Here is a 144,179-nt window from a genome sequence, read left to right as displayed (position 1 = left end):
TGTAGGCCGAAGCCTGCACTGGTGGCAGCTTTTGTTCTGTTGTGCCTGCGTGGCGTTTGCAGGTCACGTTGCCGGCTACACAGCTGGGGAACAGCTGGCGGTGCTGAACCCCACTAACACATTGGCTGGTGTTTTTCTCTGTGCAGCTAGCACGTCCGGGCAAAAACTGGCGGTGTTAGAGCCCAGGGTCAGCAGGAGGAGGAGAGGAGCAGAGTGTAGGCCGAAGCCTAGTTGAACCAATTTCAAAGGTAACCTTTAACCCCCCTCAGGTGTTGCAAGGTACAAGAGCCACACCTCGTGCAGCATTAATGCTGCACAAGTTAAAAGTTGCTCTCTTAATTTTTCTCCTTGCACACGCTGAATAAAACACGTACACTATTTAGCCCATTCTACTGTAAAACAGTAGTGGAGGCGTGACTTGTCTTTTTAAAGAAAAGCAGCCCAGGTGTCGAAAATAACACCTTGGTGCATGGGCGCAGCTTCCTGAGCGTTGTTATTTGCTGTACAGGAGTCTGCGCTCTTGTTATCCCTTGGCCATGCGCTGTGAGCGCTTCCTGTCTTCTGACCTCATTTCATGTTGGCCGATGCGGTTAGTGGTGGACATGAATCCCAGACCCACAGTGTGTTTGGAAAAAATCACACTGCGTGGCTGGGATTCGTGCCCTTGTGCAGTAAATATGTTTGCCGCTCACACATGTCCTTACACCTGCTTCAGACTGGGCAGCCTCATCTGATCCCTTATCGCATGCCGCGGCCATGAGGCCGCACAGTCTGAAGAAGGCGGAAGGAGATGAGTTAAGACAGGCGAACATATGCACTGCACATGCCCATCAATAACACCCTCGCAGCCAAAATATATGAGACAACGAGGGGCGTTGTGTTGGGCAGGGCGGACGCACAGGCACAGGCAGCTAACCAATGATGTTAGAAGACGGGCAGCGCTACCAAGGGTGGTGCTGCGTATCATTAGAAAGGAAAGTCACACCTCAGGGACAGTTGAATGGTCTCAATGAGACACATTTTGTACGTGTTGAGTTCCACGTGGGCAAGGAGAAAAAGTCAGCCACCTTGTACAAATGCAGCAGTACTGCTGTAAAAGGTGGCTATTATACATAGAAACACCTGGGGGTGGGGGGCAAGCTCCCTTCAATTTCAGTTCATGTGCCTGCGTGGCGTTTGCAGGTCACGTTGCCGGCTACACAGCAGGGGAACAGCTGGCGGTGCTGAACCCCACTAACACATTGGCTGTTTTTTTCTCTGTGCAGCTCGCATTTCCGGGCAAAAACTAGCGGTGTTTGAGCCCAGGGGCAGCAGGAGGAGGAGAGGAGCAGAGTGTAGGCCGAAGCCTGCACTGGTGGCAGCTTTTGGTCGGTTGTGCCAGCGTGGCTTGTGCTGGACACGATGCCGGCTACACAGCAGGGGAACAGCTGGCGGTGCTGAACCCCACTAACACAATGGCTGGTGTTTTTCTCTGTGCAGCTAGCACTTCAGGGCAAAAACTTGCGGTGTTAGAGCCCAGGGTCAGCAGGAGAAGGAGAGGAGCAAACTGTAGGCCGAAGCCTAGTTGAACCAATTTCAAAGGTAACCTTTAACCCCCCCTCAGGTGTTGCAAGGTACAAGAGCCACACCTTGTGCAGCATTAATGCTGCACAAGTAAAAGGTTGCTCTCTTAATTTTTCTCCTTGCACACGCTGAATAAAACACGTACACTATTTAGCCCATTATACTGTCAAACAGTAGTGGAGGCGTGACTTTTCTTTTGAAGCAGACGCAGCACAGGTGTCAAAATTTACACCTAGGTGCTGGGCGCAGACTCCTTACCGTTGTTATTTGCAGTACAGGAGAGTGCGCTCTTGTGTTATCCCTTGGCAATACCCTGTTAGTGCAGGCCATCTTATGACCTCATTTCATGTTGGCCGGTGCGGTTAACAATGGCCATGAATCCCAGACCCACAGTGCCTTTCCATAAAGTCACACTGCGGTGCTGGGATTCGTGGCCTTGTGCAGTAAATATGTTCGCCGCTCACACATGTCCTTACACCTGCTTCAGACTGGGCGGCCTCAGCTGATCCCTTATTGCCTGCCACGGCCATGAGGCCGCACAGTCTGAAGAAGGCGGAAGGAGGGGAGTGAATACAGGCGAACATATGCACTGCTCGTGCCCATCAATCACAGCCTCGCAGTCAAAATATATGAGACAACGAGGGGCGTTGTGTTGGGCAGGGCGGACGCACAGGCACAGCCAGCTAACCAATGATGTCTGAAGACGGGCAGCGCTAACAATGGGGGTGCTGCGTGTCATTAAAAAGGAAAGTCACACCTCAGGGACATTGTAATGGTCTCTAATGAGACACATTTTGTACGTGTTGAGTTCCACGTGGGCAAGGAGAAAAAGTCAGCCACCTTGTACAAATGCAGCAGTACTGCTGTACAAGGTGGCTGTTATACATAGAAACACCTGGGGGTGGGGGGCAGGCTCACTTCAATTTCAGTTCATGTGCCTGCGTGGCATTTGCAGGTCATGTTGCCGGCTACACAGCAGGGGAACAGCTGGCGGTGCTGAACCCCACTAACACATTGGCTGGTGTTTTTCTCTGTGCAGCTCGCATTTCCGGGCAAAAACTAGCGGTGTTTGAGCCCAGGGGCAGCAGGAGGAGGAGAGGAGCAGAGTGTAGGCCGAAGCCTGCACTGGTGGCAGCTTTTGATCAGTTGTGCCAGCGTGGCTTGTGCTGGACACGATGCCGGCTACACAGCAGGGGAACAGCTGGTGGTGCTGAACCCCACTAACACATTGGCGGGTGTTTTTCTCTGTGCACCTAGCACTTCCAGGCTACAACTGGCGGTGTTATAGCCCAGGGTCAGCAGGAGCAGGAGAGGAGCAGAGTGTAGGCCGAAGCCTAGTTGAACCAATTTCAAAGGTAACCTTTAACCCCCCTCAGGTGTTGCAAGGTACAAGAGCCACACCTCGTGCAGCATTAATGCTGCACAAGTAAAAGGTTGCTCTCTTAATTTTTCTCCTTGCACACGCTGAATAAAACACGTACACTATTTAGCCCATTATACTGTCAAACAGTAGTGGAGGCGTGACTTGTCTTTTTAAGGAGATGCAGCACAAGTGTCAAAATTTACACCTAGACACCTAGGTGCTGGGCGCAGATTCCTGAGCGTTGTTATTTGCTGTACAGGAGTCTGCGCTCTTGTTATCCCTTGGCCATGCGCTGTGAGCGATGCCTGTCTTCTCACCTCATTTCATGTTGGCCGGTGCGGTTAGCGATGGCCATGAAACCCAGACCCGCAGTGTCTTTTAATAAAGTCACACTGCAGAGCTGGGATTCGTGACCTTGCACAGTAAATTTTGTCGCCTGTCCCTCATGTCCTTACACCTGCATCAGACTGGGCGGCCTCATCTGATCCCTTCTCGCATGCCGCGGCCATGAGGCCGCACATTCTGAAGAAGGCGGAAGGAGATGAGTAAAGACAGGCGAAGATATCCACTGCTCGTGCCCATCAATCACACCCTCGCAGTCAAAATAAGTAAGACAACGAGGAGCGTGGTTTCAGGCAGGGCAGACGCACAGCCGCAGCCAGCCAACCAAAGATGTCAGAAGACGGGCAGCGCTAACAAGGGGGGTGCTGCGTGTCATTAAAAAGGAAAGTCACACCTCAGGGACATTGTAATGGTCTGTAATGAGACACATATTTTACGTGTTTAATTAAACGTGGGCAAGTAGACAAAGTCAGCCACCTTGAACAAATGCAGCAGTACTGCTGTACAAGGTGGCTGTTATACATAGAAACACCTTGGGGTGGGTGGCAGGGTCCCTTTAATTTCAGTTCATGTGCCTGCGTGGCGTTTGCAGGTCACGTTGCCGGCTACACAGCAGGGGAACAGCTGGCATTGCTGAACCCCACTAACACATTGGCTGGTGTTTTTCTCTGTGCAGCTAGCACTTCCAGGCTAAAACTGGCGGTGTTATGAGCCCAGGGTCAGCAGGAGGAGGAGAGGAGCAGAGTGTAGGCCGAAGCCTGCACTGGTGGCAGCTTTTGTTCTGTTGTGCCTGCGTGGCGTTTGCAGGTCACGTTGCCGGCTACACAGCTGGGGAACAGCTGGCGGTGCTGAACCCCACTAACACATTGGCTGGTGTTTTTCTCTGTGCAGCTAGCACGTCCGGGCAAAAACTGGCGGTGTTAGAGCCCAGGGTCAGCAGGAGGAGGAGAGGAGCAGAGTGTAGGCCGAAGCCTAGTTGAACCAATTTCAAAGGTAACCTTTAACCCCCCTCAGGTGTTGCAAGGTACAAGAGCCACACCTCGTGCAGCATTAATGCTGCACAAGTTAAAAGTTGCTCTCTTAATTTTTCTCCTTGCATACGCTGAATAAAACACGTACACTATTTAGCCCATTCTACTGTAAAACAGTAGTGGAGGCGTGACTTGTCTTTTTAAAGAAAAGCAGCCCAGGTGTCGAAAATAACACCTTGGTGCATGGGCGCAGCTTCCTGAGCGTTGTTATTTGCTGTACAGGAGTCTGCGCTCTTGTTATCCCTTGGCCATGCGCTGTGAGCGCTTCCTGTCTTCTGACCTCATTTCATGTTGGCCGATGCGGTTAGTGGTGGACATGAATCCCAGACCCACAGTGTGTTTGGAAAAAATCACACTGCGTGGCTGGGATTCGTGCCCTTGTGCAGTAAATATGTTTGCCGCTCACACATGTCCTTACACCTGCTTCAGACTGGGCAGCCTCATCTGATCCCTTATCGCATGCCGCGGCCATGAGGCCGCACAGTCTGAAGAAGGCGGAAGGAGATGAGTTAAGACAGGCGAACATATGCACTGCACATGCCCATCAATAACACCCTCGCAGCCAAAATATATGAGACAACGAGGGGCGTTGTGTTGGGCAGGGCGGACGCACAGGCACAGGCAGCTAACCAATGATGTTAGAAGACGGGCAGCGCTACCAAGGGTGGTGCTGCGTATCATTAGAAAGGAAAGTCACACCTCAGGGACAGTTGAATGGTCTCAATGAGACACATTTTGTACGTGTTGAGTTCCACGTGGGCAAGGAGAAAAAGTCAGCCACCTTGTACAAATGCAGCAGTACTCCTGTAAAAGGTGGCTATTATACATAGAAACACCTGGGGGTGGGGGGCAAGCTCCCTTCAATTTCAGTTCATGTGCCTGCGTGGCGTTTGCAGGTCACGTTGCCGGCTACACAGCAGGGGAACGGCTGGCGGTGCTGAACCCCACTAACACATTGGCTGTTTTTTTCTCTGTGCAGCTCGCATTTCCGGGCAAAAACTAGCGGTGTTTGAGCCCAGGGGCAGCAGGAGGAGGAGAGGAGCAGAGTGTAGGCCGAAGCCTGCACTGGTGGCAGCTTTTGGTCGGTTGTGCCAGCGTGGCTTGTGCTGGACACGATGCCGGCTACACAGCAGGGGAACAGCTGGCGGTGCTGAACCCCACTAACACAATGGCTGGTGTTTTTCTCTGTGCAGCTAGCACTTCAGGGCAAAAACTTGCGGTGTTAGAGCCCAGGGTCAGCAGGAGAAGGAGAGGAGCAAACTGTAGGCCGAAGCCTAGTTGAACCAATTTCAAAGGTAACCTTTAACCCCCCCTCAGGTGTTGCAAGGTACAAGAGCCACACCTTGTGCAGCATTAATGCTGCACAAGTAAAAGGTTGCTCTCTTAATTTTTCTCCTTGCACACGCTGAATAAAACATGTACACTATTTAGCCCATTATACTGTCAAACAGTAGTGGAGGCGTGACTTTTCTTTTGAAGCAGACACAGCACAGGTGTCAAAATTTACACCTAGGTGCTGGGCGCAGACTCCTTACCGTTGTTATTTGCAGTACAGGAGAGTGCGCTCTTGTGTTATCCCTTGGCAATACCCTGTTAGTGCAGGCCATCTTATGACCTCATTTCATGTTGGCCGGTGCGGTTAACAATGGCCATGAATCCCAGACCCACAGTGCCTTTCCATAAAGTCACACTGCGGTGCTGGGATTCGTGGCCTTGTGCAGTAAATATGTTCGCCGCTCACACATGTCCTTACACCTGCTTCAGACTGGGCGGCCTCAGCTGATCCCTTATTGCCTGCCACGGCCATGAGGCCGCACAGTCTGAAGAAGGCGGAAGGAGGGGAGTGAATACAGGCGAACATATGCACTGCTCGTGCCCATCAATCACAGCCTCGCAGTCAAAATATATGAGACAACGAGGGGCGTTGTGTTGGGCAGGGCGGACGCACAGGCACAGCCAGCTAACCAATGATGTCTGAAGACGGGCAGCGCTAACAATGGGGGTGCTGCGTGTCATTAAAAAGGAAAGTCACACCTCAGGGACATTGTAATGGTCTCTAATGAGACACATTTTGTACGTGTTGAGTTCCACGTGGGCAAGGAGAAAAAGTCAGCCACCTTGTACAAATGCAGCAGTACTGCTGTACAAGGTGGCTGTTATACATAGAAACACCTGGGGGTGGGGGGCAGGCTCACTTCAATTTCAGTTCATGTGCCTGCGTGGCATTTGCAGGTCATGTTGCCGGCTACACAGCAGGGGAACAGCTGGCGGTGCTGAACCCCACTAACACATTGGCTGGTGTTTTTCTCTGTGCAGCTCGCATTTCCGGGCAAAAACTAGCGGTGTTTGAGCCCAGGGGCAGCAGGAGGAGGAGAGGAGCAGAGTGTAGGCCGAAGCCTGCACTGGTGGCAGCTTTTGATCAGTTGTGCCAGCGTGGCTTGTGCTGGACACGATGCCGGCTACACAGCAGGGGAACAGCTGGTGGTGCTGAACCCCACTAACACATTGGCGGGTGTTTTTCTCTGTGCACCTAGCACTTCCAGGCTACAACTGGCGGTGTTATAGCCCAGGGTCAGCAGGAGGAGGAGAGGAGCAGAGTGTAGGCCGAAGCCTAGTTGAACCAATTTCAAAGGTAACCTTTAACCCCCCCTCAGGTGTTGCAAGGTACAACAGCCACACCTTGTGCAGCATTAATGCTGCACAAGTAAAAGGTTGCTCTCTTAATTTTTCTCCTTGCACACGCTGAATAAAACACGTACACTATTTAGCCCATTCTACTGTAAAACAGTAGTGGAGGCGTGACTTTTCTTTTTAAAGAAAAGCAGCACAGGTGTCGAAAATAACACCTTGATGCATGGGCGCAGCTTCCTGAGCGTTGTTATTTGCTGTACAGGAGTCTGCGCTCTTGTTATCCCTTGGCCATGCGCTGTGAGCGCTTCCTGTCTTCTGACCTCATTTCATGTCGGCCGTTGCGGTTAGCGATGGACATGAATCCCAGACCCACAGTGTGTTTTCAAAAAATCACACTGCGTGGCTGGAATTCGTGGCCTTGTGCAGTAAATATGTTTGCCGCTCACACATGTCCTTACACCTGCTTCAGACTGGGCGGCCTCAGCTGATCCCTTATCGCCTACCACGGCCAGGAGGCCGCACAGTCTGAAGAAGGCGGAAGGAGATGAGTGAACACAGGCAAACATATGCACTGCACATGCCCATCAATCACACCCTCGCTGTCCAAAAAAATAAGACACCGAGGGGCGTTGTTTTGAGCAGGGCAGACGCACAGGCGCAGCCAGCTAACCAATGATGTCAAAAGACGGGCAGCGCTAACAAGGGTGGTGCTGCGTATCATTAGAAAGGAAAGTCACACCTCAGGGACAGTGGAATGGTCTCAATGAGACACATTTAGTACGTGTTTAATTAAACGTGGGCAAGGAGAAAAAGTCAGCCACCTTGTACAAATGCAGCATTACTGCTGTACAAGTTGGCTGTTATACATAGAAACACCTGGGGGTGGGGGGCAGGCTTCCTTCAATTTCAGTTCATGTGCCTGCGTGGCGTTTGCAGGACACGTTGCCAGCTGCACAGCAGGGGAACAGCTGGCGTTGCTGAACCCCACTGACACATTGACTGGTGTTTTTCTCTGTGCAGCTCGCATGTCCGGGCAAAAACTGTCGGTGTTAGAGCCCAGGGTCAGCAGGAGGAGGAGAGGAGCAAAGTGTAGGCCGAAGCCTCCACTGGTGGCAGCTTCTGGTTGGTTGTGCCAGCGTGGCTTGTGCAGGTCACGTTGCCAGCTACACAGCAGGGGAACAGCTGGTGTTGCTGAACCCCACTAACACATTGGCTGGTGTTTTTCTCTGTGCAGCTAGCACTTCCGGGCAAAAACTAGCGGTGTTTAAGCCCAGGGTCAGCAGGAGGAGGAGAGGAGCAGAGTGTAGGCCGAAGCCTGCACTGGTGGCAGCTTTTGTTCTGTTGTGCCAGCGTGGCTTGTGCTGGACACGTTGCCGACTACACAGCAGGGGAACAGCTGGCGGTGCTGAACCCCACTGACACTGACACATCACCTAGTGTTTTTTCTGTGTAGACAACACCTCCAGGTGGCAACTGACAGTGTTGAAAACCAGGGAATCAAAGAGGAGCAGAGTGTAGGCCGAAGCCTGCAGTGGAACCTTTAACCCCCCCCAGGCATTTGTTGCTGAAAGAGCCATCTTGTACAGCAGTAATACTGCACATGGAAAATGGTGGCTCCGAAAATTATGCTCCCTGCAAACGCTGAAGTACACACTCATATAATGTGTCCCCTCACACTGTCAAACCGTCCCGGAAGTGGGACTTTCCTTTGTAATGTGACACAGCAAAGCCGTCATTCCAACCCCCTTGGTGCCGTGCGCCACCTCCTCAACGTTGTTTGGTTCTGTCACGTAGCCCGCGCTGTAATGTTATCCCTTGGCCATGCACAGTTAGCGGTGCCCGTCTTCTGACATCATGTAGGTGTCAGGCTGGCAGTGCCTGTGCGTCCAAGCTGCCCGAGATCCAACCTTGCAGTGTCATCTAATGTAGTCCCACTGCGGGCCAGGGATCCATGGGCATGCGCAGTGCATATCATCGCCTCTCACTCACCTCCTTCCTGCTTCTTCAGACTGTGCGGCGTCATGGCCGTGGCATGCTATTAGGGATCAGCTGACGCCGCCTAGTCTGAAGAAGCGTGAAGAAGGGGAGTGAGAGGCTAGTATATGCACTGCGCATGGCCATGGATACCAGGCCCACTGTGGGATCACATTAGACGACACTGCGAGGTGGGATTTCGGGCAGCGTGGACGCACAGGCGCAGCCAGGACGACAACAAATGATGTCAGAGGACGGGCAGCGCAAACTGTGCATGGCCAAGGGATAACATAACAGCGCAGGGTCCATGACGGAATCAAACAACGCTAAGGAGCCAGCGCACGGTGGCAAGGGGGTAGCAATGACGGCTGTGCTGCGTCACATTACAAAGGTAAGTCCCACCTCCGGGACGGTTGGACGGTGTGAGGGGACACATTACATGAGTGTGTAGTTCAGCGTTAGTTCAGTGTGTAGTTCAGCGTTAGTTCAGCGCACAGGCGCAGCCAGCCTGACACCAAACTATGTCAGAAGACAGGCAGCGCAAATAGGGCATGCCCAAGGGATAACAGAACAGCGCACGCTCCGTGACAGCTTAAAACAACGCTGAGGAGGCAGCGCATGGCACCAAGGGGGTAGGAATGACGGCTGTGCTGCGTTACATTACGAAGGAAAGTCCCAGCTCCGGGACGGTATAACGGTATCAGTGAACACATTTTATAAGTGTTAAGTTCTGCGTCTGCACAAGATGGCTCTTTCAGTAACTAACGACAGGGGGGGGGGGACAGGTTCCCTTACATTTAGGTTGTTGTGCCAGCGTGGCGGTCGCAGGACACATTGCCGGCTACACAGCTGGGGATCAGCTGACGTTACTGAAACCCAATAACACTGAGTCGTATGTTTTTACTGTGCAGCCTGCACTTCTGAGCCGCAACTGGAGGTGTTGGAGCCCAGGAATAGCAGTTCAGGTGGTAGAAAGATGAACACAGCAGGAGACCTGGATGACACCCAATTACTTAATCAGGCAGAGGAGTGGCAAATTCCTGCGAGATCCAGGCCTGGTTCATTTTCAGGAAAGTAAGCCGGTCAACGTTATCGGAGGACAGTCGCATGCGACGGTCTGTTAGTACACCACCTGCGGCACTAAAGACACGTTCCGATAAGACACTAGCTGCAGGGCAAGCCAGCACCTCCAATGCATACTGGCTTAGCTCTGGCCATGTATCCAGCTTAGAGACCCAAAACTTGAACGGGTAAGAGCCGTCTGGGAGTACAGTAAGAGGGCAAGCCATGTAGTCTGTCACCATCTGACGGAACCGTTGCCTCCTGCTGACTGGAGCCGCCGGTGATGGTGTAGACATTTGGGGCGGGCACACAAAAGTGTGCCAGAGTTGTGCAATACTGGGCTTGCCTTGGGCAGAGGCACTGCTTCTGCTCCCTCTTTGGGCAGAGCCTCCCCCACTGCCTCGACGCACTGAGCTGCTTTGTAAAACACTAGCAGCACTCCTCTCAGTTGGACAGGAGAAGATGATGGAATTCACCAGTGTGTCGTGGTACTCCCGCAATTTACGCTCCCGGGTCAACGCTGGGATGAGGTTTTGGACGTTGTCCCAGTAGCGAGGATCGAGGAGGGTGAACACCCAATAATCAGGCATGTTGAGAATGTGGTCGATGCGGCAGTCGTTTCTCAGGCACTGCAGCATGAAATCCACCATGTGCTGCAGAGTGCCAACTGGCCCAGAAACGCTGTCCCCTGCTTGAGACATGATCTCTGCCCGCTCGTCATCACCCCACCCTCGCTGTACACACTGACCACTGGACAATTGTGTCGCTCCCTCCTCTGGACGGAGCTCTTCCTCCTCCATTGACTCCTCCTCATCCTCCTCACAAATTGGCCCCTGCGTACCCCTTTGTGAGGAACCACGTGGCGCTGACTCTCCAGAAGCTGATGGAAAAGGTGACTCCTCATGCTCCACCTCTTCCACAACATCATCCCTTAACCCTTGCTAAGTTTGCTGAAGCAGGCAGATAAGGGGGACAGTCATGCTGACTAGTGCATCATCTGCACTTGCCATCCGCGTGGAATAATCAAAAGGACGCAAAACCTGGCAGACGTCCTTCATAGTGGCCCACTCTGTGGTTGTGAAGTCTGATCGGCGCTGACTGCGACTTCTTTGTGCCTGATGCAGCTGGTACTCCATAACTGCTTGCTGCTGCTCACACAACCGCTCCAACATATGTAACGTGGAATTACACCGGGTAGGTAGGTCACATATGATGCGGTGTTCCGGAAGGCGGAATCGGCGCTGCAGAGCAGCAATGCGGGATCTGGCCAAGCTGGAACGCCGCAAGTGAGCACACTCTAGGCGGACCTTGTGCAGCAGGGCATCAAGATCCAGATAGTCCCTCAGAAAACTCTGCACAACCAAATTGAGCACATGTGCCAGACATGGGATGTGAGTGAGGTTGCCAAGGGCCAAAGCTGCCACCAGATTTCGGCCATTGTCACACACTACCATGCCTGGCTGGAGATTCGCTGGCAGTAACCACACATCGCTCTCCTGCTTGATGGCATTCCAGAGCTCCTGCGCTGTGTGGCTTCGATTCCCCAATGAAACAAGTTTCAAGACGGCCTGCTGACGTTTGGCCACGGCTGTGCTCATGTCGGTCATAGGTAAACGTTCACGGGTCCATGTGGAGGTGGACTGTGACGGCTCCTGCAGAGTTGATTCTGAGGAACTTGTGTAAGAGGAGGAGTCAATGCGTACAGACTGGATTCCTGCAATCCTTGGAGTAGGCAAGACACGTCCTGCGCCACTCGCACGATCTGTACCTGGCTCAACAACATTAACCCAATGGGCAGTGAGGGAAACGTATCGCTCCTGTCCATGCTGACTGGTCCACGCATCGGTGGTGAGGTGGACCTTGCTACTGACGGCGTTCAGTAGTGCATGTTTTATGTTTCCCTCAACATGCCTGTGCAGGGCAGGGACAGCTTGCCTGCTGAAGTAAAAGCGGCTGGGCACCTTGTACTGTGGGATTGCCAATGCCATCAAGTCACGGAAGCTGTCAGTCTCCACCAGCCTGAACGAGAGCATTTCCAGGGACAACAGTTTGGCAATGCCTGCATTCAGAGCCTGTGCTCGGGGGTGGTTGGCCGAGAATGCCCGCCTTTTCTCCCATGCTTGTACTACCGATGGCTGTAGAGTAGACTGGGAGTGTGAGGATGATTGGGAAGGTGGTGCTGTGGGTGGAATTACACAAGGTCTCTGGACAACAGTGCCAGAGGTTCTTCCATGGTGATCCTGGGAGGAAGCCAAACCAGCTGTGCGTGAGCTGGAGGAAGAGGCAACACGAGCTGAAGAGGTGGTAGCTGCCGCTGTTGGTTGGCCTACATCTTCAGTCTGTTTCTGTAACTCCACCGCTTGCCTGTTCCGCACATGTTTCCACATATTTGTGGTAATGAGGTTGCTGACATTTTTCCCTCTTTTTACTTTCTGATGACACAGCTTGCATTTGACAAAACAAATGTCATCTGCAACTGTGTCAAAAAAGGACCAGGCACTGCAAGTCTTGGGAGCGCCCTTTTTGGCTTTGGAAAGAGACAGGCTCTTAACGGGTGCCAAAGTGGAGGCTACAGGCTCCGCAGTCTTCCCCCTCCCTCTCCCTCTTTGGCCCGTAAGGGGAATCTCTTCCTCAGAGCTGCTCCCACCACCTTCCTGTTCCTCACGCCACGATGGGTCAACGACCTCATCATCTCCACTACCCTCTGCCACCAACTGCTCCTCCTGGGTAGTCTCGGCAGCAGAGTACGCACCAGAAAGCGGCACCTGAGTTTCATCATCAGATGCGTACTGCGCTGTGGTCACCGGAGGCACTGGCCCACCCGCCTCTTCAGAGTCAGAGAGACAAAGCTGTTGGGCATCACTGCACACTGCCTCTTCTTCCATTTCTCCAATGCTGCTTGGCTGGCCCCCTGTTTCCAAGCCAAGAGATTCAGAGAACAGAAGTAGAGACGGCTCCTGTCCTGGGCTCTCTGACTGCCTGGCCAATTTGGCAGGTGGTGAAGAGACAGATGGCTGCTCTCCAGTGGTCTGTGCCTGAGAGGATGTGGCACTAACTGAAGTCGATGCCGAGGCGTTAGCTGCCATCCACCCGACAACGGCTTCAATTTGGTCTTCACGCAGCAGCGGTGCACGGCGCTCTCCGACAAAGATGCGCATGAAGGACTGTTCCCTGCTGAAACTGAGTGACGACGAGTCACCGGCGCCCGCAGCAGGCACAGAATCACCACGTCCTCTCCCTGCTCCTCTCCCTGCTCTGCGCCCACGCCCACGTGCCTTACTCCCTGCCCTCTTCATCTTGGTTGACAGATAAAGATAAGCAGAAAAGTACTAAGGCCTTAGTGTGCTTATTCCTGAAATGCTCCTCCTAACAGGTGTAAGAAACACTAATGTTGTAAAGTGTGGACTAAACTTTATTATTTTTCAAATGTGGCCTACACAAGTGTTAAGTTGTGTTTGGTGAACTTTACTTTTTTTTTTTTTGCAGATCGGGCTACAGAGCTAGTTTAAATCACACGGAGACCGTGCAGACAGCCGTAAACGGCGCTGCAAGGCCCAAAAAACCTCCTCTAGGTTATCCTATTTAGTGTTTTTCCACTATTTAGCTGGAGACGGGTGGAAAGACACTAATAGGGAATTTTTTTTTTAAATTTTAAACAGGCTGCACTATTTGAAAAAAAGGAAAATTTTTTTCAAGGTATGAGGCAGTAACGCACCCTGAGCTGAATCCAACCGGCTATGGCTGCACACAGACTACAGGGCGAGCTGCGCTCACACAGTGACCGTGCAGACAGCCGTAAACGGCGCTGCAAGGCCCAATAAACACCCTCTAGGTTATCCTATGTGGTGTTTTTCCACAATTTAGCTGGAGACGGGTGGAAAAACACTAATAGGAAATTTTTTTTTAAAATTTTAAACTGGTTGCACTATTTGAAAAAAATGAAATTTTTTTTCAAGGTATGAGGCAGTAACACACCCTGAGCTGAATCCAACCGGCTATGGCTGCACACAGACTACAGGGCGAGCTGCGCTCACACAGAGACCGTGCAGACAGCCGTAAACGGCGCTGCAAGGCCCAAAAAAAAACCTCTAGGTTATCCTATGTAGTGTTTTTCCACAATTTAGCTGGAGACGGGTGGAAAAACACTAATAGGAATTTTTTTTTTTAAATTTTAAACAGGCTGCACTATTTGAAAAAAAGGAAAATTTTTCTCAAGGTATGAGGCAGTAACGAACTCTGAGCTGAATCCAACCGGCTATGGCTGCACACAGACTACAGGGCGAGCTGGGCTCACACGGAGACCGTGCAGACAGCCGTAAATGGCGCTGCAAGGCCCAAAAGCCCCCCTCTAGGTTATCCTATGTAGTGTTTTTCCACAATTTAGCTGGAGACGGGTGGAAAAACACTAATAGGAAATTTGAGAGAAAATGTGCAGCAGGCTGCACTATGAGCAAAAAAGGACAACTGTGTGAGGCAGTGTGAACCCCCTCTGAGCTGAATACAACCGGGTATATGGCTGCACACAGACTACAGAGTGAGCTGCACACACACACACACACACACACAGAGACCTTGCAGAACGCTGTTAAAACAGCGCTGCAAGGCAAGAGCAAGGTGAACAGTGAAGAACACACAGCGTTTTGCTAAATTAGCCTTTGGAAAGGAAAATAAAGCAATTAGCTAGCTCAACTGGCCCTCAGTTAAAACACAGCGTCCTGTCCTTAACTGAAATCACAGCAGAGTGAGCGCAAAATGGCGGCAGCGTTTTTTATAGTGCAGAGTGACATCATTTCAGCAGCCAATCACAGCCTTGCCAGTACTTACATGCCCACCATGCTAAACAGGATGTGCCCACACTTCCAATTATTCCTCATTGGCTGCTGCGTTCAGTTTGAATTCTGGGAACTTCTGATTCTGGTATCCGATACGCGGGAAGTATCGGAATTCGGTATCGGAATTCCGATACCGCAAATATCGGCCGATACCCGATACTTGCGGTATCGGAATGCTCAACACTAGAATTATATACTTAACAAAAAAGTGTGAAACAACTGAAATTATGTCTTATATTCTAGCTTCTTCAAAGTAGCCACCTTTTGCTTTGATGACTTCAATATGTAGTCACCGGGAATGGTCTTCCAATCTTGAAGGAGTTCCCAGAGATGCTTAGCACTTGTTTGCCCTTTTGCCTTCACTCTGCGGTCCAGCTCACCCCAAACCATCTTGATTGGGTTCAGGTCTGGTGACTGTGGAAGCCAGCCAGCACCCCGTCACTCTCCTTCTTGGTCAAATAGCCCTTACACAGCCTGGAGGTGTGTTTGAGGTCATTGTCCTGTTGAAAAATAAATGATGGTCCAACTAAATGCAAACCGGATGGAATACCATGCCTCTGCAAGATGCTGTGGTAGCCATGCTGGCTCAGTATGCCTTTAATTTTTAGTAAATCCCCAACAGTGTCACCAGAAAAGCACCTTCACACCATCCCACCTCCTCCTCTATGCTTCACGGTGGGAACCAGGCATGTAGAGTCCATCTGTTCACTTTTTCTGCGTTGCACAAAGACACGGTGGTTGGAACCAACCATCTCAAATTTGGACTCATCAGACCAAAGCACAGATTTCCACTGGTCTAATGTCCAATCCTTGTGTTCTTTAGCCCAAACAAGTCTCTTCTGCTTGTTGCCTGTCCTTAGCAATGGTTTCCTAGCAGCTATTTCACCATCAAGGCCTGCTGCACAAAGTCTCCTCTTAACAGATGTTGTAGAGATGTGTCTGCTGCTAGAACTCTGTGTGGCATTGTCCTGGTCTCTAATCTGAGCTGCTGTTAACCTGCGATTTCTGAGGCTGGTGACTTGGATAAACTTATCCTCAGAAGCAGAGGTGACTCTTGGTCTTCCTTTCCTGGGGCGGTCCACATGTGAGCCAGTTTCTTTGTAGCACTTGATGGTTTTTGCCACTGCACTTGGGGACACTTTGAAAGTTTTCCCAATTTTTCAGACTGACTGACCTTCATTTCTTAAAGTAATGATGGCCACTCCTTTTTCTTTGCTTAGCTGTTTTTTTCTTGCCATAATACAAATTCTAACAGTCTATTCAGTAGGACTATCAGCTGTGTATCCACCAGACTTCTGCTCAACACAACTGATGGTCTCAACACCATTTATAAGGCAAGAAATCCCACTTAGTAAACAGACAGGGCACACCTGTGAAGTGAAAACCATCCCTGGTGACTACCTCTTGAAGCTCATCAAGAGAATGCCAAGAGTGTGCAAAGCAGTCATCAAAGCAAAAGGTGGCTACTTTGAAGAACCTAGAATATAAGACATAATTTCAGTTGTTTCACACTTTTTTGTTAAGTATATAATTCCACAAGTGTTAATTCATAGTTTTGATGCCTTCAGTGTGAATGTACAATTTTCAAAGTCATGAAAATACAGAAAAATCTTTAATTGAGAAGGTGTGTCTAAACTTTTGGTCTGTACTGTATGTGAGATATATTTTTTAGATTTTTTTATATTATTGTTTTCCCATAAGACTTAAAACAAAAAAACAAGTCGCAAATGCATGCCTAAAGCAATTAAACTATTGTAAACTAATAATAAAAATACAGCACCTCTGAAAGCCACAAAACACAACTATGGGATTTATTTTTATTATAATTCAAATGTGAAAAATAATAAGAAACAAATATAGACATTACTTTTCTCTATGTTTATTATGGTGCCCAAAACGTATTGAAGCAGGTGCATTTGTTTTTTAAGAGCACATGCGTCCATTTTTTCCCTACTATCAAATAGTAAAAGATTCTATTCTTCATATCTGGAGTGGATAGGAATAGATAATTGTATGTCATTGTATAAAACATTCAGGTTCCAATGTTTTCAAACAAAGAGCTATTAGTCTCTTATAAATATACAAAAACAAAATATTTTGTAGATATGCCAAGTTACTTATTGACGATAAATGGAACTAGACATCAACAACATGTTCTTGTGGCGTTATAGTATACCTGTTATTTACAGGTTACAGCAGGGGTGGCAGGGCCGTATTTACCACTAGGCACTTGAGGGCACGTGCCTAGGACGGGACGATGAGGGGGACGGCATCTGAGAAAGGTTTTTTTTTATTTATTTAAGTCCTGGGTCACTTCCCGTCCGACCGCCCCCCAGCCCCCCCCCCTGAAGACCCACCCACCCCCCTGCCTGCCTGCCTCCCACCCTCCTTGAAGACGTCATACTCACCCTGCTCCAGCGATGCCTGGTCTCAGCGTCTGCAGCTCGTCCTGAGTGAGCGGTCACGTGGTACCGCTCATTAAGGTCATGAATATGGGCATATTCATGACCTTAATGAGCAGTACCACATGACCGCTCACTCAGGAAGAAGGTGCTGTGTCGGGAGTCGGGACAGAGCTAGAGGGGTGTTCCGCGCAGCCGCGCGGTGTGGGGAAGGAGAGTATGAGGGATGGGGGGATGAAAGAGGATGGGGAGCAGAGCCATGCAAGATGGGAGCAGGAGCGGGAGCCGGGGGGATTGAAAGATGAGCCATGCATACAGGGGGTAATATGAGCCATGCATATAGGATGGGGGGAATATGAGCCATGCATACAGGGGGGAATATGAGCCATGCATACAGGAGGAGGGGGGAATATGAGCCGTGCATACAGGAGGGGAGGGGGTGAAAATGAGCCATGCATACAGGAGGAGGGGGGAATATGAGCCATGCATGCAGGAGGAGGGGGAATAGGGGGCATGCATACAGGAGGGGGGAATATGAGCCATGCATACAAGGGGGGAATATGAGCCATGCATACAGGAGGGGGGTAATATGAGCCATGCATACAGGAGGGGGGAATATGAGCCATGCATACAGGAGGGGGGAATATGAGCCATGCATACAGGAGGGGGGATATGAGCCATGCACAGAGGTGGGGAATATGAGCCATGCATACAGGTGGGGGGAATATGAGCCATGCATGTGGGATGGGAGGGAGATGAGCCATTCCTACAGGAGGGGGGGAATATGAGCCATGCATACAGGAGTGGGGAATATGGGCTATGCATACAGGAGGGGGGAATATGAGCCATGCATACAGGAGGGGAGATATGAGCCATACATACAGGTGGGGGGAAATATGAGCCATGCATACAGGAGGGGGGGATATGAGCCATGCATATGGCATGAGCCCTGCATACAGAAGGGGGGAATATGAGCCATGCACACAGGAGGGGGGAATATGAGCCATGCATATGGGATGGGAGAGAGATGAGCTATGCATACAGGAGGGGGGATATGAGCCATGCATACAGGAGGGGGATATGAGCCATGCATATGGGATGGGAGGGAGATGAGCCATGCATATAGAAGGGGGAAATATGAGCCATGCATACAGGAGGGGGGGAATATGAGCCATGCATATGGGATGGGAGGGAGATTGGCCATGCATGCAGGAGGGGGGATTTGAGCCATGCATACAGGATGTAGGGGAGATTAGCTATGCATGCAAGATGGGAGGGGGGCTTTATACAGTATTGAACATCATGTGGGGTCATTATACAATATGGAGCATCATATGTGGCCATTATACAGTATGGAGCATCATGTGTGGCCAATATACAGTATGGTGCATCATGTGTGGCCATTATACAGTATGGAGCATCATGTGTGGCCATTATACAGTATGGAGCATCATGTGTGGCCATTATACAGTACTGAACATCATGTGGGGTCATTATACAATATGGAGAATCATGTGTGGCCATTATACAGTATGGAGCATCAGGTGTCGGCAATGGATATTACACAGTATTGAGCATCATGTGTGGCCTGTTATGATAAGGTAATTCAGTACCACAATGGACATAGAAGTCAGAGCACATACAGTGACCTGACAATAACCCAAAAACATAGAACGAGCTCTGAGACGTGGGAACTCTGCTGACCGCAATCCCTAATCCTTTCCAACCACACTAGAGGCAGCCGTGGATTGCGCCTAACGCTCCCTATGCAACTCGGCACAGCCTGAGAAACTAGCTAGCCTGAAGATAGAAAATAAGCCTACCTTGCCTCAGAGAAATACCCCAAAGGAAAAGGCAGCCCCCACATATAATGACTGTGAGTTAAGATGAAAAGACAAACGTAGAGATGAAATAGATTTAGCAAAGTGAGGCCCGACTTTCTGAACAGAGCGAGGATAGGAAAGGTAACTTTGCGGTCAACACAAAACCCTACAAAAAACCACACAAAGGGGGCAAAAAGACCCTCCGTACCGAACTAACGGCACGGAGGTACACCCTCTGCGTCCCAGAGCTTCCAGCAAGCAAGAGAAAACCAATAAGCAAGCTGGACAAAAAAAACAGCAAACAAAATAGCAAAAGCGGAACTTAGCTATGCAGAGCAGCAGGCCACAGGAACGATCCAGGAGGAAACAGGTCCAATACTAGAACATTGACTGGAGGCCAGGATCAAAGCACTAGGTGGAGTTAAATAGAGCAGCACCTAACTACTTCACCACATCACCTGAGGAAGGAAACTCAGAAGCCGCAGTACCACTCTCCTCCACCAACGGAAGCTCACAGAGAGAATCAGCTGAAGTACCACTTGTGACCACAGGAGGGAGCTCTGCCACAGAATTCACAACAGTACCCCCCCCTTGAGGAGGGGTCACCGAACCCTCACCAGAGCCCCCAGGATGACCAGGATGAGCCATATGAAAGGCACGTACAAGATCGGGAGCATGGACATCAGAGGCAAAGACCCAGGAATTATCTTCCTGAGCATAACCCTTCCACTTAACCAGATACTGGAGTTTCCGTCTTGAAACACGAGAATCCAAAATCTTCTCCACAATATACTCCAACTCCCCCTCCACCAAAACCGGGGCAGGAGGATCAACAGATGGAACCATAGGTGCCACGTATCTCCGCAACAATGACCTATGGAATACGTTATGTATGGAAAAAGAATCTGGAAGGGTCAGACGAAAAGACACAGGATTAAGAACCTCAGAAATCCTATACGGACCAATGAAACGAGGTTTAAACTTAGGAGAGGAAGCCTTCATAGGAATATGACGAGAAGATAACCAAACCAAATCCCCAACACGAAGTTGGGGACCCACACAGCGTCTGCGATTAGCGAAACGTTGAGCCTTCTCCTGGGACAAGGTCAAATTGTCCACCACTTGAGTCCAAATCTGCTGCAACCTATCCACCACAGCATCCACACCAGGACAGTCCGAAGACTCAACCTGCCCTGAAGAGAAACGAGGATGGAACACAGAGCTGCAGAAAAACGGCGAAACCAAGGTAGCCGAGCTGGCCCGATTATTAAGGGCGAACTCAGCCAAAGGCAAAAAGGACACCCAGTCATCCTGATCAGCAGAAACAAAGCATCTCAGATATGTTTCCAAGGTCTGATTGGTTCGTTCGGTCTGGCCATTAGTCTGAGGATGGAAAGCCGAGGAAAAAGACAAGTCAATGCCCATCCTAGCACAAAAGGCTCGCCAAAACCTCGAAACAAACTGGGAACCTCTGTCAGAAACGATATTCTCTGGAATGCCATGTAAACGAACCATATGCTGGAAGAACAATGGCACCAAATCAGAGGAGGAAGGTAATTTAGACAAGGGTACCAAATGGACCATCTTAGAGAAGCGATCACAGACCAGCCAAATGACTGACATCTTTTGAGAGACGGGAAGATCTGAAATAAAATCCATAGAGATATGTGTCCAAGGCCTCTTCGGGACCGGCAAGGGCAAAAGCAACCCACTGGCACGAGAACAGCAGGGCTTAGCCCGAGCACAAATCCCACCGGACTGCACAAAAGAACGCACATCCCGCGACAGAGATGGCCACCAAAAGGATCTAGCCACTAACTCTCTGGTATCAAAGATTCCAGGATGACCAGCCAACACCGAACAATGAACCTCAGAGATAACTTTATTCGTCCACCTATCAGGGACAAACAGTTTCTCCGCTGGGCAACGATCAGGTTTATTAGCCTGAAATTTTTGCAGCACCCGCCGCAAATCAGGGGAGATGGCAGACACAATTACTCCCTCTTTGAGAATACCCGCCGGCTCAGATAAACCCGGAGAGTCGGGCACAAAACTCCTAGACAGAGCATCCGCCTTCACATTTTTAGAGCCCGGAAGGTACGAAATCACAAAGTCAAAACGGGCAAAAAATAGCGACCAACGAGCCTGTCTAGGATTCAACCGCTTGGCAGACTAGAGATAAGTCAAGTTCTTATGATCAGTCAAGACCACCACGCGATGCTTATCTCCTTCAAGCCAATGACGCCACTCCTCGAATGCCCACTTCATGGCCAGCAACTCTCGATTGCCAACATCATAATTTCGCTCAGCAGGCGAAAACTTCCTGGAAAAGAAGGCGCATGGTTTCATCACCGAGCAATCAGAACTTCTTTGCGACAAAACAGCCCCTGCTCCAATCTCAGAAGCATCAACCTCGACCTGGAATGGAAGCGAAACATCTGGTTGACACAACACAGGGGCAGAAGAAAAACGACGCTTCAACTCTTGAAAAGCTTCCACAGCAGCAGAAGACCAATTGACCACATCAGCACCCTTCTTGGTCAAATCGGTCAATGGTTTAGCAATACTAGAAAAATTGCAGATGAAGCGACGATAAAAATTAGCAAAGCCCAGGAACTTTTGCAGACTTTTCAGAGATGTCGGCTGAGTCCAATCATGGATGGCTTGGACCTTAACAGGGTCCATCTCGATAGTAGAAGGGGAAAAGATGAACCCCAAAAATGAAACCTTCTGAACAGCAAAGAGACACTTTGATCCCTTCACAAACAAAGAATTTGCACGCAGGACCTGAAACACCGTTCTGACCTGCTTCACATGAGACTCCCAATCATCCGAGAAGATCAAAATGTCATCCAAGTACACAATCAGGAATTTATCCAGGTACTCTCGGAAGATGTCATGCATAAAGGACTGAAACACCGATGGAGCATTGGCAAGTCCGAATGGCATTACTAGATACTCAAAATGGCCATCGGGCGTATTAAATGCAGTTTTCCATTCATCGCCTCGCTTAATACGCACAAGATTATACGCACCACGAAGATCTATCTTGGTGAACCAACTAGCCCCTTTAATCCGAGCAAACAAATCAGATAACAACGGCAAGGGGTACTGAAATTTAACCGTGATCTTATTTAGAAGGCGGTAATCTATACAAGGTCTCAGCGAACCATCCTTCTTGGCCACAAAAAAGAACCCTGCTCCTAATGGCGACGATGACGGGCCAATATGCCCCTTCTCCAAGGACTCCTTCACATAACTCCGCATAGCGGCGTGCTCAGGCACAGATAAATTAAACAGTCGACCTTTTGGGAATTTACTACCAGGAATCAAATCGATAGCACAATCACAATCCCTATGCGGAGGTAGGGTATCGGACTTGGGCTCATCAAATACATCCCGGTAATCAGACAAGAACTCTGGAACCTCAGAAGGGGTGGATGACGAAATAGACAGAAATGGGACATCACCATGTACCCCCTGACAACCTCAGCTGGACACAGACATGGATTTCCAATCTAATACTGGATTATGGACTTGTAGCCATGGCAACCCCAACACGACCACATCATGCAGATTATGCAACACCAGAAAGCGAATAACCTCCTGATGTGCAGGAGCCATGCACATGGTCAGCTGGGTCCAGTACTGAGGCTTATTCTTGGCCAAAGGCGTAGCATCAATTCCTCTCAATGGAATAGGACACTGCAAGGGCTCCAAGAAAAACCCACAACGCCTAGCATACTCCAAGTCCATCAAATTCAGGGCAGCGCCTGAATCCACAAATGCCATGACAGAATAAGATGACAAAGAGCAGATCAAGGTAACGGACAAAAGAAATTTTGACTGTACAGTACCAATGGTGGCAGACCTAGCGAACCGCTTAGTGCGCTGAGGACAATCAGAGATAGCATGAGTGGAATCACCACAGTAGAAACACAGCCCATTCAGACGTCTGTGTTCTTGCCGTTCAACTCTGGTCAAAGTCCTATCGCACTGCATAGGCTCAGGTTTATGCTCAGATAATACCACCAAATGGTGCACAGATTTACGCTCACGCAAGCGTCGACCGATCTGAATGGCCAAAGACATAGACTCATTCAGACCAGCAGGCATAGGAAATCCCACCCTGACATCCTTAAGGGCTTCAGAGAGACCCTTTCTGAAAATAGCTGCGAACACACCTTCATTCCATTGAGTGAGTACGGACCACTTTCTAAATTTCTGAAAATATACCTCTATCTCATCCTGACCCTGACACAGAGCCAGCAAATTTTTCTCTGCCTGATCCACTGAATTAGGTTCATCGTACAGCAATCCGAGCGCCAGGAAAAACGCATCGATATTACTTAATGCAGGATCTCGTGACGCAAGAGAAAATGCCCAGTCCTGAGGGTCGCCACGTAAAAAAGAAATAATGATCCTAACTTGTTGAACTGGGTCACCAGAGGAGCGAGGCTTCAAAGCCAGAAATAGTTTACAATTATTTTTGAAACTCAGAAATTTAGTTCTATCTCCAAAAAACAAATCAGGAATAGGAATTCTTGGTTCTAACATAGAATTCTGAACCACAAAGTCTTGAATATTTTGTACTCTTGCCGTGAGCTGATCCACACATGAAGACAGACCTTTAATGTCCATCGCTACACCTGTGTCCTGAACCACCCAAATGTCTAGGGGAAAAAAAAGGCAAAACACAGTGCAGAGAAAAAAAAATGGTCTCAGAACTCCTTTTTTCCCTCTATTGAGAATCATTAGTACTTTTGGCCTCCAGTACTGTTATGATAAGGTAATTCAGTACCACAATGGACATAGAAGTCAGAGAACTTACAGTGACCTGACAATAACCCAAAAACATAGAACGAGCTCTGAGACGTGGGAACTCTGCTGACCGCAATCCCTAATCCTCTCCAACCACACTAGAGGCAGCCGTGGATTGCGCCTAACGCTCCCTATGCAACTCGGCACAGCCTGAGAAACTAGCTAGCCTGAAGATAGAAAATAAGCCTACCTTGCCTCAGAGAAATACCCCAAAGGAAAAGGCAGCCCCCACATATAATGACTGTGAGTTAAGATGAAAAGACAAACGTAGAGATGAAATAGATTTAGCAAAGTGAGGCCCGACTTTCTGAACAGAGCGAGGATAGGAAAGGTAACTTTGCGGTCAACACAAAACCCTACAAACAACCACGCAAAGGGGGCAAAAAGACCCTCCGTACCGAACTAACGGCACGGAGGTACACCCTCTGCGTCCCAGAGCTTCCAGCAAGCAAGAAAAAACCAATAAGCAAGCTGGACAGAAAAAAACAGCAAACAAATAGCAAAAGTGGAACTTAGCTATGCAGAGCAGCAGGCCACAGGAACGATCCAGGAGGAAACAGGTCCAATACTAGAACATTGACTGGAGGCCAGGATCAAAGCACTAGGTGGAGTTAAATAGAGCAGCACCTAACGACTTCACCACATCACCTGAGGAAGGAAACTCAGAAGCCGCAGTACCACTCTCCTCCACCAACGGAAGCTCACAGAGAGAATCAGCCGAAGTACCACTTGTGACCACAGGAGGGAGCTCTGCCACAGAATTCACAACAGTGGCCATTATACAGTATGGAGCATCATGTGGGGCCATTATACAGTATGGAGCATCGTGTGGCCAATGGCTATTATACAGTATTGAGCATCATGTGTGGCCATCATACAGTATGGAGTACCATCCCACCTCCTCCCCAACCTCACCACCACATTAATCCCATCCCTAACCCATCTCTTCAACCTTTCACTAACTTCTGGTACCTTCCATTCTGCCTTCAAACATGCCACAATCACAACTATCCTCAAAAAGCCATCCCTTGACCCAAGCGCTATGTCCAGCTATCGCCCCATATCTTTGCTCCCATTTGCTTCCAAACTCCTTGAGCAGCATGTCCATGCTGAACTTCCCTCTCACTTTGCATCTAACTCTCTCTTCGACAACCTACAATCTGGCTTCGTCCCCACCATTTGACTGAGACTGCCCTGACCAAAATTACTAACGACTTACTTACAGCCAAAGCTAACAGACAATTTTCTATACTCCTCCACCTAGACCTGTCCTCTGCCTTCGACACAGTTGACCACTGCCTCCTACTACAGATCCTCTCTTCCTTTGGGGTCAAAGACCTTGCCCTATCTTGGATCTCCTCATACCTTGCCAACCGCACATTTAGCATTTTCTACTCGCATACTACCTCCTCATCTCGCCCCCTCTCTGTTGGAGTCCCCCAAGGCTCGGTCCTAGGACCCTTACTCTTCTCAATCTATACCCTCGGCCTGGGACAACTCATAAGGTCCTATGGCTTCCAGTACCATCTATATGCCGATGACACTCAGATCTACCGTTCTGGCCCAGATGTCACCTCTCTGCTCTCCAGAATCCCAGAGTGTCTATCAGCCATATCCTCCTTCTTCTCCTCTCGCTTCCTCAAGCTCAATGTGGACAAATCTGAACTCATTATCTTTCCTCCATCACGAATATCTTCCCTACCTGATCTATCTATCAAAATAATTGAAATCACACTTTCCCCTGTCCCCAAAATCCGCTGCCTTGGAGTAACCCTTTACTCTGCCCTGTCCTTCAAACCGCACATCCAAGCACTCGCCACCTCCTGTCGCCTCCAGCTCAAAAATATTTCCAGAATCCGTCCTTTGCTCAACCCACACTCGTGCATGCCCTAATCATCTCCCGCCTCGACTACTGCAACATACTCCTCTGTGGCCTACCTTCTAACACTCTCGACTAATTAATCTCTCCTCGCTACACTCCTGCTTCAACTCTTTGCAAATCCCTTCACTGGCTCCCAATTTCCGAGCATATCCAGTTTAAATTACTAACACTGACCTACAAAGCCATCCATAATCTTTCTCCTCTGTATATTTCCACACTAATCTCTCAATATCTTCCCTCACGTAATCTCCGGTCCTCCCAAGACCTCCACCTTTCCGCCACACTTATTCGCTCCTCACTCAATCGCCTCCAAGACTTCTCCTGAATATCACCCATCCTCTGGAATTCAGTGCCCCAACACATCCGTTTAGCCACTACTTTTGGATCCTTCAAAAGAAACCTGAATACCCACCTCTTCAAGGAAGCTTACAGCCTGTAAAGACCACATGGCCACCTCAACACCATTGGATCTACTGCAACCTTTGACCTACTGTCTCCTTCCTCATAATAATGTAGAATGTAAGCCCGTAAGGGCAGGGTCCTCTTCCCTCTGTACCAGTCTGTCATTGTTGGTTTTGTCTACTGTAAGTGATATTTGTATTTTGATGTAACCCCTTCTCATGTACAGCACCATGGAATTAATGGTGCTATATAAATAAATAATAATAATAATCATGTGTGGCCATTATACAGTATTGAGCATCATGTGTGGCCATTATACACTATGGAGCATCATGTGTGGCCATTATACAGTATGAAGCATCATGTGTATCCATTATACAGTATGGAGCATCATGTGTGGCCATTATACTGTATGGAGCATCATGTGGGGCCATTATACAGTATTGAGCATCATGTGTTGCCATTATACAGCATGGAGCACTGTGTGGCCATATTTTTTGCTTATAATTATTGTATATGAAACAATGTGATCACCAGTGCTAAATGGGTGTGGTTGGGATGTGGATATGGGTGTGACTAGTTGTGAAATGGGTGTGGTCAGAGGTGTGGCCTAAAATTTGCCGCAACGCGCGCCACAAACTTTATACCTCTTTCCCTTCTTCAAAAGTTGGGAGGTATGGTACCGCATTTGCCAGATCACAGCAAGTGCCACAAATCCCATAGGGAATGAATGAGGCCGAACGCAGCTACTTTCACATCAGCGATTCTTGCCAAAGTCACTGCTGATAGTGTCATACTCACCAAAGGGGGAGGCAGCACTAAAAGTGCCTAGGGCAGCAGAAACTCTAAATACGGCCCTGAGGGGTGGGCAATTAATTTTCCCGAGGGGCCACATGACAGACCGTGACAGTCATGGAGGGCTAAACCAATAGGCTGAAATTAATTCAATATTAATGTTGAAATATTATAATTATTATATTATTGATAATGATATTTATATTAATTAAATTACTTAACATTGAGCAGAATTAAGTATGCTAACATCCCCTTATATATAGTTTGAAACCGAGTACAGCCCCTTCTGTATATCGTATAAAGCCCCACAACCCCTTATATACTGTAAGAGCCCCCAAACAACCTTCCAATATACAGCATGAGCCCCACACAGCCTCCTCATATGCAGCATGAGCCCCACACAGCCTCCCTATATAGCGCATGAGCCCCACAAAGCCTCCCTATATATACTGCATGAGCCAAATACAGCCTTCTTATATACAACATGAGCCCCAAACAGCCTCCCTATATACTACATGAGCCCCCACAGCCTCCCTATATACAGCGAGAGCCCCAAACAGACTCCCTATATACACTGCATGAGCCCAACAGCCTCCCTATATACATCATGAGCCCCACACAGCCTCCCTATATACACTCCATGAGCCCAAAACAGCCTCCGTACATACAGCATGAGCCCAACACAGCCTCCTTATATACTTCATGAGCCCCGCAAAACCTCCCCATACACAGCATGAGCAACACACAGACTCCCTATACACAGCATGAGCAACACACAGCCTCCCCATATACTGCATGAGCCCCACACAGCCTCCTTATATGCTGCATGAGCCCCACACAGCCTCCGTTTGTACAGCATGAGCCTCACACAGCCTCCCTATATACAGCGTGAGCCCCACACAGCCTCCCTATATACAGCCTGAGCCCCACACAGCCTCCTTATATACTGCAAGAACCCAACACAGCCTCCCCATATAGAGCATGAGCCCTATACAGCCTCGCTATATGTACTGCATGAGCCCAACACAGCCTACCTATATATACTGCATGAGCCCAACACAGCCTCCCTATATACAGCAGATGCCCCAGTCTCCCTATATACAGCGTGAGCCCCACACGACCTCCCTATATACTGCATGAGCCCAGCACAGCCTCCATATATATACTGCATGAGCCCAACACAGCCTCCCTATATACAGCGTGAGCCCCACACAGCCTCCCTTTATACAGCATGAGCCCCACACAGCCTCCCTATAAACAGCATGAGCTTTACACAGCCTCCCTATATACAGCTTGCTCCCCACAAAGCCTCCCTATATATACTGCATGAGCCAAACACAGCCTCCTTATATACAGCATGAGCCCCACACAGCCTTCCTATATACTGCATGAGCCCCACACCGCCTCCTTATATACTGCATGAGCCCCACATGAGCCCCACACGACATCCCTATATACTGCATGAGCTCAACACAGCCTCCTTATACATACTGCATGAGCCCAAAACAGCCTCCCTACATACTGAATGAGCCTCACACAGCCTCCCAATATATACTGCATGAGCTCCACACAGCCACCCCATATACAGCATGTGCCCCACACAGCCTCGCTATATGTACTGCATGAGCCCAACACAGCCTCCCTATATAAACTGCATGAGCCCAACAGAGCCTCCCTATATACAGCATAAGCCGCAAACAGCCTCCCTATATACAGCATGAGCCCCACACGACATCCCTATATACTGCATGAGCCCCACACAGCCTCCCTATATACAGCATGAACCCCACACCGCCTCCTTATATACTGCATGAGCCCCACACGACATCCCTATATACTGCATGAGCTCAACACAGCCTCCCTATATACAGCATAAGCCGCAAACAGCCTCCCTATATACAGCATGAGCCCCACACCGCCTCCTTATATACTGCATGAGCCCCACACGACATCCCTATATACTGCATGAGCTCAACACAGCCTCCTTATACATACTGAATGAGCCTCACACAGCCTCCCAATATATACTGCATGAGCTCCACACAGCCACCCCATATACAGCATGTGCCCCACACAGTCTCCCTATATACTTCATGAGCCCCACACAGCCTCCCTATACACAGCATGAGCTGCACACATCCTCCTTATATACTGTATGAGCCCCACGCAGCTTCCCCATATACTGTGTTGCACCCGCATAGTCTCTCCATATATTGCATGAGGCCCCCATAACCTCCCTATGTCCTGGATAAGGCCCCCATAGCCTTCCCAAGTGCAGTACAACACCACTATAGCCTCCTCAAGTGCAGCACGACACCCCCATAGCCTCCCCATCTGCAGCACGACACTCCCATAACCTCCGCATGTGCAGCACGACAGCCCCATAGCCTCCCCATGTGCAGCACGACACCCCTATAGCCTCTCCATGTGCAGCACGACACCCCCATAGCCTCCACATGTGCAGCATGACACCCCCATAGCCTCCCCATGTGCAGCACGACACCCCTATAGCCTCTCCATGTGTAGCACGACACCCCCATAGCCTCCCCATGTGCAGCACGACACCCCTATAGCCTCCCCATGTGCAGTACAACAACCCCATAGACTCCCCATGTGCAGCACGACACCCCCATAGCCTCAGCATGTGCAGCACGACACCCCCTATAGCCTCCCCATATGCAGCACGACACCCCCTGCTATCATAGCTGCAGGCAGCTCACTCTAAGCCTAGACTCTTGCCACAATCAGTCATCAGAGGTCACTGCACATCGTACATCTGCAACATCACATTTTCTGATGTGCAGTGACCTCTGAGGCATGTACATAGGCAGGGCCGTATTTAGAGTTTCTGCTGCCCTAGGCACGTTAAGTGCTGCCTCCCCCTTTGATGAGTATGACAGTATCGGCAGTGACTTTGCCATAAATCGCTGATGTGAAAGTAGCCTTTTGCAGCAGATCCAGCAGTTTTCCGCATCTGCCACGTAACGGATCACTTACGGCAACACTGCGTTTGGCCTCATTCATTCCCTATGGCAGGGGTGTCAAACTGCATTCCTCGAGGGCCGCATACCATGCGTGTTTTCAAGATTTCTTTAGCATTGCACAAGGTGCTGCAATCATTATGCGTGTAGGTTATTAAATTATCACCTGTGCAGTACAAGGAAATCCTGAAAACATGACCTGGTTGCAGCCCTCGAGGAATGCAGTTTGACACCCCTGCCCTATGGGACTTGAGGACATGTGCGGCACTTGCAGTTTTGCAGCGATCCAGCAAATGTGGTACTTACAGCAATGGAAAAAAGCGTTTTTTTTGGTCTCACCACAAGTGCAAAACCGCAAGTGCTGCACATGTCCGCAAGTAGCCATCACTACCTGTCTTTGCACCTTGCTAGCTCATCCCAAACCATCCCTCCCTGACCTAAAACTACACTATAAAGCTTTAGAAAAACAATTTATTAACTGACATATTCCTATGATAATGAGGGCTCCAGGCTACCGCGTACTGGTCTCCATTTTCTCCCTGTGCACACCCTCAGTCCCTGCCTCACTACCTGTGCTGCACTGTGCACAGACATCCAGGGCCATCATCAGGGCATTACAGCCATGACTGGCGTATAGGGCCCGGTGGGCAGAGGGGGCCCACATCGGGCCCCATCTCATCTGCTCACCGGGCCCCCCCCCCCCCCCCCCTACAGGCCTGCGCCCGCACGTCAATAGTTATCAGCTGCCAGTCAGTCGGAGGCTGGCAGCTGACTTGAGCCGCAGTACGCACTTCGCCGGTGTCTGACATCATTGTCAGCTGCCGGTTAGTGCGTGCTTCACCTGCGTGAAGGGAGTGAGCTTCGCCCGCCGCAGGAGCATGGCCAGGTAAGAACTCGTTTTTTTTTTTGAGACCGGCGATCCAGGGGGCCCCAGGGCAGAATGCTGGACATGCTGGGGCAGAGATGCTGGACACACTGGGGCAGAAATGCTGGACACGGGGAGACTGAGACATGGGGGCAGAATGCTGGACAGGGGCAGTATGCTGGACACAGGGGCAGAATGCTTGACCGTGTATGGCCAATATGGCTCCCTTACTAACAATTCCAAACCCCCCAACCACCATTGCTATAAGCAAACCCACATTACCAATAAAAACGTAACTCCATTGTCTTTGGATAATTATGGCCACAGCGGACAGTTTATTAACAAACAAACAAAAACATTTAAATAAACATTAGCATAATTTTATGCAAATAATTCGAGGGGAGGTTCTTGGAGCCCTCCGGGAAAAAACGTTCTGGCTTCAAATTATTTTGGCAAAACCAAAAAACGTAAAACACCTCAATTTACCCCCAGCCGTAACACCAGCTCAGGGGCACCATAATTCCCGTTTTGGGAACAATTAAACCACCACCAGCTCCAAGGGTAAACACCCCGTCCAGAGCCTGTAACCAAAATGCCAGAACACCAAACCCGTTTAACTGTCCGGAATTTCCATCAAATTCCTTCGCCGCTGAATCCGCATAAACTTCAAGAACCCCACCCCCGCCACAAACTCGCCGCCCTGAACACCTCAGGCCCGCGAGTGCCCCAAAGACACTAACGCTTTTTCAATTCCTTCCTGAATGGACAAGGCCCATAAATCAATCCCCACCTCGTTCAAGTGCACCCCGTCGTCCCTCCAATACTCACCAACACCCGACTCTAAATCAAAGTGCCGAACACATATACCACCATTTCTGGCTACAAACTTGGCAATTGCCCTGTTCAACTTCACCTGAGCCCTGTTGATACCCTTGACTGATTGCACACCCCTCCAATTTTTTCGAGGAACAATGTCCGACCATATAGTAAGAACACCGGGGAAGGCCGTCCACAACCAGAGAAAATCGGAACGAATGTCCCGAATCAACTCCCTCACTGGTTTGGAAACTAAATCGCTCCCTCCTAAATGAAAAACCACGATATCCGGTGCTCTATCCAAACGGGCCGCACGGGAAAAACAAGGAATCGCCCTGCTCCACATCATACCTCAAAAACCCAGCCACCGAACTACCGCATCTTTTCGGCTGAGACCCAATTGCCTACCGTCCGGCCTGGCATCCGCCCGATGCGCCCCCCAATAGACAAAAGAATGTCCAAAAATCCAGACGAGATACGGCTCCCGACCTGCAATATACAATAACAGTAACCGTTAACATAATGCCACTTAACTTAAACAAACCAACCATTTTAGTGTCGGATATAGGACTGATAACGGCTTGAGCTCCAACGCCCAATACGCTTGATAACATCCGACCCCAAGCCAAGGCTGTCAGCCTCTGACGCTGCCCCTATCCTGAAGGAATGCGAACCGAAATTGGACCGCGAAAAACCCAAAAACCCTCAAACTTTTATGCAGAATTGCTATAAATTGGAAACGGGACAAGAAGACCCCGTCCTGATGGCACAACAATGGTCCCCTCCGACCCGACCATAAAGACCAATACTCACGTAAACATTGTTCAGGGCACATCAATGTCCCCGAAACTTTACCCAACACAACTCTTTTTCCAACCCCTGTCAGATCCGTCTTTGAACGACGTATCCAAAAAACGATGCCCCCAGACCAGAAATCCACATCTTGCGCCAATAAACCACCCGCTTGAACCCTGCTAGGAGACACCAATTCACCTATACGTAACGCCCCCAAAAATGCAAAGGAAAAAGCCAAACGAAACAACACTGCTTCAAAATGAGAGCAGCATATATCACCCAGAACACCACCCAAACGTTCAAGCACCTGAAACGAAATAGGCCTGCGCCCATCCACCCGTCTAACATCTCTCCTATAACCCTTCAGTGCCTGCCGCACCAAAAAATTCTTCGTCACATCTACTGAGCCCTCAAGCTTAAAACCAAAAGCTAACCCAGTCACAAACTTATTTACTTTCGAAACCGACCAACCTGCATCCGCCGCCCTACCCACCAATGACAAAAACAGCTAACGACTTGTCAGACACCAATTCCCCCCACTGCGCCAAAGAACTCTGCCAAACATTCCAGGAAGCTTCATAAGACGCCCAGGTCTGACTCGTAACCGAGGCCCGAATCATCCGTACCGCTCCTCCATAGGTATCTGCCACAAGTGCGAAGGGCATACTGCTCCTGCTGCGTCCGCTTCTGGTGCCAACTCCCGTAAACGCTCCCACAGTAAACAAGATAATGCATCCGCTAACGAATTTTGAACGCCAGGCACATGAACCGCAGAAATCCATGTATTGATCTTCAAACATCTTAAGACAAGTTCTCTCACTAATTTTATTACGGGCGGTGACGATGCCGATAACGAGTTGATCACGGACACGACACTCCTGTTGTCACAATGGAATCTAATCCTGCTACCACAATGGGAAACAACTCCAACAAGGCCAGATTCTTTGTGAAACCACTCGTGTGCCAGCAGCCCGGCCAGGCTCCAACACTCCATTGGCCTGCGCAATAGGCCCCATAACCCACACTTCCAGCTGCGTCCGTGTAGATCTCGCAATCAAAATTACTCACCAACTGCTGCTGCATCAACGAGCGACCGTTATATTGCTCCAAGAAATTATGCCATACCAACAAGTCGTTTTTGTGCTCTTGACCAAGTCGAATGAAATGATGCGGGGACCGCACCCCCGCCGTCGCCCTGGACAACCTTCGGCAAAATATGCGCCCCATGGGCATAATCCTACATGCAAAATTCAACCGACCGAGCAGAGACTGCAATTCCTTCAATGTCATTTTCCTCAGCTTAGCCACGCGACTCACTTCCTGTTTCAGCGCCAACAATTTATCGTCCGGAAGCCTGCATTCCATGTTTTCAGAGTCTATCAGAATTCCAAGAAAGCTCAACACCGTACAAGGGCCCTCAGTTTTTTCCCTAGCAAGGGGAACGCCGAAATGATCCGCTACCCACTCCATAGCCGCCAAAATATTCCTGCACACATTCGAGTCAGGAGGACCTATGAACAAAAAATCATCCAAATAATGAATGACGGATGGAACACCAGCCACTTCTCTAACCACCCATTCCAGAAACGTACTAAAAGATTCAAACAAGGAACACGAAATGGAACAACCCATCGGTAGACATCTGTCTACATAGTAACCATCATTCCAACACATCCCCAACAACGGGATGCTATCCGGATGAATCAGAAGCAAACGAAAAGCTGACTCCACATCCGTCTTTGCCAACAAGGCTCCTGGCCCGTAACTGCGGACCCAGTGCACTGCCATGTCAAACGACGTATAAACAACTGAACACAACTCCTGCGAAATGCCATCATTCACAGACAACCCCTTTGGCTACGACAAATGATGAATTAAACGGAATTTATTCGGCTCTTTTTTGGGGACCACCCCCAACGGTGAGATGATCAGCCCTTCTATCGGCAAACAAGTAAACGGGCCAGCCATTCTCCCCAACTCCACCTCCTTCCTCAACTTATCATTCACCACACCTGCCTGAGCCACTGCTGACCTCAAATTCTTTTTTGAAAACGGAACAACGTGTTCTGGAGGAGGGATACGAAAACCCTCCGCAAAACCCTGTGCAATAACACCGGCCTTCTCCCGATCCGGATACCTACTTAGAAAGGGGGCCATCCTTTCCAGCCTCACTGGCGTCTCCCCCTTGACCGGCACCCACTGACGGCTTGCCTCTTGCTTTTTTGAAACATTTGGAAGCCCTATGCGAAACTCCGCTACAATGGGAACACACATGTTTAAATCTGCAGGTGTTCCCAAACTTACACTGGCCCTCATTGAATTGCCAGCACGTTCCTGATTTTTCTTTAGATCCCTGTCCCTCCTGACCACTACCGCTATGTCCCGCCTGTTGTCCGGAGCTACTTCCGCCCCCATGAAAGGACTGCCCGTATCTGCTAGGAGCCATCACTTTTAACCAGAGCCGATGTCCTTTTGATCCCAACGTATTTCAGGTCTTACCGCTTTCCTCTGCCTGAACTGTTCATCATAGCGTAACCAAGCCTGTCCGCCATAAGTACGATGCGCTTCACCTATCGCATCGAGATAACAAAATAAACCGGAACAATTCTCCGGGGCCTTTTCACCTATTACGCTCGCTAGTATAGCGAATGCTTGCAACCAATTAATGAACGACTGCGGTATAAGTCGCCACCTCCTCTTCTCTTCTTCCTCTTTCTTACTATCGTCCTTTTTTCCCTTATCGAGATTAAACTTTTCTAATGGCAGCAAAGAAAAAATCTCCACGTAATCATCGCGCCAAATCTTTTCTTTTACCTCCTTCTTCAAATGAGCCCCCAACGGCCCCTCAAAACACACATACACCTCGCCTTTAGCTCTATCATCCAACTTTACCGTATCCCCTTTATTCTTCTCCGTTTGCACGGATACAGACACTCCAGATACTGATGGCGAATGTTTGCCCACTAACAGACTCCCAGAATCCATTGTAGACGAACCCGAAGCCCCGGCCCCAGGTAGCCAAGCCCTGGCCGGTGATACCCCTGCTTCCCTCACTGCCCCACTCTGTAAACTACTCAGCAATTGCGACACGCTCAACAATACATCCCGCAGCGCAGGCTCCGACGCCCGGCTGCTCCCCCCAATGTCCGGCCCCCACCCACCCGACGCCTGATCACCTCTAACCCCCTCACCAAAAGCCCCTCTGGGCGACAAGTCAGAAATAGCATGGTACTCACCGAGCTGCGCAGGTGCTGTGTCCCTGCCAGCCGTGCGTCCCGCCGATCATCCCCAGCATCAGGTTCTCCGACCGACCACGATTCTTCGGCACCATCGTGCTGCTCCCGGCCCGCGCCCCTGGCCTCCACGTCACCAGGGGGGACCTGAGCGTCAGCTGCTCCACGTTCGACCGACCTTCTCCCGGACCTGGACCGTACTTGCTCCGCAGACCTCTGTTCCCTCTCAGGTTCCCGACCACTCCGCCTGCCAGACAGTGGGGTCCCACTGCCCGCCGCTCCTCCAGACCTGCGCTCATCTCCCACTGTCTTCAGCTCAGATGCCGCCTGCACCGCAGCATCCGCCGTCATCCGACCTCCTGCACGCCCTCTGCCTGGCCTTTCTCCTGCCGTCCATCTTCCGCCGCTCGTCGCACCTTCATTCGTACCGCCGGTACCCGCCGCCCCGGACGTCATGCGGCTGTGCTCTGGACTTGCCGGCGCTGCACTCCTGGTCCTCGGAGCTGTGGGCCGCGCTGCTGCCTTCCTCACTTCCGGCGTCGCTCTTCCACGCTGCGCGCCTCTCCTGCTCCCCATGCCAACCGGCCGGCAAGGAGGATTCCTGCCGGAGGGAGCAGAGCGGGGGGACGCCGCACCGCTGCACCCAGCCTCCGCAGGGTCCCGGGAGGGGCTCCTAGGCCTGCGCCGGCCGCGCATGCTCACATCAGGTGAGAGTCGCTGCGGAGTCCTCGTGCGCCGGCCTCTTCTGTTGCTGGGCTCCGGTGCTCCCGCTGCTCCGAGCAGCGCCGCCAGCTGCTCTTCCAGCCATCCTCCTCTTCTGGACCTGGCTGCATCTCTCAAGCGCCCCACTAAGATATCCACCGACTCCATGGCTGATCGCTCCCCAGGCCTTTTCAGGTAGGTAGAAAGGCTGTGTGGATGGCTGCTCTCACTAAGATCCTGAACTGCCGGCTAAAAGTGTGCCCAGTTTCCCGCACTTTTCTCTATATAGCCCCCACCTTCCCTCTCATAACCCCTCCCACCCTACTATTGGCCAATCAATGTGGCTATTTTTATTTAAACTGGAGCCCATGACCAAGCACAGTCATGGGGGGCCTCCATTTACTTCGCCTATTCCTGCCCCCTCCTGGACACAGGGGCAGAATGCTGGACACAGCAGCAGAATGCTGGACACGGGGGCAGAATGCTGGATACGGGGGCAGAATGCTGGACACGGGGCAGACTGAGACACAGGAGCAGAATGCTGGAAATGGGCAGACTGAGACATGGGGGCAGAATGCTGGACACAGGGGCAGAATGCTGGACACTGGGGTAGAATGCTGGACACAGGGGCAGAATGCTGGACACTGGGGCAGAATGCTGGACACAGGAGCAGAATGCTGGACACAGGGGCAGAATACTGGACACAGGGGCAGACTGTGAGACACGGGGGCAGAATGCTGGACACGGGGGCAGAATGCTGGACACGGCGGCAGAATGCCAGACACAGTGGCAGAATGCTGGACACAGAGGTAGAATGCTGGACACGGGGGCAGAATGCTGGACACGGGCAGAATGCTGGACACGGGGGCAGAATGCTGGACACTGGGGCAGAATGCTGGACACTGGGGCAGAATGCTTGACACCGGCAGAATGCTGGACACGGGGGCAGAATGGTGGACACAGGGGCAGAATGCTGGACACGGGGCAGAATGTTGGACACAGGGGCAGAATGCTGGACACAGGGGCTGAATGCTGGACACAGGAGCAGAATGCTGGACACGGGGCATAATGCTTGACACAGGGGCAGAATGCTGGACACAGGGGCAGAATGCTAGACATGGGGCAGAATGCTGGACACGGGGGCAGAATGCTGGACACAGGGGCAGACTGTGAGACCCGGGGTCAGAATGCTGGACACAGGGGAAGACTGTGAGACATGGGGGCAGAATGCTGGACACTGGGGCAGAATGCTGGACACAGGGGCAGAATGCTGGACATAGGCAGAATGCTGGACACAGGGGCAGAATGCTGGACACGGGGCAAAATGCTGGACACGGGCAGACTGGGACACAGGGGCAGAATGCTGGATACAGGGGCAGAATACTGGACACAGGGGCAGACTGTGAGACACGGGGCAGAATGCTGGACACGGGGCAGAATGCTGGACACAGCGGCAGAATGCTGGACACGGGCAGAATGCTGGACATGGAGGCAGAATGGTGGACTGTTATGATCTGGTAATTCAGTACCACAATGGACATAGAAGTCAGAGCACATACAGTGACCTGACAATAACCCAAAAACATAGAACGAGCTCTGAGATGTGGGAACTCTGCTGACCGCAATCCCTAATCCTCTCCAACCACACTAGAGGCAGCCGTGGATTGCGCCTAACGCTCCCTATGCAACTCGGCACAGCCTGAGAAACTAGCTAGCCTGAAGATAGAAAATAAGCCTACCTTGCCTCAGAGAAATACCCCAAAGGAAAAGGCAGCCCCCACATATAATGACTGTGAGTTAAGATGAAAAGACAAACGTAGAGATGAAATAGATTTAGCAAAGTGAGGCCCGACTTTCTGAACAGAGCGAGGATAGGAAAGGTAACTTTGCGGTCAACACAAAACCCTACAAACAACCACGCAAAGGGGGCAAAAAGACCCTCCGTACCGAACTAACGGCACGGAGGTACACCCTCTGCGTCCCAGAGCTTCCAGCAAGCAAGAAAAAACAAATAAGCAAGCTGGACAGAAAAAAACAGCAAACAAATAGCAAAAGCGGAACTTAGCTATGCAGAGCAGCAGGCCACAGGAACGATCCAGGAGGAAACAGGTCCAATACTAGAACATTGACTGGAGGCCAGGATCAAAGCACTAGGTGGAGTTAAATAGAGCAGCACCTAACGACTTCACCACATTACCTGATGAAGGAAACTCAGAAGCCGCAGTACCACTCTCCTCCACCAACGGAAGCTCACAGAGAGAATCAGCCGAAGTACCACTTGTGACCACAGGAGGGAGCTCTGCCACAGAATTCACAACAGTGGACACAGGGGCAGAATGCTGGACACAGGGGCAGAATGCTGGACACAGGGGCAGAATGCTGGACACAGGGGCAGACTGTGAGACATGGGGGCAGAATGCTGGACACTGGGGCAGAATGCTGGACACAGGGGCAGAATGCTGGACATAGACAGAATGCTGGACACGGGGGGAGAATGCTGGACACGAGGCAAAATGCTGGACACGGGCAGACTGAGACACGGGGCAGAATGCTGGACACAGGCAGAATGCTGGACACGGAGCAGAATGCTGGACACAGGGGCAGAATGCTGGACACAGGGGCAGACTGTGAGTCCCGAGGGCAGAATTCTGGACACAGGGGCAGACTGTGAAACACAGGGGCAGAATGCTGGACACAGGGGCAGAATGCTGGACACAGGGGCAGAATGCTGGACATTGGGGCAGAATGCGAGACACGGGGCAAAATGGAGATACAGGGCATGATTGGAGACATGGGGCAGGATGAAAGACATGGGGGCATGACTGGAGACGGATGGGGCAGAATGGAGACACAGGGGGCATGATTGGAGACAAGTGGCAGAATGGAGACACAGGGGGCATGATGATTGGAGACAAGTGGCAGGATTGCAGAGATGGGGGCATGATTGGAGACATAGGGGGCAGAATGGAGACACAGGGCAGGATGAAAGACATGGGGCATGATTGGAGACACTGGGGGCAGAATTGGAGACAGATGGGGCAGGATGGATTTGATGGAGACAGATGGGACAGGATGGGGAGATCATATGGGGCAGAATGGATACTCATGAGGGTAGGATGGGAGAACATATGGCTGGTGCCAGGAATGAGACACACGGTGGCCAGGATGTGGAATATTATTACCATAGGGGCTAGTTAAGGGATATTATTACTGCAGTAATGTATTTATTTTATTTTTTGAGTATACTGCTTTAAATGAGGGGGCGGTCCTGTTACTGTGTAGAGTGACCCTATGACGCCTCTTTTTCTTCATGTGGTGTAATGTAGAAGTTGGGAAAAATTAAGTAATGTGTTCTACAAGCAGAGCTCGAGATAACTGTGTTATTTCTTGCAGAGACGAGTCCTGGCTGGAAGAAGTGATGACGGTCTGTGCTGGATGAAAGATGAAGGACTTCACCTAGAGACGTCACTGGTGAGTCAGTGTGTTACCTATACACTGACACTAGATACTGCATACTATTTACAGAGCTCCTGTGTATAATTTCACTAGTGATCACTGTATTATCTGTACACAGACACGGCATACTAAGTACAGATCTCCTGTGTATAATGGTACTTATGGTGATAGTATGGTGCTTTTTTAATTACTGATCAGAATTGTAGTATTCAGTCACTATGTGGTGGTAATATGTGGTCTGGACATGGTGTTGCGGTATTTGTTCCTTGTATGTGATATTATTCGATCACTGTGGTGGTAATATGCAGTCTGGTCATGGTGTAGCGGTATTTGTTCCTTGTATGTGACATTATTGGTCATTTTCAAAATTGAAAAATAAATAAAAATATACCTAAATTGTATTCCATATTTTAACATATATTTAATAGGTTACAGAAGAGTAGGGCCAAAAGTGTCTATCGTGTTATGGTGGCGGCTTAAAAAATCTTTTGGCCAAAACAAAAGCTGCTGGCTATGCATGTGATCTGGGGATGGGAACTCTTAGGCCGGCGTCACACTTGGCGTAAGACAATACGGAACGTATTATACGTCCGTACTACGCGTTCAATACGCCAAAATGTCTCCGTAATCGCGTATTTTGCGCATGTGCTTGTGCGTGTGTAATCCGTATGTGATCCGTACGGCGTATTTTTCACGCACCCTCACAAAATGGACATTTAACGGTTTTCAGGCCTGCAAATCATTTAAACCATCATTAACCACACTATTTAAGCCCTCTACAACAGGTGGACCCCTACCATCTGCCCTATATGTTCTCTAGCATATTTTGCCTGTGTTGCTTTGACCTTACAAACATGTCTGACCATGTGTATTTAAGCACAACTGAGCGGGTGTTGCTTCACTGGGTGTTGTCTCGTCGCTTTGGCCAGCCATATCAGGTCAATGTTGATCCGCGAAGGAGGAGACGAAGATTGTGGGTGCATCCTCTATTGACCCAACGCCAGAGTAAAGGACATTTCCAGAGACTATATTCAGCTTTGAGGGCACATCCAGACAAGTTTTACCTGTATAGTCGCATGTCCATCAGGACTTTTGACATGTTGTTGGAGATCTTACGTCCTGGGATCACCTATCAGGACACCTGGATGAGAAAAGCCATCTCTGCTGAGGAGCGTCTGCTCCTAACCTTACGGTATGTATTCCACATTCGCACATACTGTTTTTTTTTTGTTTTTTGCAAAACAGTGTGGTGTCCTACTATGTTTCATTAACTTAACTTGGACATGAAGCCACAAGCACATATAAAAGAATGGTGTAAATATTCTATTATATTAAGATTGTAAAATTAACCTTTTTCTATTGTAAATAATGTCCTAGTAAATGAAATATACACTTGTGCTTATTCCTGTTTTCGTAGTCATCATGTTAATGTTTTTTTTACCTTTTTCTTGTATTGCAGCTTCCTGTCCACAGGCTTGTCCTATGCGGGTCTACACCTGGAGTTTCTGATTGGGCGTTCGACAATTTCAGCCATTGTTAGGACAACCTGTTCCCAAATATGGCAGAAACTTCAGGAAGTTGTGATGCCTGAGCCCAAACAGGAGGATTGGCTCAAAATCGCCACTGGTTACAAAAATACTTGTGACTTCCCTAACTGCATTGGAGCTGTGGATGGGAAACATATCAGGGTGCGTAAGCCGCCGAACTCTGGTTCCCAATTCTACAATTACAAGCAGTTTTTCTCTGTAGTTCTGTTAGCAGTTGCTGACAGTAACTACAGGTTTATAATTGTAGACATTGGGGCCTATGGGCGAACTGGAGACTCTAGGGTCTTCAATTCGTCCATAATGGGTCGGCGGCTACGTGACAACCAGTTGAACCTCCCACCACCACAACAACTCCCAGGCTCCAATGCGGAAGCAGTGCCTTTTGTTTTGGTTGGAGATGAGGCCTTCCAACTGACGAGGCACGTCATGAGGCCTTACACCAGGCGCAACCTTGACCACCGGCGGAGGGTGTTAAATTTGAGACTTGCAAGGGCACGGAGACTGGTTGAGTGCGCCTTTGGGATTCTTGTTGCCAAATGGCGTGTTCTTCAGTCTGCCATCCAGCTGAGTGAGGCTACAATCAGTGAAGTGATCAAAGCCTGTGTAATTCTACATAATTTCACAAGAATACATGATTGTTCCTCTCCAAATTTTGAAGATCACCTCATGAACAATGTTAGTAGGCCTACCCCATATGTCCCTCCTCCGCGCCGTCCACTTTCTGGTCTTAAAGTTCGTGATGTCTTTACAAATTATTTTTTGACTCCTCAAGGTGCTACTCCCTGGCAAGACTATGCAGTTTTGCATGTGTAATTATTTTGATCTCTAAAGTATGTGTTAACCAATTTATAAACTCGGTCTGTTGCATTTAATTATTTCCCATATGGTTGTCAGCATATCATGTGTGTGTGATGGAAGAATGAATAGAGCGCATCCAGACTTTGATTGTTAGTAATATAACTTTTTACTGTAGAACATTTGTTATGGTCTTGTTTTTTTTTGTCCATAACCAGATTTTGGCTTCTAAATGGCCTTTTTTTTGTGGCCCCAAAAATTAATAACAACATCCACAATAAAGACTGCTATGTAGGCACAATCTAAACGAATATTGTGGATAAAATAATATAAACAAAAAAAAATAAAAAGGGAAAATTAAAAAAAACAAAAAACAAAACTTAAAATAACAAATTTACAAGTCCTGGTAGGTTGGTGCAGGAGATGTAGCTTGCTCAGGGTCAGCATCAGGTGGCCTTTGTAGGCCCAATTGTTCAGCACCCTGTGCAGATGTTGTAGTGGCCTGAGGGACATTAGCCCAGCTATGATGCTGGAAACTTTGAAGAGTGGGGCGAGGATTTGGGACATACCACTGCTGTTGCTGATCATATGTCCGGGAATCATACCCCAACCCAAAATGACCATATTGTCCATACCCAGGTTGGGACCAGCCTCCAGCACTGGGTGAGGACAAGTGGCCATATTGGGATGGTTGATGATATCCTGCCATATGTTGCTGAGGTTGCCATTGTGGGTTCGTTGTGGGTTGGGGTTGAGGTGTTGGCTGATGTGGAGGGGGTGCTTCAGATCCTTGTTGACCAGCCAGGCCTTGTAATCTCTGAGGCCGCAGAATATTTTCAGGTGACATCTGCCACTGTTCAATCATCTGCAAGAGATTGTATGGGTTATTTTGGGGGGTGCATGCGTCAATAAGGATCTGAAAACACCCTTTCAAATGCAGCCTCAACTCCCGCTCTATGGACCTTAAGTACTGGGCAAGGCTCCTTGTAAAGCCCTCCTCCCCATCATCCTCTCGAACCCGTGCCAAATAGTTCATGACCCCAGCATCAACGTTTCTCCTGCTTTGGATCAGCTCTCTCCTGCGGCGTGAACGCTGTGGTCTGACTGCAGCCTGTGGGGATGGATCCAGGGCAACAGTTGGGCTGCTGCTATTTTCAGGGTCATCCTGGCTAGGTGGTGGTGCTGCTGATGATGCTGCGGCGGCAGATGCAAACTGTGGGCCTCTTGGTGTGGTTCGGATGCAGATGGAGCTGCCTGGCCAGATGTGGAGGATCCAGGAGGGATGGAGCCTGAGGGAGCAGCAGATGGACCAGCCACCTCTTCACCTTCCCCAACTGGGTCAATGACCAGTTCTGAGTCAGACCCTGTCTCCCTGTCAGTGAGGTTAGACTGAGTTCTGAAAAAAAAAATTTATATTTATTCAAATTTTTAATGAAAAATTGTATAAAAAAAAAAAAAGTGAGTGATGTTTGTACTTACGGCCTGAGGTCTATGCTGGGGTTAAGGAAGGTTAGGCGGTCGAAGTAGAGGTATTTACGTTTTTTGGGAGGTGCCCCGGCTCCACTTTTCTCCTGCTGCTGCCTCTCCCTCCTGTACTGGTCTCGGATACTCCGCCACCTTGTTGTAACATCACCCACTAAAACAACAAAAAATAAACACATTGATTAGACCATTATGCAGAGTGCTCACACAAGGTGAAATTGACTACACAGATTTAAGTGTAGCATACAAATAGGCATTTGTGGAGCACATTTAATATTAAATTTAAAAACCACACACACAATTATCAAGCAAGGCCACAAGGAAAAAGTCCCCTAACCTCTATCACAGAAAGGACAATTAATGGGAAACACTGTTATTGAGGGACACCTATTCAAAACATTACTGAAATCCGTTTATCATGTACAACACCATGTATCTACTGGTGTGCTTTCTAGTTCTTTCATGAATATTTAAGACATTCTTGATGAGAAATTCAAAGTAGTAAAGGCCTGCTGTTTCACAAGAACATTACATTTCAAACATGGGTGTACTTACTTATCTGTCGCTGTGCCTCACGTGGCTGCTGGTCATAATGTGGAAAGAGGGACCCACACACGCTCCTCCATGCTGCCTCTTTTTGGGCCCTGTTGGCATAATTTGGGTCTCTTTGGTCCCAGATGACAGGCCTCTCTTGGACCAAAATTATCAGCATGTCCGTATTGACAATGTTTGCCATGCTGAATATCACTCCGTGGAGGCGTGCAGCAGACTTCCGGGTTCACTGTCTGGCTTTTTCAGCTAATTAGCATGTCTCACCTGCCTGATTGAGTCCTTTGGACATTTCCGGACATCTGCCAGTAAGTTGCGTATTTCTCGCAAGGCACACGCATGGTCCGTATGCATTCCGTATTATACGCTCTCCCATAGACTTGCATTGGCGTATTTTTTGCGCGATACGCTGACAAACGCAGCATGCTGCGATTTTGTGCGGCCGTAGAACGCCGTATATTACGGATCCGTAATATACGGCTGATAGGACTAGACCCATTGAGAATCATTGTGCCGTATGTTATGCGAGTTTTATGGACGTAGTTTCTGCGCTCTTACGTCTGTAAAACTCGCAAGTGTGACGCCGGCCTTAATGTGTGATAGGTGAGAAGTGGAGTTTTTCCAAGAGAGAGTGGTGGGACTGTGGACAGTTCGAGGGGAGGAGCGTGGAGGCGGGGCTGAGGTGGAGCCTGGCAGAGTCTCAAAGGGGCCCTGAAAATGTTGCCATTATGGGGCCCCGAAATTTCTAGTGGCAGCCCTGACCACTGAATGAAATGGAGGTATAGAATATTGTGTTAAATCAAAGTCAGACATTGGTGAATTATATCAGTTAATAAACGAATAAATTGTTTTAGTTTTCATTTTGAAAAGTTTTATTTTTACAGTAATTAGTATTTGGTCATGAGAAAGGATTCTCTAACATGTTTTGTCTATTCAACTGTCAAACATAACCGCTGAAAAATATGCAGCCAATTCTATACCCAGCAGACATATTAAGGCTAGGAGTGTTTCTGAATGGCTATAATTACTTTCCAGAACCATACAAATAGATTTAGTATAACAAAAGCCACATGGAACTTAATATGGCAGATCCAAGAAAACAGCATGCTGTACAGATGGCACCATTTCTAAAGCAGATGCATGAAAGTAAAACCTTTGTATGAACCCTGATAAATTGCTTTCTGGTTTAGATCCACTGATGTCCGATATTCCAAGTATTATATTTAAGGAATACCTTAGTATTGAAACATGCCAGATAATCTTAAGGAAAGCAGACATAAGCATATCAATACAAATGCTGAGTACAGATAACCTGAAACAAGGACTACAATGAAGACATGTAGCTGTCAGTGAAGTGAAATGTGTAACTATAATTGTTTGCTCTGACTGCTGTGATATAGTTAATGTACAGTAACATAATACTGGTGTCAGGCAGGGTCAGGCTGGGCCGGGTGGTAGGGAGGCAAATGCCCCGCAGGACGCTACCCCAGCAGCTGTGCAGGGCTGGCCGCACTGCAAACTGCCATTATACTGTATAATTGGGGGCTGGGGTCATCATACTGTACATATGGAGGCTGGGGCCATCAAACTGTATATATGGGGGTTGGGGCCATCATACTGTATATATGGGGCTGGGCCATCATACTGTATATATGGGGGCTGGTGCCATCGTACTATAATACTGTATACGGGGGCTTGGGCCATCATACTTTACTATTGTATATTTGAAGGCTGGGGCCATCAAACTGTATATATGGGGGATGGGGCCATCATCTATATATATAATTGTCTAAGGGTTTTTCCGTCTGTCTGTCTGTCTGTCTGTCTGTCTTTCTGTCTGTCTGTCCTGGAAATCCCGCGTCTCTGATTGGTCGGGGCCGCCAGGCCTCGACCAATCAGAGACCGGCACAGCATCGACGTAGAAATCCCACGTCTCTGATTGGTCGAGGCCGCCAGGCCTCGACCAATCAGCAACGGGCACAGCGACGATGATGTCACAAAGGACGTAGACATCTCACGTTTCTGATTCAGCGACGGGCACAGTATCGACGTAGATGTCATAATGGTTGCCATGGCGACGATGATGTCATAAAGGTTGCCTCGACCAATCAGCGACGGGCACAGTCTGCCGCGAATTCTGGAATCATTATTGTCCATATACTACGGGGACATGCATATTCTAGAATACCCGATGTGTTAGAATCGGGCCACAATCTAGTATACTATATATATAGAGGAACTAGGGCCATCATACTTTATACATGAGGAATTGGGGCCATCATCAGGTCCTTTTGTATAGAAGAACTGGTGCCATCATGTTGTAATACTGTATATATGAAGGCTACGGCCAGCATATTGCATATATGGGGAGTGGGGCCATCATAATGTATTCATGGGAGCTGTGGCCATCATACTGTATATATGGGGGCTGGGAACATCATACTGTAATTCTGTATATGTGGGGGCTGGAGCCATCATTCTGTGTATATTGGGGCTGCGCAATCATACTGCAATACTGCATATATGGGGGCTGGGGTCATCTTACTGTATATATGGAGGAACTGGGACCATCATACTGTATATATGGAGGAACTGGGGCCATCATATTGTATATGTGGAGGAACTGGGGCCATCATACTGTTTATATGGAGGAACTGGGGCCATTATACTATATATATGGAGGAACTGGGATCATCAAACTTTATATATGGAGGAACTGGGGCCATCATACTTCATATACAGTATGGGGGCTCGGGCCATCATACTGTATACAGTACAGACCAAAAGTTTGGACACACCTTCTCATTTACAGATTTTTGTGTATTTTTTTTCATGACTATGGAAATTGCACATTCACACTGAATGCATCAAAACTATGAATTAACACATGTGGAATTATATACTTAACAAAAAAGTGTGAAACAGCTGAAATTATGTCTTATATTTTGGGTTCTTCAAAGTAGCCACCTTTTGCTTTGATGACTGCTTTGCACACTCTTGGCATTCTATTGATGAGCTTCAAGAGGTAGTCACCGGGAATGGTCTTCCAACAATCTTGAAGGATTTCCCAGAGATGCTTAGCACTTGTTGGCCCTTTTGCATTCACTCTGCGGTCCAGCTCACCCCAAACCATCTTGATTGGGTTCAGGTCTGGTGACTGTGGAAGCCAGGTCATCTGGTGTAGCACCCCATCACTCTCCTTCTTGATCAAATAGCCCTTACACAGCCTGATAGTGTGTTTGGGGTCATTGTCATGTTGAAAAATAAATGATGGTCCAACTAAACGCAAACCGTATGGAATAGCATGCCGCTGCAACATGCTGTGTTAGCCATGCTGGTTCAGTATGCCTTCAATTTTGAATAAATCCCCAACAGTGTCACCAGCAAAGCACCCCCACACCATCACACCTCCTCTTCCATGCTTCACGGTGGGAACCAGGCACGTAGAGTCCATCCGTTCACCTTTTCTGCATCGCACAAAGACACGGTGGTTGGAACCAAAGATCTCAAATTGGGATTCATCAGACCAAAGCACACATTTCCACTGGTCTAATGTCCATTCCTTGTATTCTTTATCCCAAATAAATCTGTTCTGCCTGTTGCCTTTCCATAGCAGTGGTTTCCTAGCAGCTATTTTACCATGAAGGCCTGCTGCACAAAGTCTCCTCTTAACAGTTGTTGTTAAGATGTGTCTGCTGCTAGAACTCTGTTGGGCATTGACCTGGTCTCTAATCTGAGCTGCTGTCAACCTGCGATTTCTGAGGCTGATGACTCAGATAAACTTATCCTCAGAAGCAGAGGTGACTCTTTGTCTTCCTTTCCTGGGGCGGTCCTCATATGAGCCAGTTTCTTTGTAGCGTTTGATGGTTTTTGCCACTGCACTTGGGGACACTTTCAAAGTTTGCCCAATTTTTGGGACTGACTGACCTTCATTTCTTAAAGTAACGATGGCCACTCGTTTTTCTTTACTTAACTGCTTTTTTCTTGCCGTAATACAAATTCTAACAGTCTATTCAGTAGGACTATCATGTGTGTATCCACCAGACGTCTGCACAACACAACTGATGGTCCCAACCCTATTTATGAGGCAAGTAATGCCTCTTATTAGCCCCTTACCGACCTCCGCCATACTACTACTGCGGAGGAGGGATCCCCTGCTTTGATGTGGGCTCCGGCACAAAGCCGTGACATGTCAGCTGTTTTGAACAGCTGACATGTGCCCGCAATAGCGGCAGGTGAAATCACGATGAACGTATGAATGTATCGCCGACCCCTGTCACATAATCGGGGATCAGTGATGCGTCAGCATAGCAACCAGAGGTCTCCTTGAGACCTCAATGGTTGCTGATGCCAGATTGCTATGAGTGCCACCCTGTGGTCGGCGCTCATAGCAAGCCTGCAATTCAGCTACATAGGAGCGATCTGATGATCGCTGCTATGTAGCAGAGCCAATCAGGCTATGCCAGCTTCCATGGAGGCTATTGAAGCATGGAAAAAGTAAAAAAAAAAGTTTGAAAAATATGAAAAAAATAAAAAATATATAAAGGTTAAATCATCCCCCTTTTGCCCCATTCAAAATAAAACAATAAAAAAAATCAAACCTATACATATTTGGTATCACAGCATTCAGAATCGCTCGATCTAACAATAAAAAAAAGGATTAACCTGATCACTAAACAGCCTAGCGAGAAAAAAAAATTGAAACGCCAGAATTTAGGTTTTTTGGTCGCCCCGACATTGCATTAAAATGTAATAACAGGCGATCAAAAGAACCTATCTGCACCAAAATGGTATCATTAAAAACACCAGCTCGACATGCAAAAAATAAGCCCTCACCTGACCCCAGATCGCGAAAAATGGAGACGCTACGGGTATTGGAAAATTGCGCAATTTTTGTATTTTAGCAAAGTTTGAAATTTTTTTTTACCACTTAGATAAAATGTAACCTAGACATGTTTGCTGTCTATGACCTCGTAATGACCTGGAAAATCAAAATGGCAGGACAGTTTAAGAATTTAGTGAACCTAGCAAAAAAGCCAAACAAAAAACAAGTGCGCGATTGCACTTTTTTTGCAATTTCACCACACTTGGAATTTTTTCCCCGTTTTCTAGTACACGACATGCTAAAACCAATGATGTCTTTGAAAATTGCAACTTGTCCCGCAAAAAATGAGCCCTCACATGGCCATATTGACGGAAAAATAAAAAGGTTATGGCTCTGGGTAGGAGGGGAGCAAAAACGCAAAAATGGAAAAGGGCAAGGTCGTGATGGGGTTAAACTTGACAGGGCACCCCTGTGAAATGAAAACCATCCCCAGTGACTACCTCTTGAAGCTCATCAAGAGAATGCCAAGAGTGTGCAAAGCAGTCATCAAAGCAAAAGGTGGCTACTTTGAAGAACCTAGAATATAAGACAGATTTTCAGTTGTTTCACACTTTTTTGTTAAGTATATAATTCCACATGTGTTAATTCATAGTTTTGATGCCATCAGTGTGAATGTACAATTTTCATAATCATGAAAATACAGAAAAATCTTTAAATGAGAAGGTGTGTCCAAACTTTTGGTCTGTACTGTATATGGGGGCCATCATACTTTATATATGGGGGGAAACTGGGACCATTATACTGTAATACTGTATATATGGAGGCTGGAGCCATCATACTGTATATATGGAGTAACTGGGGCCATCATACTGTATATATGGAGTAACTGGGGTCATCATACTGTATATATGGATGAACTGGGGCCATCATACCATTTATATGGAGGAACTGAGGCCATCATACTATATATATGGAGGCTGGGGCCATCACACTTTATAAATGGAGGAATTAGGGCCATCATACTTTATATATGGAGAAACTGGGGCCATCATACTATACATGGGGTAACTAGGGCCATCATATTATATACATGACGGAACTGAAGCCATTACTATACAGCTCTGACAAAAACTAAGAGACCACCGCAAAATATTCAGTTTTTCCGATTTTTCTCTTTATAGGTATATTTTTGAGTAAAATATAAATTGCTCTTTTATTCTATAAACTTCTGACAACATGTCTCCATAGTCCCTAGCAATAAATTTTGTTTTTATTTTGTGAAAATGAGAAATGGTCAAACTACAAAAAAATGCATTGCTTGCAGACCTCAAATAATGCAAAAAAAAAAACCATGTTCATAATCATTTAGAAACAACAATACTAATGTTTTAACTCAGGAAAAGTTCCGAAATCAATATTTTGTGGAATAATCATGATTTTTAAACACAGCTTTCATGCGTCTTGGCATGCTTTCCATCAGTCTTTCACACTGCTTTTGGGTGACCTTATGCCACTCCTTGTATAAAAATTTAAGCAGTTCTTCTTTGTTTGATGGCTTGTGACTATCCATCTTCCTCTTGATTACATTCCAGAGGTTTTCAATGGGGCTCAAGTCTGGAGATTAGGCTGGCTATGACAGGGATTTGATGTGGTGGTCTTTCATCCATACCTTGATTGACCTTGCTATGTGGCGTGGTGCATTGTCCAGCTGGAAAAAATAGTCCTTAGAGTTGGGGAACATTGCCTGAGCAGAAGGAATCAACTGTTTTTCCAGGATAACCTTCTATGAGGCTTCATTTATACGTCCTTCTCAAAGTTTAACCTGCCCAATTCCAGCCTTGCTGAAGCATCCCCAGATCAACACCTGGTCATCTAATGGTTAGACGGAGACCTGGAGAGGCGTACAAGCCACAGTGTCTTGCAGCCACTGTGAAATTTGGTGGAGGATCGGTGATGATCTGAGGATGCTTCGAAAGTGTGACCCCAGCCTTACTTATATGCTAAGCTTTCTGACTGAGCATTCCGCCCCTCACCATGTGGTGATATTAATTACATCTGATCACATCAAGTTCCGACCAACCCATAAATGTAGACTTTACCAAGAGAGGTGTTTATATTCATCAATACATTCAGAGATTAGCCATAGGTAAGTGTTCACACTGGGCAGATAGGTCAGGGACCCATCCGATTCCTGAGGCTACCTTGACGATGGTGGATGGGCTCACATTATTTGGCCAAATTTTGTGCTGAACGTCTCATATGTATTTTTCATTAATTTCAAAAGTCATTTTGCTATTCACACTTCATGTTTTTCACATTGACATGCTTTAACATTTTTGAGTGCAACCATTTTTCGTATTTTGATATACAATCTGTTTTTTGGTATGCACCTATTCAGACTAGTTCTCGTTGTTTCAGTCAATTTTTCTGTTATCATTATGGGGAGAACTGGGACCATCCTACTATATATATATATATATATATATATATATATATATGGGGAACTGGGGCCATCCTACTATATATGTGGTGAAAACTGGGGCCATATATACGGGGCAATGGGGACATCACATTGGATATATGGCCTATGTAGCCATTTTACTAAATGGGGAGCTATGAGGTCCTCAATGTATAATAAAGGGCTTTGGGGACCACCATATTGTGTATTGGGGGCAGTAAGACCATCATTCTGCATATGCAGAGCTGTGTGGGCACTCAGGACTAGGGTTGAGCGAAACGGGTCGTTCATTTTCATAAGTCGCCGACTTTTGGCAAAGTCGGGTTTCATGAAACCCGACCCGATCCCTGTGTGGGGTCGGCCATGCGGTACGCGACTTTCGCACCAAAGTCGCGTTTCAATGACGCGAAAAGCGCCATTTCTCAGCCAATGAAGGTGGACGCAGAGTGTGGGCAGCGTGATGACATAGGTCTCAGTCCCCACCATCATAGAGAAGGGCATTGCAGTGATTGGCTTGCTTTCTGCAGCATCACAGGGGCTATAAAGGGGCGTTCTCGCCGACCGCCATCTTACTGCTGCTGATCTGAGCATAGGGAGAGGTTGATGCCGCTTCGTCAGAAGCAGGGATAGCGTTAGGCAGGGTCCATTAACCCCCAAACCACTTGTGCTGTAGCGATATCCACTGTCCAACACCACCTTTTGTTTGCAGGGACAGTGGAGGCTACATTTTTTTTTCCTCAGCGCTGTAGCTCATTGGGCTGCCCTAGATGGCTCCCTGATAGCTGCATTGCTGTTTGTACACTGCTGTGCAAACCAACTGCTTTTTTCAAAGCACAAATCCTGTTGTTCCTTCCTTTCTGCACAGCTATCTTGTTTGTTTGACCACACTTTTGATTTAATTTGTGCAGCAGTCCACACCTTGTTATTGCTGCCTGCCATAGCTTGCTGAGATTACTGCAGGGAGATAGTAATTGTAGGACAGTCCCTTTTTTTTTTTTTTTTTGTTAGATCTCTTCAAGCCATTTTCTGCCACAGAAAATATACTCTAATACAGATTTATTCACTAGTCTCCCTGAATAAAAAAAAAAAAAAGGGTGCAGATTAAAATTGGCAAATCTGCATCAGTGGCAGTCCTGTGTGTGGTATCTGTGTCTCATTTTCTGGCACAGAAAACATACAGTCTAACAGTTTGCATCTCGGCTTTGGGAAAATGGCCGTCGCGATCTCTTCTGCGCACGCGCGGCCCCAGGAAGATGGCCGCCCCCACCGATGACAGGGGGTAATAGCGCAGATCGCGCGCTGCTTCTTCACGTGCGCACAGTGGAATCGTCACTGCGACATGCGCACACCACTACGCCACCAACGGAAAGCTGGGGAAGAAAAGAGCGATGTCACCACGCCCACCTGACCAGACCAGCCTGATTGACAGGCGAAAACGGCGACTTTGGTAATGTATTGCGCAGCATAGGTGGGGAATCGGGGTACACTACATACACTATAGTAACGCACAGCGCAGGCCCTATTTAACAGTATTTATATCTCAATCTGAAAAAACGGGGTGACAGGTTCCCTTTAAATTCTCCCTGAAAACAAAAAAAATAGTGGGAGATTAATATTGGCATTTGTGCTTCTGTGCCAGTCGTGTGTGCCATCTCTCTCAAATTGTGGGCCACAGAAAGCCTAATGTCTGTTTTTTTTTTGGGGGGGGGGTTTAAATTCTCCCTGAAAAAAAATAAATAGTGGGAGATTAATATTGGCATTTGTGCTTCTATGCCAGTTGTGTGTGCCATCTCTCTCAAATTGTGGGCCACCGAAAGCCTAGTGTCTGTTTTTTTTTGGGGAGGGGGTTAAATTCTCCCTGAAAAAAAATAAATAGTGGGAGATTAATATTGGCATTTGTGCTTCAGTGCCAGTCGTGTGTGCCATCTCTCTCAAATTGTGGGCCACAGAAAGCCTAGTGTCTGTTTTTTTTGGGGGGGTTTAAATTCTCCCTGAAAAAAAATAAATAGTGGGAGATTAATATTGGCATTTGTGCTTCAGTGCAAGTCGTGTGTGCCATCTCTCTCAAATTGTGGGCCACAGAAAGCCTAGTGTCTGGTTTTTTTTTTTTGGGGGGGGGTTAAAATCTTCCTGAAAAAAATAAATAGTGGGAGATTAATATTGGCATTTGTGCTTCAGTGCCAGTCCTGCGTGTGTGGCATCTGTCTCATTTTGTGCCACAGAAAACCGAGTGTGTAACATTGTGCCTGATTTTCCTTGCAGTCTCACCCACCTATAAAGGGATATCTAAATCCTACAGAAGTTTGAGTTCACCTTGTAAGTTGTTTTACAGTAACAAATACCGTTACTTTGGTTACGTTTTTAAAACAATGAAGAAGTCTGGTGAAAGAGGTCGTGGCCGTGGGAGTTCATTGCCAGCTGGTAATGATGGTAGTGGTGGTGGAGCATCAGGTGGTCGTGGGAAAAACAATATAGCACCTAAGTCTCGAGCTGTGGAGCCAGGTTCGTCGTCTGGTTACACAAGGCCTCGAACGCTCCCTTTTCTGGGAGTAGGAAACCGCTTTTAAAGCCGGAGCAGCAAGAGCAAGTTTTGGCTTTCCTTGCTGACTCAGCCTCTAGCTCTTTTGCCTCCTCTTCTGAAACTGGTAAATGTTAAAGCAGCGCGTCGTTAGTGGATGTTCACGCTCAGGGACAAGTCGCTCCATTGTCCTGTTCAGCAAAAACAACAGAGAAGGATGCATCAGGCGACACAACGGGTTACTCCATGGAGCTCTTTACACATACCGTTCCTGGGTTAGAAAGTGAAACAGTTAACAGGCCATGCCCATTACAAGTTGAATCGGACATGGAGTGCACAGATGCAGAGCCACAGCCAGATTACTATGCTGTTCCTTTGACTCAGACCACCACATTGCCCTTGCAGTGTACTCAGGGGTGGATTAAGGGTAGCCAGGGCCCCGGGCTGTTCAGACACTGTGGGCCCCCCGGGTCATGTGACAGGGGTCATGTGACGGGGGTCATGTGACGGGGGTCATGTGACATACCCGAGCCAGATTATTCCAGAAAAATGGCCGGGCCCTACTCTACTGTAACCTATTAAATATTTGTTAAAATCTGCAATACAATTTAGGTATATTTTGACCAATAATATCACATACAAGGAACCAATACCACCGCACCATGACCAGACCACAAATTACAACCCCAGTGATCGAATAATATCACATACAAGGAACAAATAGCACCGCACCATGACCAGACACCATATTACAACCCCAGTGATCGAATAATATCACATACAAGGAACAAATAGCACCGCACCATGACCAGACCACAAATTACAACCCCAGTGATCGAATAATATCACATATAAGGAACAAATAGCACCGCACCATGACCAGACACCATATTACAACCACAGTGATCAAATTATATCACACACAAGGAACAAATGCCAGACCACATATTACCACCAGTGACCGAATAATATCACATACAAGGAACAAATACCGCTACACCATGTCAAGAGCACATATTACCACCACTTGGTGACCAAATAGCACACACAAGGGACAAATACCACAACACCATTTCCAGACCACATATTACCACCACATAGTGACTGAATACTACAATCCTGACAGTAATAAATAAATAAAAAAACAAAATACTGTCACCATAACTGCCAGTATTCACAGGAGATCTGTAATTGGTATGCAGTGTCTGTGTAGAGGTTATACAGCGATCACTGGCGACATTATACACAGGAGCTCTGTATATGGTTTACAGCAGGGGTGTCAAACTGCATTCCTCGAGGGCCGCAAACAGGTCATGTTTTCAGGATTTCCTTGTATTGCACAGGTGATAATTTAATCACCTGCACAGAATGATCCCAGCGCCTTGTGTAACGCAAAGGAAATCTTGAAAACACGCACGGTCTGAGCTGAGGCCCTCGACGAATGCAGTTTGACACCCCTGGTTTACAGTGTATAGTGTCAGTGTATAGATAACACTGACTCACCAGTGACGTCTCTAGCGGTGAAGTCCTTCATCTGTCATGAAGCACAGACCGCCATCATTTATTCCAGCCAGGGCTTGTTTGTTGTTTCTGCAGGAAATAACACAGTTATCTCGAGCTCCGCTTGCAGAACATTACTTAAATTTTCACAATTTCAACATTACACCACATGAAGAAAAAAAGGCAATATAGTGTCACTCTGCACAGTAACAGGACCGCCCCCCCATTTAAAAAAAGTATACGCAAAAAATAAAATATATACATCACTGCAGTAATAATATCCCTTAATTAGCCCCTACGGAAATAATATTCCCCACCCTGGCCCCGTTTATCTCATTCCTGGCTCCTGCAATATGTTCTCGCATCCTGCACTCATGAGTATCCATCCTGCCCCATATGATTTACCCATCCTGCCCCATCTGTCTCCATCCTGTCCCATGACAGTATGTTCAACAATCTGCCCCAGTGTGGCCAGCATATTACCCCCAGTGTGTCCAGCATATTACCTCCACACAGTGTATCCAGCAATCTGCCCCAGTATGTCCAGCATTGCCCCCAGTGTGTCCTGTCCAGCAATATGCCCCAGTATGTCCAGCAATCATCTGCCCCAGCCAGACTGTGTCCTCAGGCTCCAGCATTGCCCCAGTCAGTGTCTCCAGCAATCATCTGCCCCAGACTGTGTCCTCCTCCAGCATTGCCCCAGTATGTCCAGCAATCATCTGCCCAGCCAGTCCCCAGACTGTGTCCTCCAGCATTTCCCCCCCAGTGTCTCCTGCATTGCCCCCCCCCCAGTGTCCAGCAATAGCAATGCAATCATTTGAGGCCCCCAGTCCCGACTGTGTCCTCCTCCTCCAGCATCATTGCACCAGTATGTCCAGCAATCATCTGCCCAGCCAGTCCCCAGACTGTGTCCTCCAGCATTTCCCCCCCAGTGTCTCCTGCATTGCCCCCCCCCAGTGTGTCCAGCAATAGCAATGCAATCATTAGAGGCCCCAGTCCCGACTGTGTCCTCCTCCTCCAGCATCATTGCACCGTGACCAGTATGTCCAGCAATCATCTGCCCACAGCCCAGCCAGTCCCCAGACTGTGTCCTCCAGCATTCCCCCCCAGTGTCTCCTGCATTGCCCCCCACCAGGCCCCAGTGTCCAGAAATAGCAATCATTTGAGGCCCCCCCAAGTCCCGACTGTGTCCCCTCCTCCTCCAGCATCATTGCCCCCCCAGACCCAGTGTGTCCAGATATCAGACTGCCCCAGTCCCAGACTGTGTCCTCCTGCTCCCAGGTCCCAGCATTCTGCACCTGCCACCCCCCCCCCCAATCACACACCCCCATCACCCCCACTCCCGACTTCTCCACCGTTATATTTATTATATCTCCACTCAGATTATTAAAAAAAAAAAAAATTCTCCAGTCCTCACCTTACCAACGATCCAGGCGGTGAGCTCCCTCCCCTCCAGCAGCGCGCACTCGCCAGCGACTGACAATGACGTCAGACGCCGGCGACGTGTGCGCTGCGCCTGCGGCCGACGTTAACTATTGCCGTGCGGGCGCGCCCGCACGGCAATAGGAAACTAACCGACGCAGGCAGCGCCGCTAGGGGCCCGGTGAGCAGATGAGACGGGGCCCGATGCGGGCCCCCTCTCTCTGCCCACCGGGTCCGGGGGGGCTCCCGGCACGGCATGGGCAGTGTCCTCAGTGATCGAGAGTGACGGCACGGCAGGGGCACGGCGGCCGGCCGCACGGGCCCGGCACTCGCGCCGGCGGCGGCAACACATACAAACAAACCAGTCTTCTGACAGGGGCAGCAGGCGGGCGGCTGGGTGGGTGGGTCACAGCCGGGGGTGCCACTGCACTGTGTCAGTGAGACAGTGACTCACTGTGTGCACTGTGCTGAGTCACTGTCATATGATGATGAGACTTGCTGCGAGTGCCCTGATGATGGCGGCGGCCAGCGGGCAATCTGTGTGCGGTAGCCCAGGGCCCCCCCACACCACTGGGCCCTGGGCTACCGCCCAGATTGACCCTCTTATAATCCGCCCCTGAGTGTACTGATCCTGAATCAGACCCTGATGAGACTATGGTGCCCAGTCACAAACGCTATACCACCGGCTTACACGGTAACACAGACGAAGTTGCATATGAGATAGAAGAGGAGGTCATAGATGACCCAGTTGTTGACCCCGATTGGCAGCCATTGTGGGAACAGGGTGCAGACGGCAGTAGCTCTGAAGCGGAGGAGGAGGGGAAGCAGCAGGCATCAACATCGCAACAGGTTCCATCTGCCGGGCCCGTATCTGGCCCAAAACGCGTGGCAAAGCCAAAACCAGTTGCAGGACAGCGTGGCCATCCGGTTAAAGAAGCTCAGTCTGCAATGCCTGAAAAGGTATCCGATGCTAGAAAGAGTGCAGTCTGGCATATTTTTAAACAACATCCAATTGATCAGCGCAAAGTCATCTGTCAAAAATGTTCAACTACCTTAAGCAGAGGTCAGAATCTGAAAAGTCTAAATACAAGTTGCATGCATAGACATTTAACCACCATGCATTTGCAAGCCTGGACTAACTACCAAACGTCCCTTAAGGTTGTAGCACCCTCGGCCAATGAAGCTAGTCAGCAACGCTACATCCCTTCCGTCACTGTAAGGCCACCATTTTCAGTATCTGTGCAGGTTTCGATGCCAGGCCAAAGCATTCAGGGTCAGGGAATCACCAGTTTCGTAGAAGGAAACACTGCATCTAGGGCACCGGCAAGAATACCGTCTCCAACCGTCTCTCAGTCTGCCATGTCCACCGGCACCCCCGCTAGTTCCACGATCTCCAGCTCTCCAGTCCAGCTCACCCTACATGAGACTCTCGTTAGGAAAAGGAAGTACTCATCCTCGCATCCGCGTACACAGGGTTTTAATGCCCACATAGCTAGACTAATCTCGTTAGAGATGATGCCCTACCGGTTAGTTGAAAGTGAAGCTTTCAAAGCCCTGATAGACTACGCTGAACCACGCTATGAGCTACCCAGTCGACACTTCTTTTCGAGAAAAGCCATCCCAGCCCTCCACCAGCATATTAAAGAGTGCATCGTCCATGCACTCAGGCAATCTGTGAGTACAAAGGTGCACCTGACAACAGATGCATGGACCAGTAGGCATGGCCAGGGACGTTACTTGTCCATCACGGCACACTGGGTGAATGTGGTGGATGCAGGGTCCACAGGGGACATCAATATTGGGACAGTTCTGCCTAGCCCACGGTCTAGGAAACAGTTGGCTGTAGCCGTTCGCCCCCCCTCCTCCTCCTCCTCGTCCTCCTGCAGAAGCGAGAGCTCGTCCACAGACCGCAGTCGCACAACCACTCCATCCGCAGCTGCCACTGTTGCACACCAGGTGTCCCATTATGGGGCAGCTACTGGCAAGCGTCAGCAGGCTGTATTGGCTATGAAGTGTTTGGGCGACAACAGACACACCGCGGAAGTTCTGTCCGAGTTCTTGCAGAAAGAAACGCAGTCGTGGCTGGGCACTGTAGATCTTGAAGCAGGCAAGGTAGTGAGTGATAACGGAAGGAATTTCATGGCTGCCATCGCCTTTTCCCAACTGAAACACATTCCTTGCCTGGCTCACACCTTAAACCTGGTGGTGCAGTGCTTCCTGAAAAGTTGTCCGGGGTTATCCGACCTGCTCCTCAAAGTGCGCGGACTTTGCACGCATATCCGCCGTTCGCCCGTGCACTCCAGCAGACCTATCAGCGGTCTTTGAACCTTCCCCAGCATCGCCTAATCATCGACGTTGCAACAAGGTGGAACTCAACACTGCACATGCTTCAGAGACTGTGCGAACAGAGGCGGGCTGTTATGTATTTGTGGGAGGATACACATACACGGGCAGGCAGTAGGATGGCAGACATGGAGTTGTCAGGTGTGCAGTGGTCGAAGGTACAAGACATGTGTCAAGTCCTTCAGTGTTTTGAGGAATGCACACGGCGGGTAAGTGCAGACAACGCCATAATAAGCATGAGCATCCCCCTAATGTGTCTGCTGATGCAAAGTTTGACGCACATAAAGGAGCAGGCGTCTGCAGCAGAGGAAGAGGAAAGCCTTGATGACAGTCAGCCATTGTCTGGTCAGGGCAGTGTACAGGATGAGGTAGCGGGCGAACAGGAGGAGGAGGATGAGGAGGATGATGGGGATGAGTATTTTTTTTAATGAGGAAGCTTCTCCGGGGCCACTGGAAATTGGTGGCGTGGCAAGGCCGGGTTCTGGTTTTTTGAGGGACACAAGTGACATAGATTTGCCTGAAACTGCCCCTCAACCCAGCACAACCGCAGATTTGACAACTGGAACTTTCACCCACATGGCGGATTATGCCTTACGTATCCTCAAAAGGGACACACGCATTATTAAAATGATGACCGATGACGATTACTGGTTGGCCTGCCTCCTTGATCCTCGCTATAAAGGCAAATTGCAAAATATTATGCCACATGAGAACTTGGAACAAATATTAGCAACCAAACAATCATCTCTTGTTGACCGTTTGATTCAGGCATTTCCAGCACACAGCGCCGGTGATCGTTCTCACACGAGCTGCAGGGGGCAGCAGACCAGAGGAACCTATTTTTAAGGGATTACAGCCTACTTTTGTTATGTTAGGCCTACTAAGCCTGTCTGCGGTCCCTCCTTCCAATAGTCCTCCACTGACCAGACCAATGCTGCCCGTGTACCCCTGGAACCTATTTTAAAGTGCCTGCAGCCTACTTTTGTTATGTTAGGCCTACTAAGCCTGTTTGCGGTCCCTCCTTCCAATAGTCCTCCACTGACCACACCACTGCTGCCCGTGTACCCCTGGAACCTATTTTAAAGTGCCTACAGCCTACTTTTGTTATATTAGGCCTACTAAGCCTGTCTGCGGTCCCTCCTTCCAATAGTCCTCCACTGACCACACCACTGCTTCCCGTGTACCCCTGGAAGCTATTTTAAAGTGCCTACAGCCTACTTTTGTTATGTTAGGCCTACTAAGCCTGTCTGCGGTCCCTCCTTCCAATAGTCCTTCACTGACCAGACCACTGCTGCCCGTGTACCCCTGGAACCTATTTTAAAGTGCCTACAGCCTACTTTTGTTATGTTGGCCTACTAAGCCTGTCTGCGGTCCCTCCTTCCAATAGTCCTCCACTGACGAGACCAATGCAGCCCGTGTACCCCTGGAACCTATTTTAAAGTGCCTACAGCCTACTTTTGTTATGTTAGGCCTACTAAGCCTGTCTGCGGTCCCTCCTTCCAATAGTCCTCCACTGACCACACCACTGCTGCCCGTGTACCCCTGGAACCTATTTTAAAGTGCCTACAGCCAACTTTTGTTATGTTAGGCCTACTAAGCCTGTCTGCGGTCCCTCCTTCCAATAGTCCTCCACTTACCACACCACTGCTGCCCATGTACCCCTGGAAGCTATTTTAAAGTGCCTACAGCCAACTTTTGTTATGTTAGGCCTACTAAGCCTGTCTGCGATCCCTCCTTCCAATAGTCCTCCACTTACCACACCACTGCTGCCCGTGTACCCCTGGAAGCTATTTTAAAGTGCCTACAGCCTACTTTTGTTATGTTAGGCCTACTAAGCCTGTCTGCGGTCCCTCCTTCCAATAGTCCTCCACTGACCACACCAATGCTGCCCATGTACCCCTGGAACCTATTTTAAATTGCATAGAGCATCCTTTTTTTAATTGTAGGCGTACTAAGTCTGTCTGCGGTCCATAATTGAAATTGTCCTCCACTGACCAGAGCAATGCTGCCTGTGTACCCCTGTAACATTTTTTAAACTGCATTGAGCCAAATTTTTTGTTTAAGGCCTACTACCTGTGTCTGTCTGTGCCACTCAATACAGCTGTCCTCCTCTGAAAAAAGCTGAGCGTCAATAGTCTGGTTTTCAGCCTATAGGAATTTGAAAACTGCATTGGGGCTACTACTTCGGTAGGGCCTACTAACGGTGTCTTCCGCTCCAAGGTGTTCTCCAGGTTGCCTCTTCATAGCTTCGATCTTCTAGCTCTCGTTCAGTAGTTGTTGAAACAACACTGCATTAGGCCTACAAGTTGGGTCTGGGATGTAGAGACGGTGTCTGCCGCTCCAAGGTGTTCTCCAGGTTGCCTCTCCATAGCTTCAATCTTCTAGCTCTCGTTCAGTAGTTGTTGAAACAACACTGCATTAGGCCTACAAGTTGGGTCTGGGATGTAGAGACGGTGTCTGCCGCTCCAAGGTGTTCTCCAGGTTGCCTCTCCATAGCTTCAATCTTCTAGCTCTTGTTCAGTAGTTGTTGAAACAACACTGCATTAGGCCTACAAGTTGGGTCTGGGTTGTAGAGACGGTGTCTGCCACTCCAAGGTGTTCTCCAGGTTGCCTCTCCATAGCTTCGATCTTCTAGCTCTCGTTCAGTAGTTGTTGAAACAACACTGCATTAGGCCTACAAGTTGGGTCTGGGTTGTAGATACGGTGTCTTCCGCTCCAAGGTGTTCTCCAGGTTGCCTCTCCATAGCTTCGATCTTCTAGCTTTCGTTAAGTAGTTGTTGAAACAACACTGCATTAGGCCTACAAGTTGGGTCTGGGTTGTAAGGTTGCCTCTCCATAACTTCGATCTTCTAGCTCTCGTTCAGTAGTTGTTGAAACAACACTGCATTAGGCCTACAAGTTGGGTCTGGGTTGTAGAGACGGTGTCTGCCGCTCCAAGGTGTTCTCCAGGTTGCCTCTCCATAGCTTCGATCTTCTAGCTCTCGTTCAGTAGTTGTTGAAACAGCACTGCATTAGGCCTACAAGTTGGGTCTGGGTTGTAGAGACTGTGTCTTCCGCTCCAGGGTGTTCTCCAGGTTGCCTTTCTTGAGCTTCTATCTTCAGGTTCTTGTTAAATAGTTGTTAAATGGAACAACTGCATTTGGCCTACTAGTTGGGTTGGGGCCTACTCACAGTGTCTGCCGCTCCTTGCTGTTCTCCTGGTTTCCTGTCCTGAAATTCCATTTTCAGGTTCTCGTTAAGTAGTTGTTAATGTTAGACTGCATTTGGCCTACCAGTTGGGTTGGGGCCTACTATCGGTGTCTGCCTCTCCTTGCTGTTCTCCTCCACTGAACAAACCTGTGCCGCCTGTTTACTACTGTTGCCAATTTTGAACTGCATTTAGACTACTTACTGATTTGGGCCTACTCTCTGTGTCAGCCTCTCATTACAGTTGTCCTCCACTGCAATGACCCCTGGTTAGTCCTGTTACCAATTTTGAACTGCATTTAGCCCACTTTATTCTTTGGGCCTATATCTGTGTTTCCTCCTCATCCTGCCCATTGCCCAGCCAGTGATAGATGAGTCTGCTGGTACATTGACCCATAATGCTACATTCCCCGTGCACGCTACACAGCAAGATTGTGACCCTGCTGAAAGTCAGGTTCCTCTTCCCGCATACCATACCACCTTACATGGGGACAAAGAGGAAGGTGAAGATAAAAGTGCAGGTTCCTTCATTAGGTGGGGGGAGGAATACTCGTTGGCGACGTCACTGGCACAGGGCCCCTCATAGTACGCAAAAGTGTCGCTGCTGGTGGGAGGCACCCCCGCCGTGCAAACACACCGCCATACTTTGAGGGGCCCTGTGCCAGTGCCAATGCCAACGAGTGGCCCCCCCCTGCTTGCTCGGGATCACAGCACTTGCAAAGTTGAAATACTTACCTCTCCCTACTCCACTGCCGTGACGTGGTCCAGATTTCCTGAGCCCACTAATTACTTGAACCAGCCCTACCCCCCACAACTTTAGCCAAATGACCCCCAATTTCCAATGCCTTACTATTATTATAAGGTAAATTAAGATTGACAAGCTTCAGTAACAAGAATGGATGTTTTTGCCATTAAAATGGGCACTGTACATGTTTTCCTGGCCTCCACTCACTGCCGACTATGCTCCCCCATTGACTTGCATTGGGTTTCGTGTTTCGGTCGATCCCCGACTTTTCGCGATAATCGGCCGATTCCACTCTACTCGACTGTTGAGATAGTCGGGTTTCGCGAAACCCGACTCGACCCTAAAAAACTAAAAGTCGCTCAACTCTATCCCCGACTTTTCGCGATAATCGTCCGATTCCACTCGACTCGACTGTTGAGATAGTCGGGTTTCGCGAAACCCGACTCAACCCTAAAAATCTAAAAGTCGCTCAACCCTACTCAGGACATTATTTGTTATAAATGGGGACATTAATAGTTTTGATAGGATCACTCAGGTTCAAGTATTTTTTTTTGGGTGGGGACATTGTTAACTTGAAATGGAATGAATGTGTTGCATGGATTTATATCAACTAAGGAACTAAGGAATTTGCCCCTTGAACCATGTGGGGTCATCACAACAGAACCAGACCCCAATCAGAGGACAATAAAACATTCCTTATCTAAGAACTGGTCCAATATTTATGGACATAACTGTTTATCACTCATGGTAATTCTGCTTCATGTCACCTGTCTTATCCATGTTTTTTTTACTGCGCTGTGTTGTGCATAAATATGTGATTCTCCAGAATTTGTTTTAGTCTATGCCTGATGAAGAGGCCTCAGTAGTCGCCAAAGCTTGCAATTTGTTACCATATTTTTAGTTAGCCATTAAAAGGTATCAACCACTGAGGACTCTAAATTCTAAATATTCTACTAGACTTAGTAAGCTTTGCTCTACTCCCGTATCTCTGTAGTAAGCTCGGTTCTGCTTCCATATCTCTGTAGTAAGCTTGGTTCTTGTCCCACAGCTCTGTAGTAAGCTCTTTTCTGCTCCCTTACATCTGTAGTAAGCTCTGTTCTGTTCCCTTATCTCTAGTAAGCTCTGTTCTGCTCCCATATCTCTGTAGTAAGCTCAGTTCTGCTCCCTTACATTTATAGTAAGCTCGATTCTTCTCCCGCAGCTCTGTAGTAAGCTCTGTTCTGCTCCCTTATCTCTGTAGTAAGCTCAGTTCTGCTCCCTTATCTCTGTAGTAAGATTGGTTCTTCTCCCATATCTCTGTAGTGAGCTTTGTTCTGCTCCCTTACATCTGTAGTAAGCTCTGTTCTGTTCCCTTATCTTTGTAGTAAACTCTGTTCTGCTCCATTATCTCTGTAGTAAGCTCCGTTCTGCTCCCATATCTCTGTAGTAAGCTCGGTCTTGCTCCCATATCTCTGTAGTAAGCTCGGTCCTGCTCCTATATCTCTGCAGGAAGCTCGGTTCTTCTAATATATCTCTCTCGTAAGCTCGGTTCTGCTCCCTTATCTACTTAGTAATCCATCCTTCTTGTGTCTATGTATTCAGCTTGCTTCTGTTACAGTATCTATGTACGCAGTAAGCTTGGTTCTGCTCCCATATCTATGCAGCAAGCTCCATTCTATTTATATATCTATGAGCAAGCCTGTTTTAAAGTCTGTTATCTCTGTTGCTTTAATGCAGCAGCCAGAGATAAGTAGGGCAAAGGTGGGCGACTGCAACTCGAGGGCCACTGCCTTGTGATTGGCCCTCAGGCTGAAAAATGCCAGCCAGCCCCTGGTCATAGGTTCTGATTATGATAATCAATCATAATGATAAGTATAGAGTCACACTAGTGTATAAAAAAATCTGTATCTGTCCGATGTTGATCCAGTAAGATAGGACGAGTGTCATGTGAGTGTCATGCGATTACAATGTGATTTTTGTCAACTAGCATCCATATGACAATCCGTATGCTACGTTTTTTTTTAAATTATCTTTTACATACTGTAATTCTCTTTGTAATTTTAAGTTAGTTTTCCAACTAATAAAGCAATCTTGTCTACAGATATGGATGGATAGATAGAATAAATGGAATAGATAGATTGATAGATAGAACATAAATACAATACATTGATAGAATGAATAAATAAATAGACAGATTAATAGATAGATAAATGTCCGTGAGATGCATAATTAGTGCTGGGCATGTGTAGTTTATTGTATGTCTATTTAGCTAATAAATAAATAAATGAAAAAAAATCTCTTAATTTAAAAAAACAGCCAAAGGAAAGCAGACAGCTGGTGTTGGTCTTATTCAGCTGGGAAGGGGCCAATACCCATGGACCTTCACAGCTATTGACCCCCATATGTATGCTTAACCTTTAATGGTTATTAAACCATAAAACATGACATGGAGTCCCCCTATTTTTAATAAGCAGCAAAGGCTAAACAGACAGCTGTGGACTGATTTTAATAAGCTAACGAAAACCAGCATTGGCTGCTACTCCAGTCTATGGAGCTTTTCTCTCTGAATGGGAATCCATAAACTGGGCGAAGAAGATGGAGATCATCATGGGACCTCAATGTTTTGGATTTTGGCAGACTAATGTGGATTATAATTTTTTTAATAAATTCGGAAATGGTCAGGGAGTGATTTTTTACAAATAAAGGACTTTTCTATGTGTGTTTTTCTTTTGACTATAGGGTTAGAAATGGGGGTACCTGACAGATACCTCTCTATTACTAACCCCAGGACTTGATGTCAGTGACAGCTGCTGACACTGGCTTTAATGTACTTGCAGAGAGAATGAGGTTGTCACTCAGGATTTTACGGTACATGACTCCATCTGTTCTCCCATTGAAGCTGTGAAATAGTCCTGTGCCCTTAGCAGAGAAACACCCTGAAAACATAATGTTTCCACCTCCATGTTTGACAGTGGGGATGGTGTTATCTGGTCATAGGCAGCATTTCTCTTCCTCCAAACACGGCGAGTTGAGTTAATGCCAAAGACTTAAATTTTTGTCTCATCTGACCACAGCACCTTCTCCCAATCACTCCCAGAATCATCCAGGTCTTCACTGGCAAACTTTAGACAGGCTTGCACATGTACCTTCTTGAGCAAGGGGACCTTGCGGGCACTGCAGGATTTTAAACCTTTACGGTATAATGTGTTAACAATGGCTTTCTTCTGTGGCTCCAGTTGCCTTGAGATCAACAAGTTCCCCCCATGTAGTTTTAAGCTGATCTTTCACCTTCCTCATGACGGGGGTTAAGGACAAATCCAGTCTTTTACCCTGGATCCGGTATATATATTGTATATTTAAATAAATGAAAGCATTGCGCATAATGTAAATTGTTGGGTTTACTGCCTGCTGAAATTCCATATGTGTGCATATATTCACTTTAGATATAAGAGTGGAACTAAGTATACATGGACATAGGATGGAATGATGTCTGTTATCCTATGATGTCGGCTGTTCATAAATCAATCCATAAATTTTCTGAAAATTGAACTTATTGTTCACTGATTGAGTGCTAAAGGTTACCATTTAAAAATATACATGGACATACTCAGGTAATGAAATTTGCAGTCCACAGCAAGTGTGGTCATGTGAAGGTGTTCATGCACTTATGGCCAATAGTTAACTCGAATTGCACATGGGTCAACGATCTGCATGTGCTCTATGTATCAGGACTGTAGAATACATGCTAATTTAGCTTAAGTTTATATATGCATGCAAACAAAAGGCTTATTTTCAAACGAAATTGTAATATGTGTTTTATGTGAGTGGGAAAAGGAGTGAGGATCTCTAGGGACAAGCCACCTCACTTTCTAAGGTGTTTGCCACTTAAACCCTAGCGATGGTGAAGTTCAAATGGGATGACTTGAATGTCACTTAGATTCAGACAGTGTTCTCTCCTACAGTCAACTTGGTATTGTGTCATCACTCCCTTCTCAAGAAATTCTGACCACCCTAGTAAAAATCTGCATATCTATCCATGGCGAAACCTTATCAATGATCTTCAACTTAGGGTTGCAGAAGTATCTGATGGAAATCGTGCCTCTACTGAAAGATTTCCATTTCATGATTGATTGTGCCCCCCAAAAAAGATGACACTTATGCCACTTACACTGCTGCGACTGCTGCTAATATTTTTGTGATGACACCTTGATGTTCCTGGCGTTGGAAGTCTAGTACTGTGATGCAATCTGTGTGCCTCACTGCTGTCTTGGAGAAAAACACTTTTAAGATTGTCTACCAGCGTGTTTCAATAATCCAGCATGTGCACATACCTTTCCAGGGGGAAGCATGTTGCTTTATTTACTCTTGTACAACTGATCTAACAGAGTGGCACTATTTCTAACCCCAAGAACACGGACATCATGTTGAAGATAGTGTAGCAAGAAGGCGCTCATTTGGGGGAGCTGCCATGAGGTTCAAGTTCGTGGTGTGTTGGTGGTGGTGTAACACTCAAGGTTGCTTCCTTCGTCCTCTCCAGCCAACCATGGACAACAGAGAGGGTATCATTATCCTCTTCATCTTTTGACTGTTGCCCGTCCCTAACTTCTTCCTCTTCATCCTCCTCAATTTGTTCCTTGACTGCTGCACCTCCATTAACAGTTTGTCTGGTATCTTGAGCCCCCCTCCATTGCTGTAATCCAGTGCTAACCATCTTAGTAGCCATTTCAAAACTGTGCAGAAGGGTGCAGAGATCCTTCATCTGTGCCCACTCTGCATGCGTGATTTGCACCACGTCCATACTGCGTTGGCCCAGGCTGTGCAATAGGATATACTGCTGCTACAGTCATTGCAACATGTACAGAGTGTAATTCCAATGTTTTGGAACATCGCAAATCAAAAGGTTAGCCGGTAGGCTGAAAGACCTCTGTAGTGATGCAAGTTGATGACCTGCGGGGTGCGATCATCGGAAGTGAGCACACAGCGACTGTGCCGTCTGCAGCAGTGAATCTAGGCCATGATATTGGTGGAGAAATTGCTGTACCACCAGATTGAAGACGTGAGCCATGCAAGACACATTTGTAAGGTGGATCTGGCATAGTGCTGCCACCAAGTTTGCACCATTATCGCACATGGCCTTCCCTAGCTCCACGGTTAGTGGAGACAGCCATTTCTTTAACTATGACTGGATAGCTGTCCACAACTCTTGATCTGCAATCTACAAGACATAATTATTTTAACACTGCCTGACTGCTGTTAGCTCTGGATGCGCAGTATAGAGGTGGATTCTCTCTGTACTGTTAGAATACGTGGGTCAGGACTCAAACCCAGCAGCTCTTGTGCACCAGGTGGCAGCTCTTCCCTTTGAGCTTTTCAGCTCACTGGACAGTTCCATGCTAACCCAGATTCTGATTGTCTCCACCCTGAGTTCCTAGATTGTCTCCACCCTGAGTTCCTGATTGGCCTCACCCTGATAGAACACCCTATTTAAAAATGTTCAAAAGAAACAACAGAAAAAAACAGTCATAAAGTCCAGGATATATAGAAAATTACAAAACTTTATTTCTAATTAAATCAGGGACAAGGTAAATATGGGGATAAAACTGTAGAGACAGAATCAGCATGCAAAATACACCGGCGTGACCATGCTAAAAGATATACTTATATTACACTCTAATTCAATATATTCATCGCATCTTCTATATAAGCCCATATTGTATGACAAAGATTCCTGGGCTATACGAATGTGCGCGTAATAGCGCTAACATACAACTGAGTCATGGAGTTATATACAAATACCTTGCAAGATTGCAGCAGCGGGAGCATAGCGGTGCATTACCCAGACTGCCCACACACCGGCAAAGCACATGGCACATTAACCACATTGACCGATGGTGGAAGTCACGTGGGGCTCCACATGATCCCGCATCAAGTGCACCATGGAAATGAAATGCCGTAGGAGCAATGAGTGAAATTCGGCACACGTGCACAGGGTACTAGAGCGCGAGTCGCTATATTACATATGGGCACCTAATGGAATCTCATACATACAGTACAGACCAAAAGTTTGGACACAACTTCTCATTTAAAGATTTTTCTGTATTTTCATGACTATGAAAATTGTACATTCACACTGAAGGCATCAAAACTATGAATTAAGACATGTGGAATTATATACTTAACAAAAAAGTGTGAAACAACTGAAATTATGTCTAATATTCTAGGTTCTTCAAAGTAGCCACCTTTTGCTTCGATGACTGCTTTGCACACTCTTGGCATTCTCTTGATGAGCTTCATGAGGTAGTCACTGGGATGGTCTTCCAACAATCTTGAAGGAGTTTCCAGAGATGCTTAGCACTTGTTGGCCCTTTTGCCTTCACTCTGCTGTTAAGCTCACCCCAAACCATCTTGACTGGGTTCAAGTCTGGTGACTGTGGAGGCCAAGTCATCTGGTGTAGCACCCCATCACTCTCCTTCTTGGTCAAATAGCCCTTACACAGCCTGGAGGTGTGTTTGGGGTCATTGTCCTGTTGGAAAATTAATGATGTTCGAACTAAAAGCTAACCGGAAGGAATAGCATGCTGCTGCAAGATGCTCTGGTAGCCATGCTAGTTCAGTATGCCTTCAATTTTTAATAAATCCCCAACAGTGTCACCATCAAAGCCCCCCCACACATCACACCTCCTTCTCCATGCTTCACTCTGGGAACCAGGCATGTAGAGTCCATCCGTTCACCTTTTCTGCGTCGCACAAAGACACGGTGGTTGGAACCAAAGATTTCAAATTTGGACTCATCAGACCAAAGTATGTACTGCCAAAAATCCTAATACTCATACCAATAAAGACAAACAGAACCTAAACATAGCAAAAAAAACATAGTATTAAAAACAAGATATAAAAACAAAGGATGCGGATAAAGCACCACATTATGATACAGAGCAGTCGGCAATCACAAGAAGGGTGCAAATGTTAAATTTTCATTTAAACCCCGAGGTTGAACCGTCCTCAATGTCCAAATCCTCAATGCTTGGCCAAATTCCCACTCCTGATATTGATATTTAAAGTATCAATGCCACGGACCCTCAGCAATGTACCATCACAGCCATGAAAATTCTTAAAATGGCGTGGTATTGTCTTAAGGGTGGACGCATCCATGGGGGTGGCAGCAGCCTGAATCCCCAGTACATGCTCCCTTATATGGACCTTTAGTTGCCTTGCTGTCAGGCCAATATATAAGGCCACAAGGGCTGGTAACATAGTAACATAGTAACATAGTAACATAGTTAGTAAGGCCGAAAAAAGACATTTGTCCATCCAGTTCAGCCTATATTCCATCATAATAAATCCCCAGATCTACGTCCTTCTACAGAACCTAATAATTGTATGATACAATATTGTTCTGCTCCAGGAAGACATCCAGGCCTCTCTTGAACCCCTCGACTGAGTTCGCCATCACTACCTCCTCAGGCAAGCAATTCCAGATAGCATAATAGATGACATATCTGGTAGTACAGGAGATCCGTTGCTTGATCTTAAAGCTCTTAGGGCCATTAGAGTTGGTGAAAGTATCACAATGGTCCATATTGAGGCAGGCTATGCATTTACCACACGGGACGCATCCACCTCTAGCAGGGACATTATCCAGGAAAGTCAACACCCAATGCCCAGACTATCGAGCAAAAGAGAAATCTTGGCTCAATCAGATGCATCGGGTCTTTGATCATAGCGGGGCTGATGCACAGCAGTTGTTCGATTCCAAGTGGGAAGAGAAGCTGTCTTCCATTAAGACATTATTAATAAAACATTCCAAGTTATGGTGGAACAGTCAGTTTCTTCGGAAATATGTTAGTAATAAAATGATTCCCAGAGGATTGAGAAATAGGGTCATTCCTGCCTTTCCAGTTGATGATGATCAATTTATTGCAAAATGGGAGGAGGCGTGTAGTAGCTGTTTGCTGTTTCTTATGCAACTTCTGATTGACCTTGATACTACTACTATCTCTGAATGGGACAAGTTGATTGATACAATGCAAGCTGAGGTTTGTAATGGCTGCTGAGCAGAGAAAATCCAGCAATTTGAGTTGGAACTTTACTTGTCAAGAAAATCCAAGAATCTCAACTGTCCAAATACAATAGGGATATTACGGACTATCAAATGAAGAAAATCTATCATTGGAGAACTGCTAACCTACATAAGGCCCCTTCTACTACTTCCATATCATCTGTCAGAGGACGTTCTGATATTTCCTCAATATCAGCAGCTTCACGTGACAATATTAGATTACACCCATGTCACCCTTACAGGAGACATGTTGGGAATCAATTGGAACTAAAAAGAAAAGACAATAAGGTAATTAATTTGAGTCAATAAAAGCTCTCTGACACTGATCTTCTACTACTGGGAAAGGGTCTATCATTCTCACAGACACCTATGTATAATGCTTTCACTGTGGTTAAAGACCTACATATCTTTGCAAGGTCATTGCTGTTTAGGAGATATTTCTATAATAATGAGTTACATCAATTATTTCCAACAGAGGAGGAACAAGATGCACTAAGGATATTGGAAGAACTGGCGATAGAACATGTACATGAAGGAGGTAAGATTCCTCCTTCTATTTGCCCATGCTCCAGTATGTCACACCCCCATCATCTTGCTCTAATATTGAGTTGTTCGTCCAGGTGGTGACGGAGAGCCTTTTACAGATTTCCAAGATCAATTCAGTGTGATAACCTAACTCTGGAGGAGAGAATTAGGTTGGAATTTTTCCAAAATCTACCTGATGTGGTACTAAAGCCAGCGGATAAAGGTGGTAATGTCGTTCTGTGGACAAAGTTAATGTATGAGAAGGAGGCTTTTCGCAAGCTGAAAAATTCCATCTGCTACAAGAAATTAACCTATAATCCCCTGTCAGCATATATTGTTCAGCTGGATACTATTCTAAAACGAGCCCTCCAGAATGACATTATCACCAAAGAGCTGGCTTCAGCACTTGTGGTTAATGATCTCACTTTAGCCACATTTTATCTCCTCCCTAAGGTACATAAGAGCATCATGACAACGTCTGGCTGGCCGATTATTTTGGGTAGTTGGAACTACCTGGAAGGTGTTAATAAATGGGTTGATTTTCACCAACAACCCTTGGTCATCAATCTTCCATCCTTTCTTAAGGATACGGGAGACTTTTTGCGCAGGGTCGATAGTATGTGTCTTGGGGATGATTCTCTACTGGTTTCAGTGGATGTTGAGTCCCTCTATACAAATATTAGACATCAAGATGGCATTGCAGCTGTCAGATATTGTCTTGGGAGATCTATATTATCTGCTGGCTTGAGGGAGCTTCTGCTGGAGCTACTGGAGTTAACCCTCACTCAGAATTTTTTTGCTTTCAAGGGGTCCTTCGACCTATAGCTCCAGGGGACAGCCATGGGAGCGGCCTTTGCGCCCTCCTATGCCAACCTGTTCCTTGGACTGTGGGAGAGGAACCTCCTTCTGTCAGACGTACAGGCATCGATGGACCGTGCCCCTTTCTGAACACGGTACATCGACAACATCTTCATCTGGCAGGGCACACCCATCGACCTTGAGCTATTTATCTCCAAACTAAACAGCAATGATGCAATATACAACTCACATTTTTGTGGGATAGGGCTAAGATTGACTTCATTGATGTCATGGATAAACAAGATTCTGCTGACAATATACAGACTGATATCTTTAGGAAATCTACGGCCACTAACACACTACTCCACTCTTCCTCCTGCCACCCTAATCACATGATTAGATCTATTCCAATGGGGCAGTTTCTCAGCTTGCGGTGTATTTGCTCTAGTGATAGGGATTTTGATATCCTAGCAGAAGAACTGAAGGAACGGTTCCTCTCACGTGGATACAGTAGACGCAAAATTAAGAAGGCGTACCATAGAGCCATATACACACCTCGGAACGATCTGCTGTATAAAACTACGTCGAGGGCCGATTCGAATCATGATGGACAAATGCGATTTATTACATCCTTTAACTCCCAGTCCAATAGGGTACATTTGGCACTAGAGAAGGCTTGGCCAATCATCAGTGTTGATCCTGTGATCAGTAAATTTCTTCCTAAAAGACCTTCCATCACATTCAGACGGGCGAGAAATCATTGGGACTATCTTACCCGCACCCACTATTCCGGGCAGTGGGTGTTGACTTTCCTGAATAATGTCCCTGCTAGAGGTGGATGCGTCCCGTGTGGTAAATGCATAGCCTGCCCCAATGTGGACCATTGTGATACTTTTACCAGCTCTAATGGGTTTAAGAGCTTTAAGAGCAAGCAACGGATCTCCTGTACTACCAGATAAGTCATCTATTATGCTATCTGGAATTGCTTGCCTGAGGAGGTGGTGATGGCGAACTCAGTCGAGGGGTTCAAGAGAGGCCTGGATGTCTTCCTGGAGCAGAACAATATTGTATCATACAATTATTAGGTTCTGTAGAAGGACGTAGATCTGGGGATTTATTATGATGGAATATAGGCTGAACTGGATGGACAAATGTCTTTCTTCGGCCTTACTAACTATGTTACTATGTTACTATGTTACCTGCCCTTGTGGCCTTATATATTGGCCTGACAGCAAGGCAACTAAAGGTCCATATAAGGGAGCATGTACTGGGGATTCAGGCTGCTGCCACCCCCATGGATGCGTCCACCCTTAAGACAATACCACGCCATTTTAAGAATTTTCATGGCTGTGATGGTACATTGCTGAGGGTCCGTGGCATTGATACTTTAAATATCAATATCAGGAGTGGGAATTTGGCCAAGCATTGAGGATTTGGACATTGAGGACGGTTCAACCTCGGGGTTTAAATGAAAATTTAACATTTGCACCCTTCTTGTGATTGCCGACTGCTCTGTATCATAATGTGGTGCTTTATCCGCATCCTTTGTTTTTATATCTTGTTTTTAATACTATGTTTTTTTTTGCTATGTTAAGGTTCTGTTTGTCTTTATTGGTATGAGTATTAGGATTTTTGGCAGTACATATCTTGATTAGGAGCAACATCTTCTCTGCAAGAGAATGTGAAAAAGAGGGAGAATGGACACAATATATTTGGCCACTCTACAAATGCTTTGGAGTCATGATATATATTTATTACATCTGCGGAACTTGATGTACAATTTTTGTATGTTGATTAGTTGCTGCTACATGTTGTAAATACAAATGTAGCGTGTTCTATTTGTGTTTTAATATGCTGTGCTACATTCCTTATTGTATTATAGTTGTTGGTGCACAGTTATGTGATATGGTCGCTGTTTACTAATTTATTATACTACTTATATACAATATTATGTTTATATATTTAATTGTACTTCTGTATACATTGGCCTGGTCACCATTGCTGTGCTATATATACTATTATTGGTAATTGCACTCTGATTGACATGTCTTTATGTTTTGAACCATATGTCTCATTGACTAAGGGACGCTGTGACATTATGTTTTGTACATCCTTGTCATCTGCATGGTTTGTGTGCCACTGTACAATTCTTCCTAAATACCAATTTGCCATCACCTATGTATGAGATTCCATTAGATGCCCATATGCAATATGGAGACTCGCGCTCTAGTATCCTGTGCGTATGCGCCGCCTCCCCTCATCGCTCCTACGGCATTTCACTTCTGCGGTGCACTTGATGCGGGATCATGTGGGGCCCTACGTGACTTCTACCATCGGTGTTCTGTGTGCCATGTGCTTTGCCGGTGTGTGGGCGATCTGGGCAACACGGCTCTATGCGCCAGGTATATACTTTTTTATTTATACTTCCAGCCAAACATGCTCGTATTTATTGATCTAAGTGCTGTGTTTACGGCACGCCCCCCGAGGAAGGAGAGTCCTCCAAAACGCACGTCGGGGTGATCTGGCGTGACCGCATGTGCTCCCGCTGCTGCAATCTTGCAAGGCATTTGTATATACAGTACTTCCATGACTCAGTTGTATGGATTTATGTTAGTGCTATTACACGCACATTCGTATACTGCGGGAATCTTTGTCAAACAATATGGGCTTATATAGAAGATGTGATGATTATATTGAATTAGAGTGTAATATATGTATATCTTTTAGCATGGTCACGCCGGTGTCTTTTGGATGCTGATTCTGTCTCTACAGTTTTACCCCCATATTTACCTTGTCCCTGATTTAATTAGAAATAAAATGTTGTGATTTTCTATATATGGTGGACTTTATGACTGTTTTTCTCTGTCGTTCCTTTTGAATAGTTTCTTGCAGCTGGTCCTGATTAGGTCCTATTCTTTACCATGGGCAGCGCATGATATGATAGAATATTTATTCCTGTATATTTGGCTATTTGCTGCCCATGGGTATATTATGCTTGCTACAATTTGTTTACCTATTTAAACCTAGCATAGCTCTCCCTTCCTTGCTAGATTATTGAACTACCAGCCTCTAGTCGAGCTTCTTTTCACCTGCTCCATCATTTTAAGATTACATTGCGGCTCCTATGTACCGACTCTTTGGCTATCCCTGACTACGCTATGAGCTGCTCCTTTAAACTACATTGCTACTCCTGTTTACTGACTTCTTGGCTATCCCTGACTATGCTACGTGCTGCCCCTAGTGGTTGCAATACCACTACTCCAACCCGGGTCAGTTCATAACAGCTTGTCTCATTAAGGGAGAGGTTGAGGGCACAGATGGAGGCCCTAGAGTAGGTGGAAGAGTTAGAAGCAGAGGAGGAAGTGTTAGACACAGAGTTTTGTCACAGAAGCCTCATGACCGCTTGCACCAAAACAGCCACCAGAGTCACCCAGTGCATAGCCAGGGAGTTGTAACACCACTGCCCATACTTGCTCATCCAAGTTTCAGTGTTGAAATGCACAATGGCAGACATAGATTTTTTTCAGGGAACGGGTGATGCTGCCTGCTACATGCTGATTTAGCACAGGCATAGCTTCCTTAGATGTAATGGTGACTGGGCAACTGATACTGGGGGCTGCGACAGCCATCAACTTTCAGAAACCATCTGTATCCACCAGGCAGAAAGGCAGCATTTCAGTGACCAACAGATAGAGAAGTATAATGGACTCACTAGACCACTGTTGGTGCAGTGGTAGCTGTATACCCGATACTCAAGAGACTGGAGAATAAGGTTCATAAAACCAAAGATATTAAAGGGAATCTGTCACCCCAAAAATCGTATATGAGCTAAGGCCACCAGCATCAGGGGCTTATCTACAGCATTCTGTAATGCTGTAGATAAGCCCCTGATGTAACCTGAAAGTAAAGAAAAACAGGTTATATTATACTCACCCAGGGGCGGACCCGCTGCGATCTGGGTCCGATGGGCGTCGTGGTCCAGGTCAACTCACTGTAGTAGAGCACCTGGCAAGGTATACCATTATACAGGGATTTCCCCGTCACAACACCAGGAGGCCTCAATGCTGTGAATCCTGGATCAGAGAGACAACCCATACAGACCAGAAAGCAGAGACTGTAGAATACTGGCTCTGATGGTGGAGAGAATCGAGGGAGTTCTGTGTAATTCTGGAAAGACTGATCCAGCCAGTAGTGGTATCTTTATAGAGGAATCCAAGCTAGGGAACTGCCAGCAGAGGATTCTGTCGAGACAGATATATTATTATAGTCCAAAGCCACAGACTTCCAATTTCAAAGCATAGCAGAGTGTGGTCTGAGCAGGAGGCAACGATTCTAAGTAGGAACACGTTGCCCAGGCACCTTCCTTAACCCCTTCCCGACCCATGACGCCACGTAGGCGTCATGAAAGTCGGTGCCAATCCGACCCATGACGCCTATGTGGCGTCATGGAAAGATCACGTCCCTGCAGATCGGGTGAAAGGGTTAACTCCCATTTCACCCGATCTGCAGGGACAGGGGGAGTGGTAGTTTAGCCCAGGGGGGGTGGCTTCACCCCTCGTGGCTACGATCGCTCTGATTGGCTGTTGAAAGTGAAACTGCCAATCAGAGCGATTTGTAATATTTCACCTGTTATAACTGGTGAAATATTACAATCCAGCCATGGCCGATGCTGCAATATCATCGGCCATGGCTGGAAACATTAATGTGCCCCCACCCCACCCCACCGATCGCCCCCCCAGCCCCCCGGTCTGTCCGGTACACTGCTCCGGCTCCCCTCTGTCCTGTGCTCCGCTCCCCCCCGTGCTCTTGTCCGCTCCCCCCGTGCTTCAATCACCCCCCCATGCTCCAATCACCCAACCTGCACTCCGATCCACCCCCCTCCGTGCTCCGTTCCACCCCCCCGTGCTCCGTTCCACCCCCCCGTGCTCCGTTCCACCCCCCCGTGCTCCGTTCTACCCCTCCGGCGCCCCGATTCACCCCCCCATGCTCCGATCCCCCCCCCCCCGTGCTCCCCCCACCCCATCATACTTACCGATCCTGCCGCGGTCCGTCCGTCTTCTCCCCGGGCGCCGCCATCTTCCAAAATGGCGGGCGCATGCGCAGTGCGCCCGCCGAATCTGCCGGCCGGCAGATTCGTTCCAAAGTGCATTTTGATCACTGAGATATAATCTATCTCAGTGATCAAAATAAAAAAAATAATAAATGACCCCCCCCCTTTGTCACCCCCATAGGTAGGGACAATAAAAAAATAAAGAATTTTTTTTTTCCACTGTTAGAATAGGGTTAGGGGTAGGGGTAGGGTTAGGGCTAGGGGTAGGGTTAGGGCTAGGGTTAGGGGTAGGGTTAGGGGTAGGGGTAGGGTTAGGGTTTCGGTATGTGCACACGTATTCTGGTCCTCTGCGGATTTTTCCGCTGCGGATTTGATAAATCCGCAGTGCTAAACCGCTGCGGATTTATGGCGGATTTACCGCGTTTTTTCTGCACATTTCACTGCGGTTTTACAACTGCGATTTTCTATTTGAGCAGTTATAAAACCGCTGCGGAATCCGCTCAAAGAAGTGACTTGCTGCGGAATGTAAACCGCTGCGTTTCCGTGCAGTTTTTCCGCAGCATGTGTACAGCGATTTTTGTTTCCCATATGTTTACATTGAACTGTAAACTCATGGGAAACTGCTGCGGATCCACAGCGTTTTCCGCAGCGTGTGCACATACCTTTAGAATTAGGCCATGTGCACACGGTGCGGATTTGGCTGCGGATCCGCAGTGGATTGGCCGCTGCGGATTCGCAGCAGTGTTCCATCAGGTGTACAGTACCATGTAAACATATGGAAACCAAATCCGCTGTGCCCATGGTGCGGAAAATACCGCGTGGAAACGCTGCGTTGTATTTTCCGCAGCATGTCAATTCTTTGTGCGGATTCTGCAGCGTTTTACACCTGTTCCTCAATAGGAATCCGCAGGTGAAATCCGCACAAAAAACACTGGAAATCCACGGAAAATCCGCAGGTAAAACGCAGTGCCTTTTACCCGCGGATTTTTTTAAAATTATGCTGAAAAATCTCACACGAATCCGCAACGTGGGCACATAGCCTTAGGGTTAGGGTTGGAATTAGGGTTGTGGTTAGGGGTGTGTTGCGGTTAGGGTTGTGATTAGGGTTATGGCTACAGTTGGGATTAGGGTTAGGGGTGTGGGGGGGTTAGTGTTGGAGGTAGAATTGAGGGGTTACCACTGTTTAGGCACATCAGGGGTCTCCAAACGCAACATGGCGCCACCATTGATTCCAGCCAATCTCGTATTCAAAAAGTCAAATGTGCTCCCTCAATTCCGAGCCCTGACGTGTGCCCAAACAGTGGTTTACCCCCACATATGGGGTACCAGCATACTCAGGACAAACTGCGCAACAATTACTGGGGTCCAATTTCTCCTGTTACCCTTGTGAAAATAAAAAAATGCTTGCTAAAACATCATTTTTGAGGAAAGAAAAATGATTTATTATTTTCACGGCTCTACGTTGTAAACGTCTGTGAAGCACTTGGGGGTTCAAAGTGCTCACCACATATCTAGATAAGTTCCTTGGGGGGTCTAGTTTCTAAAATGGGGTCACTTGTGGGGGGTTTCTACTGTTTAGGCACACCAGGGGCTCTGCAAACGCAACGTGACGCCCACAGACCATTCCATCAAAGTCTGCATTTCAAAAGTCACTACTTCCCTTCTGAGCCCCGACGTGTGCCCAAACAGTGGTTTACCTCCACACATGGGGTATCAGCGTACTCAGGAGAAACTGATCAACAACTTTTGGGGTCCAATTTCTCCTGTAACCCTTGGGAAAATAAAAAATTCTGGGCTAAATAATTATTTTTGAGGAAAGAAAACGTATTTATCATTTTCACGGCGCTGCATTAGAAACTTCTATGAAGCACCTGGGGGTTCAAAGTGCTCACCACACATCTAGATAAGTTCCTTTCGGGGTCTAGTTTCCAAAATGGGGTCACTTGTGGGGGGTTTCTACTGTTTAGCCACATCAGGGGCTCTGCAAACGCAACGTGACGCCCGCAGAGCTTTCCATCAAAGTCTGTATTTCAAAACATCACTACTTCAATTCCGAGCCCCGGCATGTGCCCAAACAGTAGTTTACCCCCACATATGGGGTATCACCGTACTCAGGAGAAACTGGGCAACAAATATTGGGGTCAAATTTCTCCTGTTACCCTTGGGAAAATTAAAAAATTCTGGGCTAAATAATTATTTTTGAGGAAAGAAAACGTATTTATTATTTTCACGGCTCTGCATTATAAACTTCTGTGAAGCACTTGGGGGTTCAAAGTGCTCACCACACATCTAGATAAGTTCCTTTCGGGGTCTAGTTTCCAAAATGGGGTCACTTGTGGGGGGTTTCTATTGTTAAGCCACATCAGGGGCTCTGCAAACGCAACGTGACGCCCACAGAGCATTCCATCAAAGTCTGCATTTCAAAACGTCACTACTTCACTTCCGAGCCCCGGCATATGCCCAAACAGTGGTTTACCCCCACATATGGGGTATCAGCGTACTCAGGAGAAACTGGACAACAACTTTTGGGGTCAAATTTCTCCTGATACCCTTGGGAAAATAAAAAATTGCAGGCTAAAAGATCATTTTTGAGAAAATAATTTTTTTATTTTATTTTCATGGCTCTGCGTTATAAACTTCTGTGAAGCACTTGGGGGTTCAAAGTCCTCACCACACATCTAGATTAGTTCCTTTGGTGGACTAGTTTCCAAAATGGGGTCATTTCTGGGGGATCTCCAATGTTTAGGCACACAGGGGCTCTCCAAATGTGACATGATGTCCGCTAATTATTGGAGCTAATTTTCCATTTAAAAAGCCAAATGGCGTGCCTTCCCTTCCAAGCCCTGCCGTGCGCCCAAACAGTGGTTTACCCCCACATATGGGGTATCAGCGTACTCAGGACAAACTGGACAACAACATTTGGGGTCCAATTTCTCTTATTACCCTTGGCAAAATAGGAAATTCCAGGCTAAAATATCATTTTTGAGGAAAGAAAAATTATTTTTTATTTTCATGGCTCTGCGTTATAAACTTCTGTGAAGCACCTGGGGGTTTAAAGTGCTCAATATGCATCTAGATAAGTTCCTTGGGGGGTCTAGTTTCCAAAATGGGGTCACTTGTGGGGGAGCTCCAATGTTTAGGCACACAGGGGCTCTCCAAACGCGACATGGTGTCCGCTAACAATTGGAGCTAATTTTCCATTCAAAAAGTCAAATGGCGCGCCTTACCTTCCGAGCCCTGCCGAGTGCCCAAACAGTGGTTTACCCCCACATATGAGGTATCGGCGTACTCGGGAGAAATTGCCCAACAAATTTTATGATCCATTTTATCCTAATGCCCATGTGATAATGAAAAAATTGAGGCGAAAAGATTTTTTTGTGAAAAAAAAGTACTTTTTCATTTTTACAGATCAATTTGTGAAGCACCTGAGGGTTTAAAGTGCTCACTAGGCATCTAAATAAGTTCCTTGGGGGGTCTAGTTTCCAAAATGGGGTCACTTGTGGGGGAGCGCCAATGTTTAGGCACACAGGAGCTTTCCAAACGCGACATGGTGTCCGCTAACGATGGAGATAATTTTTCATTCAAAAAGTCAAATGGCGCTCCTTCCCTTCCGAGCCTTACCATGTGCCCAAACAGTGGTTTACCCCCACATATGAGGTATCAGTGTACTCAGGAGAAATTGCCCAACAAATTTTAGGATCCATTTTATCCTGTTGCCCATGTGAAAATGAAAAAATTGAGGCTAAAAGAATTTTTTTGTGAAAAAAAAGTACTTTTTCATTTTTACGGATCAATTTGTGAAGCACCTGGGGGTTCAAAGTGCTCACTATGCATCTAGATAAGTTCCCTGGGGCGTCTAGTTTCCAAAATGGGGTCACTTGTGGGGGAGCTCCAATTTTTAGGCACACGGGGGCTCTCCAAACGTGACATGGTGTCCGCTAAAGAGTGGAGCCAATTTTTGATTCAAAAAGTCAAATGGCGCTCCTTCCCTTCCAAGCCCTGCCGTGCGCCCAAACAGTGGTTTACCCCCACATATGAGGTATCAGCGTACTCAGGACAAATTGGACAACAAATTCCGTGGTTCAGTTTCTCCTTTTACCATTGGGAAAATAAAAAAATTGTTGCTAAAAGATAATTTTTGTGACTAAAAAGTTAAATGTTCATTTTTTCCTTCCATGTTGCTTCTGCTGCTGTGAAGCACCTGAAGGGTTAATAAACTTCTGGAATGTGGTTTTGAGTACCTTGAGGGGTGCAGTTTTTAGAATGGTGTCACTTTTGGGTATTTTCAGCCATATAGACCCCTCAAACTGACTTCAAATGTGAGGTGGTCCCTAAAAAAATGGTTTTGTAAATTTCGTTGTAAAAATGAGAAATCGCTGGTCAAATTTTAACCCTTATAACTTCCTAGCAAAAAAAAATTTTGTTTCCAAAATTGTGCTGATGTAAAGTAAACATGTGGGAAATGTTATTTATTAACTATTTTGTGTCACATAACTCTCTGGTTTAACAGAATAAAAATTCAAAATGTGAAAATTGCGAAATTTTCAAAATTTTCGCCAATTTTCCATTTTTATCACAAATAAACGCATAATTTATTGACCTAAATTTACCACTAACATGAAGCCCAATATGTCATGAAAAAACAATCTCAGAACCGCTAGGATCCGTTGAAGCGTTCCTGAGTTATTACCTCATAAAGGGACACTGGTCAGAATTGCAAAAAACGGCAAGGTCTTTAAGGTCAAAATAGGCTGGGTCATGAAGGGGTTAAGGTGAGGATGCCATTTTTTGCACAGAGCATCACAGCACAGACAGCCCTAATAGAGAACAAGTGCCCTGCTGCTTTAAGTATGTGCAGGAAGCGGGGCGCACCTCCTAAGAGCATATCCAGGAGACCTGCCAAGGGGATGCAGGTTTCTAGCAGAGAAAGGAGACACCGATCATCTGGAGCCACAGACAGGGTGAGCAGTACCAGTGGAGCTGCATGATAGGTTCCGGTCTTCCTGTCCATTAGAGACTGGACCCGCGGCTGAGGGCATGACACTCATCTACAAATGTATAGCTGTGCTGCTGCCAAAGAAATAGAGTGGAATAGCCCATCCCATCCAATAACAGATGTAGTAAGTTGTCTTTGGATAGGACAAGATGGTGTTTGCTCAGCTTGAGCTTTCATTAACATTAACATCTAACCCACGTACACATTGAACATCAAGCTTATCCCCCCTACCACCATGGCCTCACTTGTTCCCACTCATGTTTTATGTACCCTTCCCCTCTAAATGAACAATCACTATTTATTTTCTTAGATAGTGTGCCTGGACAACACTCTTATACCTAAAGATTTTTAAGGGGAAATGTGTCCTCCTGATTCCACAGTGCAACACAGTTTTATGACAAACAATTTGGATTAGCAAATACGGCCTCCTGGCTGAACCCCTATATTAAGCCTAATGATTTTTAAGAGTAAATGTGGCCTTCTGATTCCTCACTGCAACCAAGGTTTATCCCAAATTATTTGGATTAGCAAATATGACTTTCTGGCTGTACCCTTATATTGGGCCTAATAATTTTTAAAAGGAATCTGGCCTTCTGATTCCTCACTGCAACAGAGTTTTTGCCCAAATTATTTCAATTAAATGGGACCTCCTGAGACTGCAACACAGTTTTAGCACAATCTAGTTAGATGCTAGAAGATCGATTTCACACAGGACAGGATCCTAGTTAGCTAACTGACAAGTTCACTATCAGCATCAGCAAATAGTGGCCTCTCTGCACTGTGATACTGAGAAAATGGCAACAACAAAACAAGATGTTGTGGATGGTTTCTGCACCCTGATTGGCTGTCGAAATGTACACACATTAAGTTATTAATGAAAAAAAAAAATTACAATCCGCAGCTCCTCTCACTTAGACCATTTACCATTTACAAGCCATAATCCTAACAGGATAATTAAGGTCTAAATCCTTGATCAAAGTTACATACGGTAAGCAGAAATCTCCACGAGTGCCCAAACATTTCCATCTGCTCTTTTTCCTTTTTGCAATTTTTAAAATGTAAAAAATGACAATATATGTATTTTTCCCTAAAATACAAAGGAAATGTGACATCTTTTACTTTAGTCCTTTTAGAGATCGTTTCATCTTCAACTTGCTTAACTGTTTACAATAAGAGCAATTTTGACCAGGGGTGCCCAACCTTTTATATGCCACTGTACATCTATCATATCTCCACGGTATATGACACAAAAGCAGACGTAGCTGCACAAATGAGAATGGGAACCAAAACACGGTGGAAATTTCCATTCATTTGTTTAGGAATTTCTATGAAAAAGTAGAGCAGGTTGCTTTTCTTAACGCAATAAGTCTGCAATCACTCTGTGTGACTGCAGACTTATGAATTCCCCCAGCACACACACTGCGCTTCAGGGATTCATCGGTTTCTGAGTGGGGACCCGAGGATATGTAGGAGTTATGCATACGCCCTGCCCGCCTTATCGATTTGGACAGGACAACACATTTAAGATAAATGTGGATTCCATAATTTTATTTATATAACGCCAACATATTCTGCAGCACTTTACAATTAAATGGGGACATGTGCAGATAATGAAGACATTACAAAGTAACACATAGTTCAACAGCTACAGGAGGAGTAAGGACCCTCGTTGCACGCTTACAATTTATATTACACACATCAGCTGCTGCAGGACCTAATAATACACCTCTGCTGCTGCAGAACCTCATGATATCCTATAACACAGAGTACTACAAAATGATGTCACCGAATTAATGTTCACATATATCCCTGTCCATTAGTGCATTCTGTTCCGTTACGTTCCCTTCATTTTATTTCCACCAATCGCTTTTGAGCAGAGCACTGAACAGATTTTGATATCTATAGGTAATATGGCTCGACAATTCTGTGCTGTGTAATGCATGGAGATGGCTCATTTAAACTGCACACTCAGGCTGTCAGAAAGACCCGTGGACCATGGTGATGTGACGTTGACGACATCTTCACAGGTTTCTCTGTTCTTCTACCCATGGAGACGGCACAGATAATGCAGTGCTAGTATAATCTCTGCAGTCAGTGCTTCATGTGCTCAGGTGGCCCCTGACCAAGGAGTGCAGTCCAGTCCCTTACTCTCTCTGTCCTAGTCTAAGAAGCTGACAGATTTACCAGGAGAACAGGGGGAGGGTAGAAGTCGCCATCTACACCCTACCTCCTCCATGCTCTAAACTAAAGTGGGGATGTGTTCTTTTTCTAGTACATTTCTACCTGTTAATGATTGGTCAGCTTTATATAGGGAGAAGAGCACAACTCCAGTGAAAACTATATCATAACACCCACTTGGACTTTAAAAAAAGTTTTCTTATTAGTTGCCAAATATTTTGATTGACAATATCTCTGCAACATAGAGGCAAGATACAAAATAGCAAAAATGTTTTATTCCACTGTGTAGTCACTATTATATTGTGTGTCAAATTCAACATGAAATATTTAGTGAAAGGTTCTCTTAACCCTATTGTTCTGTTCGGGTCATAGTGATCCGAACAGACTTTTTGCGGCCCTGTAGATTTTTTTCTGTAAGTCTATAAAACTTGAGACTCCTTGACTTTTCGTCATTTGGGGGGACCTACCTATGAGTATTTTTTTTTTTTTTTCGTTTACTTTTTGCTACACGCAAAAAGTTACACTTGTTGTGTTCGGGTCATAGTGACCCGACATCGTTTTTTACGGCTGTGAGGCCATATTTTCAGTGAAATAAAGGAGTTATAACCCCAGTTGGGTCTATTTATTGCATCTACTATTGTATATCAATTGATTTATTTCCTAAATTATTTCAATGGGGTCGTACACGCGCTCTACCGGGGGTATGCATTGAGATCTGCGCACCATAAAAATGGCTTTATATTGATTATTTTTGGTGCGCAGTCTATTCTAAAATGTAGAGTGCATCCGGAGAGATCACTAGGTGTGCACTACACGTGTATATTATGCGCAGAATGGACTGCTCAGAACGCGCTGTCTAAGACGTTTTTTTGTAAAGCTGAGCTGTAAAGTCTTGCAAATAATTTTTTTTTGCTAAGTAAGTCTGTCTTCCTGGCTTATCTGCTTGTTTTCAGAAGGGTTCTTATCTTCTCTGCTCTTATCAGTACACATATGCTAGCCCAGACATGTTACCTTTCAGTTTCTTTGGAGAGCAGCTGTGTGCTTCTACCCCCATGGCCTCTTCCGGCATCAAAAGAAAAAGATGCAGCTATTGCCCTTCTACTTGTGACAACAAGACGAGTATAACATGTTCTGGCTGTAAAACATTTCTATGCAAAAATCATGTGTATTGTTTTTCATGCAAGAATCCGTAAATTTATATGATCAAGTAAATATATTCCCATTGTAATGTTTATATAATTATCTTTAATTTTTTATCACAAAATGTTTGATTTGATTGTTTTTTTGTTTTTTTTTTACAAAATATGTGTAGTTTTCCATTTTTCGTTTTGCTCATTGGATGGATGTTTTTTCAGAATAAAAACAAAAAAAAAAAGATTTCTAGTTCATTTTTCTTTTTTTTTTTTTTACTACCAAACATGTTCACAAACAGTCTAGTAAGCAAAAAGTATTAAAAAAATGGAGTTAGAGTGTCAAGGTTTAATAAGCCGGGTCATAGTGACCCGGAACACTACAAGTGTATAGTAAATGCAAACAAAACAGCAGGGTTAATCACAATATTTAAAATAAAAAAAAATGTGTGTCTTATTTAGCGGTGCCTTTTATCATTCTGGCTTGGTCTCTGTACTTGTTTGCCTTTGTATTCATTTTAGAATAGTTATGTCAATTCACTTCTTTGTTTCTAATACACAGGATATGTTTGTACGTCATGTAAATCTCTGAAAACTCAAATAAAACCATTGAAAAGATTTATTTCATCTAACTATGTTTTTCTGCAATGTGTGTAGGTAAGAGATATACTCAAGTATTCAACAAGGGAGCTTTGTTTATGGCTTATATAAAACTAATTATTTTAGAGGCTTTCAAATTATTTTATTTTTTTCCTTTTTCTTTTTATTAAATTTACTACTTTTTACCATGCCTCATATGCTCCTATTTTACAATAAACAGAGAACATGTTAGCGGACATTGCTATTTGCTAGTACAAATGTCACCCTGGAAAACCAGTGGAGATTAGTATTAATGAAACATTCTGTGTTGTTTGAGAAAAGCCCTGACTTTTTGCAGTTTTTAAAGAATCCCCAGAGGATTAAAAAATGTAATCAAGAAAACTGTATGTGGAAAATAGGATACACATGGGGTGGCTGGTAAAGTAAAAATGCATTACAATAAGCACATTAAAAAAGCTAATTACATTTCCTGTCCCTAATGAGAAGATAAAAAGTGTATTATTTATTGTTACCAAAAAGAATGTTTGTTTAACTGACGGAATCAAATCTAATTATCTGTGACCCCCACTTTCAAAGTTCTTAATTGCTGACACTTCCAGTAACAAGCAATGCTTCTTGAAGCAATATTTAATTGACAAAAACTTTAATGAAATTAAAATAACATAGCTGCATTTCTCTGATGACCTCTACATTATAGAAATATACTTAACATTAAATTAGACGTAACTGGAAATTGTTCATTCAACAACTTACACAAATCAACAGTTCAGGCAAATATAAGAAGCTTTGTAATATGTGTAATATTCAGAGAAATCTGAATCCAAACTTATAAGCCACTGCTTTCTCTGCCCCTTGCCTCCCCAAAAAACTGCTCAACCAGACAAGTTGGACTGCCAGTACAGTGAGCTGTCAAGTTAAACTTATTATTTTACTCTATGTAGAGGGAAGTGGGAGGATGAGTAAGAAAACAGGCAGAGAAAACATAAAAATTTAGTGCAGAGGCTTCTAACCAGTATTTTACCTTATCCCAGAGATTGATTCACATCTACACAGCTCAGTAGTGCTGTATATTGCCAACATTATGCTGCTGTTTCTCAGTGTGTGCTAAAAGAGGAACGAAAAATGTCAATTGCAAATAAAGAGATAGAGCCTGCAGAGGAGAAAACTGCTAAAAAGAAGGATACGAGTCATACAATGGCCAGAAATAATGAATAGTGTTATTCCTTTAGAACACGCACATAATAGATTATTCTGTTACTTGAAAATATAGTAACTTTTTAACAAACAACCTATCTAGATGTAACAAACACACATTCATAAATTAATGCAAGTACTGTTAAGGAAGACTTCTCGTAAGAGTTAAAGGGAATGTAACCTGATCTGTTAGTTACACCAGTTTGTGTGCTATGTTTTCTTTAATTTTGGCAATTTTTTTTTATATCACATTCTTTATTTAAAAAAAAAATAGTCATCTTTATAGACTCATACTCTTTTCCTTCTTGGAAGAATTTTCATCAAGCTCCTTTTCATTTGAGATATTACAATGATAGGTAACACCTCTGTTCACAGTTGATAACACAGGATCCACCATTCACAGAAGATGATCTCACAACTGAATGTCCTACTCTTTCCTCCACAATGACCTTTGCACATAATCATTAAATGCTTTAATACAAAAGTTAGGTTCAGAGTCTGTTAATCACTGCTAATGTACATGTGGATTTCCAACAGGAAATAAAAGTCTAAAAAATCCTGTGGCTAGTATGAAAATTACAAGATTTCTTATTTTTATACTTAAGATTATTATATAGAAGAAAACAATTTACAAAAACTCATGATTTAAACAATAGGTCATTTTCTGATGCCATTCCCTTTACTTAATTTTTAACTACCGTATATACTTGAGTATAAGCCGACCCGAGTATAAGTCGAGGCACCTAATTTTGCCATGGAAGACTGGGTAAGCTTATTGACTCGAGTATAAGCCCGGTATGCATTGTCCCCTCATTCCTATCCCAGTATGTGTGGTTCTCCCCATCCTGTCCAGCTTTGTGTGGCTCCCCCTGTTGTATGCATGGCTCCCCGGTCCTATCTTGTATGCATGCTCTGCTCCCCCTTCCCATCCTTGCATGCATGGCTCCTCCCATCCCTTCTTGTGTGCATGGCTCGGCTACCCCATCCAATCCTTGTATGCATGACTCCCCTGTCCCATCTTGTATGCGTGACTGGCTCCGCTGGTCTCCCCTGACCTCCCCGTCCTCCCCATTGTCCTCTGTCCTCTGTCATACTTACCCTCCTCGCACCATCGCTGAACGTCCCTGCATCTCTGTCCCGGCGCTGCAGCTTCTTCCTGTGCTGAGTGGTCAGGTGGTACCGCTCATTAAGGTGATGAATATGTGCTCCACGCCTATGGGAGTGGAGTTGCATCCATATTCATGACCTTAATGAGCGGTACCACCTGACCGCTCAGCACAGGAAGAAGCTGCAGCACCAGGACAGAGATGCAGAGATGGAGATGCAGCAATGGAGGGTGAGTATTGATGTCTTCTGGAATCCGGCAGCTGCAGCTGCCACTGTGCTACCGCTACCGGCTCCCCACTCCCCCACCAGCTTTCTGGGACCATGACTCGTGTATAATCCGAGGGGGGCACTTTCAGCACAAAAAAAATGTGCTGAAAATCTCAGCTTATACACAAGTATATACAATAACTTTTTATGATAGTGCAAGACTAATAAAACATATGGTTTTTATATGGTCTACAATATTTTCACAGTCCACGTTTTAATATATAAAAAAGAAAAAATAAGGGAAAAACACATGCAACATACTCCTGAACTTTCATAACAACTCTGAAGATTTGGCGATGTGGACACATTTATTGAATAGACCCATAAGAACCTTGTTTTAGCACTAAATTGTATTATATTGGCTCAAAAGTCACACATCTGATCTGTTTTGAAAATTGTATATTTTACTCATCACATTTCTGACTTGGCTATTTTCTGTTTTTGCATTTTAATTTTTTCTCTTCTTCCAAGACCTACAAATCTTTTATTTTTCATCAACGTAGCCATATGAAGGTTTTTATTTTCTGTGGGACAAGTTGTACTTTTGAATACACACTAGTAACTTAATCATGGGAAGTACTGGAAGGTAGAAAAATATTTCAAGTGTGGCAAAATTGCAAAAAAGTGCAATTCCTCAGGTATTTTGGTATTTTTTTAGTTTACTACCAACCAACATTCAATCTGGTTTATATAAACAATAATTTTTAATACAAAAAATAAAACGCGGCACCTTCCCTTTAAGTGTTCTCTTTATTTTTGAGCAGTGTATTTTAAATGATTTGCTCATTTCTAAAAATCACTTAAAGCCTCGTGCAGCTGAACAATTGTATTGAGTTGAACACTTATCCAGTTTCATGGTCAAATGTAGTCAGGAAATAATTTTTTTTTGTTTTCCCTCTGTCTTCTTTTTTGTTTCTTAGCTCCATGCCATCCTTCTTTTCCCAGTTGAGCTTAATGGATAACTTTTTCCTCTTGTTATGAGCAAATTCACACTAGCACCTCTGCCAGTATAATATAGTCTACAGATGGGATTGATCCAAGCACTGAACTTCAGTCTTTGTCATCAGTGAGACAGGCAAGTCTCCGTAGACTCATTTGTCCAAAATAACATTTCTGAAAAACATCTCATCATTCATGATGTTTAATAAATTCATCAACATGTGTCACCAAGGTCTTTATTAAAATTAACTGATAAGTGTGCTTTTCTTTCACCTTGCTAACAAGCTGTTTTTTTCTCATCAAAATCTATTATATGCTCCCAAAGCGCACCTGTCAGTCATATTCATGTGTTATAAAACCTCCAGAATAGAGCTGAAGAACTCCGATCAGAGTCAGAAGTTATTGGAGTTCAGTTCTAGGTCACTGGAGGCACAATAAGATCCAGACAAAGTGATAGCAAAATAATGATGTTTAGTCACTAAGATTTATTTCAGCCTGTGCTCTAATTCTGCCACCTAATTATGTACACCCTTTACAAAACAAAGGGAAATTCAAAAGTAATTTTTCATTAAATTCACTCCACAACATAGAAATTGCAAAACCAAGAAGGAAAATTTATGGAATTATGGAAATCACAGGATCGATAGACTTGTTAATGATATGCAAATGACAAAGAAATGGAAACATTTTCAAAACTTCTCGATTTTTTCAGTTTTGAGTATGGGCGCCACAAACAGAAATACATGTACTTACGCACCTTGGCTGATATCAATGAGGTTATCAACGGTGGTCTGAGGAATGCTCTGTGATGATTAATGCAGTTGGGCACACAAATTATCAAGAGCAGGGGTGTCAAACTGCAATCCTCAAGGGCCGCAAACAGGTCATGTTTTCCGGATTTCCTTGTATTGCACAGGTGATAATTTAATCACCTGCACAGAGAATGATTCGAGCACCTTGTGCAATGCTAAGGAAATCTTGAAGACATGCATGGTTTGCGGCCCTCGAGGAATGCAGTTTGACACCCCTGATCAAGAGCCGCTGGCAACTTTCTTTGCAGTTGCCAACCAATAACGTTCCAGCGTGCTCGATGGGAAAAAAAAAGTCCAGAGACACAGCAGACCATGGTTTAGGCAATGCAGGCTACACACAGTAGCGTGATCATGTATCATTTTGGGGTGACAGACTCCTTTTAAGGAGTAACTAGGACTTTGCCCAAAATCATTGACTTACGGTTCTCAAGTCACATTTTTAGATTCAATATTACATTGTTTATATCTTGACATAAAGTGATAGTGAATGAATTCAATCATTAACCCCTTCCCGACCTTTGACGCATACGCTGCGTCATGAAAGTCGGTGCCATTCCGACCCATGACGCAGCATATGCGTCATGGAAAGATCGCGTCCCTGCAGGCCGGGTGAAAGGGTTAACTCCCATTTCACCCGATCTGCAGGGACAGGGGGAGTGGTAGTTTAGCCCAGGGGGGGTGGCTTCACCCCCTCGTGGCTACGATCGCTCTGATTGGCTGTTGAAAGTGAAACTGCCAATCAGAGCGATTTGTAATATTTCACCTAAAAAAATGGTGAAATATTACAATCCAGCCATGGCCGATGCTGCAATATCATCGGCCATGGCTGGACACACTAATGTGCACCCACCCCACCCCTCCGATCGCCCCCCCAGCCCCCCGATCTGTGGTCCGCTCCCCTCGGTCCTGTGCTCCGCTCCCCCGTCCTCCTGTCCGCTCCCCCCGTGCTCCAATCACACCCCCCGTGCTCCAATCACACCCCCCCGCACTCCGATCCCACCCCCCGCACAGCGATCCCCCCCGTGCTCCGATCCACCCGCCCGCACAGCGATCCCCCACTCCGTGCTCCAATCCACCCCCCCGTGTTCCGATCCACCCCCCCGTGCTCCGACGGCCCCCCCGTGCCCTGATCTCCCCCCCCTTATACTTACCTGGCCTCCCGGGGACCGTCTGTCTTCTTTCCTGGGCGCCGCCATCTTCTAAAATGGCGGGCGCATGTGCAGTGCGCCCGCCGAATCTGCCGGCCGAATCTGCCGGCCGGCAGATTCGTTCCAGAGTGAATTTTGATCACTGAGATAGGTTATATCTCAGTGATCAAATTAAAAAAAAAAAGTAAATGACCCCCCCCACCCCTTTGTCACCCCCATAGGTAGGGACAATAAAAAAAATATATATATATTTTTTTTCCACTAAGGTTGGGGTAAGAACTAGGGTTAGGGTTAGGGGTAGGGTTAGGGTTAGGGGTAGGGTTAGGGGTAGGGTTAGGGGTAGGGTTAGGGGTAGGGTTAGGGTTAGGGGTACGGTTAGGAATGTGCACACATATTCTGGTCCTCTGCGGATTTTTCCGCTGCGGATTTGATAAATCCGCAGTGCTAAACCGCTGCGGATTTATGGCGGATTTACCATGTTTTTTCTGCGCATTTCAATGCGGTTTTACAACAGCGATTTTCTATTTGAGCAGTTGTAAAACCGCTGCGGAATCCGCAGAAAGAAGTGACATGCTGCGGAATGTAAACCGCTGCGTTTCCGTGCAGTTTTTCTGCAGCATGTGTACAGCGATTTTTGTTTCCCGTAGGTTTACATTGAACTGTAACCTCATGGGAAACTGCTGCGGATCCGCAGCGTTTTCCGCAGCGTGTGCACATACCTTTAGAATTAGGCTATGTGCACACGGTGCGGATTTGGCTGCGGATTCGCAGCAGTATTCCATCAGGTGTACAGTACCATGTAAACATATGGAAAGCCAAATCCGCTGTGCCCATGGTGCGGAAAATACCGCGCGGGAACGCTGCATTGTATTTTCCACAGCATGTTAATTCTTTGTGCAGATTCCGCAGCGTTTTACACCTGTTCCTCAATAGGAATCCGCAGGTGAAATCCGGACAAAAAACACTGGCAATCCGCGGTAAATCCGCAGGTAAAACGCAGTGCCTTTTACCCGCGGATTTTTCAAAAATGGTGCTGAAAAATCTCATACGAATCCGCAACGTTGGCACATAGCCTTAGGGCTAGGGTTGGGTTGGAATTAGGGTTGTGGTTAGGGTTAGAGGTGTGTTGGGGTTACGGGTGTGTTGGGGTTAGGGTTGTGATTAGGGTTACGGCTACAGTTGGGATAAGGGTTAGGGGTGTGTTGGAGTTAGAATTGAGGGGTTACCACTGTTTAGGCACATCAGGGGGTCTCCAAACGCAACATGGCGCCACCATTGATTCCAGCCAATCTTGTATTCAAAAAGTCAAATGGTGCTCCCTCACTTCCGAGCCCCGAAGTGCACCCAAACAGTGGTTTACCCCCACATATGGGGTACCAGCATACTCAGGACAAACTGCGCAACAATTACTGGGGTCCAATTTCTCCTGTTACCCTTGTGAAAATAAAGAAATGCTTGCTAAAACATCATTTTTGAGGAAAGAAAAATTATTTTTTATTTTCACGGCTCTGCGTTGTAAACGTCTGTGAAGCACTTGGGGGTTCAAAGTGCTCACCACATACCTAGATAAGTTCCTTGGGGGGTCTAGTTTCTAAAATGGGGTCACTTGTGGGGGGTTTCTACTGTTTAGGCACACCAGGAGCTCTGCAAACGCAATGTGACGCCCGCAGACCATTCCATCAAAGTCTGCATTTCAAAAGTCACTACTTCCCTTCTGAGCCCCGACGTGTACCCAAACAGTGGTTTACCCCCACACATGGGGTATCAGCGTATTCAGGAGAAACTGGACAACAACTTTTGGGGTCCAATTTCTCCTGTAACCCTTGGGAAAATAAAAAATTCTGGGCTAAATAATTATTTTTGAGGAAAGAAAACGTATTTATTATTTTCACGGCTCTGCATTATATACTTCTGTGAAGCACTTGGGGGTTCAAAGTGCTCACCACACATCTAGATAAGTTCCTTTCGGGGTCTAGTTTCCAAAATGCGGTCACTTGTGGGGGGTTTCTACTGTTAAGCCACATCAGGGGCTCTGCAAACGCAACGTGACGCCCACAGAGCATTCCATCAAAGTCTGCATTTCAAAACGTCACTACTTCACTTGCGAGCCTCGGCATGTGCCCAAACAGTGGTTTACCCCCACATATGGGGTATCAGCGTACTCAGGAGAAACTGGACAACAACTTTTGGGATCCAATTTCTCCTGTTACCCTTGGGAAAATAAAAAATTCTGGGCTAAATAATTATTTTTGAGGAAAGAAAACGTATTTATTATTTTCACGGCTCTGCATTATAAACTTCTATGAAGCACTTGGGGGTTCAAAGTGCTCACCACACATCTAGATATAAGTTCCTTTCGGGGTCTAGTTTCCAAAATGGGGTCACTTGTGGGGGGTTTCTACTGTTAAGCCACATCAGGGGCTCTGCAAACGCAACGTGACGCCCACAGAGCATTCCATCAAAGTCTGCATTTCAAAATGTCACTACTTCACTTCCGAGCCCCGGCATGTGCCCAAACAGTGGTTTACCCCCAAATATGGGGTATCAGCGTACTCAGGAGAAACTGGACAACAACTTTTGGGGTCAAATTTCTCCTGTTACCCTTTGTAAAATAAAAAATTGCAGGTTAAAAGATCATTTTTGAGAAAATATATATTTTTTTTTTCATGGCTCTGCGTTATAAACTTCTGTGAAGCACTTGGGGGTTCAAAGTCCTCACCACACATCTAGATTAGTTCCTTTGGGGGTCTAGTTTCCAAAATGGGGTCATTTCTGGGGGATCTCCAATGTTTAGGCACACAGGGGCTCTCCAAACGTGACATGGTGTCCGCTAATGATTGGAGCTAATTTTCCATTTAAAAAGCCAAATGGCGTGCCATCCCTTCCGAGCCCTGCCGTGCGCCCAAACAGTGGTTTACCCCCACATATGGGGTATCAGCGTACTCAGGACAAACTGGACAACAATATTTGGGGTCCAATTTCTCCTATTATCCTTGGCAAAATAGGAAATTCCAGGCTAAAAAATCATTTTTGAGGAAAGAAAAATTATTTTTTATTTTCATGGCTCTGCGTTATAAACTTCTGTGAAGCACCTGGGGGTTTAAAGTGCTCAATATGCATCTAGATAAGTTCCTTGGGGGGTCTAGTTTCCAAAATGGGGTCACTTGTGGGGGAGCTCCAATGCATAAGCACACAGGGGCTCTCCAAACGCGACATGGTGTCCGCTAACAATTGGAGCTAATTTTCCATTCAAAAAGTCAAATGGCGCGCCTTCCCTTCCGAGCCCTGCCGTGTGCCCAAACAGTGGTTTACCCCCACATATGAGGTATCGGCGTACTCGGGAGAAATTGCCCAACAAATTTTATGATCCATTTTATCCTACTGCCCATGTGAAAATGAAAAAATTGAGGCGAAAAGAATTTTTTTGTGAAAAAAAAGTACTTTTTCATATTTACGGATCAATTTGTGAAGCACCTGGGGGTTTAAAGTGCTCACTAGGCATCTAAATAAGTTCCTTGGGGGGTCTAGTTTCCAAAATGGGGTCACTTGTGGGGGAGCGCCAATGTTTAGGCACACAGGAGCTCTCCAAACGCGACATGGTGTCCGCTAACGATGGAAATAATTTTTCATTCAAAAAGTCAAATGGCGCTCCTTCCCTTCCGAGCCTTACCATGTGCCCAAACAGTGATATACCCCCACATATGAGGTATCGGCGTACTCAGGAGAAATTGCCCAACACATTTTAGGATCCATTTTATCCTGTTGCCCATGTGAAAATGAAAAAATTGAGGCTAAAAGAATTTTTTTTGTGAAAAAAAAGTACTTTTTCATTTTTACGGATCAATTTGTGAAGCACCTGGGGGTTCAAAGTGCTCACTATGCATCTAGATAAGTTCCCTGGGGCGTCTAGTTTCCAAAATGGGGTCACTTGTGGGTGAGCTCCAATTTTTAGGCACACGGGGGCTCTCCAAACGTGACATGGTGTCCGCTAAAGAGTGCAGCCAATTTTTGATTCAAAAAGTCAAATGGCGCTCCTTCCCTTCCAAGCCCTGCCGTGCGCCCAAACAGTGGTTTACCCCCACATATGAGGTATCAGCGTACTCAGGACAAATTGGACAACAACTTTCGTGGTTCAGTTTCTCCTTTTACCATTGGGAAAATAAAAAAATTGTTGCTAAAAATAATTTTTGTGACTAAAAAGTTAAATGTTTATTTTTTTCCTTCCATGTTGCTTCTGCTGCTGTGAAGCACCTGAAGGGTTAATAAACTTCTTGAATATGGTTTTGAGTACCTTGAGGGGTGCAGTTTTTAGAATGGTGTCACTTTTGGGTATTTTCAGCCATATAGACCCCTCAAACTGACTTCAAATGTGAGGTGGTCCCTAAAAAAAATGGTTTTGTAAATTTCGTTGTAAAAATGAGAAATCGCTGGTTAAATTTTAACCCTTATAACTTCCTAACAAAAAAAAATTTTGTTTCCAAAATTGTGCTGATGTAAAGTAAACATGTGGGAAATGTTATTTATTAACTATTTTGTGTCACATATCTCTCTGGTTTAACAGAATAAAAATTCAAAATGTGAAAATTGCGAAATTTTCAAAATTTTCGCCAAATTTCCGTTTTTATCACAAATAAACGCAGAATTTATTGACCTAAATTTACCACTAACATGAAGCCCAATATGTCACGAAAAAACAGTCCCAGAACCGCTAGTATCCGTTGAAGCGTTCCTGAGTTATTACCTCATAAAGGGACACTGGTCAGAATTGCAAAAAACGGCAAGGTCTTTAAGGTCAAAATAGGCTGGGTCATGAAGGGGTTAAACTGCTTTTTTACACCAGAACATCAAACACATTGCTAACTGTGTGCAATTAAAATAATGCATTATTTTTTATTTATATTAAGATATTGTAGAACTGCAAATCACTAGCAGCTGCATCAGTATGAAATAAAGTGGTTTCAATATTGAGACGTCAAAAGCTACTTGGCATATGCGGTCTCATTAGAAAGGCAAGAAAAGATGCATCCTAGTATTAGTTTTATTACCTTCTGAAGGCGAAAGTATGTTTTTTTTATAAACACAGCTCCCATCCCCCTTACTCTTACAGTAGCATACCTCTTCAGTCAAGGCTTATTGAGTTTACATTTAGCCTTGAGCCATTACTGCGACAGTGACATGTGGATAATTTTCTATTCTATTAGTGAAACATCTGTGCATTAAAGGGAAACGCAAATGTAGATATTAAAATGTGACTTAGACCTTATAGAATTACTTTGAGGGCTTTATTTATATCTTGAATAATAATTGAAAGATAAAAGGAGAAACACAAACAGTAGCCCCGAAACTGAGAAGACAAAGCTCGTGAAAGGATGTGAGCTGATACTCTATTTTACCTATACTACAGTTCAAGAGATTGATGACATGGGAGGCAAAATCAATGTTATGCTAGTAGATGAAGTTTAAAGCTCATTAAAGCCAACAAAACAACTCTATTATGAAAAATCTGTGGTCGTACGAGTGCTTTGTGAGCTTTGTTACTGTGAAGTGCTACCTAAAAGCCTTAGGTAGCATCTTGTCAGAAATGAAAATCTCAATAATTTTATTACTATAGAAAATAAAATAAACGTTTTATAGCATAACCAGACTACTGCTGGAGTTGCATAAATCAAAAAAATAGACGGGAAGCTATATGCCATAAAATGACACGAAACTTTTTATTGATACAATCTTTTATTCTTGTATCGATAAAAAGTTTCGTGTCATTTTATGGCATATAGCTTCCCGTCTATTTTTTTAATTTATATAACATTTGGAAGTGCCATGGATCTAGGCATGGTATATACTCTTTGAGGTTTACTGCTAGAGTTATCATATTGGCTTTGACCAAAAATGATAACAACTCACCCAGGATGGGTATTTCTAAACCACTGTTCATTGGGTTTTAACTTGGCAAACATAGGTTAACTGCATTTAAACCAAGTTTTAAAAGCCTATTGGTGTAATAGAGTAAATTGGAAGGAGTTTCTCATTCATAACCTACAGTAATTAGTCAAAGAAGAGCATTTTTCTCAATGGAGGACTCAACATGTCCAGGCACTACATGGAACGCCTGTTGATTTCAATATGCAAATTGAGACAGATTTGCTGAAACTGTCTAATTTGCAGAGTACAAATGTAGCCAGAAATTTCGACACTGACACAAATTTTCGTTTTTACAAAGTTGGCTGCTTCAGGTTTTGTAGCGGCAATTTGCTTTAATTCTAGATTGTTATGAATAGTGATCAGGTGGATCGCAAAAAATTACAAAGTCTTTCATTACCATGAAAAGAATCTTAATCACAAAAACATAGTTTTATTCAACTTCTTATGACCTGCAGGCCCTTATTGATGATTGTTTTCTGATGCATAGAAAACGTTTTTTTCTAATTTGCAATAATAAAAGCTTACTTATCTCAAATCTTCATAATTATCAATTCTTGAAATGCTGTTCTACACATGTGCTAGAATTTCGTTGCCCTGTTTTACGTGGGTGTAAAACGAAGTCAGAATTGGCTATTCTCTAGCAAAATATACATGATTTCCCATATTGTAATTTACCTTTAAAGTTTCCAGAGAAAGTGCTTGCATCTAACTTTGTAAACTTTTTAGAGATTTTTCATAAAAGAAAGTTGCTCTCACAAACTCCCAGAGGAGTGTTCTAGCTGTGAACTCATGAGCTTCTGAACATTGTGCCTCAAGGCTCTTATCTTCCAAGCTCTAGGGATATGCTAGGAAAGGGAGAGTAATATCACTAAGCAGGTAATTCTGTGTTATCTTTCTGTTCCATGAAGGTGCAACTCAACCTTCTTTTGACCCAGACAGTTACACAGCAATTACATATAATACAAAGCACCACAGCACTTAAGCACTTGGGATTTATAACAATTATTGGACAAAAAAAGCGATCTGACCATAGATGACTGTATACATCTGTCATAACTTTATTGCACATACCTGTATTGCAGAATCTTACAGCATAATGGATTTTTATTAATGAGCAGATTTTACATATTATTATTATGATTATTATTATCATTATTATTCGTGTTATATTTACTTTATATGTATATAGTGTAATACAATAACTAAAATAGGTTAATTGAAAATAGCGATTTTTTCTCTTTTTTTAAAGTCTTGTTTGTAGAAATGTTTCAAAGTTTACTTTGATAGAAGATTGGCATGCACTTGGTCAATGATTTGAGGTGCTGGTAGAATGGGGTGTGTAACCCATAGGTTAAGGAAGGAATAATTCACCGCACGCTTTTATTCTAAATTATACCATATCATCCAAGGATAGAAAAATCATACACCATAAAGGAATAACTTTACACGTGATTCTAAATTTGTTATATATATTATCAAATGCCCTTATGCCTCCTGTATATTGGCAAAACCAATCAACGTGTCAGATATTGCAAGCCACAAGTCTACCATCTGCTAAAGCAAGACGTGGTTATCACTACCACACCATGTCACCAATACCAGGCATAATTACACTACCATTCAAAAGTTTAAGGTCACCCAGACAATTTTGTGTTTTCCATGAAAACTCATACTTTTATTAATCAAATGAGTTGCCAAATAAATTCAAACTCTAGTCCAGACATTGACAAGGTTCAAAAAAAGATTTTTATTTGAAATAATTTTCTCCTTCAAACTTTGCTTTAATCAAAGAATGCTCCCTTTGCAGCAATTACAGCTATTACAGTCCTTATCATTTCCACCCAACTGTATCATGGGATTCTCATGATCAACAATTATTCGCATATAATATACACCGTGTTATTTCTCGGTATGGGTTTTCATATGGCTTCATTTATTATTTATTTTTATTTTTATAACCATGTTCAATCTGTAGTTGACACTGCTTGTAGCCCCCCTTTATGGCTTTTTTGATCCAGGGCCATAGTATACCACTATTTATCCTTAGGGAGGTGTTTACCCTCCCGCTTCTTAGTACTTGCCACTGACTCAGTAGGTTTTGTTGGCAGCGCCATTAGCCCACAGCTTGGCGTCATTTAGTACCAGTTTATTTTCTTGGTGGCACTTATGCATATAATTATAAGCTCCAGTGGCGCCACTATTTGCTAGCCCGGCGTCCCTGTTGCTTTTATGAACGTGAGGTATGTCATCTGTCATATGTTTAACATTTTACTACCTTCCGGTGCATATGCACTTAATATGAAGTTTCAGCGTTGCCATTTGTGTCCCTGTTACCTAGGTACACTAGCGCTGGTCATTAGGCACATTATTTAGTTTCTCTACTGCCTAGCAATTGCATTCTCCGGTATATGGGTGTATGACAGTATTCACCGGTGTCTCCATCCGGGCCTCTAATGTCTGGGCACGTTTGTGCCAGCTACGGGGGGCTGTGCCTAGCATTTTACCGTCGCTGGGCAACGATGTATCCGGTGTAAGCTCTCACAACAGGAAGGAGCAGCGGCGCCATTAGTGTTCGGCGTGGCGACCCTGTTACTGGGGTACGCCTGCGCCGTCACTGTCTTCATTGCCTAGCGTCTCACTGGTTGCTCGGCAACCTCTACTTCCGGTTTGCGTCTCGCAAACAGGAAGTACTGGCGGCGCCATTTGCAGTGAGTACGGCGCTTTCTCACATGGGATTTTTCAGCGCCAGTACAGGCGCTCAATACAGTAAGTGTCTCAACTTATAAATCAGGGTCGTTAATGTTTAATTTCTGTTCCCCTGATAAGTACGTCATCCGTATTGTTAACACAATACCAATGCGGTTTGCCAGGTGCAGTCCCGATAGGATGTATGACAGTACACAGTGGGTCTCCCACATGGCTTTATTTTGCTTGTCTCATTGTCATGGTTTCGCTCAGCTGCCATTTGATTTCCCAAAGGGAAGTGGTCATGCAACACGTGTTGTTCCACCCCCTCCCTCTGTTATTTAAACACTAGCCCTATGCCTTGACCACTCTCTGCAAGACAGCATTGAGGGTGGTAGGACTTTGTGTCCCTCCTTTTTAGCATATAGGCACTCTAGCTCCATGCACAAGCAAGTCCCCTGAAGAATCGGCTTGGATGAAACGCGTCGGGACGGAATATACAGGGAGAGTGCAGGGCATGTTTATACAGGGGTAGCTGTGGACTTGCCCTTGTAAGGGCAGGAGCTCTTGGGGATAGCTTACTGATAGCCCCATAGGGACTGACATAGGGATTGTCGTCTCCTCCATTGTCTCCAGATCATCTTCTGACCAGAGATTATCCGGCACTCCTGTGCCCACATCTTGGAACTGGTGAGATTGTTCCTTTTACTTTATCTATACAGCCACCAGTGGCACTGCCTATACCACATGCTACTGGTGATGGTATTTTTATTGTCTGTTCATGCAGCTAGGTTTGACGCTGAGTGTTATGGATGTTATTCCAACTCTAGCTTTTCCATAGGTCATAACCTAGGTTATTGTGATTTCTCTAACATTTTGTAGAGGAAATCTTCTAGTCCTATGTGGGGATAACTAGTCTCTGTGGTCACCATACCATATGGTTGAGACTTTGCCCCAGTTTTTAATTCACTTGGGTGTTTGGTTTAGTTTTTTTGTGTGGCTTTAGTTTCAATAAAAGTTACATTTTATTTATTTTTTCCACTTATGCTTTGTTATATATATTATTTATAGTGGTACCGTCTATGTGACCTGCAGTCAGTATATATACTTTGCTTTTTCCCCAGCAATTACAGCATTGCAGACCTTTGAAATTCTAGCAGTTAATTTGCTGAGGTAATCTGGAGAAATTTCACCCCATTCTTCCAGAAGCCCCTCCCACAAGTTGGTGTGGCTTGATGGGAACTCTTTGCATACCATACGGTCAAGCTTCTCCCACATCAGTTCAATGGAGTTGAGATCTGGTGACTGCACTGGCAACTCCATTACAGATAGAATTCCAGCTGCCTGCTTCTTCCCCAAATAATTCTTGCATAATTTGAAGGTGTGCTTTGGGTCATTGTCCTGTTGTAGGATGAAATTGGCTCCAATCAAGCGCTGTCCGCTGGCGTTTTGCGTGTACTATTTAATGAAGCTGCCAGTTGAGGATCTGTGAGGTGTTGATTTCTCAAACTACAGACGCTAATGTACTTGTCTTGTTGCTCAGTTGTGCAGCGGGGCCTCCCACTTCTCCATCTACTCTGGTTAGGGTCTATTTGTGTTCTCTGTTGAAAGGGAGTAGTACACACCGTTGTAGGAAATCTTCAGTTTCTTGGCAATTTCTTGCATGGAATAGCCTTCATTTCTAAGAACAAAAATAGACTGTTGAGTTTCACATGAAAGTTGTTTTTTTCCGGCCATTTTTAGAGTTTAATGGAACCAACAAATGTAATGCTCCAGATTCTCAACTAGCTCAAAGGAAGGTCAGGTTTATAGGTTCTCTAATCAGCCAAACTGTTTTCAACTATGCTAACATACTTGCACAAGGTTTTTCAAGGGTATTCTAACCATCCATTAGCCTTCTTACACAGTTAGCAAACACAAAGTATCATAAGAACACTGGAGTGATGGTTGTTGGAAATGGGCCTCTATACACCTATGAAGATATTGCATTACAAACCAGATGTTTGCAGTTAGAATAGTCATTTACCACATTAACAATGTATAGAGTGTATTTCTGAATTATTTAATGGTAGCTGCATTGGAAAAAACTGTGCTTTTCTTTCAAAAATAAGGAAATTTCTAAGTGACCCTAAACTTTTGAACGGTAGTGTATGTTTTCAAGTGATTGAACAGGTACCTAGACCCAGACAGGGGGAACAATCATATCCCACTACTCACACAAAGGGAAGCCTTCAGGATCCACACCCTCCAAACATTGGCTCCAAGGGGAATAATAGGGAAATTGCTTGGCTAATCGGACTCTCTTTTTGCATTTCACAGACACGTTGACAAACCCTCACTTAGCCATAGAGGATCCTCTCCATCCTACACATGGCCTTTGTGGGTAAGTGAGTGAGTCTACCTATTCTCCAATAATCTTCACTACACCCTTTTTCCCTCCACCCTGCTCTCACTTTTTCCTCCAATCATCCTACATAAGCATATTGACCATATCCTTTACCATGTCCCTCATCTAGCGCACACTACAGGAATTCATTATATATGCTTTACTTATCTTATGATATAACAGGATGCCATTTTACATTTAACACTACAGTGGCTCATATATGCTTCACAATATCCCACCCCCACAACATCTGCTTTCCTTGACATGCACTGGCTTATGTGTTGCATACATTCATAAAGCGTCAAGCCGTTTCTGTGTATGTGTGGGCATCCCCGGAACTACGACAACCACTTCACCACACCATTCCAGCACCACGTCATCATAATGATGTCTCCATTTCTAGGGTCTAACTTGATACACTCCCAGTCCAACAGCAACCACGGCTTCAAAACCCTGGCACTCTATATGCTATGCCAAACACAGCTGACTTAGGAGTGGGAGTGTCTCATGAACTCAGGTATTTGTACACTCCAGACCCTGGCCCCGCAATCTGTCCTCCCCCATCACCCCATATTCATACTGGCATTCTGCCCCCTGGGTACTTTCCTTTCGCGGACCTATATAAAACTTACATGTATAGGACCTACTACATACCTCCTGTATATCGCCTACCTATATAATACCTACTTGCACATGACTTAATTTCTCTTTATTCCCTTTGGTTACCTAGTTAGGGCATATGACACACCTCTTTTACACTTGCATGCATGGTTGTCCTTACGTTGTGCCCCTATCCACTAGAGATATTTCCATGTGTTTATTAAGATGACTATATGCATTCACCTATACTTTGTTAACTTATGAATACTGTAAGGCTGGAACCTTTTGCTCTTTACATTGAAGTTTGACTACCCCATGGATTTCTTTATAGCTTATATACATTGTATATGTTGTTTATAACATGGACTGTGCATATGTAATATACAATGTTCACTTGTTTTTTCCACAATGCCTTGCACTCATGTTATTTTTCTTTTCAATTTAGCAATATTGTGATAAAAACCCTGGAGGGGTTAAAACGTCCTAACATATCGTTCGTGCACATCTCCCACCACCTTCGATATTTTTCACATGTCTGCCTCTCAACCTTCAAAGTATACTTAAACAGTAACCATCATTTTAATTTTTGTTTCATAAATTAATAGTACATGTGAAAATAAGCTATTTGCAGGATATTTTATTAGATAAATCTTCCTCATTCTCCTCTGGGATTGCTCTTTCACGCTCAGTTCATGGATAAAATCTGTATTCAGTAGAGATAAATTTTCCCACTACCGACATGGATGACAGTTGGCGCTGATAAAGTTCTTAGGAGAGGGAGTCAAGGAGGAGTTAGAGGCAAACACCGACAATGTATTATAAGTTCTCCTGAAATCACAGTTGCAGTTCTTCATGAGCATCAACTGTCATCTATCTTAGTATTGGGAAAGTCTGTCTTCACTCAAAGTTAGATTTTAACCATGAAATGAAAGTTTTGAGAATGAAAGATGAGTCCTGGGGAGATATAAGCAGATTTGTCTAATAGGAAATATTGCAAATTTCCTTATTTTCATGTGTCCTACTGATTTGTGAAAATATAAAACAATGGTTACTAGAAAACAGTTTGATTTTAACTTTTTAGTACTCTTTATGGGCAAACTCAATAGTCTATGATGTTTCTGATTATTTTGTGTATTTTTAAACCAAACATTATAGTAGAATAGTGTTCCCAACATTATACATGAATATGAACTGCATTGTCCATTCATATTCTCTATATATTGTCTATAGATTAACATTTTAACTATAGGCGAATGTCTTCTCATATGTAGTTTTTAATTGATGTCTAATATAAAATGCATTTCCATATATATTCCCTAAGTTATATGAAATAAACTACAACAAGCCGAAAATGAAATGTTTTGTCCTGAGTACCCTCTAAATCTAAATATGTGCACTCAACAATGGTCCAAACTGCAGAGTCAAGAGTCTCTTCTCCATCTGCATAAATATCTCCAATCACACTGGACAAAAGAGATTTAATATAATGAATCTGTCAGCTTAAAAGAGCTATACTGGACACTCTGCTTTAAAGGGCTCCCTTTCACCAACATACAAGGCTCTAGCCTTCACAATAGAAAAGGACCTTATAATTATTGGATGGTGCAGCAAGCTAACAGAAAAGAAGCCAATGTGCATGGTTTAGTAGGAAAGTGGTGTGGATTAATGAATTACATAATATACAAAAAAATCACCAAAATTGTGCAGCAAATTTCTGGCACCCAATAAGCGAACTAACAGCTGATGTAAAGTTGGACTAGACAATTGTAAGATTAGACAAATTTCTCAAACTGCATGGATCTCTATGAAATCGGGTGCATTTTAAGGCAGATAATGGTGCAGGTTTCTTTAGCAGTGCAGAGATTAATGTGCTCAGTTGAGAGCTCTTGGAAGCTTTCCAGCATTAAGGCTCTCAGCTGTTCACTGTTGACCATTGCCCTCTCTTATATATTCTGGGCCCTAACAAGCACTCATTGCGAGAGCAAGCTTCATGCTTCATGGTTAGGAGATGGTGGCTTGTTGTTGCTGTTGTTTGAAAAGACATTTGGTGGATTTATCTGAGACTGTTGCTAGGTTTCTGCAGTGTGCTAATTCCCTTCCTTCTCTTACTTTAGGTTACCCCATCCTCCACTTCCTGGTTTTTACCTCTGTTTGTGTGAGTATATTTGTATGATTGGTATTTTCTTTTATCCTTGTTTGTATTATGTTGTTAGTCTGGTTGGTATATTATGGTACACTACTACTCACCTCTTCCCTCGGTGAGGGATGGGTACAGACTGAGTACAGATTCAGGAGCTAAGACATGGTATGTGGCCCCGCTGTCTTCACCATCAGATGTAATTCGGGGAACAGGGTGAGCTAGGGCACCCGTAGATTTAGGGACAGGGAAATAGTCCCTGGTCCTGAGACACCCAACAACAGAATCGTGACAGCGAGCCTGCAACAACTTAATACAAAACTAGGGATAGTCTGATTATTCAGGCTTTAAAGCAGTGCTGAATGTTCCATGGTTAAAAAGAAATGCAATAAGTGCTTCTTAAAGGGGTTGTTTACTACTAGGCAACACCTTCTCATACCCATGCTTTGCCACAACAAAATAAAAAAGCCTAGACTCACCTCCTATGCCAGCGCTGTCCCTGCTGTGTCAGCACTTGCTCTCGCCGGGGCTCTTGTATGGTTGTTGTGACACGTGACACTGGTGCCCAATCAGTGCTGGCGTCACTGTCCTCACCTTTGGACAAATTGAACATGAAGAGAAAGTTTGGACTGCAGCTGATCTCTGACTTCCTCTTCATGTTCAATTCAACAGAAGGTGAGAACAATGACACCAGCAGGGATTGGGTGGCAGAGTCACATGTCACAACAACCACATGGGAGCCCCAGGGAGAGTGAGTGCCAACATCGTGGGAACGTGGGGTATGACAAGGCGTTGTCCAAGTAGTGGAGAACATCTTTAAGGGTATTGTTAGTTTAGTGATTGACAATATGATTTTAAAGGCTGGGAGCTCAGATTATTCTCAGTCTGCCCCTGCCCAAAACTGAATTTTATATTATTATCAACCAGTTTTAATTTATTTGTCTTTGTACCTTCATGATACAAGTAAATGAATGATGTTCCTGTACCTAGCAACTAACAAGAAGTTTATTCCATTCCAATAAATGCAAACTGAATGTAATATTATTTCTATGATCCTGAATTTTATGTCATCAATAAGGAAGCTTAGGTTTTATCTATGAACTACAGCCATAAATCATAGACCTTTGTTCTGTTAATTATTTCTAATGCTATTACCAGATCTTGTTTCAAAGTTGGACTAATATACCAGGTCCATGAATAATTTCACAGACAGATCTCTAGCAATGTTACTTTTAAATCTTTGGCTAATTCTGAACTGAATAGTTGTTAGTTTCTTCACAGCAACACGATTATTAAATCATGTCTGTAGTATTAGGAAATGTAATAACCATTAGGATTAGACTATATTATTTATTAGACCGCTATTTCTAACTGCAAATAGTTTTGTAGCTAAAAGTATTAAACTATGTATATCTGCTTGATGAATGCTGAACAAAATGTCCTCTATGAAGGAGAATTAGCTGTCTGCCTCATGAAGAGCTATTGATACAAATGTAATGATAAGAAAATAGGTAACAAAGTCATGTCCTTGATTCATCTGGAGGGATTACATATCCTTTCCAAGGTGAATTTACATTTTCATTAGGATTATTGTGCTAAATGGAATATGTTAGCGTTTTGCTCTATTAATGTGATGCCAACCACACTTTGTAATAGAGAAAGGAACGAGTACCTTCAATATACTGTATACTAGTCATGTTACAAAAAAAGAAAATGGAGAAAAGAAAAGCCTCACCGTGTGGAGGCTGCATTTTAAGTGTGGGGCTGCAGGTAAGTGCGTAGATAAACACAATATCCTAGTTTGTGATACCGATATGGTAGTTGTATTTGTTGGGGGAATTATCTGTGATTGTTTGTGGGTGGCTTAAAGCTTGTTGGGGAAAAAAGGGGATCTTGTGATTGGTCCATGTGACCAAGTGTTCTAGTAGCTACACCTGTGTTTGCTGTTTAGAGGACTATAAGCTCCAGATACTCTAAGCAATGTTGCTGAGTGGTGCGGAGGCTGCATTTTAAGTGCTGGGTTGCAGGTAAGTACATAGTTTAACACAAAGGCATAGTTTGTGTTTTCCTTACTAGTTTGCTATTGTTTTTCTGCTTTTATCTGTACTTTTTATCCCCATTTATTATGGGCTTCATGGACAATGGTACCATGTATGCATCTTGTGAGATGTAAGCATGCCTTGAGCAGCCATTGGAGGGTTAATATATGTGCACTCGATGTAAGCATGTTACATGTTTGGAAGCCCAGGTATTGGATCTAAATATGCAGCTTGCAACACTCAGCAGCATTGCAATCTGGAGAGGAGTTTAGAGCTCTCTGTTTATGCTCTGGCTGGGGCCAGTGATATGGAGGAGGATGGGGGTGGGGAAGATCAGGACTCAGCAGTAAGTAGCTGGCTATAGTTACAGGAATAGGTAGAGGGAAAAATGCCAGCGATCTCAGTCCTGATTTGGCACAACCTAGTAAATATGTCTGTTTGGCTGATATTAAAGGGAACCTGTCACCTGAATTTGGCGGGACTGGTTTTGGGTCATATGGGCGGAGTTTTCGGGTGTTTGATACACCCTTTCCTTACTCGCTGGCTGCATGCTGGCTGCAATATTGGATTGAAGTTCATTCTCTGTCCTCCGTAGTACATGCCTGCACAAGGCAAGATTGCTTTGCGCAGGCATGTACTACGGAGGACATAGAATGAACTTCAATCCAATATTGCAGCCAGCATGCAGCCAGCAGGTAAGGAAAGGGTGAATCAAACACCCGAAAACGCCGCCCATATGACCCAAAACCAGTCCCGCCAAATTCAGGTGACAGAGTCCCTTTAAGAATGCAAGCCCAGGACTGGGATCACTGCAGCAGGACATTGCTCCTAGCAACAAGAAAAATGACTGCTGTAGCAAGGAATGAAATGTGCGTGCAGCAAAGGAAGACAGATGTTGGTGGTAGAGAACTCTGTAATTAGGCGCATGGAAAGGGTCATCTGCAACCAAGACCAAATGCCATTTGTTGTTTGCCAGTTTCTCCAGTTCGGCATATTGCAGATCAGATAGACAGTTTGCTGGGTGGGGCTGGTAAAAATGGTCAAGGTGCACATCAGTACCATTGACAAAGTTAGAGGGAGATGAAAGGTCTTTAAAAATTGATTACAATGAATTAAGAGAGAAGCTAAAGGCCAGGACCTCCAAGGTGGTGTTTTCAGAAGGAAGTTGTAGGGGGAGTAGATGCGGACAGAGTGGCCGTCAAAAGAGGGGAGGATAAGGGAGGGTAGAGGTGGGATTGGGTTAAAGGTACAGTTGGAAGAAAGGAGAAGGCCCACTCCTCCACCATGTTTGTTGCCAGGGCGAGGAGTGTGGGTGAAGTGGAGGCCACCCTAGCATAGTGCAGCAGGGGAGGCTGTGTCAGAGGGTGTCAGCAATATTTCGGTGATGCCCAGAAAGAAAAGATTACGAGAGGTAAAGAGGTCGTGAATCACGTGGAGTTTATTGCAGATGAAGTGGGTATTCCATAGTGATCCAGAGAGAGGGTGCTGGGGGGTGGGCGTCATGGGCACGGATTTGAGGTGGGCAAGATTTCGGGTGTTTATATTGGGTTGGGAGCGATAGGAGGGGGAAGTAATAGGAGGTATGAGCTGTGGGGGCCCAGGGTTGGGAGATATGTCGCCAGCAGTGAGGAGAAGCAAAGAGAGACAGATCAGGTGGGAGAAGGAAAGTGGGCGGCTTGTTTTGTGTTTTATCATACATACATTTATCATACATCATATCATGCATCATATGTAGAACACATTAAAGAGGGAAGCTGGGAAGGAGTGGGTGAAGGGGGAGAGGAGGTGAAAGAGGGGGAAGTGGGGAGGGGGAGGGGAAGGCAGGGAAAAGGAGGATCTCCATAATTATTTATGATTCTTGTCCATTGTAGTATTCTTCCAGATGTCATTCGACCACCTCATATCCAGAGTGGAATGGAGTAAAGGCCAACCATCCTAGCGAACAACCATTACCAATGGCAATAAAAGATAAAGTATGCCAAAAAATGAATGATAAAAATGCATAAAATTAATAATAAAACCAATTATTTACTATATAGATATCCTGTATACTCAGGAAAATACATATTAAAATAAAAAAAAACATTTAAAAATGATGTAACAATTAAAAGCAAATACTCTACTACCGATTCCAAATGTAAAACAAAGGTTTACAGATATGGTATAAAGTTGTAAGGGATCATACTGCGTGGATGTCATCTTTCTGTGTGTGGGATCATACTTTTATGGGGGCTGTGTGGGTCTTCATACTGTGTGTGGAGCTGTGCAAGCCATGGTACTGTGTTGGGGGGCTGTCAGGAATGGTACTGTAGTGGGGAATCATACTATGTAGGGGACTGTGTGGACCTGCTTTGTGGGGCATGTGGGGATACCATACTTTTTTGGGGAGGTGTGAATCATAGTACAAGCTCTGAAAAATAGGAGACGTATGATTTACTTCTTTTTATAAATTTTATAGCATCAGTAAATTACATGAAATAATATTACCGTATGTTAATATTGAACATAATTCATTTCAAAATATTAGTTTTGCCCTCCTTAACAGTCACGATCTGACAAGTGGCTCATTAAGAAAATGTATTGCCCACTCCTGCTGTAAATGGATAGTGAGTCATTTTATATAAGAAAGTGGAATGGTTCCGGGTAGGATGTATCTATGTAGTTTACTGTTTTACCAAGGATGTATTAGCATTGACTGAGGAAGCCTCAATTTAAATATAGAGTTCCATCATTCACAGTTTTTATTGAAATATGAAACCACTGAGAAGAATTAAATGTTACCAGTTCTAATGGAGAAGCTGTCTACAGTCTTTCACTGTACAAAGACTTTTGTAGCATATGCAGCAGGTTGTGATAGGCCCTTACTGAAATGTATTCCTTCCTTCTCTACTTGGTCTTTTAAGTCCTAAGCAAATCAGTTAAAGGATATGGACTCCTGTAGGGCCATTATTTTACTGTAAGTGGTAGTCCAGTATTTTATAGATCTCTTTCATGTGAACTTTGTTGCCATAGATAAACTTTTTTTGTAAATACCTTATTTTCCCAAATCCTTGTGCAATCTGAGCTGCTCTTCTGGCAAAAGAAAATCGAAAAATGATATATAGACAATAGTGATTACCTTACAATATTTTTCTTGGTTACAGCAAAAAAACAGAACCAAACCACAATTTAATTTTTTTTTAAAGTAAAACTTTTTTAAAAAGCACAAAATTTGCTGTAATACAACAAATACAAAACATCAAAAAGGTTTATATTAAGACCAGGTGTGTCTATCTTGCGGCTTAACAACCAACTATTGTGTGTCTCTGATATATCAGTGATTTGGTAACATAACAAAATGTAAAATATACTAGATTTGGCTTCATCCGGGACAAATGTGTGAACTTTCATAGTATATTTGCAGCCCAACACAAGGGAAGATCGAAAATGTGGTCAGAGGGGAGCAGAGGATTCTGAATAGGAAGTGATGGCAATGACTGCAGAGCTGATGCTAGGGGACAGTGAGTGAAACACAAAGGCAAGAAACATCGTGAAACTTCACAGAAAAGGTATACGGGAATTTTTAGGATCATTATCCTTAAGCGTTCATGGCCAAACAAGTAACTGAGTAAGGGGAGTGGACAACCTCTTTAAATGTGTGTATTTTATTCTGTCAGAAAGATAGTGTTGAACATAGACACTGTGCAAATATTTTTCCAACATTTTTGAATTTATAGTTGTGGTTAGGGATGCGTGAACCTGAACTTTAAAGTTCCGGGTTCGTACAGGACACTTAGTGTCTGGTGCTGAACTCCGAGAATGGACTTCTCCTAGAAGTTTGTTTCACTGAGTTCCAGGGGAAGTTCGGGTGGAGAGAGAAAATTTTCCAGCTCCGAAGTTCAGGTCCCTTTACATTTCAGTACAGTTTGTGTTCAAGCTCAGGAAAAGTTCTGGTACCCGCACCGAACTTTGGACATAAAGTTCGGTCGAGTTCCAGAATCTGAACTTCCAGGGGTCCGCTCATTCCTAGTTGAGGGTTCATCATCTTAAATTTATTATCCCTTTACTCTAAATTTTTGTATTAAACTTTTGTATCCCAAACCTGAGGTAATAAAAAAAAACACGATATGCAGAAAAACAATATAAGGTTTCACATTGTGTTTCTTTGTGCATATAAATGACACATAGCACTGACAGCAATTGCTGTCCGCAAATTATGTTCTGAAATTTAGAGGTCTTTGCGAGGACATTACTTTAGAGAAATCTGTTCATGTATTAATGTCCGGCATACATGGATTTTCACATCATATCAGACCTATCTCACAGAGGTTTTCAACATCAAAGATATCAACAGAATAAAGACATCAAACCAATAAGTCCTGGAGGAAGTGTAAGGAAGGCAATTACATTTCTTGTCAAAATTTTTAATATATTTATATAAAGCAAGATTTTCCTTGGAGGAACAATTATTTCTGTAATTTATATCTGAGAGTTGTCACTGGAAATATGTGAGTTTTATTTTATATTTGCAATCAATAAAAAAAGAAAGCATTCTACCTTAATATCTGTTCTCCTTTATTATTAGTATGCTTCACTTGTCTGTTGAAAGCCCTAACTACATAGAGAAAATGCTGACTATTGGAAAGATGAAAGAAGTCAAGTGACATTACTAAGACCAATGTACATTTGGAACTCTATCAAACTTTTCAAATGAATACATATTGTATATAAAAGTCAATTGAACCAAGTAATATAATTATTAATGGGTAGTTTGACAAAAAATATATGCAGATATTACCTACATTCAGTGCAATAAGCAGGATTGCAATAATGATCTACAATAAAGGTTGCACACAATTCAGTAGGATACATGGTCCATCTTGGTGATAATCCCATTAAATTAAATCTATTATGACTACCAAGATGGACTTAGACCGTAAATGGACAACTGCATATCAATATACCACTCAAACAAGCACCAAAAATTGCAGTCAACAAAATCCTGATTATGCAAATGTAGAAAAACCTTTATTAATTAAAAGACACAGGTACACAGTATGGCAGGCTAAAACAATCCCCCACACAAGCCCACACATACACATCTAAACAACAAGGACCGGACGGAAGTGCACCTAGTATTTCCATGGACAAAGTCCGTATGAGAAATCAATGTGCTATACAGCATACAAAACATCACCAATATCAATGACCTAACAAATGTACATACGATGTATAATATACATACCACGGTGGTGGATCACAGTATACGTGCACGACAGTCCCGCCCTCCCCAACGCGCGTTTCGGCAAACAGCCTTCCTCAGGGGGGTGCCAAGACGCTGGGGGGCACTGATTAAATACCTTGTATCCCGGAACTAGCGGCGGCCGCGCTCACCATCGCCCTGCATCACCCCATATCCGGTCCGCACAGCCTGTGAGGCCGGAAACACACAGGCCTCATGTGATCCGCCCCACAAGGCACCGCAGAACACAGGAGTGGAGGTGACACCACAGCGCATGCGCGGACACCCGCCGCGGCCATCTTGGAAAGGGGCATACAACTGGGCATCTCAGGGAGCGCCATAGCAGCTCCCAAATAAAACACACATCCCACTAATCATGGTGTGTGATAAAACGCTGTGAACAAACATAAACAAGCAACTATACACAACATAACAAAAATACCCCGCTATAAAGACCCATATATCGGTATAGCACCGATCTCAAATATAGGACCACAGAATTACCATTTAATATGAAAGGTAAGTATACATATATCGGGTACAGTCACAGAGTAAACATATCACACACTGGTATCATAGCTAAGCATACATAGATACTCGGATACACCACCACCCCCACCCTATCCATCCATAGAGCTAAATAACAATATAAGTGGCAATGTCCATCCAGGATAAACGCTCTTCATAATAAATTCATAGTGTCCAGGGGATAGAGCTGATGTGTAGGTACGAGAAATCCACCAGTGATGTAACCCAAACAGGTCCCAATGTACATTCTTCTCACATTTGAATACGGTAACTATTCCGAGCATGGGTCACTATCCAGGAACAAGCTAAAATAATAGAAGTAAAAAACAAACAAATTAAAATCAAATAAGAATAGCACATGCGGAGCCGTGCAGAGGAAAGAGTGCACAGCAGTCAGACGACTACAAAAACGGAGCGAACGACAGACCCTCATTAAGCCCTTCTGGCTGGACGGTACGTAAGCGCCAAATCCAGCGTGTCTCCAACATACCGAGTCTTTTAGATAAGCGGCCACCTCTAATGTTGATCCTGAGGGCATCAATTCCCCTCACTCTCAGCAACGTGGCATCACAGTCATGATATTCATGGAAGTGCCTCGGCAGAGTTTTTAGTGTGGTCGTATCCACGTGGCCGGCGGCCGCCTGAATCCCCAATACATGCTCCCTCACGCGGACTTTTAACTGTCGAGTAGTTAGGCCGACGTATATCAGTCCGCAGGGGCATGTAGCATGATAAATGACGTATCTAGTGGTACAGGTAATACGTTGTCTGATGGAAAATACCCGTGTACCACTAGAGTTCGAGAACGAGTCGCTCTTGACAATGTTGGGGCAGGCGACACACCGGCCACACGGAAAACAACCCACACCAGATGAAAATCTATCCAAAAAGGTTACTCGGGGCCGTCCCTGATAATGACTATGAACCAACTGGTCTCTAAGGTTGGCCGCTCTCCTGAATGTAATGGATGGTTTATTAGGGATAAACTTTTTAATTATCGGGTCCACCTATAGGATCGGCCAAGCTTTATCCAAGGCTCTCCTGATCTGATCCGCCTTGGAATTGTATGTGGTGATGAACCTAATGTTATTATTATTGATTTTACCTACACGTCCATTTTGATTGCTATACAGCAAATCATGGCGTGTCGCATGTTTAGCCCTCTGATATGCTCTCTTGATGGATCTGCCACTATATCCCCGTGCTGCAAAACGCATCCTCAGCTCCTCAGCTCTCTTCTCGAAATCACTATCAGTGGAGCAGATACGGCGAAGCCGAAGAAACTGCCCCACTGGGATGGAACGTATCATATGCTGAGGATGACCTGAGGATGCGTGCAGCAGGGTATTGGTGGACGTCACCTTTCGAAAGATGTCGGTACATAAAGTACCATTGGGGTCCCTCTTGATCGTCACATCTAGGAAATCGATGGATACATCACTCCACACAAATGTCAGATGAATGTTCAGGTCGTTGCTATTCAAGGAGGAGACGTAGTGCGCAAGGTCGGCGGATGTGCCCTGCCAGACGAAGAAGATGTCATCAATATACCGTGTCCATAAAGGGACACGGTCAATTGATCCCTGTTCGCCCGACAGGAGGAGGTCCTTCTCCCACAGCCCCAAGAAGAGATTTGCATATGAGGGCGCAAAGGCCGCCCCCATTGCAGTCCCCTGAAGCTGCAGGTAGAAGGCCGCCGGCCACGTGGATACGACCACACTAAAAACTCTGCCGAGGCACTTCCATGAATATCATGACTGTGATGCCACGTTGCTGAGAGTGAGGGGAATTGATGCCCTCAGGATCAACATTAGAGGTGGCCGCTTATCTAAAAGACTCGGTATGTTGGAGACACGCTGGATTTGGCGCTTACGTACCGTCCAGCCAGAAGGGCTTAATGAGGGTCTGTCGTTCGCTCCGTTTTTGTAGTTGTCTGACTGCTGTGCACTCTTTCCTCTGCACGGCTCCGCATGTGCTATTCTTATTTGATTTTAATTTGTTTGTTTTTTACTTCTATTATTTTAGCTTGTTCCTGGATAGTGACCCATGCTCGGAATAGTTACCGTATTCAAATGTGAGAAGAATGTACATTGGGACCTGTTTGGGTTACATCACTGGTGGATTTCTCGTACCTACACATCAGCTCTATCCCCTGGACACTATGAATTTATTATGAAGAGCGTTTATCCTGGATGGACATTGCCACTTATATTGTTATTTAGCTCTATGGATGGATAGGGTGGGGGTGGTGGTGTATCCGAGTATCTATGTATGCTTAGCTATGATACCAGTGTGTGATATGTTTACTCTGTGACTGTACCCGATATATGTATACTTACCTTTCATATTAAATGGTAATTCTGTGGTCCTATATTTGAGATCGGTGCTATACCGATATATGGGTCTTTATAGCGGGGTATTTTTGTTATGTTGTGTATAGTTGCTTGTTTATGTTTGTTCACAGCGTTTTATCACACACCATGATTAGTGGGATGTGTGTTTTATTTGGGAGCTGCTATGGCGCTCCCTGAGATGCCCAGTTGTATGCCCCTTTCCAAGATGGCCGCGGCGGGTGTCCGCGCATGCGCTGTGGTGTCACCTCCACTCCTGTGTTCTGCGGTGCCTTGTGGGGCGGATCACATGAGGCCTGTGTGTTTCCGGCCTCACAGGCTGTGCGGACCGGATATGGGGTGATGCAGGGCGATGGTGAGCGCGGCCGCCGCTAGTTCCGGGATACAAGGTATTTAATCAGTGCCCCCCAGCGTCTTGGCACCCCCCTGAGGAAGGCTGTTTGCCGAAACGCGCGTTGGGGAGGGCGGGACTGTCGTGCACGTATACTGTGATCCACCACCGTGGTATGTATATTATACATCGTATGTACATTTGTTAGGTCATTGATATTGGTGATGTTTTGTATGCTGTATAGCACATTGATTTCTCATACGGACTTTGTCCATGGAAATACTAGGTGCACTTCCGTCCGGTCCTTGTTGTTTAGATGTGTATGTGTGGGCTTGTGTGGGGGATTGTTTTAGCCTGCCATACTGTGTACCTGTGTCTTTTAATTAATAAAGGTTTTTCTACATTTGCATAATCAGGATTTTGTTGACTGCAATTTTTGGTGCTTGTTTGAGTGGTATATTGATATGCAGTTGTCCATTTACGGTCTAAGTCCATCTTGGTAGTCATAATAGATTTAATTTAATGGGATTATCACCAAGATGGACCATGTATCCTACTGAATTGTGTCTAATTGTTACTGTGTTATGCACAGGTATCGTGGTTTACGGAATGGACTATCGGGCCAAAGAAAAAATTTGGCTGAACCAGGTTGACCAGGTGTTCAGTGATGGTGGGACTAGTGCGCAGCAGTCGGGCGACACGGGATGGGACGACAGACTTCAGTCCATCAAAACCATGCTGTTGAGGCGTTCGCGGTATTGGTGGAATAGATTGTTTCTGGAAAAATATATTAAAAACAAAATGATCCCTAGAGGCCTTAGAGTTAGGGTGATTCCTTCTTTTGTGGTGGAAGATACCAGCTTTATAACACAGTGGGAGGATGCTTGTACACTATGCTCCCTTACACTAATGCAACTGCTGATTAATCTTAACACCACAGGAATCACCGAGCTGGATAAACAGATAGATATCGCACAGGTGGAAGTAAGAGCTGGGTGCCCCCCGGATAAACTTCAAAGTTTTGATAATGATCTGGATAAATCTATGGATGCATTGGCCAAAAGAATTCAGGAAAATCAGCTGTCCAAATTCGGGAGGGACACGAAGGACTATCAGTCCAAAAGAGTCTACTTGTGGAAAAGTAGTAATAACCAACATCTATATCGGGCTGGATCCAATGTGTCATTGTCATCTCTGAGTGGACGCTCAGATTTATCATCTACATCCGTGTCTACTACTGGTATGGGGGATAATGGTAGATTACGTGACCATACGCATCATCCCTATAGGAGAGGCAATATAACATCTATATCATCGAAGAAGGATAATAAGGTGATTAACCTGAGTAACCATGTTTTGTCTGAGGTGGATCTTCAGCTCTTGGAAAGGGGTCTCTCTTTTTCTCCCACATCTGGGTTTAATTTGTTTAATGTCATTAAAGACCTCCACTTGTTTGCTAGGTCGTTGCTCTTCAAGAGGTATCATTTTAATAATGAACTACATCTATTGTTTCCTACAGAGGAGGAACAGAATGCGCTAATGATCTTAGAAGAACTGGCAGTGGAACATGTACATCCGGGAGGTAAGGTTCCTCCATCTATACGCCCACGTTCCAGTAGATTTCCCCCTCTATCATCATGCTCTAGCATTGATTTATTCGTCCGGGTGGTGACTGAGAATCTTTATAATATCCGTAATTTTGGTGGACATGATAATCTTTCAGTACAAGAGAGGGAGAGATTACTTTATATTCGAAATCTCCCTGATATAGTAGTGAAACCAGCGGATAAAGGTGGTAACGTCGTTCTGTGGCCCGTGGAGATGTATGAGAAAGAGGTGTATAGGCAGTTGAATAACAATACCTGCTATAAAAAACTAACATACAATCCTCTTTCGGCCTACAGTGCCCAATTGGACTCTATCATCCAGCGGGCCTTACAGAACGACGTTATCACCAAAGATCTTGCAACAGCTTTGGTGGTTATTGAACCTACCGTTCCTACACTATATCTACTTCCTAAGATCCACAAAAATCTGGAGTCACCCCCGGGGAGGCCTATTATCTCTGGACGGGGAAATCTACTGGAACATGTTAATAGGTGGATAGATTTCCATCTGCAACCGTTGGTCATTAGTTTGCCCTCCTTTCTTAAGGATACCGGGGACGTGCTGCGTAGGGTCGACGGATTGTGTTTGGAGGGTGATACTCTACTGGTTTCAGCGGATGTCGAATCTCTATATACCAATATTAGACATAAAGACGGCATTGGTGCTGTCCGATATTTTTTGGAGTCATCTACTTTATCAGTTGGGTTGAGATCGCTTCTGCTGGAGCTTCTAGAGTTCACCCTCACCCACAATTTTTTTGTTTTTAAGGGGTCCTTCTACCTGCAGCTTCAGGGGACTGCAATGGGGGCGGCCTTTGCGCCCTCATATGCAAATCTCTTCTTGGGGCTGTGGGAGAAGGACCTCCTCCTGTCGGGCGAACAGGGATCAATTGACCGTGTCCCTTTATGGACACGGTATATTGATGACATCTTCTTCGTCTGGCAGGGCACTGGTTAAATACCTTGTATCCCGGAACTAGCGGCGGCCGCGCTCACCATCGCCCTGCATCACCCCATATCCGGTCCGCAAAGCCTGTGAGGCCGGAAACACACAGGCCTCATGTGATCCGCCCCACAAGGCACCGCAGAACACAGGAGTGGAGGTGACACCACAGCGCATGCGCGGACACCCGCCGCGGCCATCTTGGAAAGGGGCATACAACTGGGCATCTCAGGGAGCGCCATAGCAGCTCCCAAATAAAACACACATCCCACTAATCATGGTGTGTGATAAAACGCTGTGAACAAACATAAACAAGCAACTATACACACCATAACAAAAATACCCCGCTATAAAGACCCATATATCGGTATAGCACCGATCTCAAATATAGGACCACAGAATTACCATTTAATATGAAAGGTAAGTATACATATATCGGGTACAGTCACAGAGTAAACATATCACACACTGGTATCATAGCTAAGCATACATAGATACTCGGATACACCACCACCCCCACCCTATCCATCCATAGAGCTAAATAACAATATAAGTGGCAATGTCCATCCAGGATAAACGCAAGGTCGGCGGATGTGCCCTGCCAGACGAAGAAGATGTCATCAATATACCGTGTCCATAAAGGGACACGGTCAATTGATCCCTGTTCGCCCGACAGGAGGAGGTCCTTCTCCCACAGCCCCAAGAAGAGATTTGCATATGAGGGCGCAAAGGCCGCCCCCATTGCAGTCCCCTGAAGCTGCAGGTAGAAGGCCGCCGGCCACGTGGATACGACCACACTAAAAACTCTGCCGAGGCACTTCCATGAATATCATGACTGTGATGCCACATTGCTGAGAGTGAGGGGAATTGATGCCCTCAGGATCAACATTAGAGGTGGCCGCTTATCTAAAAGACTCGGTATGTTGGAGACACGCTGGATTTGGCGCTTACGTACCGTCCAGCCAGAAGGGCTTAATGAGGGTCTGTCGTTCGCTCCGTTTTTGTAGTCGTCTGACTGCTGTGCACTCTTTCCTCTGCACGGCTCCGCATGTGCTATTCTTATTTGATTTTAATTTGTTTGTTTTTTACTTCTATTATTTTAGCTTGTTCCTGGATAGTGACCCATGCTCGGAATAGTTACCGTATTCAAATGTGAGAAGAATGTACATTGGGACCTGTTTGGGTTACATCACTGGTGGATTTCTCGTACCTACACATCAGCTCTATCCCCTGGACACTATGAATTTATTATGAAGAGCGTTTATCCTGGATGGACATTGCCACTTATATTGTTATTTAGCTCTATGGATGGATAGGGTGGGGGTGGTGGTGTATCCGAGTATCTATGTATGCTTAGCTATGATACCAGTGTGTGATATGTTTACTCTGTGACTGTACCCGATATAGGTATACTTACCTTTCATATTAAATGGTAATTCTGTGGTCCTATATTTGAGATCGGTGCTATACCGATATATGGGTCTTTATAGCGGGGTATTTTTGTTATGTTGTGTATAGTTGCTTGTTTATGTTTGTTCACAGCGTTTTATCACACACCATGATTAGTGGGATGTGTGTTTTATTTGGGAGCTGCTATGGCGCTCCCTGAGATGCCCAGTTGTATGCCCCTTTCCAAGATGGCCGCGGCGGGTGTCCGCGCATGCGCTGTGGTGTCACCTCCACTCCTGTGTTCTGCGGTGCCTTGTGGGGCGGATCACATGAGGCCTGTGTGTTTCCGGCCTCACAGGCTGTGCGGACCGGATATGGGGTGATGCAGGGCGATGGTGAGCGCGGCCGCCGCTAGTTCCGGGATACAAGGTATTTAATCAGTGCCCCCCAGCGTCTTGGCACCCCCCTGAGGAAGGCTGTTTGCCGAAACGCGCGTTGGGGAGGGCGGGACTGTCGTGCACGTATACTGTGATCCACCACCGTGGTATGTATATTATACATCGTATGTACATTTGTTAGGTCATTGATATTGGTGATGTTTTGTATGCTGTATAGCACATTGATTTCTCATACGGACTTTGTCCATGGAAATACTAGGTGCACTTCCGTCCGGTCCTTGTTGTTTAGATGTGTATGTGTGGGCTTGTGTGGGGGATTGTTTTAGCCTGCCATACTGTGTACCTGTGTCTTTTAATTAATAAAGGTTTTTCTACATTTGCATAATCAGGATTTTGTTGACTGCAATTTTTGGTGCTTGTTTGAGTGGAATAAAGGTTGCAGTAGAGTGTATATGTTTCCTACCATCTATATATATAATTGTCTAAGGGGTACTTCTGTCTTTCTGTCTGTCTGTCTGCAACCTCCGTAATGGAAATCCCGCTTCACTGATTGGTCTCGCCAGCTTCTTGTCATTGCTGCCGCGACCAATCAGCGAAGCAGCGAAAGCCACAGTCCGATTAGTCCCTCCCTACTCCCCTGCAGTCAGTGCCCGGCGCCCGCTCCACACTCACCTCCAGTCACCGCTCACACAGGGTTAATGCCAGCGGTAATGGACCGCATTATGCCGCGGGTAACGCACTCTGTTAACACTGCTATTAACCCTGTGTGACCAACTTTTTATTATTGATGCTGTGTATACAGCATCAATAGTAAAACGATCTAATGTTACAAATAATAATAATAAAAAAAGGTTATTCTCACGCTCCAACGTCGCCCGCTGTCCTCGGCAGTGCAAGCGGCAGGTTCCGGTGCCAAGGATGCTATGCGAGAAGGACCTGCCATAACGTCACGGTCATGTGACCGCGACATCATCACAGGTCCTGCGCTCATACTAACCCTGGGACCGAAAACTGCTACGTGCACCGCACACAGGCGCCAGGAATTCAAGGGGCCTTCGGAAGGTGAGTATATGTTTATTTTTTATTTTAAGTCTTTTTTAACCATGCATATAGCGCCCACATTGCTATATATTACGTGGGCTGTGTTACATACTGCGTGGGCTCTGTTATATACTACATCTCTGTGCTATATACTATGTAGCTGGGCAATATACAACATAACTGTGCAATATACAACCTGACTGTCCAATATACTACGTGGCTGTGCAATATACTACATAGCTATGCAAAATACTACGTGCCTCTACAATATACTGCGTGGCTATGTTATATACTACGTGGCTCTACTATATACTACGTCGCTGACCAATATACTACATAGCTGTGCAATACACTACGTAGCTGTGCAATACACTACGTGACTGTGTTATATACTACGTGGCTGTGCAATATACTACGTGCATGTGCAATATACCAAGTGGCTCTACAATATACTACGTGGCTATGTTATATACTACGTGGCTCTGCTATATACTATGTGGCTCTGCTACATACTATGTGGCTGACCAATATACTACATACCTGTACAATACACTACGTGGCTATGTTATATACTACGTGGCTGTGTTATATACTATGTAGCTCTGCTATACACTACGTGGCTGTGTTACATACTACGTAGCTCTGTTATAAACTACGTAGCTATGTTATAGACTACGTCGGTTGTGTTATATACTACGTCACTGTGCAATATAGTACGTAGCCTGTGCTATATACTACCTACATATTCTAGAATACCCAATGCGTTAGAATCGGGCCACCATCTAGTTAGAAAGATAATTACTTGTCAGGAATGTCCAGATTGACCTAGGTCAGGTGAGATAAGCCAGAGGATTCTGGCTGAGGAAGGAAACAGATATTTCTGAAACGCGTCGGTTTATGGTCCTTACCACAATTCGTACTCACATTCCAGTCACACGGGTTATCACGTGATACACGTGATACACTGCGTCACACAGGTCCTCTGAACCAGCTGCACTTACTGTTTTCGCACTACGCGGCATCTGGATACCAGGACCCGGAAATCTCGTTATCTACTGGAGGTGACAGACGGGGCAGCTGCCACTGGCCAGGGCAGCTCTCCTGCATTAGTTTGCAGACTCTACAGAATCCTCTGGCTTATCTCACCTGACCTAGGTCAATCTGGACATTCCGGACAAGACTAATTATTAGTGATGAGCGAGCACTAAAATGCTTGGGTGCTCGTTGCTCGGGTGGAGCAGATTGGTATACTCGGGTACTCGGCCGAGCCCCAATGTAAGTCTATGGGAGACCCAAGTATTTTTACAGTGATCCCCCATGGGGGTACTTTTAAGGGCTAAAAACATTTGAAAATGATGGAAACACTGCTCAAATGACACAGAGACATCATGGGGATCGCCCCTGGAAGCATTCCTGACTCCTAGTTCACAGCTGTAAACATTATTTTTTGAGATTCATGCCATTTTTCCCGTTGCACCAAAAAACACACTAAAACGAAACCAAAACAGTACAGACCAAAAGTTTGGACACACCTTCTCATTTAAAGATTTTTCTGTATTTTCATGACTATGAAACTTGTACATTCACACTGAAGGCATCAAAACTATGAATTAACACACGTGGAATTATATACTTAACAAAAAAGTGTGAAACAACTGAAATTATGTCTTATATTCTAGGTTCTTCAAAGTAGCCACCTTTTGCTTTGACTGCTTTTCAACCTCTTGGCATTCTCTTGATGAGCTTCAAGAGGTAGTCACCGGGAATGGTCTTCCAACAATCTTGAAGGAGTTTCCAGAGATGCTTAGCACTTGTTGGCCCTTTTGCCTTCACTCTGCAGTCCAGCTCACCCCAAACCATCTCGATTGGGTTCAGGTCTGGTGACTGTGGAGGCCGGGTCATCTGGCGTAGCACCCCATCACTCTCCTTCTTGGTCAAAGAGCCCTTACACTGCCAGGAGGTGTGCTTGGGGTCATTGTCCTGTTGAAAAATAAATGATGGTCCAACTAAACGCAATCCGGATGAAATAGCATGTTGCTGCAAGATGCTGTGGTAGCTATGCTGGTTCAGTATGCCTTCAATTTTTAATAAATCCCCAACAGTGTCACCAGCAAAGCACCCCCACACCATCACACCTCCTCCATGCTTAACGGTGGGAACCAGGCATGTAGAGTCCATCCCTTCACCTTTTCTGCGTCGCACAAAGACACAGTGGTTGGAACCAAAGATTTCAAATTTGGACTCATCAGACTAAAGCACAGATTTCCAATGATCAAATGTCCATTTCTTGTGTTCTTTAGCCCAAACAAGTCTCTTCTGCTCGTTGCCTGTCCTTAGCAGTGGTTTCCTAGCAGCTATTTTACCATGAAGGCCTGCTGCACAAAGTCTCCTCTTAACAGTTGTTGTAGAGATGTGTCATCTGCTAGAATTCTGTGTGGCATTGACCTGGTCTCTAATCTGAGCTGCTGTTAACCTGCAATTTCTGAGGCTGGTGACTCGGATAAACTTATCCTCAGAAGCAGAGGTGACTCTTGGTCTTCCATTCCTGGGGCGGTCCTCCTGTGAGCCAGTTTCTTTGTAGCGCTTGATGGTTTTTGCCACTGCACTTGGGGACACTTTCAAAGTTTGCTCAATTTTATGGACTGACTGACCTTCATTTCTTAAAGTAATGATGGCCACTCGTTTTTCTTTACTTAGCTGCTTTTTTCTTGCCATAATACAAATTCTAAAAGTCTATTCAGTAGGATTATCAGCTGTGTATCCACCAGACTTCTGCACAACACAACTGATGGTCCCAACCGCATTTATAAGGCAAGAAATCCCACTTATTAAACCTGACAGGGCACACCTGTGAAGTGAAAACCATTCCCGGTGACTACCTCTTGAAGCTCATCAAGAGAATGCCAAGAGTGTGCAAAGCAGTCATCAAAGCAAAAGGTGGCTACTTTGAAGAACCTAGAATATAAGACATAATTACAGTTATTTCCTACTTTTGTGTTAAGTATATAATTCCACATGTGTTAATTCATAATTTTGATGCCTTCAGTGTGAATGTACAATTTTCATAGTCATGAAAATACAGAAAAATCTTTAAATGAGAAGGTGTGTCCAAACTATTGGTCTGTACTGTATGTTAAGGTACATCCTTTGCAGGTTAATGACTAGTGTTGAGCGATACCGTCCGATACTTGAAAGTATCGGTATCGGATAGTATCGGCCGATACCCGAAAAATATCGGATATCGCCGATACCGATATCCGATACCAATACAAGTCAATGGGACATCAAGTATCGGAAGGTATTCTCATGGTTCCCAGGGTCTGAAGGAGAGGAAACTCTCCTTCAGGCCCTGGGATCCATAGGGATGTGTAAAATAAAGAATTAAAATAAAAAATATTGATATGCTCACCTCTCCGGCGGCCCCTGGACATCACGTTGGTAACCGGCCGGCTTCTTTGTTTAAAATGAGCGCCTTTAGGACCTGCGAATGACGTCGCGGCTTCTGATTGGTCGCGTGCCGCCCATGTGACCGGCACGCGACCAATCAGAAGCCGCGACGTCATTTGCAGGTCCTTAATTCCTAGAATTAGGAGTTTTGTGAATGAGAATGACGTCGCGGCTTCTGATTGGTCGCGTGCCGGTCACATGGGCGGCACGCGACCAATCAGAAGCCGCGACGTCATTCGCAGGTCCTAAAGGCGCTCATTTTAAACAAAGAAGCCGGCCGGTTACCAGCGTGATGTCCAGGGGCCGTCGGAGAGGTGAGCATATCAATATTTTTTATTTTAATTCTTTATTTTACACATCCCTATTGATCCGATACCAATACCCGATACCACAAAAGTATCGGATCTCGGTATCGGAATTCCGATACCGCAAGTATCGGCCGATACCCGATACTTGCGGTATCGGAATGCTCAACACTATTAATGACTTGTCTGTAAGACCAAATATTTAACCCCAGACCGAAAATTTCCTCCCCCACTTAGGCTTAGTTCAGACGCAGCGTTTTTGAAGCGTTTTTCAACTTTAACATTGCTTTCAACCACTACAAATGCATTCACTGGGAAATGTCATTGTAACATTTAACACCCCTAGCTGGCCATGTGGTGTGTGACACATAAGCAGACTCATCTTGTTTAATTTATGAAGGAGGGATTCTTAAAGTCACAGAGCCTATTTTTACTGGTGCATCAGGCGGTATTAATCTTCTTAAAAGGCCATTATTAAACAGTGGGTCTCCTAAACTGTTGTAGCCTATGCTGTGAGTGGATGGACTGCCAAGAATTGCGATGCACCACAATACCCCTTTCATAAAATGTCCAGGAGGGCCTCCTGAAAAAATGTTGCATTGAATGCAAGGCCTGCCCTGCTACCAATTCATATGCACAGCAATAAACCTTTGAACTCACATACTGGATGGGCCCATGAAAACCCACTTCACAATATGCATTTTGTTCTCCCGTACTCCTTTGTTTTACACATTGGCAGCAAGGCCAACCCAGCTGCATAGTCATACTGTATGCACCCCATTACTCCTTGGAACCCACATACTGTATGGGCCCATGAAAATCCACTTGTATTTTTTAATGGTATGAAGGTTCTCTCTTTGCAGTATTATTTACAGGAGAATTTGGCAAATTTATTTGCCATGTTTTTAGCACTAAGGTTCAGATACAGCTTTAAATAAGGGTAATACTTGTAATACAATGCAATTTTATTGCAAACTACAAAATTCAAGGAATAGTATGATTGAATAGTGTGAGTTCGTACACTTTTGTATATGTTAACATACAAAGGTTAACAAGTACATCAGGGGTGTCAAACTGCATTCCTCAAGGGCTGCAAATGGGTCATGTTTTCAGGATTTCCTTGTACTGCACAGGTGATAATTTAATCACCAACTCATTATTTGTGTAGGTGATTAAATTATCACCTGTGCAGTACAAGGAAATCCTGAAAACATGACCTGTTTGCAGCCCTCTAGGAATGCAGTTTGACACCCCTGAAGTACATATAAGGATTAAATACATATAGTGATTACGTATATATATAAAGATTAACTACATACAGTATACTTACATCATCAGGGCTGCCACTAGGAATTTTGAGGCCCCATACTGGCAAAATCTTCGGGGCCCCCCTTGAGACTCTGCCCAGGCTCCTCCCCAGCCTCGCCTCCACCCCTCGCACCATCCACAGTCCCACTGCCCTCTCTTGCAAAAACTTCACTTCTGCACCACATCCTCACCAATCACACATTTACAGTTTCCATCACCACATACATGGCCAGCAGCTTTTGTTTTTGCCAAAAGATTTTTTAATCCACCACCAAGACAAGGTTGACTCTTCTGGCCGGACTCTACTCTACTGTAACTTACTAAACATTTGTTACAATATCCAATACAATTTAAGTATATATTTATTTTTCAGTTTTTAAATGACCAATAATATCACAAACAAGGAAAAATACCGCCACATCATGATCAGACACCATATTACTACCACATAGTGACCTATAATACCACATACAAGAAACAAATACTGCCACACCATGTCCAGATCACATATTACTACCACATGGTGACCAATAGTACCACATGCAAGGGACAACTACCACCACACCATGACCAGACCACATATTACCACCACAGTGACCAAATAATAGCACATACAAGGGACAAATACCACCACACCTTGGCCGGATAACATATTACACAACATAGTGACTGAATACTGCAACACTGATCATTAACAAAGAAAATACAATACTATCACCATAAGTGCCATTATACACAGGAGATCTGTACTTAGTATGCAATGTCTGTGTACAGGTAACACACTAACTCACCAGTGACGTCTCTTGGTGAAGTCCTTCAGTTTCGCTTTCCATCTTTATCCAGCACAGACCGTCATCACTTCTTCCAGCCAGGGCTCGTCTCTGCAGGAAATAACATAGTTATCTAGAGCTCCACTTGCAGAACACATTGCTTAATTTTTTTTCCGACTTCTATACTACACCAGATGAAGGAAAAAAGGCGACCTAGTGTCAGTGCACAGTAATAGGACCGCCCCCCCCGCCCCCATTTAAAACAGTATCCTCAAAAAATAAAATAAATACATCACTGCAGCAATAAGATCCCTTAATAAGCCTGAGGCAGTGCTGCAGTGCTTCCAGCTTCTGACTGATGTGTTGATTTCAGAGATGGAGGATGAAGAGGAGGAGGAGGAAGAGGAGGAGGTGCAGGAGCTGTACACTGTGGGGGAAACCCTGATTTATGTAGGGCTAGCAATTCTCGGCGTGGGAAGGATGTGTTCCATGCCAAGGTCCGACTGGTTCCCGACTTCCACAATGTTAAACCATTGTGCCATCAGTGAGATGTACCATCCCTGCCCACAAGCACTTGACATTCCCTGTAACAGCGTTGCTGAGGGCACGGGTAATGTTGTGGGAATGCCGGTACGGCACAGTGGGAGAAATAGTGGTGACTGGGGACAGAGTACCTTGGGATGGCCGCGGCCATCAGGTTGTGGAAAGCTTCCTTCTCAACTAGCCTAAAAGGCAACAGTTCAAGCGCAAGCAGAAGAGAAATGTTAGAATATAGGACTGTGGCCTGTGGGGCGCTGGCTGGGTATTTCCTCTTGCGTTCCAAAGACTTGGGTATAGACAACTGAAGGCTGTGCTGGGACAAGGACGTGGACAGGCTTGATGACGGTGCTGCCTGACTGTGGGCAACAACAAGTGGAGGGTTAAATACATCTTCAACTGCACGGTGTACTGGGGATTGGCTTCTACGCAAAACAGTGGAAGAAGCAGTGGTGTGACCTACAGACAGTGGTCCTGGAGCCTAGGGTTCGGCCCACAAAGTCGGGTGCTTTGCTGGCATGTGCCTGATCATGCTGGTGGTGGTCAGGCTGGTTGTTTTGCTACCCCTGCTGATGCGATCATGGCAGGTGCTGCAAATGGCCTGTTTGGGGTTATCGGCAGAGTCTTTAAAAAATTACCAGACTCGAGAAGATCTAACAGTTGGAATGGCAACTTCCCTCATGTTGGTGTTACTGGGAACGGATGCATGCCTTCTGTCTTTGGCCACCACACTGCTTCTTCCTGCCTGTTGGGGTGATATGCCTCCTTCCCCATGTGTGCTGCTGCCCTTGCTCTACATGTCCTCCTGCAAGGTTGGGTCAGTCACATAGTCATCCACCACCTCATCTTCCACATCTGCACCCTGCTGCTACTCCTGACTTTCTGGCAATTGTGTCTCATCATCGTCTGTCTCTTCTCACACTTCCCCACCATCGCCTTCATGTGACCTGGGCTGGTCAAAGCTTTAGGCATCTCTACATGTGATCTCAGCTGTCACCACTTCAAGTTCACCGGCTGAGAGACAGGAATCTTGAAATGGAAAACTGATTAGCTGTTCAGAGTGTCCAAGTGTGGGATCAGTTGTCTCAGGGCACTTGGCATGGTGGGAGGAAGGAGGATCAGATTGAGGAATATCCGGGCCTCACTCAAGGCTACTCAGAATTGACTGTGTGGAAGACATGGTGGTGGTGGTGGCTAAGTGACTGGAAGCATTATCTGCTATCCAACCAACAACCATTTCACACTGCTCAGGCTTCAATAGCGGTGTGCTGTGGTCCCCTAGAAACTGCATACCTCCCAACTTTCAAAGAAGGGAAAGAGGGACAAAGTCAGCGGCGTGCGTAGCGCGCCCTGGCAAATTATAGGCCACACCTCTGACCACACCCATTTCACAACTAGCCATGCCCCAACCACACCCATTTAGCACTTCCGATCACAATGTTTCGTAAACAATAATTATAAACAAAAAAATATGGCCACACACGACGCTCCATAGTGTACAATGGCCACACACGACGCTCCATAGTGTACAATGGCCACACACGACGCTCCATACTGTACAATGGCCACATACGACGCTCCATACTATACAATGGCCACACACGACGCTCCATAGTGTACAATGGCCACACACGACGCTCCATACGGTATAATGGCCACACATGATGCTCCATACTATACAATGGCCACACACGACACTCCATAGTGTACAATGGCCACACACGACGCTCCATACTGTACAATGGCCACACATGACGCTCCATACTGTACAATGGCCACACACGACGCTACATACTATACAATAGCCACACACAACGCTCCATAGTGTACAATGGCCACACACGACGCTCCATAGCGTACAATGACCACACACGATGCTCCATACTGTACAATGGCCACACACGACGCTCCATAGTGTACAATGGCCACACACGACGCTCGATAGTGTACAATGGCCACACACGATGCTCCATAGTGTACAATGGCCACACACGACGCTCCATAGTGTACAATGGCCACACACGACGCTCCATACTGTATAATGGCCATTGGCCACATTATGCTCCATACTGTATAATGGCCCCACATGATGCTGCGTACAGTATACTTGCCCCACATGATGGTCCATACAGTATTATGGCGCCACATGATGCTTTGTACAGTATAATGGCCCCACACAATACTGGGTGCAGTATAATGGCCACACATGGTTACCCCACCCCCATCATTGCCTTCTCCATCACTATACACAGACACCTTTCACTGCACTCCCTCGCAGCAGCCGGCAGCTTCCACTCCCACAGCGCTGAATGGTGTCATCCAGCTGTGCCGCTGACTGCTCACGTTGCTGCAGCTGTGATACGCCACTGACAAAGACCTCTCCGTGTCTCCTGTGCCAGTTAGTGTCAGAGCAAGGAGCAATATCTGCTCCGATCCGAAACAGCCAGCGTCCGCTCCGTACACCTCGTACACATGCGACTCCGCTCCATACACCTCGTACACACACGACTCCGCTCCATACACCTTGCACATGCGGCTCCGCTCCGTACACACACGGCTCCACTCCATACACCTCATACACACACGGCTCCTCCCCATACACCTTGTACACACACGGCTCCACTCCATACACTTTGTACACACACGGCTCTGCTCCATACACCTTATACACACACGGCTCTGCTCCGTACACCTCATACACACACGGCTCCTCTACATACATCTCGTACACACACGGCTCCACTCTGTACACCTCGTACACACATGGCTCCGCTCCATACACCTCGTACACACGCGACTGCGCTCCATACACCTTGCACATGCTGCTCCGCTCCGTACACCTCGCACACACACGGCTCCACTCCGTACACCTCGTACACACACGGCTCCGCTCCGTACACATTGCACACGCTGCTCCGCTCCATACACATTGCACACACACGGCTCAGCTCCATACACCTTTTACACACACGGCTCTGCTCCGTACACCTCATACACACACGGCTCCACTCCATACACATTGCACACACTGCTCCACTCCGTATACCCTGTACACACATGGCTCTGCTCCGCACACCTCATACACACACGGCTCCGCTCCGTACATCTCGCACACACACGGCTCCACTCCGTACACCTCATACACACACTGCTCCGCTCCGTACACCTCATACACATACGGCTCCTCTCCATACATCTTGTACACACACGGCTCCTCTCCGTACACCTCGTACACACATGGCTCCGCTCCATACACCTCGTGCACACACGACTGTGCTCCATACACCTTGCACATGCTAATCCGCTCCTTACACCTCGTACACACATGGCTCCGCTCCATACACCTCATACACACACGGCTCCGCTCCATACACATTGCACACGCTGCTCCACTCTGTATACCTTGTACACACATGGCTCTGCTTCACACACCTCGTACACACACTGCTCCGCTCCATACACCTCGTACACACGGCTCCGTACACGTCTTACACACGACTCTGCTCCATACACCTTTCACACGCTGCTCCGATCCATACACCTTGTACACACACGGCTCTGCTACATTACAGTGTCAGACTGTCACAGGGGCTTTGGCTTAGCCCTTTTTATGCGTGGGGAAATAGCAGCCACAATAGCGTCGTGTCGTCACCCTCTTCCAGGGAGCTGCAGCTGCTCCTTCTCAAATGCACTGACTGGAGACAGACGTGTCAGTGAGTCATCGATCTGTGACATCGACTACTCACTCACACTGATCTGCATCTGTCGCTCTGTAATAAGATAACACAGCAGTGAGCACTGAGCAGCCGAGGCAAACAGAGGGAGGCAGTGAGTGTGTCCATCCCTCCCTGCTCAGCCCCACTCATTCCAAGCACGATTACACTAGCCAGGCATTATAATTAGCAGCTCCAGTCCACTCACACTGGTCTGCTGCTTACATTGCCGCCGGCACCGAGGCTGTGCCCGGCTGTTACATACCTCAAACTAGAAGTGAGTCCCCTCTCTCTCCCTCTCTGAACAGTGACGCTGGGAGACTCAGGAACATGGGGAAGGGGCATGGCCTAACAAAAGGGGGTGTGATGGAGTTCTCCTGCTGTCTCCCGGGATGAGAGCATCCTGCGCTGGACAGCGGGGCAAAGAATCAAATCCGGGACAATCCCGCACAATGAGGGACGGTTCGGAGCTATGAAAACTGGGACATGAAGGTCGAGCAAGAAGATATGGGCTTTGTTGTGGCCCACTTTCACCTTGGCCACGGTCTCGTCCTCTGCATGCACCATCAGCATCACGTCCACTTCCCCGTCCCTTGCCTTGCCCATTTTAAATGGACTACTGCACTATTTCAAAAGTTCAACACAAAGGTATTTATGAGGAGTGAAATAATATCTGATCAGTATGCCTGCAAATACTGTATGCCTGCAACACAGACACCAGGCAGGCCTCAGCCTGACATAACAGACTGTATTATATTATTGGGGCTTTTTTGTGAATTTAATTTTTTAAAAATAGGGCCTGTATATACGTAGAGTAACAGACAGCAAAAAAGTGGTAAACCGGCCTACAATGCCCAAACTTTGAGCGCGCAGATAGATGAGGCCTGTCACAGAAACACCACACTGCCAAATATGTGGCCTGTTTTTTTTTTAATGCAAAATAGTGCTGTATATAATTTGAGGAACAGACAGGAAAAAAGTGGGAAAAGTGGGAACCTGGCCTACAATGCCCAAACTTGGAGCACGCAGATATATGAGGCCTGTCACAGAAATATCACACTGCCATATACAGTGGGGCAAAAAAGTATTTAGTCAGTCAGCAATAGTGCAAGTTCCACCACTTAAAAAGATGAGAGGCGTCTGTAATTTACATCATAGGTAGACCTCAACTATGGGAGACAAACTGAGAAAAAAAAATCCAGAAAATCACATTGTCTGTTTTTTTATCATTTTTTTTGCATATTATGGTGGAAAATAAGTATTTGGTCAGAAACAAACAATCAAGATTTCTGGCTCTCACAGACCTGTAACTTCTTCTTTAAGAGTCTCCTCTTTCCTCCACTCATTACCTGTAGTAATGGCACCTGTTTAAACTTGTTATCAGTATAAAAAGACACCTGTGCACACCCTCAAACTGTCTGACTCCAAACTCCACTATGGTGAAGACCAAAGAGCTGTCAAAGGACACCAGAAACAAAATTGTTGCCCTGCACCAGGCTGGGAAGACTGAATCTGCAATAGCCAACCAGCTTGGAGTGAAGAAATCAACAGTGGGAGCAATAATTAGAAAATGGAAGACATACAAGACCACTGATAATCTCCCTCGATCTGGGACTCCATGCAAAATCCCACCCCGTGGGGTCAGAATGATCACAAGAACGGGGAGCAAAAATCCCAGAACCACGCGGGGGGACCTAGTGAATGAACTGCAGAGAGCTGGGACCAATGTAACAAGGGCTACCATAAGTAACACACTACGCCACCATGGACTCAGATCCTGCAGTGCCAGACGTGTCCCACTGCTTAAGCCAGTACATGTCCGGGCCCGTCTGAAGTTTGCTAGAGAGCATTTGGATGATCCAGAGGAGTTTTGGGAGAATGTCCTATGGTCTGATGAAACCAAACTGGAACTGTTTGGTAGAAACACAACTTGTCATGTTTGGAGGAAAAAGAATGCTGAGTTGCATCCATCAAACACCATACCTACTGTAAAGCATGGTGGTGGAAACATCATGCTTTGGGGCTGTTTCTGTGCAAAGGGGCCAGGACGACTGATCCGGGTACATGAAAGAATGAATGGGGCCATGTATCGTGAGATTTTGAGTGCAAACCTCCTTCCATCAGCAAGGGCATTGAAGATGAAACGTGGCTGGGTCTTTCAACATGACAATGATCCAAAGCACACCGCCAGGGCAACTTAGGAGTGGCTTCGTAAGAAGCATTTCAAGGTCCTGGAGTGGCCTAGCCAGTCTCCAGATCTCAACCCTATAGAAAACCTTTGGAGGGAGTTGAAAGTCCGTGTTGCCAAGCGAAAAGCCAAAAACATCACTGCTCTAGAGGAGATCTGCATGGAGGAATGGGCCAACATACCAACAACAGTGTGTGGCAACCTTGTGAAGACTTACAGAAAACGTTTGACCTCTGTCATTGCCAACAAAGGATATATTACAAAGTATTGAGATGAAATTTTGTTTCTGACCAAATACTTATTTTCCACCATAATATGCAAATAAAATGTTAAAAAAACAGACAATGTGATTTTCTGGATTTTTTTTTCTCAGTTTGTCTCCCATAGTTGAGGTCTACCTATGATGTAAATTACAGACGCCTCTCATCTTTTTAAGTGGTGGAACTTGCACTATTGCTGACTGACTAAATACTTTTTTGCCCCACTGTATGTGACCTGTAATTTCTGAATGCAAAATAGTGCTGTATATAAGTAGAATAACAGACAGCAAGAAAGTGGTAAACCAGTCTACAATGCCCAAACTTTAAGCACACAGATATATGAGGCCTGTCACGGAAATATCTCACTGACAAATATGTGGCCTGTTCTTTCTCTTTTCAATGCAAAATAGTGCTGTATATAATTAGAATAACAAATAGCAAAAACAGTGGCAAAATGGCCTAAAATGCCCAAACTTGGAGTACGCAGATATATGAGGCATTTTTTGGTGAATTTAAAACACAAAAAAAAAAACAGTGGCGCAAGGCTAGCACATACAACTATGCTACGTATGCGTGACAAACTATGATTTTTAAACAGGCCTCAGTCTGACATAACAGACAGTATATTTTTTTTTGGGGGGGGTAAATTTTTTTTGGGGAAAAAAATGCAACTAGGTATATAATAAAGAAGCTGCAGCAGCAGACAGTTATGGAGCTTTGGGAGGGATGCAGCGGGAGCAATGTACGCACATACAGTGCCTGAGGGCCTTGCATTGATGTGGATACTCTGTGCCCTGCCTGCCTAGTGCTGCAATATCGAGACCCACGAATTAGTCCTAAAATGGACTATTGGATTTCTCAGGAGTTGTGGATTTAACAGTTGCAGACCTACACTAACTATAAAAACCACTATTCTGACCCTATCTCGGCAGCAGCTCTCCTTATTCTCGCTGAATGCGGGCGAGCATGGCCGCGTCAGGGCTCTTAAACTGGGGATGATGCTGTGCAGCCAAGGCAATCACTGCATGACCACAACAAAGATGGCTGTGGTGTTTCATGGCCTGGCAGACAATCCCTTCAGTGTGATTGGGACTCTAAAGTCCACCAAAAATGCTGGATGGAGACACCAGTTACCGTCGAATTATCCCGGAAATGCTCGGTGCTCAGCGAGTACAATGAGTACACTGATACTCGGGCGAGTAACGAGTAGTGGCGTGCACGTTGGCTTATCACTACTAATTATCTTTCTAATGGTAAGAAACATATACACTCTACTACAACCTTTATTGTGACAATCTGTGTGGTGGTTGTTTTTAGTCGCTGAAGGAAAGGGCTTCGGCACCTGCACCACTTTCTATTTTATTGCATATCATAATATAATTTATTAGTTCAAATATTCTATTTAATAATTGGATGCAAATTCTTCATAGAGAAAGACTGCATGAAGTCTGGAACCCGTGGATATCACCAAATACTGATCTTCATTTCATGTGGTGCTTTACCTTTCCTTCAGGCCTGTTCAGTTGCTCAGAGACCCTGATTCAAGTGATGTCATATATTGGGCTCCTTTCTGTAGTTTTGATAAAATTACTATTTTATCACCAGGAGATCATCACTAGAGGACTAGTAAACCTGCTGCCATGTAGCCCTCTATATTCATATGCTCTGTATTATGCCAGTCCCCACCACTGATTAGCAAATTTTTGCCTATGCCCAGAGTACACAGAAAGTTGTCAATCAGTGGTGTGAATGTAAGGGTTTGTAAAGTCCATCATCTCTCGCTAACCTCTTGAGTGACTTTCCGGTTGTATTTATTGCTACTGTATGTATATACATTGTATATCCATGTAATATACAGTTAGGGCCAGAAATATTTGGACAGTGACACAATTTTCGCGAGTTGGGCTCTGCATGCCACCACATTGGATTTGAAATGAAACCTCTACAACAGAATTCAAGTGCAGATTGTAACGTTTAATTTGAAGGGTTGAACAAAAATATCTGATAGAAAATGTAGGAATTGTACACATTTCTTTACAAACACTCCACATTTTAGGAGGTCAAAAGTAATTGGACAAATAAACATAACCCAAACAAAATATTTTTATTTTCAATATTTTGTTGCAAATCCTTTGGAGGCAATCACTGCCTTAAGTCTGGAACCCATGGACATCACCAAACGCTGGGTTTCCTCCTTCTTAATGCTTTGCCAGGCCTTTACAGCCGCAGCCTTCAGGTCTTGCTTGTTTGTGGGTCTTTCCGTCTTAAGTCTGGATTTGAGCAAGTGAAATGCATGCTCAATTGGGTTTAGATCTGGAGATTGACTTGGCCATTGCAGAATGTTCCACTTTTTGGCACTCATGAACTCCTGGGTAGCTTTGGCTGTATGCTTGGGGTCATTGTCCATCTGTACTATGAAGCGCCGTCCAATCAACTTTGCAGCATTTGGCTGAATCTGGGCTGAAAGTATATCCCGGTACACTTCAGAATTCATCCGGCTACTCTTGTCTGCTCTTATGTCATCAATAAACACAAGTGACCCAGTGCCATTGAAAGCCATGCATGCCCATGCCATCACGTTGCCTCCACCATGTTTTACAGAGGATGTGGTGTGCCTTGGATCATGTGCCGTTCCCTTTCTTCTCCAAACTTTTTTCTTCCCATCATTCTGGTACAGGTTGATCTTTGTCGCATCTGTCCATAGAATACTTTTCCAGAACTGAGCTGGCTTCTTGAGGTGTTTTTCTGCAAATTTAACTCTGGCCTGTCTATTTTTGGTATTGATGAATGGTTTGCATCTAGATGTGAACCCTTTGTATTTACTGTCATGGAGTCTTCTCTTTACTGTTGACTTAGAGACAGATACACCTACTTCACTGAGAGTGTTCTGGACTTCAGTTGATGTTGTGAACGGGTTCTTCTTCACCAAATTAAGTATGCGGCGATCATCCACCACTGTTGTCATCCGTGGACGCCCAGGCCTTTTTGAGTTCCCAAGCTCACCAGTCAATTCCTTTTTTCTCAGAATGTACCCAACTGTTGATTTTGCTACTCCAAGCATGTCTGCTATCTCTCTGATGGATTTTTTCTTTTTTTTTTAGCCTCAGGATGTTCTGCTTCACCTCAATTGAGAGTTCCTTTGACCGCATGTTGTCTGCTCACAGCAACAGCTTCCAAATGCAAAACCACACACCTGGAATCCACCCCTGACCTTTTAACTACTTCATTGATTACAGGTTAACGAGGGAGACGCCTTCAGAGTTAATTGCAGCCCTTAGAGTCCATTGTCCAATTACTTTTGGTCCCTTGAAAAAGAGGACGCTATGCATTACAGAGCTATGATTCCTAAACCCTTTCTCCGATTTGGATGTGGAAACTATCATATTGCAGCTGGGAGTGTGCACTTTCAGCCCATATTACATATATAATTTTATTTCTGAACATGTTTTTGTAAACAGCTAAAATAACAAAACTTGTGTCACTGTCCAAATATTTCTGGCCCTAACTGTATATGTGTAGTGTCATTGTACTGGTAGTGTCATGTAGTGTCATTGTACTGGAGTGTAGTCTCCAAAGTTTGTCACAAGATGGGGTACATTATAGATGTAGTCATAGCGTTGTAAGTTAAAATAGAAGGGGCATGGTGGATAAGGCAGGAAGGACTTCCTTATAGATCTCAATTGGAGCCATGGTGCCCGTGCAGCTCACGTGGGCTAAATAGCCCCGGGCAACACCATGTCATGCAACGTTGAAGAAGTATAAGGCCCAGCCATATAGTATCCCCTGCCAGGACCTCATCAGAAGGAGCAATAGCAACAGTGCTAGCGGTGCAGTATTAGTGGGACTGCAGTTGCTAGAAAAGGTTAAGCAGTATGGGCAGGTCACTCGTCATGTGGCAGCTTATTGCATGGTCCGATGCCCTCAGAACTGGCGAAATGGCTGAGGGAGTCCCCAAACGGAGTAGTGCTGAACAGAGAGGATGCTGAGGGATCAAAAGGTACGGTCCATGCTGGAGGCGATTTCAGTAACAGAGAGAGAAGGACAGGGACAGAAGAGGAGTTGCACATTGTGAAATCTGATGTTGATGCTGGAAAGAATGTGGATATGCTGCGTACAGAACCAAGTAAAGCTGTTGTGAAAGTTGAGCTAGACTGTGTCTCTCTTTGCATGGTACTGTCTACAAAGAGCTTCTGGCAGACCAGGGTGGACACTGACAGCGCAGAGATCCAGAGCACCGGTATGCTGAAAGATAGACATTACCATATTGTGAGGGAAGGCCAGGGTATGATACAGGGTTTGCTCTCAGCCATGACTACCGCTCTGGCCCACCCTAACATGGGCAGAGCTCAACATTCAGAGAACAGCTAGATCTGCAGCAGATAAAACTTTTTTTTTTAAATCAAAACCCAGTAAGTGAATTACAGTGGCTTATGAAAGTATAACCTGTGTTTAAATATTTTTGGAATCTGATTTGTGTGAGATGTATCAGCAATAAATAGTCTAAGTTGGTGAAGTGAAAATAGGTAGGCATCAATTAAACTTATGGGATCAGATAGCTAAAAACTGACATGTGCATATGTATTCGCCCCTTTTGCTATGAAGCCCCTAAAAATATCTGATGCAAGTGTAATGACCAGGCTAAACATTCCCTGCTATCCACCCCCACACGATGTCCACGGCCGAAAGAATTATTACGCGCACCGATCTGGGGGATAACAGTTGCTTTTACTTCAGCAGGAACAAGAAATATAACTTGGAACAAATATGGAACAGTCTCTCGTGGGTAGTCCACGGCAAATGCAGTTCACACTTAAATGCTGACACAGAATTTAGGTTCCGGAGCTTTAAGAACCTGTATTAGTTAGAAGCAGTACTCTCAGGTAACCAAAAGAGGGTTCAAAGTCTTTTGGGGGCATATAATTAGAAAAGGAGATATATAGTCTGGGTATTTACACACCTGGTGTCCTGTATCCATTTCACAGATTGTTGCGGTCCATACAAAAATATACTTGAAGTGAATAACGAATAATTTGCGGTGAGGCAGGAGACCCTCAATTTCCTCAACACGAGGGGCAATAGGTTCTTCTGTGCATTTCAGTGCGACCTAATGCTGGAGAAGCATAGGTAATTCCAGACAGCGCATGACCCAGGGTTAAAAGAACATTTTTAAAGTTTTTAGCCATCTTGGCTGTAGAAACCAAGGGAAAAATCCTAGACATTAGGCCTGGCTGTAAGTCTTTAGATGGCTAACATGAAAAGAAGGATGAACCTCCAGGCATTAGAGACTGGAGGGGGTGAGGAGTCTCCTCAACTGAGGTCTGCTCTGGGTCACATATTGTACCAGACTCCCTAGGGATTTTCCAGATCTCTGTCTTGTCTATACAGAGACTGGAGGTAGCTCCTCCTATTGAATCTTGGTGACAGGGTCACTGACCAATAGGATCTACACCCAATTCCGTGTGAGACCGTACATTGAGAATAATATAAATCATGCATTTCACCAGCAAATGATGCTGGAACCCACCAAATGAAAAGTGAACTTAATAGAACACTGAAACACATAAATAAGGAATATATGAGATTAGTAAGTTTTGGATTCATTTAAACCATATAACAGTGAACAGATAACTTAGGAGTGAGTTGCAGTGTAAGGCTGGAGTCACACTAGAGAGGAATATGGAAGAGTGCACTCGGACCAATGTTAATCTATGGGACAGCTCCCATCATCCGTTTTTTTTCTCGTGCTCACTATACGTACAAAGGAAATCGCAGCATGCTGTGATTTGTACCGTATTACGGCCGAGACTCGCCAATGCAAGTCTATGGGTGCAAGAAAAAAACGGATTACACACGGACCATGCGTGTGACTCGCAAGAAATATGCACCTGTGTCCTTTAGAAAAGCCAGCAATTCAGGGCGCTGTAATGTAAAATCACACTGACAGGTTAAAATGGAATAGATAAAATAAATGTATACACATAGTATTGGTATACATACAGTTTTGGCCAAAAGTATTGACACCCCTGCAATTCTGTCAGATAATACTCATTTTCTTCCTGAAAATGATTGCAAACACAAATTATTTGGTATTATTATCTTCATTTAATTTGTCTTAAATGAAAAAAACACAAAAAGAATTGTCCTAAAGCCAAATTGGATATAATTCCACACTAAACATAAAAAAGGGGGTGGACAAAAGTATTGGCACTCTTCGAAAAATCATGTTATGCTTCTCTAATTTGTGTAATTAACAGCACCTGTAACTTACCTGTGGCACCTGACAGGTGTTGGCAATAACTAAATCACACTTGCAGCCAGTTGACATGGATTAAAGTTGACACAACCGCTGTCCTGTGTCCTTGTGTGTACCACATTGAGCATGGAGGAAAGAAAGAAGACCAAAGAACTGTCTGAGGACTTGAGAAACCAAATTCTGAGGAAGCATGAGCAATCTCAAGGCTACAAGTCCATCTCCAAAGACCTGAATGTTCCTGTGTCTACCGTGCGCAGTGTCATCAAGAAGTTTAAAGCCCATGGCACTGTGGCTAACCTCCCTAGATGTGGACGGAAAAGAAAAATTGACAAGAGATTTCAACACAAGATTGTGCGGATGTTAGATAAAGAACCTCGACTAACATCCAAACAAGTTCAAGCTGCCCTGCAGTCCGAGGGTATAACAGGGTCAACCCGTACTATCCGTCGGCGTCTGAATGAAAAGGGACTGTAAGGTAGGAGACCCAGGAAGACCCCACTTCTTACCCCGAGACATAAAAAAGCCAGGCTGCAGTTTGCCAAAACTTACCTGAAAAAGCCTAAAACGTTTTGGAAGAATGTTCTCTGGTCAGATGAGACAAAAGTAGAGCTTTTTGGGCAAAGGCATCAACATAGAGTTTACAGGAGAAAAAAAGAGGCATTCAAAGAAAAGAACATGGTCCCTACAGTCAAACATGGCGGAGGTTCCCTGATGTTTTGGGGTTGCTTTGCTTCCTCTGGCACTGGACTGCTTGACCGTGTGCATGGTATTATGAAGTCTGAAGACTACTAACAAATTTTGCAGCATAATTTAGGGCCCAGTGTGAGAAAGCTGGGACTCCCTCAGATGTCATGGGTCTTCCAGCAGGACAATGACCCAAAACACACTTCAAAAAGCACTAGAAAATGGTTTGAGAGAAAGCACTGGAGACTTCAAAGGTGGCCATCAATTAGTCCAGACCTGAATCCCATGCAACACCTCTGGAGAGATCTAAAAATGGCAGTTTGGAGAAGGCACCCTTCAAATATCAGGGACCTGGAGCAGTTTGCAAAGAAGAATGGTCTAAAATTACAGCAGAGCATTGTAAGAAACTCATTGATGGTTACCGGAAGCAGGTAGTCGCAGTTATTTTGGCTAAAGGTTGTGCAACCAAGTATTAGGCTGAGGGTGTCAATACTTTTGTCTGGTCCATTTTTGGAGTTTTGTGTGAAATGATCAATGTTTTGCTTTTTGCTTCATTCTCTTTTGTGTTTTTTCATTTAAGACAAATTAAATGAAGATAATAATTCCAAATAATTTGTGTTTGCAATCATTTTCAGGAAGAAAATGAGTATTATCTGACAGAATTGCAGGGGTGTCAATACTTTTGGCCATGACTGTATATACAGTGCCTTGTAAAAGTATTCACCCCCTGAAACTTTTCAAACTTTTCCCACATATCATGCTTCAAACATAAAAATATCAAATGTAAATTTTTGGTGAAGAATCAACAACAAGTTGAACACAATTGTGAACAAAATTTATTGCTTATTTTACATTTTTGTGGAATTTAAAAAACTGAAAAGTGGGGCGTGCAATATTATTTAGCCCCTTTAACTTAATACTTTGTTTCATCACCTTTTGCTGTGATTACAGCTGCAAGTTGCTTGGGGTATGTCTCTATCAGTTTTGTACATTGAAATATTCCTGCCCATTCTTCCTTGGCAAACAGCTCAAGCTCAGTGAGGTTTGATGGGAATTGTTTGTAAACAGCAGTTTTCAGCTCTGTCCACAGATTCTCGATTGGTTTGAGGTCTGGACTTTGACTTGGCCATTCTAACACCTGGATACGTTTATTTGTGAATCATTCCATTGTAGATTTTGCTTTATGTTTGGGATCACTGTCTTGTTGGAAGACAAATCTCGGTCCCAGTCTCAGGTCTTTTGCAGACTCCAACAGGTTTTCTTCAAGAATGGTCCTGTATGTGGCTCCATCCATCTTCCCATCAATATTAACCATCTTCCCTGTCCCTGCTGAAGAAAAGCAGGCCCAAACCATGATGCTGCCACTACCATGTTTGACAGTGGGGATGGTATGTTCAGGGTGATGAGTTGTGTTGCCTTTACGCCAAACATATTGTTTGGTATTGTTGCCAAAAAGTTCAATTTTGGTTTCATCTGACCAGAACACCTTCTTCCACATGTTTAGTTTTTCTCCAAGGTGACTTGTTGCAAACGATAACAACACTTTTTATGGATATCTTTGAGAAATGGCTTTCTTCTTGCCACTCTTCCATAAAGACCAGATTTGTGCAGCATACGACTGATTGTTGTCCTATGGACAGACTGTCCCACCTCAGCTGTAGATCTCTGCAGTTCATCCAGAGTGATCATGGGCCTCTTGGCTCCATCTCTGATCAGTCTTCTCCTTGTTTGAGATTAAAGTTTAGAGGGACGGCCGGGTCTTGGTAGATTTGCAGTGGTATGATACTCCTTCCATTTCAATATGATCGCTTGCACACTGCTCCTTGGGATGTTTAAAGTTTTGGAAATTATTTTGTATCCAAATCCGGCTTTAAACTTCTCCACAACAGTATCATGGACCTGCCTGTTGTGTTCCTTGGTCTTCATGATGCTCTCTGTGCTTCAAACAGAACCCTGAGACTATCACAGAGCAGGTGCATTTATATAGAGACTTGATTACACACAGGTGGATTATATTTATCATCATTAGGCATTTAGGACAACATGGGATCATTCAGAGATCCACAATGAACTTCTGGAGTGAGTTTGCTGCACTGAAAGTAAAAGGGCCGAATAATATTGCGCGGTCTACATTTCAGTTTTTGAATCACCACAAAATTTTAAATAACCAATACTTTTTGTTCAACTTCACAATTGTGTTCCACTTGCTGTTGATTATGCACCAAAAATTTGGTATCTTTATGTTTGAAGCATGATATGTGGGAAAAGGTTGAAAAGTTCCAAGGGGCAGAATATTTTCGCAAGGCACTATATATATACATATATATATACCGTATATGCTCGAGTATAAGCCAAGATTTTTAGCCCATTTTTGGGGGCTGTAAGTCCCCCTCTCGGCTTATACTCGAGTCATACCGAGGGGTCGGCAGGGAATGGGGAGCGGGGGCTGTCTAATTATACTCATCTACTCTTGGCGCGGTCCCTGCACGTCTTTTCCCCAGCGCCCCAGCTTCTTCCTGTACTGAGCGGTCACATGGTACTGCTCATTACAGTAATGAATATGCGGCTCCACCTCCCATAGGGGTGGAGCCCCATATTCATTACTGTAATGAGGGGTAACGGTGACTGCTCAGTACAGAAAGAAGCTGCCGGCGCTGGGAAGCAGGAACTGCACCGCGCCAGGAGCAGGTGAGTATAATGGGGAGTGCTGTGCTGCATGATATTCACCTGCTCCTCGTTCCGGCACCACTCTGTCTTCTGCAGTGATGCTCAGGTCAGAGGGCGCGATGATGTGGTTAGTGCGCGCCCTCTGCCTGAACGTCAGTGCAGAAGACACTGAAGATGGAGCGGTGCCGGAACGAGGAGCAGGTGAATATTGAAAGTGCTGGGGGTCTGAGTGATGGAGAGGTGAGTATGTGATTTTTTTAATTTTTTATCACAGCAACAGCAAATGGGGCAAGTGTCTGTATGGAGCACTATATGGGGCCATAAATTTTGTGCAGCACTATATGGGGCCATAACGTTTGTGCAGCACTATATGGGGCCATAACGTTTGTGCAGCACTATATGGTGCCATAACGTTTGTGCAGCACTATATGGGGCCATAACGTTTGTGCAGCACTATATGGGGCCATAACGTTTGTGCAGCACTATATGGGGATCTTATGAGGCCATAATGTTTGTGCAGCACTACATGAGGCAAGTGTCTGTATG

The sequence above is a fragment of the Ranitomeya imitator genome, chromosome 4 (genome assembly GCF_032444005.1).
Source record: "Ranitomeya imitator isolate aRanImi1 chromosome 4, aRanImi1.pri, whole genome shotgun sequence".
NCBI lineage: Eukaryota > Metazoa > Chordata > Amphibia > Anura > Dendrobatidae > Ranitomeya > Ranitomeya imitator.
Note: the sequence above shows the minus strand (reverse complement) of the source record.